Below are 144,179 nucleotides of genomic sequence, written 5' to 3'. Positions count from 1 at the left end.
ACTGAGCACTCTGGTTTGACTCTGTCTCTGTCCTCTTCGGATAACGACGACCAACCTGGCACCTCCGCTGTGAGTCATCATGCAGCACCAGCAGCATCAACATCTGTACCCCTGTACCCATGCCTCCAGCATCTGGAAACCAACAGAGCACCCCCGCCAACACGGACAGACCAAGGCCACTGAACACCCACAGCACAGGGTGATATACTCCCCCTGCAACACCTACCTGGGCTTAACACCTTGCATCCTGGGTGTTGTAGTCCATACGCACTGTGTGTACTGACAACAGGTGTGATGACAACGCAAGGGGGCGGAGCGGGCCCTCTGCCAATAAGAGGGCGGCAAGATTGACTTTCGCGATGTAGGAAGCCTCCTGGACTCTTGGGCGCTGATGAAGGCTGACAAATTGCCGAAATGCATTCGCCATGTAAGGAATAAAGTTTGCTTCCAAGGTCCTCCCCTGTGTGGTCTCTGCTCTCTCGCAAGAAGGAGTTCTGTCGGATATTGTTTTGTGTCAGCCAGAGACACAATACAGAGACCCCGCTACGCAAGTTGGCCCTGACGTCACTGGTTTTGCTGCTACGGCGGTCTTCGTGTGTATCCAAGGTATTGGATGGGTTGGGGCCCGCCACGGACTTTGGGGAGAAATTGAGACGGTCGTGTGGTCATTGACCTCACGCTGGGCGGCATGCATTGCGGCCCCCGCAGGATTGTTCCCCGGCTGTCCGAGGTGGTAGCGGTTTGGGGACCCGAGGTGGCGCTTTTGTTTCTTCAACAAGCAGGATAATTTGGCTGCAACTCACGAACAGTACTGCCATTCCCGCATGACCAATTGGTGATATACTCCCCCTGCAACACCTACCTGGGCTTAACACCTTGCATCCTGGGTGTTGTAGTCCATACGCACTGTGTGTACTGACAACAGGTGTGATGACAACGCAAGGGGGCGGAGCGGGCCCTCTGCCAATAAGAGGGCGGCAAGATTGACTTTCGCGATGTAGGAAGCCTCCTGGACTCTTGGGCGCTGATGAAGGCTGACAAATTGCCGAAATGCATTCGCCATGTAAGGAATAAAGTTTGCTTCCAAGGTCCTCCCCTGTGTGGTCTCTGCTCTCTCGCAAGAAGGAGTTCTGTCGGATATTGTTTTGTGTCAGCCAGAGACACAATACAGAGACCCCGCTACGCAAGTTGGCCCTGACGTCACTGGTTTTGCTGCTACGGCGGTCTTCGTGTGTATCCAAGGTATTGGATGGGTTGGGGCCCGCCACGGACTTTGGGGAGAAATTGAGACGGTCGTGTGGTCATTGACCTCACGCTGGGCGGCATGCATTGCGGCCCCCGCAGGATTGTTCCCCGGCTGTCCGAGGTGGTAGCGGTTTGGGGACCCGAGGTGGCGCTTTTGTTTCTTCAACAAGCAGGATAATTTGGCTGCAACTCACGAACAGTACTGCCATTCCCGCATGACCAATTGGTGATATACTCCCCCTGCAACACCTACCTGGGCTTAACACCTTGCATCCTGGGTGTTGTAGTCCATACGCACTGTGTGTACTGACAACAGGTGTGATGACAACGCAAGGGGGCGGAGCGGGCCCTCTGCCAATAAGAGGGCGGCAAGATTGACTTTCGCGATGTAGGAAGCCTCCTGGACTCTTGGGCGCTGATGAAGGCTGACAAATTGCCGAAATGCATTCGCCATGTAAGGAATAAAGTTTGCTTCCAAGGTCCTCCCCTGTGTGGTCTCTGCTCTCTCGCAAGAAGGAGTTCTGTCGGATATTGTTTTGTGTCAGCCAGAGACACAATACAGAGACCCCGCTACGCAAGTTGGCCCTGACGTCACTGGTTTTGCTGCTACGGCGGTCTTCGTGTGTATCCAAGGTATTGGATGGGTTGGGGCCCGCCACGGACTTTGGGGAGAAATTGAGACGGTCGTGTGGTCATTGACCTCACGCTGGGCGGCATGCATTGCGGCCCCCGCAGGATTGTTCCCCGGCTGTCCGAGGTGGTAGCGGTTTGGGGACCCGAGGTGGCGCTTTTGTTTCTTCAACAAGCAGGATAATTTGGCTGCAACTCACGAACAGTACTGCCATTCCCGCATGACCAATTGGTGATATACTCCCCCTGCAACACCTACCTGGGCTTAACACCTTGCATCCTGGGTGTTGTAGTCCATACGCACTGTGTGTACTGACAACAGGTGTGATGACAACGCAAGGGGGCGGAGCGGGCCCTCTGCCAATAAGAGGGCGGCAAGATTGACTTTCGCGATGTAGGAAGCCTCCTGGACTCTTGGGCGCTGATGAAGGCTGACAAATTGCCGAAATGCATTCGCCATGTAAGGAATAAAGTTTGCTTCCAAGGTCCTCCCCTGTGTGGTCTCTGCTCTCTCGCAAGAAGGAGTTCTGTCGGATATTGTTTTGTGTCAGCCAGAGACACAATACAGAGACCCCGCTACGCAAGTTGGCCCTGACGTCACTGGTTTTGCTGCTACGGCGGTCTTCGTGTGTATCCAAGGTATTGGATGGGTTGGGGCCCGCCACGGACTTTGGGGAGAAATTGAGACGGTCGTGTGGTCATTGACCTCACGCTGGGCGGCATGCATTGCGGCCCCCGCAGGATTGTTCCCCGGCTGTCCGAGGTGGTAGCGGTTTGGGGACCCGAGGTGGCGCTTTTGTTTCTTCAACAAGCAGGATAATTTGGCTGCAACTCACGAACAGTACTGCCATTCCCGCATGACCAATTGGTGATATACTCCCCCTGCAACACCTACCTGGGCTTAACACCTTGCATCCTGGGTGTTGTAGTCCATACGCACTGTGTGTACTGACAACAGGTGTGATGACAACGCAAGGGGGCGGAGCGGGCCCTCTGCCAATAAGAGGGCGGCAAGATTGACTTTCGCGATGTAGGAAGCCTCCTGGACTCTTGGGCGCTGATGAAGGCTGACAAATTGCCGAAATGCATTCGCCATGTAAGGAATAAAGTTTGCTTCCAAGGTCCTCCCCTGTGTGGTCTCTGCTCTCTCGCAAGAAGGAGTTCGGTCGGATATATATATATATATATATATATATATATATATATATATATATATATATATATATATATATATATATATTATCTACTGGTGGTCGCCAGTAGATAGTTATAGTTAGGACCCTGTTTCCATAGGAAATCCGCAACATTCTATTTGGAATAACTTTGGCGCCGGTCGACAAATCCTCGCGAAATTTTCAAAACTAATGGGGCGCTACGCTCCGCTCCTACCCTGAAAGTCTCGGGGGGATTCGTCAAGCGGGGGCTCAGAAAAAAGGGGGGTCCCAAAACGCATTTTCCCCATGCATTTTTCCATAGGACCTTTAGACACAGCTACAGCCCGAACGGCTGAACAGAATTACTTGAAGTTTGGCAGAGAGGTAGTCCTCAGGTCAAGGAAGTGCATTTTGTAGGTCTGGTGTAAATCTGTTCAGTAGGTCCTGAGAAAATAGCATTTAAATCAATATATATATCTGTAAGCGCGCTCCGTGCGCTTACGGTAAGCTTACCGTACGCGTACGGTGACGTGCGCGAGCGCGATTCTGATTGGTTGTTAGATCAAAGTAAACATTCGAATCGGTCGAAACCAGGAAGTATCGGCCGCCATTTTCTGTCTCTCGCACTGAAAAACAAAGGTTGATAACATGAAAAGGGGGCAACGAAGAGAGTTGCAGACCCCCTAGCGTTCGTCAGGGGGTTCACAAAGGACCAAAAAGTATGAAAAATAAATTTAATAATTTTTAAAAAAAATCGCGGAGTGCGCGTACGGTAAGCTTACCCAGCACCAAATGAAGAGGATTCCCATTCCCAGACTCTGGTGGACACTGAGCACTCTGGTTTGACTCTGTCTCTGTCCTCTTCGGATAACGACGACCAACCTGGCACCTCCGCTGTGAGTCATCATGCAGCACCAGCAGCATCAACATCTGTACCCCTGTACCCATGCCTCCAGCATCTGGAAACCAACAGAGCACCCCCGCCAACACGGACAGACCAAGGCCACTGAACACCCACAGCACAGGGACACAGGACCCCCCGGAAGCTACAACAAACACCACCAGCAACACCACCCAAGGGGTCCCAGTGTCACCTGTGCTTCCCGCCGCTGGTCTTGTAGGTGTGGATAGGGGTGCTGGGAGGGGTGGGAGGCAGAGGGCGTGCCTTGCAGAGGGGTCTGGACTGTATGATGACCCCCAAGTGGCACGCATCATAGATGCGTACCGGGATAGCACCGGAGGATTTGGCCAGGTAGTGGGGATCCTCAAGGACATACAACAGGAGCAGGCTGCCCACCATGCCCGCATGGAGGCAACATGGGATGCCCTTACTGCGATGCATCGGGACATACTCCAATGCCTCTGCCAGATCAGCACCACCTGTCCACACCTCCCTGTGTGGCCACAACATCTGTTGCAACACCATCTGCCAGTGCCACAGGGAGGGAGGAGGACTCTGGCGGAGAGTCCCCTGCACCGCAGAGGCCTGCACCTGAGGATCCCCCCCCCCCCCCAAGAAGAAGAGGGGTCATCCGAAGAAGGACATGTGAGATGCAGATGTCCCAGCACATCCCCCAGGGCCTCTAAACCTGTTCTGGATAATGTTCTTTGTGCGCAACCCGTTCACCTTGTTCAATCACACACAACTCGCCCACATGACATGGAGGATTCATGTTGGTCCAATGTAGCAGATGACTGTGGACTTTACTCTGAACATTTCATCTACCAGCACTTCCAACTCTAATGTGAACTTTGGATTCCAAACCCAATGTACAGCACCCACCCTCCTGTGCACTTTCCTCACACATGTTCGAAAATAAACTCACCAGTACACCATACTTGCCTCTGTTGTGTTTCCAACTTGTCATGTGTCATGGAGATGTCGATCTGCTACACAACACAGTGCATGCCATATACTGCAACAATGTGACCAACGTTAGGTGAGTCATGGTGATGTGACACATGTGAGGGAGACACACCACTATGGCAACACAACACATACTCACCATGGCCATGTTACTCATCCCACACAATGATGTTGACCTGAAACACATAGGCATGCACAAACACAACTCCTACCCACAGTCATTAGTAAAAGGTCCACAGGTGAGGTAACCAAATGTCACTCAGATGTGGGAAGACGGACAACGCACCTAACAAAGCATAGCAGAGGTTCATTACACATCAACATGTTTATTCAAATATAGTTGCAAGGCAATTGTACGTTACGGTGGACACATGGTCACAGAGTGTCTGAGAATTGTAGTCCAGGGGTGTGTGGCACATCACTTGATGTCAATTGACTACTCCCACACTGGTGTCGGATTCTGGGTGTTGGGGGTCAGTGTTGACCAAACAACAGGCAAATTACCCTGTGAAGGACAGACACAAGACACAGTCAAAAGCACAGCAGAACAGGAGAGAAATGCAATACACATGCACAAAACATGTCACACGAAACCTACACAGAAACAAGTTAGCAGTACTACCCTATTGTGGAGTACACACCACCTGAATGGACACATCACTGCATGCATCCAGTCAAGTGGCACACAGACACACTCAGACAGCAACAGAGCAGCCACAACACATTCCAGGCTATCTCCATACATTGACATAACGACCCTGGAAACTCACATTCAGGTGAAGAAGTTGTTGATGAGCTGTGAGCGGACGTCACCCTCATCCTCATCATCACTGGCATCGTGGCCCAGGCCGGGATCCTCCACAGGTGGCGGAGGTTGGTCATCGTCATCCTGGATGAGAGGCACCTTCTTCCGCACTGCCATGTTGTGTAGCATGCAGCATACAAGGATAATTTTGCACACCTTTGCAGGCTCATATGGGAGGGCCCCTCCGGTCTTGTCCAGGCAGCGTAAGCGGCTTTTCAGGAGGACGAATGTCCGCTCAATCACCCTCCTGCTCCGACCATGTGCCTCATTGTAGCGCATCTCGGCTGGTGTAACAGGGTTCCTGAGGGGTGTCAGCAACCACGGCATGTTGGGGTATCCGGAGTCACCTACACACACAAAAATGAACAAGTAGCTGAGTTTTGCAGGAGTGCGGAATACAACATTGCCAAACACACACAATGATAAACAGTCAGTACACGCCGACAAGCCAGGCACGCGGATCTGGCATCTGTGACATCAGCGTTGCAATGCGACTACTCCTCATTATGTAGGCATCGTGCGCAGAACCAGTGAACCGTGCACACAAATGTGTGATACACATGTCTGCAAGACATACCACTAGAGCATTGATCGAGTGGAAATGTTTCCTGTTCCGATATGCCTGCTCATGTGCCTGTGGTGGTATCAGGGCTACATGTGTACCATCAATAGATCCGATGACGTTCGGCATCCTCCCCAGTGTATAAAAGGCATCCTTTATTTCAGGGAGTTCAGCTGGGCTAGGGAACTTGATGTACAGCTCAAGGAAATGCAACATCCCCTCCAAGACATCGCGTAGCACACGACTAAACATAGTTTGCGACATCCCACCTGCTGTAGCCACAGTGTACTGGAAGGTACCAGTAGCAAAGAAGTGCAGGGCTATCATCACCTTCACCTCTGGGGTCAGTGCTGTAGGGTATGTCCGGCCAGGTAGCAGATGTGGTGCCAACTGCTCCGCCAACTCCTCAATCAGTGGCCTGGTGAAGCGGTACCGTCGGATGCAGTCGCGTTCCTGCATGGTTTCAAGGTCTGGGAATGGTCAATGGACAGCTGGTGCCCTGCAGAACAGAGATGAACAAAGGAAGATTGTCGGTTCATCCACCCATGTGGCCATGACCAGGCTCAATATCACAAGATACATCATGACATTACGCAATGTACTGAGGTGTGTGCTGTTGGGCATGGACACATATGTCACCTACATGACCATCACCTCACATCCCAATTCCACATGTCCACATAAGTCCCATGTAGTGCAATGGCCAATCATTGGGCTGTGTCCCCCGACCTATGTACTGCTGTGACGTTACAAACACACACCACAGTGACAAGTGAGGCCTGATGTCTCCCAGGCATCACAGATCTTTGCCATGCAGATACCCAGGGTCCCTGTATTGCCACTTTGACACTGGCATGGACATGGCGTATCACGTACACACCACAAGGCAAGCGTGAGTCCCACAGGTAGTGGCCACTGTTCTCTCTGCAGGCCCTACATGTACGTCTCTTAGACACACACACACCATCAAGGTTGCTGCATATACCACATGGATGTGGAGACTGTCTCCCGTTGGGCACATTTGATCATCCACATCTGAGACACAACATGCACACAGACTGTGGGTGCACATCTGAATTGTGGCTACAGGTCTCACTGTGACGTACATGCCATCACCCCCAGGACTCAGGGTGTATGTGACATGTCCTAAACATATCCAACATGAAACTGTGTCTGTGACTCATGCCCATTACAGTACATTTGTACAGCACAGTGGTAATGACCACAACACACAAAGGATTCTGCCCCCATGAACACGTGCACAGCCTGGGAGTGGCTGAACAAAAGTGCCACACAACAAACAAAATGTTGCACCCCCCCACAGGGGATGCAGCCTTACATGCCATGGGGCACTGTGTGGCCAATGCTGTAGTGTGGTAGGTGTGCACATGTGTCCCTGGCAAGTAATTGTGTGTTGAATCCGTCAAATAGTCACACCAATGAGGTCCGACTCGGGAGACAATACGTACGCACTGCACGGTTCATGACCAAGCCGTGCGTATGCTTTGCCATTGACTGCAATGAGATCCGACGCGGGTGACAATGCGTACGCACTGCACGGTTCATGACCGAGCCGTGCGTACGCTTTGCCATTGACTGCAATGAGGTCCGACGCGGGTGACAATGTGTACGCACTGCACGGTTCTTGAAAGAGCCGGGCGTACTCTTTGCCACTGACTGCAATGAGGTCCGACGCGGGTGACAATGCGTACGCACTGCACGGTTCATGACCGAGCCATACGTACGCTTTGCCATTGACTGCAGTGAGGTCCGACGCGGGTGACAATGCTTACGCACTGCACGGTTCATGACTGAGCCATGCGTATGCTTTGCCATTGACTGCAATGAGGTCCGACGCGGGTGACTATCATGCATGCGCATCGGGCAGGCATGGTCCGATCCAGGCGTACACCTTGGCCATTGAATCGTATGGAGACGGGTGCATGTGTATTTTCAAAATACGCATTGTACAGTCAGTTGACCGAGCCGGGCGCACCCATTGGCACTGGACTGTCATGGAGACGGATGCGGATTCAAAACTTGTACAAGTTGTGCGCTGGAAATTCAGTTGAATGCCTACAACAATGTTGCAATTCCTAGGGTTTCATGAAGGTGAAGGTTTGAACGATGCGGAGGATGTGTACGAGTCGTACATTTCCATGGATTGGCCAGATTCATAGAATGCAACTGTGTTGGACTTATCACTGGGGACACATGGCACAGAGTCTGCCTCTGCAGCACAGATTAAGGCTGGCTGGCCCCCAGGGAGCCCACTTGCCTGCACTACATGCTACTGGACCACATCCCTGCTACCACTGCTGCTGTCTCTGCATCCTCTGGCTCCTGCTATGGCATGTACTCTGGAGAGGGCCGCAGCCTTCACTGAGGAGGAGAACCATGCCCTGCTGGACGGGCTCCTTCCACAGAACAGCAAGCTGTATGGGAAACCAGGGTAGCAGGTGAGTGTGCAGTCCACTGCCTTCCTAATTATGCATGTTGTCTGACTAGCAGTACTAGCAGTGTGTACACCAGTGGCAAGCATTTTCACTGAGTACTTTCATCCCCCAAAGTGTGCAAGTACATGTAATGAACAGGTGTTCTGCTGCTAAAGTGCATTTGTGCAAGCTTAAACTCCCCAGGCATTGTTAACATGTCAGACATGCAGGTTATTTGTCCTTTCCCATGGTTGCACTACCTGTGTAACTCATTTTCCTTTGTGATGATGACATGTATATCCAAATGTGTGCAGCACAAATATGGGGCATGTGTGTTAATGTACCTTTAACTTTGTCATCCTCACAGGTTGATGTCCACCAGAAGCAGGAGATATGGCTGACCATCGCCCGGGCAGTTCGTTCGGTGGGGGTCTACAAGTGCCGGATCCGCGACTGCCAGAAGAGGTGGCAGGACCTTTGGGGCTGGACCTGGTGGATCGCAAGAGTCCAGCTGAAGCTGTCACCTCCTCGAAAGAGGGGCGGACACCGGACCCTGACCCCCCACATGCTCCGGATCCTGGCGGTGGTCTTCCCGGACCTGGATAGGCAGCTGAAGGCCAGACAGCAGCAAGGAGGGGGTAAATCCATGCCTAATCTGTGTACTATGTCTGACATGCTAATTGCAATCTTTTGGCCTGGTCACACTTCCATGTTATGTAGGTCATGTAGTCCAATACTCAGGTCCCTCAATTGTGTGATGCACCCTCCTCATTTGTTCCACAGGTGTGGCCCCTACAGTCTGTTGCTTGTGTCACGAGGGCACTGTGTCCCTGCAGTCAGCTATGCTTCAGCTTCGGGACAGCATCTGTTTCCGTGACTCTGTTGTGTGTTTCATGGGTGGTTCAATTGTTTACCCAATGCCTGGGATCTGACATGTGATCTGTGTGTGCCCTTGATATGTGTTCCAATTGCTGGTCTGACTCGCCACATGTGACTGGGTTATTTCAAACAAATCCATGCAACAGGGGACTCAAATTTGTGGGCCTCAGGAGTATGTATATAAAGTATGTCACACTTGCTTAGCCACATGACTACTGGTCAGGGCCAAACACTGTTTCACGTAGACCTGGGCAGTCATGCCTCCTCAAGGGCATTTAGAAACACTCTGTAATCCCACTCCTGTGTATCAACTTACAGGTTGTGCTTAGTGACATGTGCCTTCAGGTGTCTGCTTCTGTGTCATTATGGTGTGGCTTCCTGTTACGTACAACTGGGGTGTCCATGATTTTGAGGGTCAGCAGGACATCTGAGATGTGACTGTGAGAGACAAGACCTGTGTGACACATAGGTGTGTGATCATCTGACAGCGCACAATGGTGTATGCAACTGTGTACTTCAGGCAGCTGGGTTACATGAATGGCAGACTGTGATGTGCTAATGTACAGGGAGTTGTGTTTGCAGAGACTCATATGTTTGATTTGCATGATGTGGGGTCTTCTGGGTCCTGGATATGTTGTTTACAGGGGATGGGCAAGTGCACTTGTCATCTGCAGAGTTAGATTTACCCCTGAGCTATGATTGTGACACAGTGCATACTCTTGTTGTCTGGATGCCCTGCCCCTATGACAGGAGACAGTGGTGACTGACTTTCAGGGCATGCCAGTGCCATGGCATTTAACTTGCTATGAGTGATCCTGCATTGTGTTCCAAGTGTGCACCATGCACCCCATTGTGGCATTGACTATCACGACATGTGAACATCATAGTGTGTGTTGCTGGCATGCATCACAAGCATGTGAAATGAGTCTCTGCCCATCCCTTCATCCGGACACCTGTAGCAAGAGATGTGCTGTGTGTATAGTGACATACTCCTACATGTTCACTTGCATGTCCAACTAATGTGTGGGTGGTGCATGTCGGGACATTGAGGTATTAGCATCCAACATGCAACAGACATATGGGTGCAAGTCAAGGAGGGATATGGGTGCCATGGTTGATGTTGAGAATGACAATTGGCTTATTCTAAACAGTGTTGGCACATTGAGCTGTGTTCAGCTGATGATGCCAGGGCTTGCACTGTGATGTGAAGTACTCACTGTGGTGTGTGCAGTCAGTGCAGGTGACTGATGTTGTTCTCTTACTTCCTATTCCTAGCCAGATACATCCACGGCAACAGGAGGGGACAGCTCCACGGACCAGGAGGAGCCACAGAGCCTGACAGTGACAGAAGGAGAGGAGTCGGGGGGACCCAGTGGCACGGAGGGCGAGTGGAGCCGCACAGAGGAGTCATCAGCACCATCCACCCCAGCTGAGGGCCACAGCAGCTCTGAGGATGACTCCCTTGTGGAGGCGGGTGTCAGCAGCCACCAAACCCCAGCTAGTGAGGCTGTCCCCACCACCGCCCCCCCACAACCATCACCACCTTCCCATCGGCTCCCATCCCAGAGGTCCCTGGAGGCTCCCGTGTTTGGGAGCATGACTCCTTTGTGCCAGGCACCGTACCCCCTGCCCCTGTGTCCCCTGCTGCCCTGAGTGAGGAGTCTGTGGACTTAGACAGATCCATGTAGGGCAGACATTGATGCTGAAGTTCCTCCATGCACACACCAATCTGTTGACGTAACTGAACTGGTGTCGTTCATGGAGGGCATTTCATTGGGCATGTCTGCCCTACAGAGGACCAATCAGTCCGTGGCCTCCTCCCTGACGGCAGCAGTGTCCCACCTCCAACAGTCCCGCACTGACTTGGGCACTGCAGTGGGGACCCAATCCACTCCATCTGACCTGCCCACTGAAGTTGTGCCGGCAACCACTCCATCTGATTGTGCCCCACAGTTGTGACTGCACCCACCATTTCAGTCAGCTCGACTGCAGTTGCAAGTGACTCTCCTGCTTCCACCACCCCTTCCCTGCCTCCTTCTGCTGCGCCCTGATCCTGTCCCTGCGGTGCCTGGCCTGCCCCCATGTATGCCCCTCCGAGGGGATCTCCCCTGTCCTTACCAGTGCAGGCAAGCAATGTGTGACAGTTGTCACTCAAGTTCACTCCTTGTCATTTGATAATGGACTGGCCATTGACCTTTTGTTTGAACGGACGTTTAAATTTTCATATGCTGAATAAAGCATTTTTCTTTATCCTTGTGAACTTGATTTAGCTGTACATTAGGTTGATGATGTTTAGCATGCCCTTGCACCTGTAATGCTTGGTTTCCAATGTTGAATACTGAGGTGTTGATGTGAGGTACTCCATGTGGTCCATGAGATATGTATCCTATTCTGGTCGGTATCCATGTCATCCTTTGCAGCTAACTGGGTGTGTCATGATCAACAATTTGTGGACATCTCTGTGAACATTTCATTTGCATGGTCACATCTGTGGCTTGCACCCATGCACATATGATGTGCTTCCCATTGTCCAATTTGTCTATTTCCCTGACTTTGTGCACATCACCACTTGACCTACAGGTGTGGGCATCATTGATATAGGAGCAACTGGGTCCTCTGTGCAACTTGCTGTACATATGTGTTGAGTATGTGCAGATGACTTTGGGGAGACTCACGTACCCAGGCTGTTGTGACCAGATCCTTCATTGTGTGGTAACTGATGGCTGACTGACCAAGTGTTCTGCTGACATGACTGAGACGTGGTGTGACTATGATTGGCACAGCTGGCCTTCCACAGGAGTTGGGTCCCCTCAAGTAAGTGTGTTGTTCCGTGACATAGCCTGGGCCCATGGTGTGTGTTGTGTGAGCATGTGTGTGTGTGTCCACATCCCTTGTCATACACAGGCAGTGTTCCCTTGATATGTTCCTGTTGTTTATGCTTGCTGAGTGGTACTGTGTTCATCCCACAACTTTGCCATGGGCTAACAGATGTGTGGGTGCATGACAGACTACTGTTAATTGGTGTTTCATCATTGGGATTTTTCAGTTCTGAGTTGTGATGATGTTGTCAGACGCAGATGGGACACAGTCAGGGGTCCCCAAGGCACTTGTTAGTTCGCAATATCATGTAGTTGTCCCTAGGTGATACCTTTCAGTGATTGAGACATGTGTATGTGTGTGTGACTGCTCCCACTTGTCCGGTTCAGGGCTGCAATGTTTGCAGGTGTCAGCATGCGTGCCTTGTGGTTCTCCTTGGCTTCTGCATTGTCCTGGGACTGTGGGAGGTATTCTGAAGGTTACGTGAGCTTTACCATCATGGCCAGGTACCGCATACTGTACAGTATGTCTGTCACTCACCAGGGTTGTAAACTGACCTTGTGTGATGAGTCTGTGCACCTTAGTTCCTCCCAACATTTCTGTGTTTGTCATGGGTGCATGTGCAATGTCACCTGACCATGTGGGCTTCACAGATGCACATGGTTGCAGTTCAGGGTGTGTGGTGTTGAGGGTGGACTGATGTAAATGTTTGCATGGATGGGCCCCTAGTTCCCGTTTGTCCATGGATGACGGGCCATGCTGAGTGATTTGTGTTTGTGTAGATGTGATGTATGTTTGTGGCACATGACACATGTCTGGTTTTCACAGTTTGTAAGACATTTATCTTTGTCATCACAGTGGAGGTGTCATGCATGCTTGTGTCACCCCAATGTCTGGTCCCTGGGGGTAGTGCTGTTGTGTGTCAGTCTCATGCTGTGTTAGTTTGTGTTCATTCCAGCTTGTGTCACATGTGTCTTTTGTGCTCCCTCTCATCTCACAATGCCTGATTGCCCACTGAGGGGGTCCCAATGATGGGTTACTTTTGTCCACATCTATGTCACTGTGATTTAGCCCCCCTCATGTTTTGTCTAGTTGCCTGGGGATACTGAGACACACACACACACACACACACATGTTGTGTCAGATGTGTAGTGTGAGGTTGCCTGTTTGTGCATCTGCATCAGTGCATTAATATTGCTGTTGTGGGCCATTGTCTAACCCTGGGTGTCCTGCTCCGCTTCGCCCACGGAGTGCACATAGCACTGCCTGCTTTGCCGTTTATGAAGTAGGCGTAGTAGGCAGCGCTACGCACACGCCGCAGCGAAGCAGAGCTGCCTGCCACCCGCCTCCCGCCCGCCCTCATTTTAAAATAATTTAAAGAAGGTTAAAGGTAAATAAACCACCTTACCTTCAGTGCGGCGTCCCAGGGCTCCCTCTTCTTGCTGGACGGTAACTTCTTCACGCAAATGCGCATGCGCGGACGCCCGCACATGCGCATTTCTCGTGAGAAATGCGCATGCGCGGGCGTCCGCACATGCGCATTTGCGTGAAGAAGTTACCGTCCAGCAAGAAGAGGGAGCCCCGGGACGCTGCATTGAAGGTATGGTGGTTTATTTACCTTTAACCTTCTTTAAATTATTTAAAAATGAGGGCGGGCGGGAGGCGGGTGGTGCGTAGTGGGGCTACGTGGAGCATGCGAGTGTGCGTAGATTTTGCCACACTATGCGATGCTTCACATTGCCCCACTACGCCCAGGCTTACCATTGTCTGGATGCTGTTTCTGTGAATTGCCTTGCTGTCCCTGTGAGTAAAATCACATCATTCTGCACATTCATCCTGGTTGTTAGGTGCCATTGCTGGCATGGAATGTGAGTTTGTGACCTGACACCTACAGTCTACACAGGTTGTTTTGATTAGTGTGTCTATTTTAGAGATGTGTGTATGCTTTGTGATGGTCACTTCTGCTCTTGTGTCATTGTACACTGTATGCATTTGTCAGCCCCCATGTGTGGTACTTGTCTGCACATGGCCGAGAGTATGTTTTGTTTTCACAGCACTGTTAGCCTCACCACATCTCTGTGGGTATGGGACACAACCACTACTTTGCCCCAAAAGTGTTTAATGTGTTGGGACCGGGAATCATACATGCTGTTTGGCATTTGCAGCTTTGACCATGATGACACTTACCTTTTGGTCACTGTGATGAGGGGGGTTTAGACCCCATTACCACAATGCTCGACATTTGCTGCAGTTTGGAACCCCACACTTAACTTTTGTTCTACATAGTGAGGGGGTGTTATTTTTACATTGACACAGTGCTATAGTGATGCTTGCCTTGTGTAGGCCACACTCATTTTTTGGTCACACATGTGCTGGTAGTTACATTGTATGTTCAAAGTCATTATCACTGTTGTGGGTATTTGTCACAGACTACATACTGTTGTCATGATGTTAGGGGGGATGTATTTTGCTGACATACCTAATGTTGGAGTATGATGGATGTGTGGCGCATCACCCATCCTATGGGTGGGGATGGCAGGGGTGATGTGTAACATAAGCCCTATGAGTGGGGGTGGCAGGGGTGATGGGCAACATAAGCCCTATGAGTGAGGGTGGCAGTAGTGCTGGGCAACATGAGCCCTATGAGTGGGGGTGGCAGGGGTGATGGGCAACAGGTCCCCTATAAGTGGGGGTGGCAGGGGTGATGTGCAACATAATCCCTACGAGTGGGGGTGGCAGGGGTGATGGGCAACAGGTCCCCTATGGGTGGGGGTGTCAGGGGTGATGGGCAACAGGTCCCCTATGAGTGGGGGTGGCAGTAGTGCTGGGCAACAGGTCCCCTATGGGTGGGGGTGGCAGGGGTGATGGGCAACAGGTCCCCTATGAGTGGGGGTGGCAGGGGTGATGTGCAACATAAGCCCTATGAGTGGGGGTAGCAGGGGTGATGGGCAACAGGTCCCCTATGGGTGAGGGTGTCAGGGGTGATGGGCAACAGGTCCCCTATGGGTGGGGGTGGCAGGGGTGATGGACAACAGGTCCCCTATGAGTGGGGGTGACAGGGGTGATGGGCAACATAAGCCCTATGAGTGGGGGTGGCAGTAGTGCTGGGCAACATGAGCCCTATGAGTGGGGGTGCCAGGGGTGGTGGGCAACAAGTTCCCTATGAGTGGGGTTGGCAGGGGTGATGTGCAACATAAGCCCTAGGAGTGGGGGTGGCAAGGGTGATGGGCAACAGGTCCCCTATGAGTGGTGAGTGGGGGTGGCAGCGGTGATGGGCAACAGGTCCCCTATGAGTGGGGGTGGCAGGGGGGATGGGCAACATAAGCCCTATGAGTGGGGGTGGCAGTAGTGCAGGGCAACATGAGCCATATGAGTGGGGGTGGCAGTAGTGCTGGGCAACAGGTCCCCTATGGGTGGGGGTGGCAGGGGTGATGGGCAACAGGTCCCCTATGAGTGGGGGTGGGAGGGGTGATGAGCAACATAAGCCCTATGAGTGGGGGTGGCAGTAGTGCTGGGCAACATGAGCCCTATGAGTGGGGGTGGCAGGGGTGGAGGCAACAGGTCCTCTATGGGTGGGGGTGGCAGGGCTGATGTGCAACATAAGCCCTATGAGTGGGGGTGGCAGGGGTGATGGGCAACAGGTCCCCTATGGGTGGGGGTGTCAGGGGTGATGGGCAACAGGTCCCCTATGAGTGGGGGTGGCAGGGGAGATGGGCAACCGGTGCCCTATGGGTGGGGTGACAGGGGTGATGGGCAACAGGTCCCCTATGAGTGGGGGTGCCAGGGGTGATGTGCAACATAAACCCTATGAGTGGGGGTAGCAGGGGTGATGGGCAACAGGTCCCCTATGAGTGGGGGTGGCAGGGTTGATTGGCAACAGGTCCCCTATGGGTGGGGGTGGCAGGGGTGATGGGCAACAGGTCCGCTATGAGGGGGGGTGCCAGGGGTGATGTGCAACATAAGCCCTACGAGTGAGGGTGGCAGGGGTGATGGGCAACATAAGCCCTATGAGTGGGGGTGGCAGTAGTGCTGGGCAACAGGTCCCCTATGGGTGGGGGTGGCAGTAGTGCTGGACAACATGAGCCCTATGAGTGGGGGTGGCAGGGGTGATGGGCAACAGGTCCCCTATGAGTGGGGGTGGCATTAGTGATGGTCAACATGAGCCCTATGGGTGGGGGTGGTAGTGGTGCTGGCCATACAACCCCTATGGTGGCCTGTTGTTAGTGGCCAGGATACTGATCACCTGTGTGTGTGTGCCAGCCATTTTGCGGGTACGTGTCGTTTGTTTGTGTGGTGGGTGTCTGACTTACTGTCTGCGCCGTCCGCATCTGTTTCTGATCTGGTCATGGATGTACAGTACTGGTATGACCTGCGCGATGGGATTCATGATGTGTTCGTCTCGTACACGCTGCTTGTTGCTCCGTCTCGTACCCGTTGCTAGCTAGTCCGTCTCGTAGCCGTGGATTGTGTTCTAACGCGAATCGTACCTGATATGCTTCTTTTCTGGATGCTGTGACGTGCTATACGTGGTGAACCGTCCAGCGCGTATGATTTGCGCATCGACTTGTCCAGCCGGAAACTGCTGTGGGTACTGCTTCCGGGCGACTCGGTTCGGCGTTAGGAGTTACGGCTCGGACGGAGAATGGAGCTTGAATCACAGCCTACGTGTCGGTCGGGTTTTTGGCAGTTATGCGCATCGTACTTCATCTACAGGACGGACTGGCTACAGGTACATGTCGGTCGCAAGGTGAGGCTACGAACAGCTCTCAAAGAGAGTAAATAAAATGTTGGATAGAGTAGGAGATAAAATTACTATTCCCACTCCAGAGAGTGCAACAGTAGGGAAATTGTTGGATAGCGAAGGGGAATAATTTACTATTCCAACTCCAGCAATTGGAACAGTCGGGAAAGTGTTGGATAGCGGAGGGGAATAATTTACTATTTCCACTCTACGCAGTGTAACAGTAGGGAAAGTGGTGGATAGCAGAGGGGTTAAAATGACTATTCCCACTCCAGTAATTGGAACAGTAGGGAAAGTGTTGGATAGCGGGTGGGTAAAAATTACTACTCCCACTCCAGCGAGTGCAACATTAGGGAAAGCCTTGGATATCGAGTGGATAAAAATTACTGTTCCTACTACAGCAAATGCAACAGTAGGGAAAGTGTTGGATAGCTGGGGGGGGGGGGGTAAAAATTACTATTCCCACTCCAGTGAGTGCAACAGTAGGGGAAGTATTGGATAGCAGGTGGCTAAAAATTACTATTCCTACTCCAGCAAGTGCAACAGTAGGGAAAGTGTTGGCTAGCGGGTGGGAATAATTTACTTTTCCCACTCCACCAAGTGTAACAGTTGGGAAAGTGTTGGATAGTGTAGGGAAATAATGTACTATTCCCACTCCAGAAAATACAGCAGTCGGGAAAGTGTTGGATAGCGGAGGGGAATAATTTATTATTCCCACTCCTGCAAAATAATTCATATAAATTACCAAACATTACATTTTTCAAAAATAATTTACCTCCCACAATATTCCCCTATAAACGACACCACCAATATTGTTGAATATTACACAATTAACATAATTAATCAGCAATTAATTAATTAACTAATAACAATTAATAAGCAATTTAAAAAACATCAAAAATAAATCAGTTCACACAATTAACACTATAAAATAACTTAAAATAAATATTATATACAAACATTAATACAAATTTTATTATAATTAAAGTACTTCCCACCCTACCCTACTCCCCTATCAACCCACAACCCGCTCCTAAAAAAATCACACAATTAACATATTTACCAATTAATTAGCAATAATTAATATCCAATCAATAACTAATTAATAATTTTTTTTAACCCAATTCACAATATAAAATATGAATTACATAAATATTAATTATTAAACATATGAATTAAATATTTACAATTAAATTACTTCCCACCCTACTCCCCTATCAACCTACGACCCTCCTCTAAAATAATTACACAATTAACATATTACCAATTAATTATTAATAATTAATATCTAATTAATAACGAATTAATAACATTTGTTTAATACAATTAACAATATAAAATATGAATTACATAAATATTAATTAATAAAAAAATAAGTAACTAATTATAATTAAATTACTTCCCACCCTTCTCCCCTAACAACCCACAACCCGTTCCTAAAACAATTACACAATTAACATGTTTATCAATTCATTATTAATTATTAATAACCAATGAATAATTAATTCATAAAAATGAATTGACACAATTTACAATATAAATTATTAAATACAAAAATAATAATTAATAAAATTATTATTTATCTCATTTCAATTAAATTACTTCCCACCCTATTCCCCTATAAACCCACAACCCAATACGGAACTAAAACGCAATTTACATTTTTTTTTTTTAATAACTTCTAAAAAATTAATAATAAATATATTAGAATTAAATTACTTCCCACCCTATTCCCCTATAACCTCACAACCCACTACGGAACTAAAATACGCAAAAATGTATTAACATAAAATAAATTACTTCTAAAAAATTCTAACATACATTAAAAAATAAGCTATACTTTTAACACATATACTAACATACAGAAAAAAAAGTTGGTATTATAAACAAAGATATTTTTACTAACGATATTACTAACTTTGATATTCAGTAAAACGAAATTTCTTACCTGCATGTCAATATTCTTGTTGACGATATTCTTGCAGGTCGATATTCTGTCTTATCGAGATTTAAACATCGATATTTTGGTATATCGATATTTAAAACTCGATATAATGACTGTATACCCACTCATGACATGGTGAGTGACATCACTGATGACATCACTGATGACATAATCCATTGAGTGTTAGAGGTCCATTAGGATGGCGGGTGGAAAAGCACCCCAACCGCCATGGAAGCGGCAAACAACCGCCCGCTGGCACCGTGGGAAAACCGGCAGCCAAATTAGGATTAACCGCCCCAAAAATCCGACTGCGGTGGAACGAGGCCAAGAAAAAGTGCCAGTTGCGGGCAGAGATGGCCAAAATCCGTCCACGGCGGTCAGAATCGCGGCAGAAAAACACCAATCCGCCGCAAGTATAGCAGAGACACCGCACCGGAAATTAGGATATCCCTGACGGTCCCGCGGTACGTTCCGCCGTCTCCGACCGCCGCGGTCGCACAATGGGATGAATGGGAGAGCCAGCGGAAGAGCTGAAGTCCAGCCACCGCGGCAGACGAACCATAAAAAATATGGCGGACGAAGCCATAACCCCACAAGAAGGCCAAAAAGTGCACACAGAAAACTAGCCATGCCCCCAAATACACAAAACATACCCCAATGACACAACCACATGGCAAACACCCCAATTGGACACACCCACATAGCTGAGTATAAAACCAGCCCATTCCCTGAACACAATCCCTTGCAAAACTTCAGGAGAGAAGGGACACATACCACAGCTGACAGGAGAGGCAAAGGACACAACATCACTAGCCACACCACACACAGCACCACCAATTCCTCCACACCAGCACAACTAACCACCTGCACAACACACACCATACACAGCACAACCACAACCACCACTCACACTCCGGCACCCACAATCACTTTGCACACCATACACCATGGCCACACAGAAAATACCCAAATTCACTGAGAGTGAGTTGAAGGTCATGGTAGATGAGATAGTCAGAGTGGAATCACAGCTCTTTGGTAGCCTGGTCCAACAGACACCATTAGCCACAAGGATACAAATGTGGGCAAGGATAGTCCAAAGGGTCAATGCAGTAGGGACCACCCCAAGATCAAAAAAGGAGATCATGAAGCAGTGGCATGATCTGAAGAGGGTGGTCAAGGAGAGGAGGAGCAAGAACCGTGAGCTGGCTCAGAGGACTGGCGGTGGCCTTCCCATTCCACAAAAAACATTCACACCATGGGAGGAGAAGGTGCTTGCCATACTGCATCGGAGAGTCTCACAGGAGTAGCCGGGGGAGTGGAGGTTTGTAAGTACAAACAAATTACTTCCGCCACTCTGCTATGTACTTGCTTGCACAACGACAACGCTACACCACCGAGGACACATACCATCCATCTGCACCACACACTTATAAAAACATGGCTCACAGCTCCAACATTCACCCACTCCCATTCACCCCAAACGTAGCTACCAACATTACCATGGGGGCATGTCTACAGACAGACAGCACTACAACTCCCGCCAGGCCCCCTGGCACACAGCATCAGCAAGATGGATCCCACCCAGAAGCATGTGTCAGCCATTACACAACCCACATCAAACTTACAGGTAGGTAGCCATCTTCACAATGAGGCTGTTTGTGGGGTGGAGGCCTGCACCACTACTCCCACCATGTCCCCTGTCCCACACCTGAGCAGGATGGAGCCCTCCCCACCCAGGAGCACTTGGAAGCCATTGCAGTACACCAAACAAACTTACAGGTAGGTAGCCATCTTCACAATGAGGGTGTCTGGGGGGCCCTGTACCACTACTCCCACCATACCCTCTGTCCCACAGCCTACCATGATGGATCCCTCCTCCCCCGAAGCATGTGTCAGCCATTACACAACCCACATCAAACTCACAGGTAGGTAGCCATCTTCTCTGGGAGGGTGTCTGGGGGTGGGAGGCCTGCCCCACTACTTCCAACATCCCCTCTGTCCCACACCTCAGCAGGATGGAGCACTCCCCCACCCCACCCAGAAGCAGTTGGAAGCCATTTCAGTACACCAAACAAACTTGCAGGTAGGTAGCCATCTTCACAATGACGGTGTCTGGGGGTGGGGGGCCTGCACCACTACTACCAACATCCTATCTGTCCCACAACTGAGCAGGAGGGAGCACTCCCCCACCCAGAAGCAGTTGGAAGCCATTGCAGTACACCAAATAAACTTACAGGTAGGTAGCCATCTTCACAATGAGGGTGTCTGGGGGTGGGGGGCCTGCACCACTACTCCCACCATGCCCCCTGTCCCACACCTGAGCAGGATGGAGCCCTCCCCCACCCAGGATCAGTTGGAAGCCATTGCCGTACACCAAACAAACTTACAGGTAAGTGGCCAGTACCTGCACCCACCCATTTAAAAATAATTAAAGGGTGCCATATGACAACACCAGCCCTCTCATTGCACAAAGAGGCATACCTACCCCATTGCCAAGCACAGTGTGCACACATGTAAGCTAAGGAAACTGTCACAGCTACCAAAGTGTGACACACCAATGCACAACTAGAAGAAAGTCAGGGCACAATCATGCACAGCACCTATCGACAGGTGCATCGCCATGGGGCCAGAGCAACAAGGATCATTCGAAAAATAAGACTGCATGTGTGGTGGTAGGAATCAAGATATGCACATGACAGGACAAAAGGATGCAGGAGATGACAATGGCCAGTCCATGGCCAGATGTGACGTCTGCCAGGTCAGACAAATAAACAATGAGTTCTCAATTAAACACATGTTGTGCCAGGCCCTAGATGGCAACAAGTCCCTGTAAACCTCAATTGTGCATGGGTTGCATGGTATGCCTTGACGCCTCACACCATGGACAAGTAATGCCTGTACCACTGCATCATGTCAGGAAGCACAGTACTGCACATAGTCAACAATGTGATGATATGTCAATTGTGCAGTGTACAAAAAATGAATGACACACAGCTAACACAAAGCTAGCCGGGTGCACTGCAATGACCATTTCACATCTTACCCACCGGTGACCAAGAACTCACTCCAGAGGACAACACCAGCAACCTGCAGAGCCAGTCTCCACCCCCGGTACAAGGACTCTCGGATTTTGACTCCCAGGATTCCATGGACGATGAGCTCGAGGCCGGCCCATCTGGTGTGCCGGGGAGCAACAGGTCCCAGGACCCCATAGCCCCCCCACCACATCTGCGCCGACAACAACTTCACAGCAGACCCCTGCTGTCAGGGCCTGTGCGGCCACTGCCCCCACCACCACCACTACCACCAGTGCTGCCTGCAACACCCTCCCTGTCTCAGAGGAGGACCAGCACACACCACCAACGGAGGAGGGCAGGGAGAGGATGCGGGTGCCCACAGTGGTGAGGCAACAGGTCCATGGCAGCAGGGCAGTTGGGAGGAGCAGGGTCACCCAGGGACACCAGGAGGCTGGGACCCACTACCTGGAACACATCACTAGAGTCCTGGGTGCATACGAACAGGCCCAGGGACAAACGGGACGGTCGGACCAACTGTTGCACAAGCTCATCCTGCTGATGAGGTCCATCGACACCCGCATGGGACAAATCGTGGACCTCTTGGGCCAGCATGTGGTGGTACTGGAGACAACACCTCCACCTCCCTCTGGTGGGCCACACAATTACAATTCACCATCATCCCCTGCACCCACAGAGAGGGGTGAGTCCTCAGACCCCACTGGCCCTGCAGCAGGGCCCCCCCTGCCAAATGATGAAGGGGCCGTCCTAAGAAGACCCTAGGAGTATCTGGAGGCCAAGCACCAGCCAGACGCCAGTCACGGAGCCAGCCATGATGGCAACCCTCTCCACCACTGCATTGACTTTTTGGACTGTCCTTCCCCACACTGCCTTGTGAATGGCACCTGTCTGTTGGACTGGGTCACCACAGCAATGTGGTGACTACTCGACTATCTCATCTACCAAAACTGTCAACTCACTGCTCCACCCCACCCCCCAATGGAAATGTACACCCCCCCTCGCATCTCACCATTGTAAATAAAATATCCTTACACACATGCTCCGTCTTTATTGCAGGATGTACAGTCTTCAACATGATCACAATGTACCAGGAGCATGGGCTGTATGTAGGCAAGGATAAGTCGAAGGCACCTATGGAAACACAACAGAACAACTGTCACTGGTATGGGTGTGTCATCACAGACATCACACAACACCTACCATCAGGATAACCCAACATGCACATGTCACAATGGCCAACAAGTGTCAACATACACGTCCTGTAGATGTCCCCGAATGACATGTCCCAGAAGCATTTCCAACCACTACTGAGTTTACAACTGGCTGATGCTACAATTCTCACATGCCCCTTCATGACAACAGCAATATAATCAGACAATGGGTATGTTGCACATTGACACCCACCGTCAAGTGAAGCAGCGGGTGAGGAGCTGTTCACGCAGGTCAACACCTTCCTCCTCTCCACTGTCCTCATCCCTGGACATGACCTGGTTTGCAGGCTGCGTCCTTGGGTCCTCACCATCATCCAGGTGCAGGGAAATCTCCTTGCGATTGGCTAGGTTGTGGAGCATGCAGCATGCCACAACAATCTGACACACCTTCCCGAACGAGTATGCCAGTGCACCTCCGGTCTTGTCCAGGCAGCAGAAACGTGACTTGAGCAGACCAAAAGTACGCTCCACCACACAACTTCTCCTCCCATGGGCCTCATTGTAGCGGACTTCAGCCGGGGACCTTGGATTCCGCAGTGGGCTCAGCAACCAGGGACGGTTGGGATATGCAGAGTCACCTAGGTATGACAAACACAAATAGACATTGCAACCTCGCTGAGGCTCAGGGCAGCAGGTCACACACACAGCACGCCACACGACTAGGCATACTCACCCACAATCCATGCACGCTCGGGAAGAAGATTAGCCATCAGCTGGGGCACTATGCTATTCCGCAGGATGTAGGATTCATGGGCCAAGCCTGGGAAATTGGCATACACCTGCGAGATGGTCATATCTGCCAGGCACACCACCTGCACATTGATGGAGTGGCAATGCTTATGATTGCGGTATATGTGCTCACTTGCCTGTGGTGGCACAAGACCGACATGGGTGCAATCAATGGCCCCAACAACATTGGGGATGTGTCCAAGGGGATAGAACTCTCCCTTCACAGCTGTCAATTCAGCACCCCTGGGGAAATGGATGTATCTGTCCTTGTATAACATCATGGCGGACAGTACATCCCGCAGCACCATGCTGAACATCGGTTGTGACATCCCACCAGCGCTGGCAACAGTCTCCTGGAACGATCCAGTGGCAAAAAAATGCAGGGCTGCCATCACCTTATAAGTAGGGGTGAAAGCTGTTGGATAAGCCCTGCGGGGATGCAGGTGGGGCTCCAACAGATCACAAAGGGTTTTCAGGGTGGCTCTGTCTAGGCAGCATTTCCATATAATTGCAACATCCTCCATGTCCTCCGGCAGTGTCAAATGACGAGTCAAATTTGGCTACTCCTATTTGAGATGATAGTGGACACATGTCAATGCAATACTTCATGAGATGTGCACAGCATATCACGTTCTGGATGACACAGCCACAACAATGACTGACATCTATAGTGACTAACAGACCAGCTGACATGAAGTGACACCTTCGGCTACACAAAGGGCACACGTGTCAACTACACTAGACAAGTACCTCAAACACCGCCTTGGTCAATGTGAATACACATAGGGATATGGCCACAGTTCACATGGGCACGCCTGGGAGTATAGCATCCAGCATATGTGTAACTAATCAAAAACACTGTCTCATACCTAGCTGCTTTACCTGTCACACCTTAATGCGTCATTGCAACCTGGCACACATCCACCACACAATGACCTCATTCGGCGCTGGAATGACGAATGTGTTCATGAGCAGACATGAGAGGCAATGCTAAATAGATCATCATTCATTGAGACGAGCATCGCTGTGATTGCCACTGGATCTCAACACATTGACATGTGTACATATTGTACAGTCCAGAACAACACTGTCCTGCCTACACCAACATCAAACACATAAGTGACATGTGAGTGGGTACAGGCAAATCTATGTTACACACACACAAACATGGCATGTGTAGCCATCAGTGGAGTGATTTGAGCATTGGCATTGTGTGCACAATGATGTGCCATTGAACATGTTGGCAATGTGCACTGTTGATGTTGGATAGATGGCCATCGCCATTGTATGGCTCCCAAATCGTGGTAGCTACTGCCTGGCCCTGGCGGTGTGTCACCAGCACCCCCATTCACACAAGTGCGGTAGTGATAGGCATGGAGACATGGGGAAATGGCGGTTGGCGTGCTCCGCTGCCTGAATGGCGGAGCCTCGTGTCAATATATGGCACCCAAATCGCAGTAGTTACCGCCTGGCCCCAGCGGTGTGTCACCAGCACCCCCATTCATACAAGTGCGGTAGTCATAGGCATGGGGAAATGGCGGTTGGCATGCTCCGCCGCCTGAATGGCGGAGCCTCGTGTCAATGTATGGCACCCAAATCGCGGTAGCTACCGCCTGGCCCCGGCGGTGTGTCACCAGCACCCCTATTCACACAAGTGCAGTAGTCATAGGCATGGAGACATGGGGAAATGGTGGTTGACATGCTCCGCTGCCTGAATTGTGAAGCCTCATGTCAATGTATGGCACCCAAATCGCGGTAGCTACCGCCTGGCCCTGGCGGTGTGTCACCAGCACCCCCATTCACACAAGTGCGGTAGTCATAGGCATGGAGACATGGGAAAATGGCGGTTGGCATGCTCTGCCACCAAAATTGCGGTAGCGCACCCCATGCCCCTGCGTTGTGTCACTGCCATGGAGCATGCACATACAGCCAATGGGAGCCATGATTGCGGTGGCATGATGCAATTTTGAAGATTGTGGTAGGCATGCTCCGCCACCGTGGAGGCGGTCATTGGATGCATTTGAAAGATGCACCATCGCGGTAGCTCACCCCAGGCCCCTGCGTTGTGTCACCGCCATGGAGCATGCCCATACAGCCAATGGGAGCCATGATTGCGGTGGCATGATGCAATTTTGAAGATCGCGGTAGGCGTACTCCGCCAACGAGGAGGCGGCCATTGGATGCATTTGAAAGAGGCAGACCTGGACCACCAATTGCTGCAGCGTTGCACCTTTGAAACGACCCCAGGGGGCTATATATTTGTGGGAGTGAGCCTCACATTTCCACTGCTCCCAGAGCCTGCTGCCTGAGACCCCTCACCTGCTGCTGCCTCCTGGGACTGCTGCCTGAGACCCCTCACCTGCTGCTGCCTCCAGGGACTGCTGCCTGAGAACCCTCACCACCCAATTCCGCCGCTGTTGTCTCACGTCCACAGTGATGGCAAGGACAGAGAAGATCCGTGCCAGTCCCTTCACAAGCTCGGAGCTGGAGGTCCTGGTGGACGAGATGCTCACACAGTACCCAAGGCTATATGGTGCCCCAAATGTCGTGGTAAATCTACCAACAGTGGTGATCTAGGGCAGGGGGGCCACACCTGTAGTTGGACTGATGCAGTATGTGCCTGGGAGTGTGGGGTAGTGTCATGCACTGCCTGACATGCTGTCTCCAGTGGGAGCGTGTGTGTACCCAATGTCCCAGCTTTCCCTCCCTGCACATGTATGTATGAGTGACCTGTGTTGTGTTGTCAGCCATACAGTGACACAGAAGGATGTTCATGCTGTAGTCAGGACAGTGATTGCTTGGCTGGATGGCTGTGTGTGCCCCTGTAGTCCTTCTCAGTGTGAGCCCAGCTGTCCTGCACAGTCCCCCGCCTACAAAGACAAGGACACCTCACTCAACTTACTGAGTATGACTCCGGTCTGTTCACATTGCACTCCAGCTATGGGCCATCTCAGCACTGTATTTTGCACACAACTGCCCTTGTGAATGGCATTTTGTATTTGTGTGATCATGTCCCTCAATGTGACCACCAGGACACATTAAACTATTCACAGGACAGAGACATTGATGGCTGTGCAGTCTTGGACACAGTGAGTCCACCCCCAAACACAGGTTGACATGTGATGTATGTTTTGCTCAAGCCAAAATTGGACTGGAGTGTGGGTAGGCTACATGGGTGTTTCAGTGCTGGCATCCGGCATGTGCGTGAGATGTGCAGGGACTGTGTTCCCCCTCACACCTGCATGCTTTAACATCAGCTTTTCCCATGAAGGTGTCCCATGTGAGCTGTACTATAGTCTCTGATTGCCAATTTTGTTTGATATGTGATGATTTTGTATCTTGCTGCTATACTGATAGATGCCGGTACATGGCACTGTGTGACTGATCATTTCCCACTCTTGTCTCCCATGCCTGCAGCTCAAGGTACACCAGCGTAAGGCGGTGTGGAGGGCCATTGCAGCGAAGATGCGAGCCCTGGGGGGTCTCAAACCGATGGCGCACCCACTGCCACAAGAGATGGGACGACATCAGCCGGCTGGCAAAGAATGTGGCGGAGATGACCTTGGGGCTGCTTCCTCGCACTGGGCGTCTGGCACGGCGCAGTATGACACCACTAATGGGGCGCAGCATCTTGGCGGTGACACAGCCTGAGCTGGATGCACGTTTGAAGGAGCATCAGCAGCAAGCCAGGGGTGAGCATTTGGGGAGTCTGAGTTTGGCTGGGAGTGGCTGCATGTGTACAGAGCCTGTGCCAGCGCTGGCCTCTGTGATGTTGGTAGTGTGATGCTGTGGTATGTAAGTGGCTGCTGGCCTGGGTGCCTGTGGCATGCATTTGCTCTACCTGTACTTACAAAGGTGATTTGGATGCTGTGCCTTCACATTACATTCTGAGTTGTGCTCTTCAGGTTTCTTCTGCATTGGTGTAGTCTTGGAAACCCCATGTGAGGGAACGACAGTGTGGCCAATCTGACTGTGCGTACATCAATGCGTCCATTGCATGCACCCATATTGGGGAGGCCTAAACATCTTATAGCAATGTGCAGCATTATATTGTCCCCAAGGTACAACATGGTGGGTGGCATGGGTTAATATCCATTGTGGACTGTCATGTTGTAGTCTTGGTCTGTGTTGTCCCTTCCTGTTCCATCCAGTGCTGTCATTGGCAACAAGTAGTGTGCCCCCATCATGTCACTAGGTGTGCTCAGAAGTAGTTGTGTGTCTGTTTGAACAGAGCAACAAGCAGGGTGTTGTGCTGTGTGGTCATCACATGGCTCACTCATGCCTGAGTATCCTGTTTCCACGCACTGCTTGAGTCAATGTAGTGAGTTGGCACGATGTGATTGCACAGGGTGGTGTGCAACATGTAGATTTGGTCAACTTTTGTCATGCATTGCTTGCATATTTTTATTCTGTTGCTGCCACTGACCTGACCCTACATCTCTCTCTCCCTTGCAGCATCACCTGTGGTTACAGAGGGACAGGAGACAGACACCAGTGGGAGTGAAACTGGCACCACAGCTGCCCAGGAGCCCAGTGACACAGATGTCACCAGCGCCTCAGAGGGGGACAGGAGTCTGCTAGAGGAGTCCAAGCCTGAGACGCAATGCACCACTTCATCCAATGCCAGCAGGGATGCATCTATGTTGGAGGGCACAGGGAACGGGGACTCTGCATCGACTTCCACCACACAGCGGCCATTGCCCACCCTCCCAGCCACTTCCTCTGGTGCTGCCTGTGTCTGCCTCAGTAAGATGGGGGAGAGTGTCCTTCACCCCTGGCACCATTGCCCCTGCCCATGTCCCCCCTGCTGCCATCAGTGCTGAGTTTGTGGACCTTTTGCACCAGCTGTGTGTAGGCCAGACAGCTCTCCTCAATGCCTTCATTGACCACAACAAGAAAATGGCCCAGGTAGTTGCTTTCATGGAGGGCAGAGATTCCGACGTGGGTGGGCTGCACCGGACAGTCCAGGCTTTGTCATCAACAGTGACGTCTGCCCTGCAACAGGCACATACTCACAGTCCAGCTCCATTCCCTTTGTCCACCCCCCCTGGCAGTGCCCATGTCTGACGATAGTGACCACGGTACACATACATCAAAGTCACGATACAGCACACGGAGCACACGGCAGCAGCAACTCAAGCGGTCCCGGGCACAGACACCATCCCCACAGAAGACCAGTGGGACACCAGAGCACAGGGAAAAAAGCCTGTCAGGCGACACCAGTGGACAAATAGCAAAGCAGCAGACCTCAGGCACACATGCCTCAGTGGCATCCCCATCCAAGGACTCTCCTGCCCCTAAAGCATCGCGCAAAGATCATTGTACAGTGTCTGTGCCCACCAATGAGGTGGTGCATGCCAAAGGTACAACTAGGAAGGGCTCCAAGGCAGTATCACCAACCACCTTGACTCCCATTCCAAGTCCAGTGAAGCAGGGGTCAGAGGGCACTGTAGGGGTAACACCTAGTAAACAGGGGAAGGGGGGCAGAGGCGAAGCAAGGCAAAGCATTCCGCTGGGTCCAGCACATCACCAGAGGGGCTGCCAGCGCCTGCTGCAGCAGTGGTGGTGAGTGTGCTTGTTGTGCCCACATCACTTCCCATTGATCCAAAGTCAGGCAAGCCATTTAGGATCCCCAAGAAGTGGAAGGGCACCCCTCCACAGTCTCCCAGCCACACCGTGACTCCCATCTGCATGACTCCACCTCCATGTGCCACTACACCACTTGGTCCAAGCAGCCCTCCGGCTTGCCAAGCCACTGATAGCTCTACCTCAGCTGTTCCGCTCTCTCCCCTGTCAAGTGCCCCGACAGTCACCGAGACACAGCCAGCTCCCAGTCCGACTGACAGCCAAGTCTGAGTTTCAGTCACCCTCACACACCTGTCTCTCACACAGGTGGGCCTGTACTGCACATTGTTGCCCCCTGACTGTGCAGCTTCTCATGGACTCAGTCTGCACTTTGTCCTGGCCACTGGCCTTGTCGTTCACTGCTGTGTGCCCCTTGCCTGTGCAGCTTCTCATGGACTCAGTCTGCACCTTGGACTGTCCACTGGCCTTGTGGTTTGCCCCCTGCCTGTGCGGCTTCTCATGGACTCAGTCTGCACTTTGTCCTGGCCACTGGCCTTGTCGTTCACTGCTGTGTGCCCCTTGCCTGTGCAGCTTCTCATGGACTCAGTCTGCACCTTGGACTGGCCACTGGCCTTGTGTTTTGCCCCCTGCCTGTGCAGCTTCTCATGGACTCAGTCAGCACCTTGGACTGGCCACTGGCCTTGTGTTTTGCCCCCTGCCTGTGCAGCTTCTCATGGACTCAGTCTGCACTTTGTCCTGTCCACTGGCCTTGTCGTTCACTGCTGTGTGCCCCCTGCCTGTGCAGCTTCTCATGGACTCAGTCTGCACTTTGTCCTACCCACTGGCCTTGTCGTTCACTGCTGTGTTAGACCCTTCCCTGTGCAGCTTCTCATGGACTTAGTCAGCACCTTGGACTGGCCACTGGCCTTGTGTTTTTGTCCCTTGCCTGTGCAGCTTCTCATGGACTCAGTCTGCACTTTGTCCTGGCCACTGGCCTTGTCGTTCACTGTTGTGTGCCCCCTGCCTGTGCAGCTTATCATGGACCCACTCTGCACCTTGGACTGGCCACTGGCCTTGTGTTTTTCCCCCTGCCTGAGCAGCTTCTCATGGACTCAGTCTGCACTTTGTCCTGCCCACTATCCTTGTCGTTCACTGCTGTGTGCCCCCTGCCTGTGCAGCTTCTCATAGACTCAGTCTGCACGTTGGACTGGCCACTGGCCTTGTGTTTTGCCCCCTGCCTGTGCAGCTTCTCATGGACTCAGTCTGCACTTTGTCCTACCCACTGGCCTTGTCGTTCACTGCTGTGTGCCCCCTGCCTGTGCAGCTTCTCATGGACATGCTCTCCACCTTGTGCCTTGCTCTTCTCTTCTCATGGTACCTATCTGTGCACTATGTGAATAAAGACAGTTTCTACTGTTGTCTATTTTGTCAGTGTCCTTACTAAATAAAGTTAATTTGCTGTGTGTAAATGGTTTACTGTGCCACATGGTCTGTGTGGCACTTCAACATGGTCAATGTTTGGGCTCACTTACTCTCTTTTTTTCAAAACTAACAGGGTCTTCATTTCTTCTTGACCCAGATACTTGTGGTGACAATGGTGTACGTTTCGAATGGTTAACAGTAGTCATTTACTTGATTAGTTCATGTTGGCTCTATTGTACACATCGGGGGGAGGGGGGGGTCACTGCCAGCACAGAGTGAGTTTCTGCACTCAGTATAGCCGGCAGGCTGTCCAGGGTCATCATGTATGTGTGTTCTTCCCTTATGCGTGCCCAGGGGTGTATGTGTATGGTCATCTTGTGATGGCCTGTCATCCTAGTCCCATGGCTTACTTTCCATTTGTGCTCTTGGATGGCCAGGTAGTGTGCAGTGTGAAGGGGGTGAGTTTGTGGGGAGTGTTGATGTGTACATGCCTCTGTAATGTCAACTACACACATGTGTCACCAAGGAGTTGTGTGCCTGTTGTTTTGATTGTTCAGCCCTGTGGATGTGGTTGTATGCCCATGTGTTAGTTGTGTGTTGTGCACTGTGCCGTGTGTTGATGTGTCCTTACAGTTCTGTGTGACTCCTACTTGTTTTTGTCACTTGTGAGTATGCAGAGAGTGTTACTGGCAAGTCAGTGTTGTGTTTTGTTGCACATCCATGTGTCTGGTGGCTGTTTGTGGGGACTGTGCAGACCTGCTGCTCCACACTGCCAATGTGGTTGTGTTTTCTCATGCCTTGCTGTCACATGGTGCCTTCTTGCCTCCATTGTGGCATGTTGTGTGTGTTGTCATGCCATCCCCTATCTGTGCTTCAGCTGCCTACCCATTGTGGGTCTGCACTCCCTCTCTTTGTGTATGTACACTCCTGCAATGTCCCCTACTAACATGCAGTACACTTCAGTTTGGTGTCAGCTGTCCCTTGCTTTGTATGTGTGTGTGCCTCCCCATGACTTCATTTGTGCCACTGTGCTTTGTGGTGCAGTGCTTTGTTAGGGTCAATGTGTCACTCAGGGCATTTCCCCAATGGGTAATGTGTGATGTTCTGGTGCTGTTTGTCAGTCATGGTTGCTCCTATGCAGTTCAACTGTGTGTGCTGCCCAGTCCTGTGGTCAAGTTGTTTCCACCTTTGTGTCCCAGAATTGTGCATCTATTGGGTGTTGTGTTGTATGTATGTGTGTTGTTTGTGTTTTTGCTTCACTTCCTGGGTGTGCTGTTGTCTTTGTGCTGTGCTGTGTGGTGTTGTGTGGCTTGCTGTTCTGTCACTGATGTCTGTGTGTGTCTGGTATTCTTGGTGTGCACACACCACTAGTTGTCCATGCAGTGTTGTGTGTGTATGTTGCCTTGTGATTGCCTGGTGTGCATCCCCTGATGTCGTGCTGTGTTTGCTATGTGATTGTTCTGCCTGTGCATCTGTTATTTGTTTGATGTGGCTGTGTTGTTCTGTGATGGTGCACTTCTTGTGTGTGCTGTGGTATGTTGTCTGTGTATTGTTCCTGGGTGATGGGGTTGTGCACTCATGTTGTATCTGTGCTCCCATTGCCTTTCCCCAGTTTAGCTGCACAGGGCATGTCTGTTGTTGTTGTTGTGGCTCTGTGTGTTTTTCTGTTGGGCTATGTGTTTGTCTGTTGTACTTGTTTCCACTTTTATGGTGGCATCCCTGTGTGTGTGTGTGTGTGTGTGTTATGTCTGTGGCTGAGCCCGGGGTGTGTGGTTGTTTGTGTGTGTATTGTCTGTCAAGTATTGCCAGCCTTCAGTGTGTTTGGCACTGGTGCTGTGTGCTGCTGGTGTGAGGGGGCATGTGTGTAGATTCTTACTGGTGTTAGTCAGTCCTGAGGTGTTTAGATGGACCCTGTGTGAGTGCTGCTGGTGTGCTCCTGTGGGGTAGTTGTATGTATGTGTGACTGTGCAGGCTGTGAGTCCATTTGGATGTTGATTCCTTGTATGTGTTCATTTGTTGCTTGTCCTCATTGATATTTCCCTGAGTGTGGTGTTGTGTGTGTTTCCCTGGCCCTGTGTTGTGTGTTGTGTGTTCCTGTGCAGCCACTTCTGCAGTGTGTGTCTCCATGATTGTTTGTTGTATGGTGCAGGGTATGTGTTGCCTTGGCTTGTTGTGGTGGTGTGCACAGGAGGGGCACATGCCATGTACCTTCATGGGGTGTGCTAGTGTGTGGTAGGAGTGGGTGTGTCCCTGTGGTCTTTGTGCCCTGCCCATGCCTGGCACTGGCCCTGCCTTCTGCATTGTGCGCATGTATTTGCTTGTGTTCGCCTCTGCGGTGACGTGACCGGGACATTGCTGCATGGTGAAGGTAGCTGTGTGTTCAGGATGCAGCAGGGTGACTTTGTGGCAGGTGGGTGATGTGTGGGTGCCCTTGTGGATGTGTCCCTGTCCCCCCTAGGGTGTCTGATGTGTATTTGGAACCGGTGTCAGGCCGTGTGTTGTGTGTTGTGTTGTTGCGTACCTGCGGCGGCGTCCGCGGCGGTCCATGAGTTCCTGGTGATGTAGCAGGTACAGCACCGGAAAGACGTGTAGAGCTGGGTTCATGACAGTTGTGACCGGGACTCTGGTTTTGTGCTCCGCTGTCGAGCTTCTGCCGTCTCTGGTTGGGCGGTACCTCCGCTGTGGTGCATCTGCTTGCTTGTGTCATCCTAATTTGTGGAGCGGGGCAGACGTCATTCTGCATGGCGATGAGTCTCCATTGGCTCCCACCGCGGTGGCGGGCGCACTTTGTTGGTGGTGCACGTCACACCGCCGCGGTCGGGAATTGGCCTATGTTTGTCCATACTAATTTGGCGGGTGTGATGTCCGCTGCTGGCGGGCGTAAAAAGGCATTTTTCTGCACCGCCAGCGCCGCGGTGGTCCCACCGCCCAACATCCTAATGGACCCCTTAGTGTTTTGTAAAACATTTCTAAGACTTAAGGATATATACTAAACAACAAAGTTAAATTACTATACTTTGTGCACTACTGAGTTATACTACTTCTAACATATATTATGTGAGTGTCTGTGTGACTGTGTGTATCTGTGTGTGAGTGGCTGTCTAAGTGGCTGTATGGTTGTGTGAGTAAGTGTGTGAGTAGTTGTGTGAGTAGATGTATGAGTAATTGTGTGGAGGTGTGAGTGGGGGTGGTTCTTTGGATCTATAACTAGGTGTGTGAGTGGGTGCATGGGTGAGTGAGTGGTTGTATGAGTTACTATATGCCTGGATGAGTAGGTGTGTGAGTGCCTGTATGGGTGTCTGAGTGGCTTTGTGAGTGGCTGTTTGAGTGGGTGTATTCAAGAGTGAGTGTCTGTGTGAGTGGCTGTATCGGTGAGTGAGTGGGTGTGTGAGTGGCTGTATGGATGTGGGAACAGGTATGTAAGTGGTTGTGTGGGTAAGTGGGTGTGTGAAGAATTGTATGGGTGAGTGAGTGGCTATGTTGAGAGGCTGTATGGGTGAGTAAGTGGTTGTGTGAGTGGCTGTATGGGTGAATAAGTGGGTGTCTGAGTCGCTATATGGATGTGTGTGTGGCTGTATGAGTGGGTGTATGGGTGAGTGAGTGGTTGTGTGAGTAGCTGTATGGGTGAATGGTTATGTGAGTGGCTGTATGAGTGAGTGATTGGTTGTGTGAATGGCTCTACAGATGAGATTGTGGGTATGTGAGTAGATGTATGGGTCTGTGAATTGGTATCTGAGTGGTTCTTTGGGTGTGTGAGTGGCTGTATGAGAGGCTGTATACCTTGTGAGTGATTCTGTGGATCATGTACTCAGTGATATCATCAGTGATGTCATTTGAGATGTCATCAGTGATGTCACCGACCATGTCTAAAGTGATGTAATATATGTGAGGTCATAAGTAGTGCATTGCAGGGGCATAAGTTATAGTTAGCTCAGGTAACTATAACTACTGAATTTCATTGGTTTTGGATGAGTGAAATCTGAACCTAACTTTGACCTCCTTGTAACCTTTTTTTTCAGTGAATTTTTAACGTTTTTTAGATTCAATTCCGTAACTATAACGTCTCTGTAACCTTTGTTTTTTCCAGTGAACTTCTACGTTAAAATATTTTTTTTTCTGAACTGTAACCTGTCACCTTTAAGAGTGGGTGTTTGAGTGGCTGTATGGGTCTGTGAGGGGATGTGTGTGTCTGTATGGGTTTGTAAGTTGGTGTGTGAGTAACTGTATGGGTTGGTGACAGGGTGTATGTGTGGCTGTATGGGTGTGTAAGTTGGTGTGTGAGTAACTGCATGGGTTGGTGACAGGGTGTACGTGTGGCTGTATGGGTGTGTGAGTGGGTGTGAAGGTGTCTTAGTGGGTGTGTGAGTGTGTATGTGAGTCTGTGAGTAGGTGTGTGAGTGGATGTGTGAGTGCCTGTGTGTGTTTGTGAGTGGGTGTGTGAGTGGTGCTACGAATTTTGAGTATTTGCATACTTTGGGCCCCATTACGATGGTGAGTAGACCGTAACGGTAAACGGGACCGACCGACCAGAGGTGCGGCAGTCTTGCTAGGCCCATTTGAATGTGACCACCACCCTGGCAGTCGCATCCCCCATGTTTTACATTGCAGCGGGGGTGCTGTAAGCAGCACCCACCGCAATGCATAATATGCATGTTGTGCATTGGCATGCACGACGTGACAGGCAACGCGCGGGGTGCCTGCCACCTTGTGTATGCCAATGAGGGGGGGTACCATAGGTACCCCCAAGTGCAGTCCCCCAACCCCCAAGGGGCCCGTAACGGGCCCCCAAAGCATTTTCCACCAGCCTTTCCATGGTGCATCGCCGCTATGGAAAGGCCTTTAAAATGCGCATGATAATATGGATGGCGATGCCTGCAAAGCACCGCCACAATATTGTCTGCCTTTTTGGCCCGGCTGGCAATCCTACTGACGGAAAAGTGGCAGACGGTCTTTCCATCCGCCGTGGTGCCCCTCGCCAAACTAATAGGGCGGGGGTGACACAGGGACATTTGGCGGGCGGATCGCCACCGCCGGGCCACGGTGGCCAACGCCGGCCCGGCGGTGGCGATCCGCCCGTGATCCTAACATGCCCCTTAGTGTATTTAAAAGGGAGAACCATAGACTATGCTTTCACCAGGAGACAACAAATAAACCACTCATCCCAGTCACTACAGATCAGATTGTGCTCCAATAGAGCAATGGTGAATTCACTTCCATTAAGGATTTCATATCCTTTCTCAACATGGAATACGAGAGAAAACACACTTGCTTTGCCTTTGCAAAGCTTAGAAGTTAAGATCATTTGTGCTTCACAAAAGTGGAGCTTCAACTGGACACCTGCTATGTTTATATTTGTAAGTGTTTCCCGTTGAGGTTTCAGTTCTGCAAAATGAGCAGCAGGGTCATAATGGAACCTCATTTTTTCCCAAAAGAGTCCACAGTTTTGCCAAAAATGTCTACCTAACTGGAGTACTTTCTACTGGTTAATTAGTAAATGCTACCTCATTGGCTAAATATCTAGTGCATATTCTACACTACAGCTGTGTAAAGGACCACAAGGTAAAGCCTCCAGTGACCTTGGTTGCATGTAGTTTCGGCAATGTGATTGTTCCTATAGCATCTTCTGTCACAAATCTGTGATAAAATAAATCCTCATCAAGAGAAGACAACGAGACTACAAAGAGGTGAATCTCCACCAAACAAGAGTTCTTCCTCCTAACTATATGAAGCAAGAGCTTGTTTCTTTTGTGAAAATGGCCTTGTATTCCTCTGCATCAAGAATGTGTCACCAAAATCATCAGTAAACGCTCAGGGGCCTTTTGGTCAGCTGTCCATCAATGTAGGAAAAGGCGGGAAGACCTTTGCATACCAGTGAAGAAAACAGGGCAGGGCCATACGTGCAGAGATTGCAGATGATTTGGGGCATGTGCATACTCAGGGTAATTACAAGGGAGACCCATGGCCTCTGTTTTTTATATTTTTCCTTCCCATGCTGATTATGGCCTGGGGACCCTATCTCCTGAGGCCCATCCAAACATCAATGGAGGAGTTTGCCCGCACAGACCCTCTGCCATTTTTTTCTGCACTTCTGGCCCTAGGGAGGTGGTGGTCCCCTAGGCCCTACGGGACCCAGGAGGGAAATCTGTGTGGCCCTCCTCCAATTAAGCCCTGGGGAGGTGGTGGTCCCCGGGGCTCACTTCTGGCTTAGGAGGGGGTCCACACGGCCCCCTCCATTATATTCATAAAGTGCCTAGGAGGTGGTTGTCCCCGCTGCCCTTAGGGCCTCAGGAGGCAGGGCACACTTCAACTCCAATTAAAATAAGATGCAGCCTGTCCCTGGTAGGTGGCGGTCCCTAGGGCCAAGAACGGCCATGGGGAGGGTGGCTGCGTGTACCTGGTCCACCCGGAGGCACAACTAGGAGCAAGCGATTTTGCCATTTGCCATTTAGAGTAGTTGACAATTCGGCTTTGTGAATTCCTCCTATACAGCGACACTCAATGGAGAGCTTAGGTGTGACTGGATGGGCCATCACTGGCATGATGGGAGGGAGGAGCTGGACCCAGTCCCACGAAGGCAGTGCACCTGTGCACTTCCAAGACATGCCTCTAGAAGCTTCTCCCCAGTTCAAAGGCACAACTGGGTATAAATACTGGACCTTAGACACCACCACTTCAGTACACTTCTGAACCTCTGGATATCCTGCCAGGAAGAAGATCTGCTGTGCTGCTGAAAGGACTGCCATTCTGATGGACTGATGCTCTGAAGGACTACTCCCTTGCTTCACTGACCTGCTGTTTGCTGCCCTCTTACCTGGGTGAGAAGGACTGGACCTGCATCTATTGAACCCAGAAGCCAGAGTGACTGCAAGGGCTTGTTGGCTGGCCTACTGGTCTGATGCCTCAGGACATAACACGCTTCCAACAACCTCACTCTGCATCTGGATTCTGCATCTGTGAATCTACCCTGCCAAGTGGTGGACCTTTGGAAGTGGACTTAAGGTGCTCTGCCAGCCTCTGTGGATCCAGCAGAACCAATGCATATCCTCTGCTGCGCAGCACAAACCCAAGCAGAACTGACCGATCCCCACTGCTGCATGGATTGGACCCGTTACAAAGACCCACAAAACCTCTTCAGAATTGCTGCTGGGCAGTGCATCCTCAGCGCAAACCCTTGCATCTCTCGTCGATGGCAGCCATGATAACGCCAGACTCCGCATCTCATCCCCACAGCTCCACTGAATCGAGGCATCACCCCGGCTGCACAAAGTATGCTTGATGCTGGCCTGTGCATTGTAAGCCTCATCGACAGGACCCTCAACGATGATGTAGGCCCTCACATCGCAACCTTGCTGCATCTCAGAACCAAAGCATTGTTTCAGCTGACCAGAATTTAAGGCACTTAGTTCAGCGGGCCTATTTGGGTCCCTGTCGCCGGCCCACACTCCATCACGCTCCGCCTGAACTTGTGACTTTGTCCCAGTTCCGGCACGACCAGATAACCACACTTGGCACTTTGTGCTTTTTAGCACTATTTTTATTAAAATCTTTACATTTTAATATCTCCAGTTCTACTGATTGGATTTTTGTTGTTTTAGTCTTGTTAAAAGAAGTTATATCATTCTACCTTGGTTTAGGATCCTTTGTGCAGTGTTTACATTTTATTACTGTTTAATGTGTTGCACAAATACTTTACACATCGACTCCAGGTCAAGCCTGAGTGCTCTGTGCCAACCATCCAGAGGGTTGAGCACATGTTAATTAAGGGCTGACTTGTGCCTCACCATGACAAGGATTGTGGTTGCTGCTTGACCAGGGCTCCTTCCTCAGCCAACCAACAATTCAATTTCTAGAGCACATTCCTAAAGGAAATAAAACACAGCCTAGTACCAGCCTTTGTCTTTTAAAGAAAGAGAATACATTTGTTCCAGAAAGCATCTTTAGAACTGCTGTTCAAGCCCTTTTACTCTTGCATGTGGATGGTGGTAATAACCCGCCCTATGGCATACAAGACTCGAAACTTGTCTACTTGTCTCCTACTTCTCATCCAGGCCCTGAAGCAGTATAATCACATCACTGCCATCCTAATGGAAATCCATCGGCTTCATTTGCCATCCCAGCACCTTGAAAACCTAAAAAACCTACTGCATGATTACTCACCTCATTGAGGAACACTAAATCACAATGCATTAACCATCCACAACCTAGCTACCTCAGGCAACACTCATTGACTTTATGCTTTTGTTTGTCTGTGTGCATAGCTCCTCATTTGTTCAAGTTTGCGCTATAGAAAATCCATATTACAAATTATTATGAGGCAACCCTGTAACTCTGGGAACCTGGGCTGATCAGTGAAAGACAGAAAATAGTCCCCTTCAGGAGAGTTTGCAGCCTAAACCTCATAGGCTGAAATTAAAGGTTCAAAGACAATAAACATGAATCACACAAACATTTAATTCAATGAAATATCTCACGACAGGTGCTCCAAAAAACGACGCAGTGAAGGTGAAATGGTAACATATGTAAAAGAAGTGTACATTAGTGCTATAAAATTATATACAGCTGATATGTAAAATGGTCTCTAGACGCTGAAAATTCCATAAACTATTGGCACAACACTCAAAATTGGAGTATAGTATATATATCGTTGAATTAAATGTTTGCATAATGCATGTTTATTATCTCTGAACCTTTACTCTCATCCTAGAATGTTTAGGCTGCAACCATGCCGAAGGGAACCACTATTCAGTTTTTTATAGAAAATTCCATAGGCATGCATACTATACATACAGGCCAGCAAGGCTGGATGATAGTCAGTCGCATTTAGCAGGAAGGCACAATTGACAGCTTCAAAACATTTCTGAGTTCCTATGGGGTGCCTCTGGCAAACGGCCTCTTCTGATCTTTCCAAGTCTGCCTAGGCCAGTAGAGGGCGCCTCTCCTACATATTTATCAGTTACTGACACCAACTTCCTCACCTTCTACTGGAGAGTATTCTGGATACCAGCTCACAGGGGCTGTAAGTTGTCTCTGTCACTCACTTCCCATTTTCAACAAAGAATCTTCACCAACTCCAGCACAAGATCAGTTACACCTGGTCAGCTGGTCTGCATCAGAAGAATAGTTTTCTGGGCGTTCTGTAGGCCACATGGGAGCTATGAGGAGGCGATCAGTTAATATTTATATAGAAGAAAACACACACGCTATGGTTTGGGTGGGTCACATTCCCATTCACTGTTCAGCGGACTCTCATTGGCTTCCACACACGTTTATTGGGTCTATCTCTCTTCCTTCTGTGTTCAGATCTCCAGCAGTGTACTGTCTCTGGGAAGCCTAACTGATCTGGGCTTGGTGGTTAACAGGCCACACAAATACCCCCAGCGCTTCCTCAGGGCAGGGGTATTCCAAGCGAAAGGCAGCAGAAGTATACCTTTGTAAAATCCGGGGTGGAAGGCAATGCCCCTAGCTTGCTTTCCCACCCTCAGTTTTACAACAGTATCTGACCTACAGTAAAACCTCCTGTGTATGAGTAGGGAATTTGAAGCATTCAAAATGTCACAACACTAAAGATAAACAAATGTGATGATCCTGAATAGGCTATTGAGTTCCTTCCATGGAGTATCAAGGCTGGTCTCAAGAAGACTGGTTTGAGGACTACTGATTTAGAGGTCTATGAAAAAACAGGCCTGCAATGTATTTCTTTCTGTCAGGTATTCCCATCTCCCAATTTATTGTTCTTAGAAGTTTCCCTCTTCCTGGTGTCAGTGGGCTGCATATTCATCCATTGGCTCCTCTCTCAGGATTTATGGCAGAAGCCTGTGGGTTTGCACAAATGGTAGCAGCCCTACTGCAACTCTCTTATGCAAACAGGTTCCACGCCTGCAGCTGAGATACTGAGGGCCTTATTAATGAGACCCTTATGCCGCGATTGCATCACTTTTTGTGGCGCTGCAGCAGCGTAAAAATGCACTACACTGCACTATATTTACAAAGTAAGCCCCCGCGCTACATCATACCTGCGACAGGTATAATGTATGCGGGGTGGACGTTCCGGCGCAGAAAAGGGTCGTAGAAGTGTTGCAGTGAAATCTAAGAGATTTCACTGCGACACTTCTAGGACGCCGTTGCTTCAAATCCTTACGCCTGCCTCACAACAGGCGTAAGAAGTGGAACAGGCCCTTTTACATGGGGCTTGCCCCATGTGAAAGGACACATTGCTGGAGTTGCGTCTGTTTTCAGACACTCCCCAGCAATGCATCAAGTTTGCGCCTACAGATACATCAGGAATACTGACGTATCTGTAAATCCTTGTGACATGGAGTGTCATAGAGGAAATATGGCGAATCCTTTATGACGCAAGGAGGGTGCACTGAAAAGTGTTGCTGTTTTCACGCTGCGATGCAACACTTTTCATAAATGAGGCCCTGAATACATTGAACGTATCTGCCATAAGGGAAACACATGCGCTGAGAAGCCAGTTATAGTTTTCTCAATGCTCAAAGTCAAAATACCAGCCGCATCCAGCAGAGAAAAATGACAAAATATCTTCTGAATAATACATCCTTTTGATTTAGTCAATGGGACAAGTATATAAAGTCTTGCCAGTTCTGATGAAAGTGAAGAAAGCTCCTGATGCTTTCGCTTATGGCACTCTAACATTTAAATGTATTTTATTTTAACCCTGCCAGTGGCATAGAAAGAAAAGCACACAAGTCAATCCAGCAGAGCCCCTACATTTAACTCTAACATCACCTTCAACAAGTACTGCACTATATTAAGTGGAGAGAGACAATACAAGTGTCTTGTCCGGATTAGGGCCAAGCGGAGTAGGATAACATTGACCCTTAGACATTTCTCTATATCCTTCATATAACACAAAATCTCTATTCTATTAGGAAATACCAATTACTGCAACCAGGCTGTTGATTACCGAAAGGATAGCTTCACCTGAGAAGATGTCTGAGAGGTACCGCATTTGTTTATTCTAGGAGACACCCATTTGTTACTTGTGAATATTTTTTAACATAACAAACACAAAGAGATGATGGACAGAGCACCCAAACTTTACAGACACTCACTCCCCAGTCGCAGATCTGGGTTGAATCCAGGATCATTCTTTAGCTCACTTCGCCACCCTAGTTAAAACCCAGCCTTTTCCAAAACAGTTTTGATCCTGTTGCTCATGGGAACAGTCCAGCTCGAACTGCCAAGCCAGGTCTCCCTTGGACTGCAAACAAGCATCCTGGGACCGGTTTCGGGGTAACGCCCCTCATTACCAACCGAATGGATTACGGAAATGCACTTTTGTTATCCATAAATGAATCATTTTTAAACAAGCTCCAAGTGTTGCAAAATATTGCAGCCAAGATGATTCTGAATCTCTCCCAACGAACCTCCTCTGCCCCATGTCTCAGAGCCCTGCACTGGCTACCAGTGAAAAAACGCATTCTCTTCAAGGTCCTGTGCCTCACCCACAAATATCTTTATGGCAATAAACCACAATACTGGTCCAGAAAACTCTGCTGGTACAAGCCCCAGAGGACATTGCGGTCAAGTGCTAAGTCCTTACTCACTCCTTTTAGAATTTTTACCACTAGGCAGGGTGGTAGATCCTTCTCATACCTAGCTCCGTTTTCCTGGAACAAGTTGCCGGTTGACTTGCGGTCCATCCCCGTTCTTGGGTGTTTTCGAAACAGACTTAAGACCTGGCTGTTCGATCAGTAATTCCGTTCCGCTATTCTCCCTTGCTTTCAGCCGCTACAAGCGCCATGAGACTCTTCGGAGTGATATGTCTGCGCTATAGAAATGTTGCTGACTTGACTTGACTTGACATTAGCCAGGCTAGCTTGAATCCAGTGGCTAAGTGGGCAAGAGGCCCAAATCTGGGCATATCCTGCCAATTTAGGGCGTACAAAGCAAACACAAAGTGATGATGGACGGAGCACTGAAACTTTTCAGACACTCACCCCAGTCACAGATCTGTGTTGAATTCATCATCGTTCTTTAGCTCACTTCGCCACCCCAGTTCAGACCCAGCCATAGGCAAATCAGTCTTGACCCTGCTCCTCATGGGAACAGTCCAGCCCGAACTACCAAGCCAGGTCTTCCCTGAATGTGAACAAGCATCCTGGGGCTTATTTCGAGGTAACACCCCTTATCAGCCAGGATAGCTTGAATCCAGACTGTTCGAATGAGGCACAGGGTCAAGACTGATTTGCATATGGCTGGGTCTAAACAGGGGTGGCATGGTAAGCAAAAGAACAATCGATTTCACCAAGGTCTATTGACTGGGGTGAATGTTTGATTTGCTCTGCATTCCGTCCATCATCTGTGTGTCTTTCGCTTTCTCGCCCTAAGTGTGCTGGGTATGCCCAGACGTGGGTCCTGGACTCACTGTGCCACTGGATTCAAGCTAGCCTGGCTGATGAGGGGCGGTGCCCCAAAACCGGTCCCAGGATGCTTGTTTCTGGTCCAGGGAGGACCTGGCTTGGTAGTTTGGTCTGGACTGTTCCCATGAGGCATAGGGTCAAGACAGATTTGCATATGGCTGGGTCTAAACTGGGGTGGCATGGTGAGCAAAAGGACGATGGATTTAACCCAGATCTATTGATTGGGGAGGAGTGTTTGATTTGATCTGCATTCCGTCCATCATCTGTGTGTCTTTTGCTTTCTCGCCCTAAGTGTGCCGGGTATGCCTAGATGTGGGTACCGGGTTCACAGTGCCACTGGATTCAAACTCCGTCCATCATCTCCTTATGTTTGCTTTGTTCGCCCTAAGTTGGCAGGGTTTGCCCAGACGTGGGTTCCTTGCTCACTGTGCCACTGGATTCAAGCTAGCCTAACTGATGAGGGGTGTTACCCCGAAACCGGTCCCAGGATGCTTGTTTCCAGTCCAGAGAAGACCTGGCTTGGAAGTTCAGACTGGACTGTCCCCATGAGGAACAAGGTCAAGACTGATTTGCATATTGCTGGATCTGAACTTGGGTGGCGAAGTGAGCTAAAGAATGATGATGGATTCAACCCAAATCTAATAGTGACTGGGGCTGAGTGTCTGAAATGTTTCAGCGCTCCATCCATTATCTCCTTGTGTTTGCTTTGTTTGCCCTAGGTTTGCTTTGTATGCCTAGACAACGGTCCCTTGCTCACTTTGCCACTGGTTTCAAGCTAGATTGGCTGGTGAGGGGTGTTACCACAAAACGTGTCCCAGGATACTTGTTTCCGGTCCAGGGAAGAACTCGCTTAGCAGTTCGGGCTGGACTGTTCCCATGAGGAACAGGGTTAAGACTGATTTGCACATGGCTGGGTCTGAATTGGGGTGGTGAAGTGAGCTAAAGAACGATGATGGATTCAACCCAGATCTCTTTGTGACTGGGGGTGAGTGTCTGAAAAGTTTCAGCGTTCCGTCCATCATCTCCTTGTGTTTGCTTTATTTTTTAACACAGTCAGGGCTTTTATTTTTATTGAAATAATTCATACATTTCCCTATACTAATCTTTCACTAATCTTTTTGGGTTCTGGGGTAGCGTTCTACGCTCCAAAAACCGCTACAAGGTCTTGTCAGTGGTAGTAAGCACTATATAAATTCAATTACAATTGTAAGTCCTAGAAACCTTTGGTAGTAACTAAAAACTGGAGCAACCTTAGTTTTAAGAGCTTATTATCAATTTATAAGTACATGTATCTAAATAACAAATGATGAAGAAGTACGAAATACGAAAGGCCTTAAAGTGTTCCACTTTTTCATCATTTTTGTTTTGCCAATGATTTTTCATGATTTCCACTCTCGGGAGACTTGCTTTAAGCAGTAGGGGCAAATTTATTAAATTGCTGCATTGCCCTTGCAACAGGGCGCAGGAGTGACTTAACTATCAAGTTAGATTTATCAAGCCACGCAAGGTCACCTTGCATGGCCTTGAGTGGCTTGATGAATCTGGAATAAAGCAATGCAGAGAAAATAGCTGCATTGCGTTACTATGTCCCATGGAGGCATTTCATGGGTGGAGTGTGGATGTTCCCACGCATCCACCAATGGATTTTGGTGCATTCCCAGATTATTATTGCTGTTGTTATTGTCCACGCCTCTTTACTATTTTACCTCCTCAAACTGAGTCAGAATGCTAATTCACACACCCTTTCCATTTCATGGTATTCTGCACGCTGACAGCATGCCCTGCCATTCCTATACAAAGTACATCCAATTTGAATAAGGCCAAAAGAAGCACGCCAAATGGGTTAACACTTGCCTGGGTTTACAGCCCAGAGTACTTATTAGTAGGCCTGGGCGGTAAATTTCTTTCCGCTCGCGGAATTCGCAATGTTTTGACATTTTCGCGTTCCGCGGAGAGCGCGAAAATGTCAAAACTTTCGCAACCTGACGCGAAACGGAAGTATTTTTCTTGTTCGCACTTTAAAAATGCATTCTCGCGTGCGCGGTCGGGACTTACCGGGTCCCGATTCGCCACAAGATGTTGGATTGTTGGTAGCCAGTCGCGCTATCCCGCGAGAGTTTGCGATGACGAACACGTCATTGCGATCGCGAACAGGAAATAAGCATCGCAAGCAAGATGGCCGCGCCCATTAGCAACCGCATGGGCAAGTTGGAGATATATTTTCCCGCGAGCACGCAAAAACAAATCGCGAACGGGCGGGAAAAGCAATCTCCATGTCTTCGCAAAAGTTTTGCATGCTCGCGGAGATTTTGCGCAATTTCGCGATAACTTGCGAAAGTTCGCAAATTCCGCCCACCCTTACTTATTAGTGGCTGAGATTAATTCAAGCATTCTAGATATCCCTTTGTCCCAGTGGGATACTCTAAATTCAAAAGAGATGCCCAGAGGTACTCCTTTTCTGGCAGGATTCAAGCCACGCCTGAATGATGAGTCTCAACAAGGCCAAAACCAGTTTGGGATTCCTTCATTTCCTCCTGGGATGCAGCATGGCAGTCTGGGAAGGGCTATTCCTATTGGAGCAGGACCATGACTAATTTGCATAAATTTGGTCGCTGTCCGTGGTGACACATCGACCCAAAAATAGATTGAAATGTGCTCCAGATTAATTATTAGAGGCTGAGATTAATTCACTTATCACTTTGCTGTTTCTAGAAATCGTAAAACTCTCCGACAGTGCAGCATCCTTACATCCCTAGAACATCATCTTTCCTTATAGCCTGTAAAACGGTGAAATTATTGAGGCGTCTATTGACTACTTTTCGTTTTTCAGCCCTAAACCTCCATCTTATTTTTTATTAAGAAACATTATATGTTATTTATATATTTTCAGCCCGATGCCTGCATCTCTCTGCTTCCATTACTGCGCTCCTTTGAGAAGAGCGGCGGGTGCGTTCTGTTGGGGGATATAAAAAACGCAGCGCCCCCATAGATCAATGAGGGACCAGCCACGGGGACAGATAATTCATCTTCTTCTGTCACCGCTGCTGCTGCTGCAGCCTCTCCTGTCACTGTCTGTCCCGCAGACATCTTAGCTCCCTCTAGGCAGCAGGTGGCCAAGTACCGAGGCAAGCAAGGAGGCTAGCAGCATGCCTGGCGAAGAAAGGAACGACAGAAAGAAGGAAAAGGCAGCGAAGACGAGTGACAAAGGCGCAGCAAAAAGAGGAGGCGGGAGATGTGGCGAAAGAAAGAGAGAACCATAGACAGAAGAATGAGGACGCGACTGAAAGATGAATGAGAGAAAAAATGGCAGGAATGAGTGGAAGGGATGGAAGAAGGAACGAAGAAAGGATAGCGGGAGCACGGAAGGAGGGAAGCAGGGAAAGCGGGAGGGAGGAAGGGAGTGAGGGAAGGAAGGAAGCAGGGACAGAGGGAGCGTGGAATGAAGGGAGCAGGGAAAGAGGGAGGGAGGAAGAGAGTGAGGGCAGGAAGGAAGAAGGAACGAAGCAGGGATGGCGGGAGCGTAGAAGGAGGTAGAGACAAAAGGGAGGGAGTGAGGGAAGGAAGGAAGAAGGAACGAAGCAGGGATGGCGGGTGCGTGGAAGGCAGGAAGTAGGGAAAGAGGGAGGAAGAGAGGAAGGTAGTGAGGGACGGAAGAAGGAATGAACAGGGATGGCGGGAGCACGGGAGGAAGGGAGCTGGGAAAGCGTGAAGGAGGATGGGAGGGAAGGAAAGCAGAGGGAGGGGAGATATAGAATAGGTGGGCAATGTAGGATAGGAAGGAGCACACACCTTTGCATGCCTAGCACCACGCACCCACATTTGCATGCCTAGTACCATGCCCACATCTTTGCATGCCTAGCGCCACGCAAACATTTGCATACCTAGCACCAGCACACACCTTTGCTTGCCTAGGACCAGCAAACACCTTTGCATGCCTAGCACCAGCCCAAACCTTTGCATGCCTAGCACCACACCCACACCGTTGCATGCCTAGCACCAGCGCACACCTTTGCATGCCTAGCACCAGCACAAACATTTGCATGCCTAGCACCACGCACACACCTTTTTGCATGCCTAAAACCATGCACAAACAGGATGCCTAGCACCATGCCCACACCTTTGCATGTCTAGCACCATGCCCACACCTTTGCATGCCTAGCACCAGCACACACCTTTGCATGCATAGGTCAATGCACAAACCGGATGCCTAGCACCAGCACATACCTTTGCATGCCTAGCACCAGCACCCACCTTTGAAAGCCTAGCACCACACACAAACAGTATGCCTAGCACCATGCCCACACCTTTGCATGCCTAGCACCAGCAAACACCTTTGCATGTCTAGCACAGCACACACCTTTGCATGCCTAGCACCACACACCCACATTTGCATGTCTAGTATCATGCCCACATCTTTGCATGCCTAGCACCAGCACAAACCTTTGCATGCCTAGCACCACACCCACACCTTTGCATGCCTAGCACAAGCACACACCTTTGCATGCCTAGCACCAGCACACATTTTTGCATGCCTAGCACCACGCACACACCTTTTCGCATGCTTAGAACCACGCACAAACAGGATTCCTAGCACCATGGCCACACTTTTGCATGCTTAACACCACGCCCACACCTTTGCATACCTAGCACCAGCACACACCTTTGCATGCCTAGGACCCCACAAACACAGGATGCCTACCACAAGCACACACCTTTGCATGCGTAGGACCCTGCAAAAACAGGATGCCTAGCACCAGCACACACCTTTGCATGCCTAGCACCAGCACACACCTTTGGATGCCTAGTACCAGCACACACCTTTGCATGCCTAGCACCACGCCCACACCTTTGCATGTCTAGCACCAGCACACACGTTTGCATGCCTAGCACCACGCACACACCTTTGCATTTCTAGAACCACGCACAAACAGGATGCCTAGCACCATGCCCATACCTTTGCATGCCTAGCACCAGCACACACCTTTGCATGCCAAGCACCAGCACACACCTTTGCATGCCTAGCACCAGCACATACCTTTGTATGCCTAGCACCATGCACAAACAGGATGCACAGCACCAGCACACACCTTTGCATGCCTAGAACCACGCCCACACCTTTGGATGCCTAGCACCACACCCACACCGTTACATGCCTAGCACCAGCACACACCTTTGCATGTCTAGCACCACACATACACCCTTTTGCATGCCTAGAAGCACACACAAACAGGATTCCTAGCACCGCGTCCACACCTTTGCATGCTTAGTACCATGCCCTCACCTTTGCATGCCTAGCACCATGTACAAACAGGGTGCCTAGCACCAACACACACCTTTGCATGCCTAGAACCACGCCCACACCTTTGCATGCCTAGCACCACACCCACACCGTTACATGCCTAGCACCAGCACACACCTTTGCATGCCTAGCACCACACCACCACCTTTTTGCATGCCTAGAAGCACACACAAACAGGATTCCTAGCACCACATCCACACCTTTACATGCTTAGCACCATGCCCACACCTTTTTTTGCCTAGCATCAGCACACACCTTTGCATGCCTAGAACCACACACAAACAGGATGCCTAGCACCATGCCCATACCTTTGCATGCCTAGCACCAGCACACACCTTTGCATGCCTAGCACCAGCACACACCTTTTCACTCCTAGCTCCAGCACATACCTTTGTATGCCTAGCTCCATGCACAAACAGGATGCATAGTACCAGCACACACCTTTGCATGCCTAGAACCATGCCCACACCTTTGCATGCCTAGCACCACACCCACACCGTTACATGCCTAGCATCAGCACACACCTTTGCATGCCTAGCACCACACATACACCTTTTTGCATGCCTAGAAGCACACACAAACAGAATTCCTAGCACCACGTCCACACCTTTGCATGCTTAGCACCATGCCCTCACCTTTGCATGCCTAGCACCATGTACAAACAGGGTGCCTAGCACCAGCACACACCTTTACATGCCTAGCACTACACCCATTACTGTGAAGCTGGTTGAAAGGTGTATCAGTGATGTCTGTGTTTTTTTCTGGAAGCATACCTTCCAGTAAAAAAACCCATGCCTAAAAACCTTTTACAAACTTTTACACATTGGATGTGTCCTGAACAGTGCAGTGTGGGAACTCTTTGGAGAAATATATTTCATCAGCTTTACACGTGCCTGAAGTAGGCATGGTCTGACAATTTCAGAAGATAGAGATTTTCATCTAAAAACACATGTGCATGTGCCGGCATGCCTAAGCACCACCAATGTAACACCACTTGATGTAATGTTAATTAAAGCATCACAAAGCACCATTTGTGCTGAAAATGGCATTTATCCAGCACAAGAAAAGTTTTGCGTTTGAAAGTAAAAACTCTTTTAAAACTCTGTACTGCCTTGGATCACTCTTTTTCTGACTTATTTAGTGACGCAACGTCTTGATAAATCTGCTCCATGGTGTTGATCAGGACCATAAGTGATGGACATGGCTGTCCGTTTTCAACATGCATTGCAATTTGTGTGACTGTCAATAACTAATCCAGGATAAAATCAGCCACACATGCAACAAAAACAAAGGTCTGGCAAATTCGAATTTCAGACACTCGCTTTTGCTGGACCGATTGGCCAAGTGCTCCTTCTACACACCCACCAGACATATCCGCTCTACCCAACTGGCCACCGTCCCACGGATCGGCAAGTCCACGGCTGGAGAAAGATACTTCTCGTACCTCGCTGCGAGCACCTGGAACTCCCTGCCTCTACACCTCTGGCAATTTCCATCGCTGTCGCAATTCAGGAAGGACGTCAAGACCTAGCTCTTCGACTGAACTGCAGACTCAGCACCCCCCACCCAGCACCTTGAAACCCTCACGGGTGAGTAGTCACACTTTAAAAGATCCTGATTGATTGATTGAGTGCTGCCAGATAGCACCACCAAATGCAGACATCAAGCACTATGGTCACTGTTCATGTTTCCGTAAGTGCGCCACTGAAGGCGGGAACACTGGCCTTTGCTTTGGTGAGCAGGTGCTGCAGCCCGTTTGGGGGTGTAATTACCGGTTCCATGTGAAAATATCTCTGAAAAAAACACTACTGCAAAAAAACATCAATGATTATAGAGCTATTGCATGCTTTAGATAGCAATGAAAGGCCCTGTAACAAGGGGGTCATCATAACAAGACACCCACGCACAAGCATTCACACTGAGAAACAAACTCAGACAAAGACTGTTTCTAATTGCCAGGTAAAGACAATATTACCTGCTGAGAATATTCATAAGCAACTACTATATACCCTCCTGCTGACCTAGCAGACACCAAAATCACATACATACTGGAATTTGTTCAGGACACCAAAAACCATTCAGAAATTGTCCAGAAAATAATGCCTAACACATATTATCAGAAGATGACTCAGACGCCAGCTTCTGATGGGACCACAAAATCACTAGCTGACAGACAGTAACAGTGCTCAGGGACGTAGCTTAAGGGGGGTGTTTGGGGTGTTACACTCCCCTAATAAATGTACTATTTAATACATAGTAGAGTACAGGAGCTTTCAGTCTGGAACGCCAAGGTGTCTGTCTGAATTTCACCTGGCATTTTTACGTACTCACAGAAAGCACATGCACACATACACTTCCATCTCTGTTTTCGAGAGTCTTAAAACATGGTTACTTCACAAAATTCTGCGTGTTAAGTACCTCTCACAATCCGCACTCTCTTCCAAAACGCTGATGTTCAACCCCTCACCCCACATCTTACTGACCAAGCTACGCCCCTGACAGTGGGCCATAGTAATGGAAGACTGCTCTTCACAAATCCCAACAACAGAACATGGCACAGAGGACCACGCCAAAAGCAGATTGATTGCGGAGAAGTGCTTGCTGGCTAGACCATCTCTAAGGGCAAGGCATTCTGGGAGGCAAAGGAGCTCGTGTGAGAGAGCTAGCACTTCCTGCTGGCTCACCCTCTGTGCACACAGAAGAGGCTTGTATTCCTGACATCTGGGGTGATTGTCCTTGGTATCAGTATCAAAATCACACCACCCTTCGATTACAACACTCTGGTGTCCTATTCCTGAAGTGAAAACTTTTTCATGAAAAATAATTATGTGACACCATCGCGCTGATCAGCGCCGGAGAATGTGCAGTTATTGGGTGCACGAAAGGCACTAGTTTATCCTATTTGTTTCACATCTTCTCACATCGCTCTCAAAATCACCCACATCTTTTGTTAAAAAATTCCCCCTATACCAGTGAATGTAGGAAAACCCTTGGCGACCATGGTTTCATACTTGGACTATCTACTGGTTAAGCTTCATTCATTGAAAATTTCACTGTGAGATTTTTTTCTGGGGTCTCCCAAAAGAGCACATATCTTCAAGTCCCATTCTGTACTGCACTGACCACCAATGGCCAATAGAGTGACTTTTAAAAGTTTATGCGTTTTAATAATAATAATAATAATACCAGCATTTGCAAAGCGTGCAGCTACCTCAGACGAGGTGTCCTGGCGCTGGGCTGTCTAACATAAATTCTTTGTAGAGGTATTTAACTCTACGGTTGCCATCAAGGAAACAGAGATATAGAATGTGTCCCTTTATTTCCCAGTATGTAAGAAGTGGTGCTATTATAAATTCTGATATCTGCTTAGTTTCCATATTGCAGTCTTTGGTTAGGCCATAAGACCATCGACTTCAAAGAAAGACCTATCTGTTGTAGAGCAATGCTCTGCTAAAGACTTTGGGGGTAATTTTGAGTTTGAAGGAGCACAATGATTCCCATAAATGGGCTGAGTTTGCGACAGTGGAGCCTCGATTGGCTACGCCATCCAGAAACCTGTAGCCAAAAGCCCATTCGGTCATAGTGATAATCACCTCACTCTATTTAGGGCCAGAAGACCAACACTAGATTTCTGTGCCCAGGACCATTTAGCAGTCTCAGGGAGGGAAATCAGTCAATGGATACCACGTGCAAGGAGAAAACTCCTGGCTGTCTGTGGGAGTTTATTCTTGAAAACCAAAAAACTTTGCCTTTCGGGTGCATTGAACATGGTGCCTACTCGGCAAAGCAACACTCCCTTTAATGGAGACACTGCAGAGGCAGGTCCACTACAAAGGGTTCCTTAGGAGGGATCTCAATGTATGGCAGGCTGTTTTCTACCAAAAAGGACCATGCCTCATATTTTAAATAACCTCCTTTTGTGGTTATTTAGAGTTTAGTGAATGCAGGACATCTACTAAAAATATGGGTATGAGGGTATACTATCTAAAGAGGGCAGAGGGGACGTGCTGTGGAAATGTGGATTTTTCTGGTCAGTTATGTCCCCTATCTTGGACCCCAACGGTTCTATGTGCATGTCACAAGTACATGTATGTTTCCTCCAGTTCCAGTTATGAAGACGCAAATACATGTATGCCCACCGTCAACATGTCCTCTGTCAGATCCGCCATGAATAGGCCGGATATCCCATTCCTAAATATGAAAGGCCACCGGCTTTATATGGTTCACTTATGCCACTTTACAGTCCAGGCAAGTAGGCCCTGATTCTGTCATCAAAACTCCTCTTGCCTTCTGCCTCTGAAAGCTCCAGTCCGAGCCTGCATCTGTGACCATGAACTTTGTCTCGTTCTCTGCGCGGCTCACGAAGCCTGACATCAGCCTATTCTCTGCCAAGAACTGTATTTCACCTTCGAATTATCTGCTTCCCCCTCAGCCGATGCATTCCTGCCTAGTAGTTTAAGTAAACATTCTTCCAGTTACCAAGCAAAAAGGCCTAGCTTCTCTGTCCTCATGCAAGTAATTCATAGCCCTGTCACCATGGAATATTCCTACCCCCTCGCATTCAGTGTAGACACTTAGACGCTTGTACACGCACGCACAGTCAGTATAGAATAGATTCTGTCCGAGAGTCCTTCTTTTGTGGATAACATAGTTCTTTAAACATAGGATGTTAGATATGATTTGGGATTAGGTTGACTTGACCCCCCAGACTTCTCGTCTCCACATATAGAGCTAAATGTCAAGTCCCCGTCACCCCCTAGTTACACGTCAATTACACGTCATACTGCTGCGCGCGCATCTATGCCAACTATTATCTTATAGATCCACCTATACACGACATCATAACCAATCATGTTCCTTTTTACTCATTATTACACCCATTTTCGGTTACGCAGACCAAACGTCAATGTCCTTATCAATTGTTACGCCTACTGTATTCACTTCATTATAATGTATGTACTATAAAAGTTACGTCTTGTCAATAAAGTATGTACTTCACTTCCTGAACCCCCGTGGTGATGGAACTTGAAGCATCCGATTATAATCGATTACTGGAATAAAGCCCATTCCGAAACTCTAATATCACGGATTCTGCCTCTCATTTTACTGAGCTATTTTATTATGATTCTGTATCAAATTCAGTCCAGGTAAAGGAATTTTATTTACCACATGATGGCGCCCGAACAGGGACACTTTCTCATCTCACGCGCCGGCGGTGAGTTGCAGGCCCGGTCTCCTGCCACAGCTGGACGGACAATTACGCGTACCAGCAGGATTTCCTGTATCTCCCTCCGGTCAAGCGGGGGCGACTGAGACTGCGATCAACACCCAGACGAGGCGGTGAGAAGTGCGAAGTATCCCGACCAGAGCCTAGCTGAGAGAGCAAGATCCGAGGTATACAGAGACCCACCAGTTCGAAGTCAAGCCCAGTTTCCGACGAGGCGAGTCGAGTCCAGTCCGGTTCAAGTTCAAGTTACCGAGGCCTTCCGTTTCCGAAGCTACCCGGTGAGTACCATTACTGGGGAGGCATTTCTGACGTGCACATAGGTTGTGCCGGTCAAGACGGGTTTGGGTACACAAATCCGGTCTGCACTGTTTTAGCAGTGTATCTGTACTGTTTAGCAGTATATCAAGTATTCCGAAGTATCTAGTAAGTGTCAAGAATTAAGCATGGTGATTTAGTTATGCAGACGATCATCATTGTTGTTTCAGTTAAAGGTTTAATGTTTTAATGTTTAATGTGTTAAACGTCCTGCATATTGTGGTATGAATGGTTGTTCATTATTGTGCTTTTGTATTAAGTGTGTTCAAGATTAAGTATCAGATCAGTTGTCAATATGCCGCTCTTTTCGAAATTAAGACAGATCACTACTAGAAAAGGGGTGCTCGAAGAAGCCGTCCCTATTCCTCCTAGGGATACTCCAGGGCACTTCATGTATCACAAACATGGCTTAGACGCCATATTATTTCTTGATTTATGGGTAGACTACACCAAGGGATTACCAGAAAGTCAGAGATGGCCCGCAGCGGGAACCTGGGATGCAGAGTGCATCATGAAAGTCGAGGAAGAGTTATGGAAAAGGAAAGTCAGACAGTCACAGAAAGACGCCGTTGAGTTATGGCGTAAAGAATCTCATAGACGTACGGAAAAAGCACGTAGACAGGAAGAGAAGAGTAAAGAAAGTTCAAGCAAAGTTCAAGAAAATCTATTAATTGAGGAAGGTATCCGAGTGAAATCAGAACAAGTAGATAGACAAAGAAATGCCCTTATGAATGGTATGTGTCCCCTTCTGGCCGAAGGATTACCTAAGGCTACTCCAGAGATACCGAAAGACTTGCCACCCCCATTATTCCCAATCAAGGTACATCCTAAGGGGCATCCTAGAACAGCAGAAGATGTTTTTCTTTCCTCATATTTAGATGACGCAGCTCCCGAGTATGCTAATTCCGCCCCACATAGACCACATACCAGGGAGGTCCAACGCCAAGATCCAGCACCCGTATCCCTACAGCAACAAGTCGAGTCACAAGTTCCGGCAAGCACATCTGTTTCTGCATCTGTTCCTACAGGTGCTTCCATAGCTGAGTCCACACCTATAGTTGCTGTGTCACGTTCGACGAATCCTTTCACACCCGACGCCCCAGACGGGGCCACGGGAGGTGCTACCAATATTTTTTCTACGCCACCTAGAATAAATAAACTTATTTTTCAAGAGTCAGCGCATTCACGTACACCCAAATTCGTAAGTGATCGTACGCTTAAGGAACTTCTTATAGATTGTAGATATGACCCGGTGCTCGGTAAAGAGGACGAAATGATCCTGGCGTCATTACGTATCAGACGAGCCGCAGGGTATTTAGCGAAGCTACCAGGAATGACTACGCATCTAGAGAAAATATACCATTTTGTTCAAACAGGGCGAGATCCAGAATGTATTAACAGAGCTATGGAATACCAGAAAGTAGAGATACAGGGGGAACTGTTACGTTTCCTCATAAACTGTGTGATCAGAAATCAAGACCGACCGGGGGTAGATCCGGAAGCAATGAAAATTCTTACAAAATGGAGCCAGAATATATCAGAAGGGAGACACGATAAGCAAAATTGTATAATAGCCATGTGCCGAAAGATCCGTAAAGAAATAGAGCGCCTACACGAGGAGAGATTAGAGACAGACGAGTTCGAACAAAGCGAGGAAGAAGGGTCAGGACTGCCCGCCGGACAGTTGGACACCATAGCCTATGTAGGTAGAGGAAGATCTTGTAATAGGAATCAGATTAGATATCATACTGACTCAATACGTCCAATATGTCCAGATAATGACAGGAATTTCCAAATACCTATAATTAACATAAGGTCTAACGAGCATTCGTTCCAAACCGCCGACAAACTACTCCGAGAACGAAGGGGTTATCATTTTCTCGATTCTATGGATGAACAAGATTTAGCAAGGGCAGCTGTCCACTGGGTGGACAGTCCCGGAAAATATAGTGATGAGACAGTAGTGCGCACATTTTTGAATCTCACCCCAGATGAGCAGAGGTTAGCTGGGATTTATATGATTCAACAACTCATTATACTATATCAGAGTCAGCATTCGGACCCTGGTCCTTTACCTGACATATTAACTGAATTGCTTATGAATAAATGGAGAGGTCCAGGTACTAAATTAATTAAAGAAATTCTAGTATCAAGAAAGCAGTCTATTCTTTTTGTATGCTCAGAGCATGTCTCATTGCCTGTCAAGGAAAGAACTACATATCACATGGATAGACAGAATCCCTTACGAGAAGTGCACCCAATAAAAGGCGAGGACGATCAGTTTAAACGTGTATTTGTATATACGCCCATATCGAAAATAGAATTGTTAGAAATGAAGAAAGTGGTACCCAGTCATGACAAAGACCCAGCGGGTTTTCACCGAGAAATTAAAGACATGTTACTCATGGGAGAGTATACCTACCCCGACATTATGACAATATTAAAGGTGTTGATGCCTGCTGGCATTTATGAGAAACTCAAGGAAAAAGAGTGGGAGGTAGGTGACCAAAAGATAGAATGGTCAGCATTAGAAGCAGAAGAAAGGGCCCGAGGTCCAGGTTCGGGGCTTGGGGACAAAACTAAAGCACTACCAGGTCTACTAGTACAGGTACTGCCACGTTTATTAACTACTAAAAAGGAAGATTGGGGTACAATTTCAGCCTGTAAACAGAAACAAGATGAAGACACTAGCGATTACTATGCCCGATTCGAGAAATGTTTTGGTATAAATAGTGGCATAAAAGCAAGTAGCGAATCATACCCGCATCTGTTTGTAACAAAATTAGTGGAAAATGCCCTGCCCCCAGTAAAGAATAGAGTATTAAAATTCGAGAGTACCTGGCAAGGTAACACTCCAACACAAATGTTACAAATGTTACAGTACCACCACAATAGAATTAAAGAGGAACAAGAACATGAACACAGACGCATGAAAGACACGAAAATTAAAATGCTAGTTTCCCAGACAGTGCCAACTGAAGGACATAAAAAGGGTATAACACATTCCGATTCAGCAGGACCTGTAAAAGGGACATGCAATTATTGCAAAAAGCCAGGTCATTACGTACACGATTGTCCAGTTTTAAAACATAATATTGCCATAGGTAAAACACAAGAAAGATCACGGCCACTATGACAAGATCAGAATGAACAAGGAGCTATGCAGCATGCCCAGGCTATGCCAGCCGCACAACAGCCAATACAGTTTGTGCCAGCTGCACCACCGTTGCCTGCTGCTGCCACACAGACAACAACACGACAAATGTATCAGACTGCACAGTATGAATATCCTGAGTATCAACGTTACGCATGAACTAGCCTAGAGAGGGAAGTTGACTTACCCCTTATTGAGATTCCTGTAGATCAAGAAGGACCTTATGTACATAGTGAATTATTAGGTCAAGATAGAAAATTTTTACTCGATACAGGGGCAAGTCGAACAACTATAAAACGTAGTGAAGTTCCAGGGGCACCCCTCTCAGGCTCTCAGAATATTTCCCTGGGTTTTTCAGGAAAACCTATTGTTAATGAAGTATCACAGCCTCTTCCACTTACGATCGGACCTCTGACCCGAACTACAGATTTATTGCTTACTAAATCATGTCCAGAAAATCTGTTAGGAATCAAAACCCTGAAAGCTCTAGGAGCCATAATATGTTGTTCTCCGGAAGGAGTAAGGTTGTTTTTACGTGATTTTAAAGGTCACTATGTATCTAGAGACATGGATCCCCGACTGCAGACTTTACCTACACATCTATGGGCACAAGGCCCTACTGATGTTGGTTGCATGAATATTACACCATATCGAGTCACACTAAAGGCAGGAGTGGTGCTACCACGAATGCGACAATACAAGTTACCACCAGATGCTGTAGTGGCTTTACTACAAATCATTGAAGAGCTTATTGCCCAAGGAGTAGTTATAGAAACAGACTCCAATGTATGTAATTCACCGATAATTCCGATTCTTAAACGAACAGATCCTACAGCCCCGCCAGTATACCGATTGGTTATTGATCTGCGCGAGTTAAACCAATGCATTGTGCCACAATTTCCTGTGGTCCCAGATATCTCGTCATTATTGACAGCTATTGATTCCGAAGCAACATTCTTTACTGTAATTGACCTCAAGAATGCCTTTTTCAGCGTCCCAATAGATCCGGAAAGCCAATATTTGTTCGGATTTAGTTTAAATGGGCGTAGCTTTAAATTCTCACGCGCACCTCAAGGATTTACAGAAAGCCCCAGCATCTATAGCCAAGCACTGAAACGAGAACTTGACAGTATCCACATGCCAGTTAACACTGCTTTGCTTCAATATGTCGATGATCTGCTGATCACCGCCCGAAGCGAACCCGAATGTGAAAAAGCATCACTGACAGTTTTACAATTTCTAGCCGAAAAGGGGCACAAGGTGTCCCCTTCTAAGCTGCAATTCTGTGTCCAGCGAGTTGTTTATCTTGGACACTCGCTGTCCAAGGAGGGAAGGCAGCTTACACCCGACCGCATTCAGTTAATAGCTAACATGCCAGTACCCAAGACACAAAAGGAGGTACGAGCTTTCATAGGCCTCACTTCATATTGTAGGCAGTGGATCCCTCAGTATGCATTTCTAGCAAAACCACTCATTCAGTTAACCACACAGGAGGCAGCCACATCGACTGTTCTCCCTTGGACTCAGGAACACACACAAGCTTTTGAAAGCTTAAAGAAAGCTTTATGTCAAGCACCCGTTTTAGCAACGCCGTGTTACAGAAAACAGTTTACACTCTTTGTTACAGAACGCGAAGGTACTGCCTTGTCAGTACTCACACAGGAACAAGCAGGAGCACACAAACCATGTGCTTATTTTTCTAGTACATTAGATCCCGTAGCTCAGGCTTTGCCTGCGTGCCTGAAATCAGTAGCAGCGACAGCTTTAGCAATCAGACAAAGCGATGCCATAGTGTTAGGACATCCATTGACAGTTCAAGTACCACACGCAGTAGAGGTTCTTGTAAATAGAACGCAAACACAACACTTGACTATAGCGCGACTTACAGGATACGAGCTTACATTGTTTCAGCCACATATAGAAATCAGACGCTGTAACACATTGAATCCTGCCACACTTTTACCTGTAATCGGAACAGACCCACTAGCCCATGACTGTATTGAAGTTATTACAATAACAACAAAACCCAGACAAGACTTAACCGATGTCCCATTGCCAGATCCAGACCTGACCTTGTATGTAGATGGTTCATGCATGAGAACAAGTACAGGAGAGTTAGTAGCCGCTTACGCAGTCACAACAGATACTGAAGTCATTGAAACTAATCGTATAAACACTTTGTCAGCTCAAGCCGCAGAACTTATCGCTCTGACACAAGCCTGTATTCAAGCCATGAATAAAAAAGTCAACATATACACTGACTCACGTTATGCATTCGGAGTTGTACATGACTTCGGCGTGCTGTGGCGAGAGAGAGGTTATTTAACTTCCCACGGTGCCCACATTCAGCACGGACCCCTCATTCATGCATTATTAGATGCAATACATCTACCCACTGAAATATCAATTATGAAATGTAAGGCCCATACGAAGGTTACTGATATCATTTCCCAAGGCAATGATCTAGCCGACAGAACAGCTAAACTGACTGCTCAAACTCAAACCCCCGACATGACAAAGACAATAGTCCTGACACCGACACATTGTATGACAGTTAAAGATCCTACTCTTGACGTAATTGACATACAGACACATGCTACACCAGACGAAATAAAGAAATGGACTGAATTAGGAGGGATCCAAACGGACCAAGGATGGATGATGAAGGAAAAGTCTGTATGGTTCCTTCCTGACTCAATGGTCCAAGTTATAATTAACACTATACATAGTCCAGCACATCTAGGAGAAAAAGCTATGCTAGACAGCATTCAACACATTTGGTTCAATAAACATTTACGAGCAGCAGCAAAACAAAAGGTCCGTACCTGTATGATCTGTTGTCAGTTCAACCCAGGAAAAAGCGTTCCCGTAGAACAGGGTGGATTTCATACTCCTAATCATCCTTTTGAAGTACTCCAGATGGACTATATCCAGATGGAACGATGTCGAGGATTCAAATATGTTCTCGTAGTTGTTTGCGCTCTGTCCCGTTGGACGGAGGCATACCCGGTTTCAGATTACACTGCCCCGACTACTGCCAAACAGTTGGTTCGAGAATTCTTCCCACGATACGGTTTACCACGTGCTGTTTACTCAGATAACGGCCAGCCGTTCTCATCCGAATTAATGAAACACGTTTCACTTCTGTTAGGATATCAGTGGAAATTCCACTGTGTCCGACATCCCGAGGCAGCAGGTCTCGTAGAAAGACATAACCAGATACTGAAAATCAGAATGTCCAAAATATGCAGAGAGAAAGGTGTCGACTGGGTAGTAGCGTTACCAGTTGCACTCTTTTACATGAGAATGGTAGCACACTCTCGAACAGGGCTATCCCCGTATGAGGTGATCTTCGGTAGACCACCAAATATGTGGGGGACGCCTATACCACGCAAAATAACTGATATTGACTGTAATATGCTGACAGATTACTTGGCTTCCTTGATGTCTGCACTACAATCTTCTCGTTCACAGGTAGCTGCAGCCTTTCCCGACAACACTGAGGTGAAACCCCATGACGTTGTTCCGGGTAATCTTGTCTTTGTGAGGAATTTCGACCGAAAGACTCAGCTGGAGCCCAGGTGGAAAGCACCCAAGTTGGTCCTGTTGACCACAAGAACAGCCGTGAAGATCGAGGGCCGCAAGGGCTGGATTCATTCAAGCCATATTAAGAAATTTCATGGACTATCCTCGGATATAGACACTGTGCCCTGCACTCCCTCACAGACTGATACAAAGCTTCCTTTTGTTGAACCGAATGACTCTGAGAACTACAAACTAAAGCTTAGGCCCAACCAGTCGAGCAATTTGATTGTTTAAGTCCTCTCCAAGGTGAAGCGGTTGAATTGTCTCTGACATGTATCCCTTGGACCTGAGTAGAGAAAATACCCGAAAAATGTTGAAACGACAGGCGTATTGTAGATCACTGCGTAGCCACTGTATAGTGACATTATTAATTTTGTTTTTATTAAGTCTTTTAATAATTATTACAAGTATGTTGTTGCACATATATTACCCTATTTCTAGACATGTTGATAATGTTGTTGCTGAACATTCTTTTAGTGACTTACCTCCGCATGAATTGTCTTATAGACTTGCGCTGCGCAATAACACTTTCATTAGTATGTTACATCATTCCCATCAGACTAGTAATGCCACCAATTGTTGGGTGTGTGGCCGACTCCCTCCCTATCAGAATTATGAAGGAGTCCTGCCTTTCTTTCCACATCCATTTACACATAATGGCTCCTGTGGAGCATGGTTTAGTTTAATCAATTCCATAGACTCAGACACAGCAGTTTACCAAGATCATTGGGTATGGGGAAACCTGAACCTAGTTTTACTCAAGGTCTGCTACCCTGACAAGGAGGGTCGCCCCAAAAGAACAGGAACTGATCTAGAAAATGAAGTATATGGATTAGGTAATTTTACACCTAATCTCATGATTCTAAATGTCGTATCCGAAGTTGAACTAGTCTTACCCACCATGTCAGTATTCCCAGCGAAGGGTGAATTGTGTGTAAGAAAGGTTGGTTCCATACATATGGGCCATAGTAAATGCACTACTATAGTAGAATTCAGTGATCAAGGAAAATCTTCATTTAGAGCTTCTCGCCACTCCTACTTTATATGTGGTCAGACGGCATATATGCGTCTACCCCTAGAATGGGATGGTACCTGCTACATTGCATTCCTTTTGCCACCTGTTTTCCTAGCTCCTCCTGATTATTACAGAAATATTCATTTAGTACACAACAGAGAACGGAGAGATCTCCCCATTGTCGATTACACTGAGACGGCATGGGACAAGTATGTAGATTTTAATAAAGGCATCTTTCCCTATATAGGTACTGTTACTAATAGTAAGCTGATACGTAGATTAACTAGAACCCTTGAAGCAGTAGTGAATGAGACTATTTCCGCCTTAGGCAATTTAACGGAAGAGCAGTCTGCTATGCGGATTGTTGTGCTTCAAAATCGTCTTGTCCTTGACGTCATCCTGGCTGATAGGGGCGGAGCTTGTAGGGTCATCGGATCAAGCTGCTGCGTATTCATACCAGAAAATTCGCCATCTGTATATAAAGCCATCACTCGCCTTCATAAGATTGTAAGCCAGATACACCAGAACCCAGGCACTTGGACTTGGTCCAGTTGGTTTTGGAATGCGGTATCAGCCTGGGGATGGAGAGTTTTATCCTTCCTAGGTATTGGCTTTCTCATACTATTCAGTTGCTGTCTATGTCTGCAATGTGGACCAGCGATTTGTGGTCTGTGTGCCACATCGTGTATTCCACCACCAAGATTTCATTCAAGATCCCGGAAGAAGAAAGAAGAACAAATGATGCTATATGAACAGATCAATGGATTGATGAAGATTGATATCTCTTGAAGGGCAAGGAGGGGACAAGGAGGGAATGTGGAAATGTGGATTTTTCTGGTCAGTTATGTCCCCTATCTTGGACCCCAACGGTTCTATGTGCATGTCACAAGTACATGTATGTTTCCTCCAGTTCCAGTTATGAAGACGCAAATACATGTATGCCCACCGTCAACATGTCCTCTGTCAGATCCGCCATGAATAGGCCGGATATCCCATTCCTAAATATGAAAGGCCACCGGCTTTATATGGTTCACTTATGCCACTTTACAGTCCAGGCAAGTAGGCCCTGATTCTGTCATCAAAACTCCTCTTGCCTTCTGCCTCTGAAAGCTCCAGTCCGAGCCTGCATCTGTGACCATGAACTTTGTCTCGTTCTCTGCGCGGCTCACGAAGCCTGACATCAGCCTATTCTCTGCCAAGAACTGTATTTCACCTTCGAATTATCTGCTTCCCCCTCAGCCGATGCATTCCTGCCTAGTAGTTTAAGTAAACATTCTTCCAGTTACCAAGCAAAAAGGCCTAGCTTCTCTGTCCTCATGCAAGTAATTCATAGCCCTGTCACCATGGAATATTCCTACCCCCTCGCATTCAGTGTAGACACTTAGACGCTTGTACACGCACGCACAGTCAGTATAGAATAGATTCTGTCCGAGAGTCCTTCTTTTGTGGATAACATAGTTCTTTAAACATAGGATGTTAGATATGATTTGGGATTAGGTTGACTTGACCCCCCAGACTTCTCGTCTCCACATATAGAGCTAAATGTCAAGTCCCCGTCACCCCCTAGTTACACGTCAATTACACGTCATACTGCTGCGCGCGCATCTATGCCAAGTATTATCTTATAGATCCACCTATACACGACATCATAACCAATCATGTTCCTTTTTACTCATTATTACACCCATTTTCGGTTACGCAGACCAAACGTCAATGTCCTTATCAATTGTTACGCCTACTGTATTCACTTCATTATAATGTATGTACTATAAAAGTTACGTCTTGTCAATAAAGTATGTACTTCACTTCCTGAACCCCCGTGGTGATGGAACTTGAAGCATCCGATTATAATCGATTACTGGAATAAAGCCCATTCCGAAACTCTAATATCACGGATTCTGCCTCTCATTTTACTGAGCTATTTTATTATGATTCTGTATCAAATTCAGTCCAGGTAAAGGAATTTTATTTACCACAGTGCAACACTTTTTGTTGGATGTCCCGCATTCACCAGGCTCTTGATAACCCTTTAATGGCTTTAACTCTTCTGCTTCTTCAAAATATGTGGCATGCATTTTTGGTTTTATGTCTCCTCACTGGCGTATCACAGGCCCACGCATCCCCCGTGGGTGTGTGGGGGTGAGCTTCAGGGGGCCCCCTCAGCACAGTATTCAGTAATGAGAGCTCTGGATTTAATCCGGAGCGGGGCCCCTCCATGTACCTTGAAGGGGGGCCTCCTCAACTTTCGCTACGCCAGTGTGTCTCCTTAGATTCTTAGTATTATTCTGCAGAAGAGAAGTGTGACTGGTAACGATTCTTTGAGGTTCTTTAAGTGATTCCCTTTTCTCCCAGGTATTTAGTTACTTGAACAATACCCCAGGAATGTGCCATGTTTGGAGTAGTAAAATGAAAAGTCCCCTCCAAGATTATTCATTAGAGAATCAATCTTGCCATCTCTCCATAAGGTCTTATGGCAAGTAGCGTGGAGCGGGAGATCTCAGTACACGTTGCAAAGCCCTGGGATTCACCTTGTGCTACACACCGGGCTCCCAGCACCAACTATGTCTATAGAGGAACCCACCTCGGTTGGTGAACTCGGCCTGCTTCAAGATAGGGACAAAAGAGGCCTAATGCATGTTGAGATGATGGGGATCTGTGATCTCCACTGAGGTTTTCTCTCTGATTTCAATTTTCTTTTTTTATTTAAATAATAAGAAACGTGCATTTCCAAAATATCAAAAAGCTGGTATTGTCCTGAAAAAAATTAAAACAGGCTTTATTGATAATTGTCACAAAGTTGAACTTTTGAAACATGTTTACTGAAATATTGTTTTGACCACTTTAATAGTTTGTGTCATCTCTGTATTTACATTTATTAGCTAGAAAAGTAAGTGATCAATCTGAAAATAATTCAAGTGCAGAAGTCCAAAGTTTTCTTAAGAACCCATCGGGGACTCTGCCGAATGCCAGTGCCAAGATTACCGTGCCTTGATTCCAGTGGTGGTGGAACAATTTTCAAAGTGGGGTACTGACATCAATGTTACATCACTTAAGTCATAGGGATTGTGAAAAATACTAGAATCGCGCAAAGAACAAGTATAGCATATGGGTAAAGTCCAATAAGGAGGAGCGTGGCTAGGGTGTGGGATGTAGCTGTGGGGCATTCTTGACCACACTGTCTCAAATGATGTGGTAGCACTCCATCATTTGTAGACAGCACATTTTCCACTGAAATGGTCCCAACATTTGCATTGGGATACTGTTTTACCGATAACACTATATAGCGCATAAATGATAACATATGGAAAACTGTTTTTAGCAGGTATTTACCATTAACACATCACAAAGTGTAGTGCCTTGATTTCTTTTGATCCTAGTAAAAATCTTGGCTTCCATTGCACTTCAGAATTTAAAAAAAAAGATGCTTCGTGTATGCTTTCCTAACTGATGATATCTTTTGAAACATTTGTACAGTCAATTACAGCTATCTAACTGGTATCCTACAGCCTTTCTTTTCGCACCCAGCAGATAGTTCCCTTTACAAAATCCTCTAAAATTGCAGTCAGAAAAAGAAAAAGAAACATCAAGAATAACCAGAAGTTTGTCAGAAGACATAGCCTGGCATTTGACCTGTGTCTTTGAATGCACAACAAGTGTGACACGATCAAAATAAAATGTAAAGACAGCTTTATTGGTCATTCAACTTCTGAACTCCAGGAAGGGTATTTTAGGAGTGCTGCAGCACCCCATCGCACCCCTACTTCCAGGACCTATGCTTGACTCCACCTACCTGCACTTTCATGTCTCTTTATGTCACTCTTGCAGATTCGTTTTTAAACTATGCTTTCTCCCATTTCCACTGCTTTCCTAGCTCCAGTGTGAAGTTGAAAAATGATTCCTGGTTCACGACCATCAGTGCCAGAACCCATCATCTGCAACCACCAGCACACATTAAGAAATGGACTAAGTCTTACCCAGTAGAACTAGTATGTGGCCACCCTGGGTACCCTGCCCTCCTACATTAACATGATGACCAAAGCATGCTGCCATCTTTCCACTTTCTCCTCCATTTAAACATCATGATGAAGGCTCACCTGAGTTCTTTCAAGGACCTAAGGATTGGTGAATCCCAGTGAACAAATCCTGAAGTGGCTCAAGGATGACTGGTGCTCACATGTCCAGCACCTGCGCGCTGCTGGATGCTGTACTTGGCCTGGAGGGTACTCGTGAATGACCCACCCCATTAGGCAACACATATTTTGAGGTTGACTGCAAGCTTCAATGGCACATTTTATCTTGGAATCTCTCACCACACTTCAGACTCACTGCTCCAGGCACCCAACAGGAACGCATTCTGATCTGCCTATATTGGCTAATTATCATTAATGCAGCAGATGCAGTGAAGTGGGAGCCTACGTATGTTAGAGGCACGGTGCACCCAATTATGACTGTCACTTGCTATCCACTTGCTTAGAGCCCATTTGTTTTGCAGCAACTTGAACCCATGTGACCTTTGCTACGTGCACCCTAACATGAAGAGGTGCACAGGCAGCATCTTGCTTCCATTCTGCTATTGCTAATTTCCATCTAACTGCTATTGGCCAGAAGGCAGTGTCCTCCAACCAGAAAGAGTCAGAGCCTCCATCTATCTGAAGAAGGGTATCTCATACATTCACCATTTGTACTTGCACCATTCTTCCTTCAACGAGGAGTCTTACACTGCGGGGAAACCTCTGCTCTCTCCCTGTATATCCCCCATCTCCTCCCATGTTTTCCTTCTTCCCCCTGCTTGTTCTATCACTCTGTGTCCTTTCCTTCACCTGTCCACTTCCTGCTATCGAACAGCTCCCTGATGGTTCCTAGACCACATCCGATTCCAGTCTCAATTGGTATTGTTTCTTTGTGATTACATTCCCAGCTCCACATCACTTCTCCAGTTAATGCCTGGCGTTTTCTTTCTTGTTGATCCAATTACCAGCTCCCATTCCCCATCCATGTCTCATCCTCTTTCTTCTCCAACACTGGTGCCTCTCCCATGCCCCTGTTATCAACCTGCCACTTCTATCCTATTTCCCTGCCATGTATCTTAGCTCTCAAAAGCATTCATTTACCCATCTCTTGCTTAATCCTCCATGTGACTCATGCACCACTCACATATGCCTCAGGTGTGCAAAGTAACTGATCTCATATGGAGGCGACAAATAGGAGCTGCCCAATGTTTCTACTACTGAGTGAGAGAACTACTAAGGTGTTACAAGGTCTGCATTAGAAATCTGTATATTCTGGAGAAAGGGAGAAAATTGAGACTTTTAAATACATCTGGAAAATACAAGATCTGGCGGAAGGACATTTAGGGGCAGTATCAGAGCTACAAAACGTTGTTTCTCATTGTTTCATTTAGTTACTGCTATATATCTAACTGGTTAAAGTCTCCACCTGAATCACAAGGCCATTGGTGCATCTACATTCACTAACGGCTTGTTCTGCAAGCGTTACTTCATGGGGTGTATTGAAAACAAGAAATTATTCTTGTAAAGGACATGGGGTGTAGCTTAGTCAGTGACATTCAGAGTGTTTTAAACTTCCCAACCAGCAAAGCGTTGGGCTTCAGGGTGGAGGGATGTGATGACCAAGGCTTGGGATGGACTGTTCCCCTGAGGAACAGGGTCACTATTGATTTGCATTAGGTTAACCTGTGTCCAGCGTGGCACAGTGGGTGAAAAAGAATGAGTTGGAATTCTGCCCCAAGCGATTGCAAGAGGTTTGACTATTTGCAAGCATTTTTCCAATCACATTTTGAGTTTTTGATTGCCAGTAGTGTGCCTGGAAACTTGAGACAGGTACAGATTTCTAAGCCTGCTATTGCCAATATTTGTAAATTCCAAAAAGTAATAAAATTGCATCTATTCAAGGAAAACTTAAATGGGTATAGAGTTACTACTTTATTAGTAAAAGAGTCATGGAGCCTGATTCACAAAGGTAAACTTAGACCTGAAATATAAGTTTAGACCTAAAGTCTAACTTTAGACCTGAATCTAAACTTAGACTTCAGGTCTAAAGTTAGACATCAGGTATAATAAAGTTTGACTTTAGATCTAAATGCAGACTTTAGTTCTAAATATAGACTTTAGGTCTAAACTTGTGAACTGGATCCAGATAAGAAAATGAATTACATTTCTCTTAGAGAAGCAAAGACAACAAGAAAAACCAGTAAAGACAGAGCAGACTAACCTCAGGGCCCCCGAACCCAACTACCAAACCATGGGCCAGATGTACGACCCTTTTTTGCGCTCCCAAATGGGAGATCGGCCTGTTTGCGACCTCAAAAAAGGGTCATGGCATGTATAAATGCTATTTTGCGAGTCACGGACTCGCAAAATAGAGTTTGCGACTCTCGCTATTAGAAACGGCATCCTTTCCTAATAGTGAGACTCAATGCCATTTACTATTGTTTAGCGAGCACATTTGGCGCCCCAAAACACTTGCAGTTTATCACCTACTTCAAGTAGGTGGTAAACCACTCTCAAACGGGAAGGGGTCCCCAGGGGACCCCTTCCCCTTTGTGAATGGGTACGTAACTATTTCTTAAGAGCAGGCAGTGGTCCCAGGGGCCACTGCCTGCCCTTAAAAATGAAACTGACGTTTTTCTTTTTTAAATGCATCCTATTTTCCTTTAAGGAAAACGGGCTGCATTTTAAAAAAATTGCTTTATTTAAAAGGCAGTCCCAGACATGGTGGTCTGCTGACCCCAGCAGGCCACCATCCCTGGGAGTGCTAGCCATTCCCAATGGGGTCGCAAATTGCGCTTGCCTAATGAATATTGATGAGGCATGCAATTTGTGACCCCATTGGGAATCGCTAACAGAGTCTGAGACACTGTTGTACATTCACTTTTGCGAGTCACAAATTGTAAGTCGCAATTTGACGCAATTTGCGACTTGCAAAAATTAATGCTTGTACATCTGGCCCCAAGAATACATTTATTTGAGGGGTGTCACACCCCGAACACCTACCACTGAAGTTATGCCCCTGATAAATGAATTTACTTACTTAGATCTTCTCCCAGGGCAAGGAATGGGCATTCCATGGCCAGAATGGCTTGGAATGTTTGTCAACAAGCATGAACCTGTACATTTGTGGTGGCTATTAATTTACTTTTTGAAGGCACATTCCCACCTTAGAAACACTTGAGGAGTTATGCATGTAAAGGGCAAGAGTAAATCTGTATTGAGGGCAGGGATGCAGATGGAACTGCCCTAAATCAGGGGGTCTAGTAGGGAAAAGTTGGTCTCCCTATGGAACAATATTTTCCCAATGGAAAATAAGAAACTGAAAAGTTGGCACGTGGAAATACACTTTTCCTAAGTATTTAAACATGCACATTTACATTAAATACTTAGGAATATGAGTCGTCAGGCAAAAGTGAACTGTTGTAGCTTCCACGAATTTTTTTTGTGGGTTGCAAACAAAGTAAATGTATTCAATAAATGTAAGAGTAAACTGCGGGAGTACATTTATAAATATTTTGTGTGAATTTTGCCCCTAGAGAATCGTGCTCAGTCTGGAGGCCACAGCTCCAAACAAACAAGAATAAATGGAGACGCTTTAGAGAGAGCTATCAAGATGTCACCAGAACTACATCACAAATCTGCACAGTGTGGAGACAGGGAGGAAAATGAAACATCCGCATACTTTGGGGGAAAAACATCCGAGTGGACGTGATGTGTTTCCAGATGTCTTTCCAGAACAAGGTGACGTGAACTGAGACTTATTGGAAAGGAGGCGGAGAATTCATAAAGAAGTTCAGCTTCACAGAAAAAGCCGCAAGTAACGGGGTTCGACATTCAGTGTCAAAGACATCTTAAAGCCACTAGTCTTGTTCTTGTTAACTAAAGACATTGCAGCCATAAACACACATAGAGGCACCCACACACTCTGACAGGCATGCAGATGCTCATGCATACAATCAGCATACAGATACAAACACTCATGCACACAGCCAGTCCCCATCAGACAGCGCAGGGATGTATTCCATAAATCAGCATGTCACAACGGAGGCCTTCTAATGATCCAATCAGGCATTAGGGTTAGGCGTGTTTAAGCAGTTCGAATGATATTGAGTATCAGCAGGCGCTATACAAATGGTCCTAGTAGACAGCGCTTAATTTGTAAAAAAAAAAGTGATAGTGCCTCGTCAAGTGGCCAGTGCAGCTTGTACCACCCATCGCGCCTGCCAGCGCTACCAATGACAGTATCTATGCAACGAATAACCATCACACTCCTAAAAGTATGATAATTCAGTTGATTTCAGGCCCCCAAAGCTATAATAGGGTGGGCAGCAGGTATTAGCCTTTTTTACTGTATAGTGAATTTAGAAACAACCGTTGTTGTGCTCAGCTTTAATTTAGAGAAACAGCACCAACATGTGGCAGACTGTATAAGTGCCAGTGATCACAATTAAGTGCTGATGCCGAGCACCGGAAACCACTTGCCCAAATTAAGCACTGCAGGCAGTAATAGTGACTGGACACTAGGGCCCTCATTTTGAGGATTGGTGAAATCCCAGTTCGGCTGATAACACATGATATCGACGGAATCAAAACTGCAAGTTGTAGAGGAACACCACCCTTTCAATATTTTTCCCACAGTTAACTTTTTTGTTCTGGTGAAATGTGTGTAAAAAAAACCCCCAGAAATAAGGAAAAACAAAACATGCTCGAATCGATGCGGAATTACTGCTTGCTGCGGTTACACCCCATTTGTGAGGGTCCAACTTGTAATAGTGTGGTACCTGGAGCAGGGAATTACCACACCCCACTGTAATACAGTGGCAACTGGTAATTGTAGGAGGGGGGCGGATGGGATACACACGCACACATCAGGGCCGGACTGGGAACCATAACCGGCCCTGGCAAAGTGCTCGGCCGGCCCCCTCCCCCCGTGGGGGGCGGGGGTGCCACCGAGCTCTTTGCCAGGGCCGGTTTTCGGCCGATTTTGTTACACGGCCGATTTTGCAGCTATGCTGCAAAAACGGCCCTGTAACAAAACGGCCCCCAGGGGCCCAAAACCGGCCCCCACCCCTGCGGCGCACCGGGGGATTGCCCGGTGCCCTCTACGGCCAGTCCGGCCCTGGCACACATACACACTCACAACCATGCATTCACACACTCGCGCACACACAGACACACCCACACATTCACAACACTTACTAAATATTCAAACATACACGCACGCACATACCAAACATTAATTTTTTTTAAATCACACTTACCTGCAGCTCACCCTCGGAGGTCCCAGGAGGCTTGGGACTGCTGCCTTCCCTTCTTGGCTGACCAATTCCCCCATTGGCTAACGTCAGCCAATGAGGGAAAGCAGCAGTTCCTACGTCGTCACAGAGTGGGATGGGGTCAGTGAGACTGCTGACCCTACTCCACTCTTTGGTGAAGTGTCACTGACTGACACTCGACCCTGGGCACTTCACGGCTTAAAACTGAAGCGCCCAGGTGCGAAGCAATGAGTGAGTTGTCACTGATGGGTAGTGCCTCAAGTACCTTTTCTGAGCTGAGGGGTCATGCCCACAGGAGCTGTGACATTCTCTGCTCACCAAAGTTCAGCTCGGGCAGCCGGGAGCCTGCACATTTAGTGCATGTCTAGGCACTGTCTGCCTGACCTGAAAATGAACAGTGTCTGTCAGGACGACTTTTGCCCAGTCTGACAGACACTCTTTGTGAGGGGCAAAAGGTGAGGTGCATGGCCCCTCAGCCCCAGTGGACTGGCCGTGGCTGCTGTACTGGAGTGCCAAGGGGCGGCATTGCCGCATCAGGAGTCCAGACTGCTGCAGCGAGGGGCTAAGTATTGTATTCAGCACTACAGGGACCAGCAGAAGAGGCTGACTAGATGGGCTGGCACTCTGATTTGCTATTCAAATCTCTGCATCCATCTAACAAAATGAAAGAAGGAAACCCGCAGCCTGTCTCTTGGGAGCACAGTGTTGCAGTAGCAGCTAGGAATGGATTGCTTCCTGTCAACAATTCAGACATGGCAGTCAGAAGGATCTTTCCGACACAGCCAAGAACGCTAGTCTGTTTAAATGCTGAAACTATTCCATTATTTTATACACGGATTTATGTACTTGTTTCTCACGTCATAGCAATGAAGTAGAACGGGGGAACACTGGCTAAAAATGAAGTGAAAAAAAATAAGCTACCTAAATGGCAAGAGAGAGAAAAGACAAAGGGTTAACAGTGAGAGGCAGGGCTATAACGGGGTTATGGATGGCTCAGAGAGAGAGGAAAGGAGTGAGATAGGAAAGAAGAGGCAGAAATTGATAAAAGCAAAGGGGTGACAGTGAAAGCGAGTTAGTGGAAGAAAAAGGGGAAAAAGGAAAAATTAGAGAGAGGTGACAAGGGGATTAAAAGGAAGAGATATTGGGATAAGAAGATACAATAAGATACAGGGTGCCAGGGGCATAGAGGCGTGTTACAGCAAACAAATGATGGACGGAATGCTGACAATGCAAACATTCTCGCCCAGCCAAAAGATCTGGGTTAAATCCATTGTTCTTTTGCCCACTACGCCACCCCAGTTTGGACCCAGCCATATGCAAATCATTCTTGACCCTGGGCCCCATGAGAACAGTCCAGACCGAACTGCCAGGCCACGTCCTCCCTGGACCGGAAACAAGCATCTTAGGACCAGTTTCAGGGTATGTCACCCTTCTTCAGCCAGGCTAGCTTGAATCCAGTGGCACAGTGAGCAAGGGACCCACGTTTGGGCATACCCATCCGACTTAGGGCGAAAAGTGTTACAGCAAACAAATGATGGACGGAATGCTGACAATGCAAACATTCTCCCCCAGTCAAAAGATCTGGGTTAAATCCATTGTTCTTTTGCCCACTACGCCGCCCCAGTTTGGACCCAGCCATATGCAAATCAGTCTTGACCCTGGGCCCCATGGGAACAGTCCAGACCGAACTGCCAGGCCAGGTCCTCCCTGGACCGGAAACAAGCATCCTGGGGCCGGTTAAAGGGTATGTCACCCTTCTTCAGCTAGGCTAGCTTGAATCTAGTGGCACAGTGAGCAAGGGACCCACGTCTGGGCATACCCATCCCACTTAGGGCGAAAAGTGTTACAGCAAATAGGGGCATAGAGGCAGCATGTAAGAGCTAGAGAAGTAACATGGTGGATATTGATGGGCACATCCAAGGAAAGTATAGTGAATGCATGTCACCTATCTTTAATACTCATTAAGACCCTATCTATATTTGCATATTAGACACCTGCATGGGAAATAGATGGACGGACGGAGGTGTGTGTTGGAAAGACAGTGAGTGGGTAAATGGACATATGGATGTAGGCGGTTGTTGGAAGGACACTGCATTGTTGGACCAATGGAGGGAATTAGGTCTTTGAAGGATGGTGGTAGGGTGGATGGACAGACGAGCAGAGGTGTTTGTTGGAAGGATAATCAGTGGGCGAACAGACAGGCGGAAATGGGAGTTGGAAGGACAGTGGGTGGGTGGATAGATGAGCGGGAGAATGGATAGATAAAAAAGGCAGCAAATTAAAACAAAAAGCGGGTGTGTGTGCACGACCCAATATATACACATTGGGAAAGTGACAGACAATGTGACACTCTTTTGTTGCACGTCACAGCACGTACTGCCTCTATTTCACACCCATGTGCTATTCCAAGTCATTGCATCTGCTTCTCAAGCTAGTATGGGCCATACCCACAACAGTGTGTGCATTGTATACATAAGATGCTGGGAGGAGAAGGGCCGCATGACATATTGATTCAATCAGTACATCTTGCTTCTCTAGAATCTGAGGGATCCACCACCAGCCTGCTGGCTCTGCAAACTCCTTGCTGCAGGGAGCGGAGCTGCGTGTGCACAGAGTGCACCGTGAAATGTCAGTCTGTCTTCAGGTCCCTCTGACCCAGGGTGTGGGCCTTGTAAACCACTGCAGAAGCCTTTCGGCTGTGCTCTCACTCGCTAAGCATCTAGGTGCATTGTACCAAGGTGCTCAGGGACAAGATGACATAACTTCACAAATGTAGAGAGAAAGGTTCAAAAACAAGGGGAGAATTAGACATAAAAATAAATATATAATGAGAAAAAAATGGAACATATAAAAAAGACAAGGGGTTGTGAGGGGGCTGACAGTTGGAGTGTTAGAAAAAAGTAAAGTAAAGTGGAAAAGAAAGAAGGCGCACACATAGAAAATGAGAAACAATGGGCAGAGGTGCAGAACAGTAAAAGAGACAGAGTGCTCAAGTGCCACAAAAGGTAGGCCAAAAGATTAAGATAGATAGTAAATGAGAAAAGACCGATAGAAAGCAAAAGTAACAAGGGACACGCATATAAAAAAATTAAGTGACAGCAAGGCAACAGTTACAGTGAGCAATGGCTAAAGTAGAGGCAGACAGATAGAAAAAGCAAAAGCAAAATGATGATTTGATATCCAGACGGGCACGCATGGAGTGGAAGAAGGAATACAAGTGGGCAGAAGCACAGAACAAGGAGGGCATTTGGGTGGAAAACAAGAGGAAGAAGGATGGAGGTGGAAAACACATGGCATCTCATGAGGTGCTTAATAAAAACAGAAAACAAATTCTCTAAAAGTAAGCAGTGAAGGACCAAACTGAGCCAACAGGATGGTAAACAAGCCATGTTCCAAGAGAGGGATAAACAGAAGATGGAACCAGATAGACAAGGCAAACCATCGAATAAGAAGCAAGGAAATGAGAGTGACAATAAAGCCAACCAATGGTAAGCAATAGGCAAGCTTCAGTTGCACCATCTGGTAGCCCCAGTCTAAAAATGGAAATGGATCAAAGAACAATGGTTTGAAAACTGGTCTGTCTGGCTCCATATTTCCAGGTGCAAATGTCATGGAAACCGGTGAGCTTTTGAAGCTCTGTTAATGTGGATTTCAAAGTTCAGGAACAACCCAACACGTGGATGAGGTAATCGAAGGGGAAATGCCTTTCAGAGAGATTGATATAATCTATTCTTCATGGGGTGGTAGTCAAGGAATCGTTATATATTATGTGCCCTTTATCTTTCACCTAGCAAAACTAGGGGTGCTCAGTACACACTACACCTACCTCCATCATTATGTGCTAAATAAATATACCTGGAAATGTATCTTTGTTTAGCACTGATTCGTGATGACTTCTGTAAGGCAGTGGTATATGCACCTTCCTCAGCAGGGCTTTTCCAGGCCAATAATATATTTTCAGGTAGGTCTGCATTGCATTCCCTACTAGTAAAACTGCCTCATTGTTTTGAGGTTTTTGTAGGTGTGGCATCTCCATATGTTTATAGTGGCCTGGTGTATGCAGGCCATAAAATGTTCCTGAAGACAACAATCTTACAAAGGCAGAAAGGAAGTGGTTCTCAATTACAATGCCACCATTTAGAACTCTATAAAAGTCAAACCTTTTGGCAAATGAGGACTTTTGGTGTTCACCGCATCCTCATACCGTTTCACTCTGCCTTCCCATGCTTAAGAATTTCCAGTAACTTTCTGACTTCAGCAAACGGTGCTTGGAGCGATCGAACTAAAACATTCTGCTGATTCCTTGCTGTAAACTTCAAAATGTGCACCACTGCATCAATTATACAACATACACTAGTGCCAGCATTAGCAGAAGACACTCGAGGCACCAACAATATAAAAACAAACGTTGAAGAGTATCCTCTTGCTTTTAAAGAGCATTAAACACAAACAGAAGCTAATGACTCAGCACCATGACTCAATCATTAATGGAAACAACGCCAAGCACTCTTGAAAGCAGCAATATTCCCTCTAGTGGTTGATGTAAACAGTCATATGACACACCAGTCTTCCTTAACCACCGCAGTGCACATGGTGCTAGAACTGTTTTCTCCACAACCACCAGACAGCCTACCAGTGACGTGTCACTATTTGCAAAACAGAGTCTGTCATTCACCCTTTGATCCTGTTCAATGCTTATTGTACTACATGCAACAGACTATCCTGATCTCCGTCCCCTTCCGCATGCACATCCACCACACAATCCGGGCGCAGTCTAGCCAAGAGACTTCTCAGTTGTGTGAGTGCTACAAATGTAATTAGCCAATCACGAAACCATTGGAAACATGTCACTTTGAACAACACACATAAACATCTCATCCTCGCATAGAGTGACAAGTTGTCACAACTATTCCAGAATAGTCCTGGCTTTCCGCCATTTGACCTGGCTTGTTTCAGTACATTTAACACATGTACTGGTTTTCAGAGAGAGTCAGGTGAACAAGAGGGAGGCCTCAGTGCAGATTTAGTTACCAGCCGCTGGCATAAAGCAATTTAATTAAGACATATGCTTCTGCGTGCACACAATGGGGCAGATTTATGAGCCCCTTGCGCCACTTTTGCGTCACTTTTAACATGGGAAAAGTGACGCAAAAGTGGCGCAAGGGGCTCATAAATCTGCCCCAATGCATTTAATTCCCCTTAGTGCATCACTGTCTGTGCTTTCTATATTTGCGAGTGTTTTTTCCGTCGCTTTGGTCGATGCAAAATTGTAGTCCTATTTCTGTGTTTGTGGAAGGTACCGGTTCTTGCTTTTCAATACCTGCTCACCCTACCAACTCACGTTTCACTACTCATCACACACAACAGCATGTTGTGTATGCTAAGCTGCACGTGAGGTAATTTACTAGCTATGTTATTCCACACTTGGATTCCAAACCTTCCGAAACTACACGGAATCGCACCATCAAAAGCATCCTAGAGTGCCCACACAGGCAGCAGGGTAGTCCACGACCTGAACACCCCAGGCACCCCCGCAAGAGGTAAAGGGCCACAACAGTGTCTAACTTGCGCTACACAAACATCAAAAACAGACCTGCTAACTTCAATATTTTTTCACTGTGTGGGGTGGGGGCGTGTCCTTGGAGGGGACTGGGATTTGTGCTCAGCACTGCCTACGAAGCACTTCTGCCCTCTTCTCCCTCCAAAAAGAAAAAAAAACATGAAAACCTCTCATTCTGCTGCGGATGGCTAGAACAATTCAAAAGTCCCTAATGGACATTGGCCGTGCAGATCCTCCAAACACGAGCCTGAAACCCACTCTTCAAAGGGGTTTCCAACTAATAATAGCTTCTCGCTGTGTGGCCGTGTGAAGGGACCCAATATCATGAGACAAGTTGGCACCGTGTGTATTGCTATGATTACTTACCAGTAATCCCCATTACTTTTAGTCCTACTCGTCCTCGACCCAGTCATACTTCCCACCCGGAACACCAGGAGTAGAAGGAAGGCCAATGCTTAGAGTAGGAGGACAAAGTAGACTTCCCACGGGAGGCCTGCATCACAGTGATGAGGTGGTCAGGCAAACCACTGACCCCAAGAGACATCCGTTCAACTTTCAGACCACCAGGGTTAGAGGGACCAGGAGGGAGGGAGAGGGCGACCTCAGGGGTGATGGGTAGCGGGGCAGAATCCAAGGAGGGACCCACCGCCAGACACAACAACAATGGGAACCAGGACCTCCGAGTCCAGTGAGACAAGACAGCCACCACCCGGGCACCCACCCGCTGGACCTTCAGCAAGAAAGCCGGAATCAAAGGAAAGGGGGAAAGGCGTACAGTAACCAAGGGGGCCACCGGAGAGACAATGCCTCCATCCCCCAAGCACCCAACTCCAGAGTCCGGGAACAAAAGAGGGGAAGCTGCGCATTGGTCCTGGAGGCAACCAAGCCCAGCTGGGGAGTCCCGAACCTCCAACAGAGCATCCGGAAAATCCTGGGGAGAGACACAGGGTCAGAGAAGACGGAATCCTGCGACTCATGGTATCCGCCTCCACATTGTCCACACCCCTGATATGCTGAGCAGCAATGGCCAGAAGATGACACTCCACCCAACCCGCAATCGCACAGGCCACCAGATTCAATGAAGGACTGCGAGCACTGCCTTGGTGGTTGATGTAAGTCACAGTAACTGAGTTGTCGGATCGCACCAGGACATTGCACCCCAGCAGACGGCCCTGGAAGAAACGAACAGCACGGTCCACCGCAGATAGCTCCCTCCAATTGGAGGACCGGCAGGACTGCGACCGAAGCCAACTAGCCTGAACAGCCCACGGACCCAGAGTCACCCCCCAACCGGACGCACTGGCATCCGTCGTCAATACCAATGGAGGCGGCAGGCGAATCCACATCCCCTTGGAGAGATTGGAGGAATCCAGCCACCACTGGAGAGCGGACACAACCTCCAGAGAAACTGGTACAGGAACAGCATAGTCCCGAACTGGAAAAGGCACCCAACGTTGAAGATGCCACAGCAGAGGCCGAAGATGAACCCTTGCCCAGGGAACCGTGAAGACAGTTGCAGCCATTTGACCCTGTACCTCAATCCACTGAAGGAGGGGAGCCGCAGCCTGGGACAACAACCTCCGCAACAGGAACTGAAGGCGCAGAAGCCGGGAACCAGGAAGGAACACCTTGCCCTGGATCAAATCGAAGGCGGCCCCGATGAAAGAACTCCGAGTGGCAGGAAGCAGCTGAAATTTCGGAAAGTTCAGGAGAAACCCATGGTGATCTAGCGTACGAATGGCTAAGGACAGGTGCTGAGACAGGACTGCAGGGGAAGGAGCCTGGAGCAGCCAATCGTCCAAGGAAACACCGACACTCCCAGGAGGTGAAGATGGGCCACCAAGGGAGCCACCTCCTTGGTGAACACGCGGGGAGTGGAGACCAAACGGAAAGACACAGAACTGCCAATGACGACCCTCCAGTCAGAAGCGCAGGAACCTCTGATCCTCCAGAGCTACTGGCACATGAGGATAAGCGTCCTGGAGATCCAGCGTAGCCAACACCCAGACGGCCTGTATCAAAGGTGTCACCCATTGCAAAGTCTCCATCTTGAAAGGGATCTTCTGGACAAACAAGTTCAGACTCCAGAGATTGATGACAATCCGAAAACCCCCTGTGACTTTCGGAACAAGAAAGACAATCAAATAGGTCCCCAGACCCCACTCCAATCGGGGAACAGGCACAAGTGCCTTCTTCAGGTGCAAAGAGTGAACACCGTCCAACAAAGACTGATGTCGAGACCGGTTCTAGGGCGTCGGAGTCCACACCACTCCCGAGGGTGGAGGAAGGGACATCCAGCACCCACTGATCGGAGGTAGTCAGACGCCAAGCAGGAAGGAACAACCTCAATCCCCCACCAACCTCTGGTGGAACACCAGCGTGACTGACCCCGGGGGTGGCATAGTCAGGAATGCTGCGGACCCTGTCCAGCATCTCGGGGGGGGCTTCTTCTGGAACTTCTGGGGGAAACCCCTACCAGCACCTTTCTGGCCCTTAAAGGAGGTCTGCTGAAACAGGGAAGGCTGACGAAAGGTCTTGGCATGAGAGAAAGAAGAGTCCTTACGAGAAGGCTGGCGACGGAAGGAAAAGGAATGCTTCCACTCTTTGAACACCTTGTGAAGTTTATCCTCAAGAGCGTCCCCAAAAAGATGAGGGCCAGTAAATGGCAACCGCAAAGCCATGGATCTCTGCGCGGCATCTGTATTCCAACCCTTCAGCAACAAGTTCCGATGAGCGGCAAAAGAGGAACCACAGGACAAGGCAGAAGCGCGCACCGAATCAAAGACAATGTCTGAGAGGAATTCGGCCTGACGTTCCATAGATTCCAGCAGGCCCGGACAACTGCCCCCCCTGCATTGTGGAAAACAAAGTCTTAAAGTCAGTCAACAGGGATTGAGCGACATAAGCCCCATAGACACCAGAACGGATAGCAAGGTGAGAGCCAGCATAAGATTTTCTCAACGCAGAGTCAATCTTCTTATCCACACCATCACGCAGAATATTATCATCCACCAAAGAAGGACGACCCACTAAACTGGTGACAATGAAATCCACATGCACCGACTCAGGAAACAACTCCTCCATGTCCTGCAAAGGATATAGTTTGGACATAAAGCGCGGCATCATGATGTGATCAGGATCCTTCCATTCTTTCAAGAGGACATCAATCACAAAGGGATGGATAGGAAGAGAAGTTGTAACAGGCTTCCGAAATTGCGGCAAAACGGCATCCTGGGAAGTGCTGGCCACAGCATCATCAGGAAACCCCATGTACCCTCGTACATGAGAAAGAATGTCAGGCAACAACTCCTTGGAAATATATTTGCCTTTCAGATCCACCGCCCCCAAGGAAAAGTCATCAGAAGAATCAAAGGAAGAAATGTCCGAATAGAGGGCAACACCCCCACCAGAACGACTACCAACAGACTTCTTGGAGGACTTCAGATCTGACAAAGTCTCCAAAATCAAGCGCTTCAACCTGCCATCATCCAACCGGGCTCGCTCCACCGGAGGAGCAGAATCCCCACTGTCTGCTGGGGAAGAGGAAGAGGAAACAGGAGACACATGTTTACGCTTCTTCTGATGCTTCCCCATCACGAACACCAAAGACAGGACCCAGCGCACACAACCAACAGCGGCAGAACAGACCGGAATGTGACCCCCCTCCATTTCAACAAAACACAAACTGGAAAAACGACCCCGAATCACTGGGATGCCAAACAGCTGAGCACAACCCAGAAGCGAGCCAGGAGGGGGCGTGGCCAACCGAAGCCACAAAACTCCACCCATCATGGCCGCAGAAGGCCGAAATTACGTGGAGATACTAGCCCCGGCACCCAGCACCCACAAGGACGCCGGGAACCAAATACCAACCTGCCCAAATGCCACAGAGCACCCTGGAGCCCAACCCAGGTGCCCCGCACAGAAGACAAGCAACAGAGCACCCGGAGCCCAACCCGGGTGCTCCTCCAATGAAGTGCTGTGCACGGAGCGTCCGGACCCCACCCCAGATGCTCCACGATGTATGTGCCTGAGGGGCACTAAAAGAAAACAAAAACTGAGCACTCGGATCCCAACCGAGTGCTCCCAACAGATGCACCGCACATGGAGCATCCGGACCCCACCCCGGGCGCTCTACAACGTTCGTGCCTGAGTGGCATGAAAAGAACACAAAACGGAGCACTCGGAGCCCAATCCGAGTGCTCCTAAAAGACGTGCTGCACACGGAGTGTCCGGATCCCAACCCGGACACTCCCCAGAACTATCAAAGGGCATAAAAAGGGAACTGAATACTGTCTCAGGCAGCCCAAGGCAGGAAGAGCCTGACTGTGCAATCAAAGCTCCAGCAAGCTGCAGCGGCAGACTGGGGGGACCACAGCGCAAAAGGATGCGCTACATACGAGGACTCACCCGACCGCAGGACTCCAGGAAACCAGCGCAGCCCAGCAGTACCGGCAACCAAGAACCTGAAGGGGTCCAGGAAGCCAAGCATCCCGACTCGGGTAGCTCCCACGAAGCTCCATGAGCACCCCCAGAGCCCAGTAAAGGAGGAAACCACAGGACAACACGAAGCAGGTAAGTGCCCAGCACATACCCAAGCGTCCACCGTCAGGTCCACCTACAGGAAACAAAACAGGAAGTACTTTCTGTTGGCTATGTACTTATAGCCCCTGGCAGGAGGTTGGGTGGAGCCTAAAAGCGTTTCCTGTTTTGTTTCCTGTCAAGTGGAATACCTCAATAGTGTGATGACTGGGTCGAGGACAAGGGACGTAGAGGTAATTGCAGATTTGTAGGAGCATGGCATTGTCTGCCTGTACACACATGCACATTTACCCACACACACACACACATTATCTCTCTCGGTCTCTCTCTGCCGGCCATCTTCTTATGTTAAAGTTACGTTTTAAAGGTTTAAGATTAAGATATATGTTTGAATATGTGTAAAAAACTTCCTTGCTTCACTGCATGATAGAAGTGATTAGAGACCTTAGCAGAGTAGCACATTCCTTGTGTGCGCAGTAATTGCCTACCATATAATGCCCTTCACCAGGCCCCTTTCTGTACTATGGCGCCCACTGCTGGAGGACACTAGAGACACCATCAACGTGTATCTGCGATTTTTTGCAGCAAGTCTGTAACAGTGCACACAGAAATGGAGGAACATGAGCCCGAATAATGTCTTGAAGCCTCGGACTTCTAAATACATGGGGTAGGCCTTCTCAGGAACGGATTTAGAATTCTGATTTCTTCATACATGGGTAAGTTGTGATCGGAGTGGGAAGCAGAAAGAAGTTGTTGGAAAGTGGCATGGCTTTAAGTGGGCCGGGTCTCATCGGGTCTGAGCACCGGCAGTTTTTTAAAGGGGGCCTCGAAACGGGTCTCTATCGGGCTCTGTTTTGGGCCCTTTTGTTTTCGGGACTGCAGTGACACAGGCACATCGATGTGCGCATGCTCACATTGCTTACTTCTCACTAGTGGAGAAATTACGGCATGACGTCATGCCAGGTGAGCGTTGTAGGGGAAGGGAAATCCTGGCTTCTTACATCTTCCATGTGTCTGCTTTTTAAAACACAAGACTCCGAGGTGTTGCCATGTTGAATAGCGCACACCGCAAATTGCCACTTCTCTTTTTTGAAACTCAGGAGCAGCAACATTGTTGTGGTGTCACCAGGGCTTTATGAGGAAGCTTTTTTGATAATATATTCAAGCCATATTTGCTGCGTATTTATCTTATGCAAGTAACAACTATTGACAAAGCCAATAGTCCTGACTTGTTGTAGGTATGATGTCACTTGTTGTATCATATACCTGGATGCAATGACAGAAACAGCAAAATACAAGTCGGGCGGCAAACTATGCTAAGCACATATTTTTAGCTTATGTGTTAAAAGCCACGCCCTTAATTACATTGGCCACGCCCCTTTGAGAGACCCCTTCGTTTTTTCATCCCACTCAAAGCCCTGATAAGTGGTCAAACTTGGACAGTATTTTGTTTTTTTAAACTGGACCCTGGCTACCAATTGATATATTTCTGGTCGTGTACTGGAGTACTTTTAATAATAATGTATTTTTGACACAGAGCTTTTGTTTTTTCTAAGCATTATAAATAATAGATGTCACTATTAACCAACTCTCAATTTAACAACTTTGGAATAATATAAGATTTATTGGATCCTGTTTCAAGGATTTGAACCTTTGACCTGTAGGTCATACAGATATCAGAGATGGGGACTTAGAACGCCGAGCTGTCTGCCAGCTTACTTTATTCTTCTTCTCTGGGTGTTGTATGAGCAACGACATATCTTGCTCTATACCCTGGTACATCCCAAAACAACAAATGGGCCAGTTAATGACATTCAGCTCGAAAGGTACTCGCATATTATTAACAAAACAATTCGAGTGATATCAAGGGAGGCGAACAAGTATAGCCTTCTGTGCAGGTAAATATGGAACTCTCTTATTGCCTAATAAGGTTTAAAAATTGCATTGGGGAAGTTTAAAATTAGGAGCCTGTAAGGCAGGGCTTTAAGTGGGCCGGGTCTCACCGGGTCTAAGCACCGGCAGTGTTTTTTAAGGAGGCCTCAAAACGGGTCTCTATCGGGCTCTGTTTTGTGCCCTGGCACAGGCGATCCGTTTTGTTCCGGACTGCTGTGACAGCAGGCACATCGATGTGCGCGTGCTCACACTGCTCACTTCTCACTAGTGGAGATGTTAACGCGGCATGACGTCATGCCAGGTGAGCGTTGTAGGGGAAAGGTATTCCTTTAAAGAGAACCATTTCACTCTGGATTTCCCTACTCTTTTTGGAACTAAGGAGCAACAACATTGTTGTGGTGTCACCAGGGCTTTAAGAGGAAGCTTTCTCAATAATCTATATAACAAGCCATAGTTACTGCTTATTTATCTTATGCAACTAACAACTATTGACAAAGCCAATAGTTCTGACTTGTTGTAGGTATGATGTTACTTGTTGTATCATATATGTGGATGCAATGACAGAAAAGTAAAATACGAGTCGGGCGGCACACAAAGCACAGATTTTTTGCTTACCTGTTTTTAAGCCACGCCCTTAATGACATTAGCCACGCCCCTTTGAGAGACGCCCCCCCCCCAGTTTTTTTATCCCACTTAAAGCCCTGCTGTAAGATCAATATGGGAACCAGGGCCATGGGTATGTGTTCAGAAATAAAAAAGGGACAATATTGAGACACTGGAAAGTGAGAAATGTCAAGCTAGGAGATCGGCATACTATACAAGACAAACTATCCTCCTTTTGTGCCTAGTTATGGAAGGACTTCCTCTCCTTGGCTAAGCTGTAACAAGGTTAGCCAAGGAGAGAAGCAGGTGGGGTCTTACATTCCCAGCTTCCCCTCGAAGCCTCCAGCTCTCTACTGAGCCGTCATGTTTTTTCCTCCCTCCACTCACTGGTGCTGACACCACCGTTGCCTCTGGTAAGTGGCTCATTGAATGTTTGGGTGCATGTGTGTATGCGTGAATGTATGCGTATTTTCACACATGTGCTGTCAATGGATGAATGCAAGTGTGTGCGTGCATTTGCTTGTGAGTGGGTGGGTAGGTGTGATTGCGTGCGCTCGTAGGTGTTTGTGAAGAGATGCAAGTGAGGTTGTGTGCATGTCTGTGAATGGATGGGTGTTGAGTATGTGTGCAAGTCTGTGTAAATAAAAGGGTGCAAGTGTATGTAATATCCTATATATGTATTTATGCTTAACCCCTGTTGCTTTGGCATCCGCTGCTCAGCCAGTGTGAATGTGCTGCATGGAATGTTGGAGTGGTGATGATGAATGGAATGTTTGGGTTCCTGTGTGGTGAAGTGTGTGAGAAGTAGTCCTGGTATATGATGTGATTTGATTTGATATATCGACTTGTAAAGCGCACGTATGCCCAAGGGCGTCTTGGCGCTAGAGTAGGCAGGAGCACTGAATTCTGGTGGCCCTGGAAATATTGGCGTTTCTGTTGGCGAATAACCAAGTTTTCAGTAGCTTTCTAAATGACATGAGTGACGTGCTGTTCTTTATCTGAATCGGTGGACGGTTCCAGGTTTTTGCTGTCCCTAATAGGAAGTTTCTACCCCGCCCCCCCCAATGGGCCTGCTTGTACCTGGGGATTGACAGTAGTTGAGAGTGACCTGACCTTAGATTTCTGGTTGGTGTATATCTTTGGAGATGTGTTCTCACATACAAAGGTCCTCTGCCCTGTAGGGCCTTATATGCTAGGCATTGTGACTTGAATTTGATTCTCTTTTCCACTGGGAGCCAGTGGAGGTCTCTCAGCCGGTCAGAAATTGGTTCATATTTGGGGATGTCTAGAATTAGTCTCACTGCTGCAGTCTGCATTCACTGAAGCTTCAGTAGGAGTTGAGACTGTAACCCCACATATAGGGCATTGCCGTAATCCAGTCTCGAAAGGGCCAGTGCTGTGACCAGTGTTTTCAATGCATCCTTGGGGATGAAAGGGCTGATTTTCCTGATCATTTTCAAGATACCCCAGAAAGTGGAGGCAAGCTTGTTGATCTGACCTTCAAATGTCAGTCTTCCGTCGAATGCTACCCCTAGGTTTCTAACCTTCGGGACTGGAGTTGGGCATTCACCCATATCAACCGGCCACCATCTAGGGGACCAGAAGGAGGTGTTTGCCCCTAATAGCAGTACCTCAGTTTTTTCACCGTTCAATTTAAGGCAGTTTGTCTGCATCCATGTGTTTATCTGTGACATGCAGATATTAAATTGATCGGCTGTCTCTTCAATGTTATTTGAGACTGATACCACCACCTGGGTGTCATCGGCATATGATATCACCGAGAAACCACATTGCCTGATGATCACTGCCAGAGGGGCCACATATATATTAAACAGTGTGGGCTCAAGGATGAGCCCTGTGGCACCCCACATGGCAGCAGGAAAGATTTAGATGCAGGTCCATCTACTTCTACTACAAAGGATCTGTCTGCTAAATATGAGGACAGTAGAGTAATGGCGTTGTCTTGGAATCCCAACTCCGCTAGTCTACCAATTAAGATCTCGTGGCTAACAGTGTCGAAGGCCGCGGAGAGATCTAACAAGATCAAGGCAGCCTTCTTTCCTGCATCCAGAGTTCTTCTGAGCTCCTCTACTGCCATAATCAGTGCAGTCTCTGTCCCATGGCCCTATCTGAAACCATATTTTGAGTGGTCCAAGAAGTCTCCGGCAGTGATATATGTTGTAATCTGCGTGTTAAGTAGTTTCTCCAGCACCTTAGATGGAAAAGGGATCCTAGAGATCGTCCGGTAGCTGCTAGGTTTATTGGGGTCAAGGTTAGATTTTTTTCAAACGAGGCCGGACTGAGGCTGTCTTCCATGCCATTGGGAATGTGCCTGATTGTATTATATCGGAGAACAATGCTCTAAGGTGCTCTTTTACGGAACCTTGGGTGCTGCAACTAGCCAGTTTTTTTGCCAATAAAATCAAGATCATTCAGGCAACTTTTCCAGCTTTTGCGCTGGGGGGAGTGCCTTGTCCTGAAACTAAGGTCATGGTCTCTGTTTCGGGAATGCCCAGTTTGATGAGTTTTCCACCTATTGCACCTCATGTCTCACTTGATCTTCTCGTTAAAATTAGATCTGGTTCTCCTCTGGACCCCTGTCCCACGAAGTTTCTAGCTAAAATAGCTCATGCTATTAACCCGATGGATAACTCAATTTTAAACCGCTCTTTGGTTGCAGGGATAGTGCCGTCTGCCTGGAAACAAGCTATGGTCATTCCTCTTCTGAAGAAACCTTCTTTGGACCGGGCCATCCATGCGAATTACCGACCTATCTCCTTGCTCCCTGCCCTGGCCAAAGTGGCAGAAAAGCATGTTCAGTCTGTCCTCTCACATTTTGTTGAGTCCCATGGCCTTCTGCACCACACTCAATCCGGCTTCCGCGCGAATGTGAGCACGGAGACGGCTTTGCTGGAGGTGGTGGAGGCCATCAAGGAAGTTCAGGACTCCGGGGGTAAGGCACTGCTGGTGCTGCTCGATCTCTCGGCGCGTTTGACACCGTTCCTCATGATCGCCTATTGGCGCGTCTTGCGGAGATTGGTGTTGGAGGAACGGTGTTCAATTGGTTCAAGTCCTTTCTGACCAACCGCCAACAGACAGTCTGGGCCCCTCCGTGTTCCGCAGCAGTGCCGCCTTTGGAAGTGGGAGTTCCTCAAGGATCGATATTAAGCCCGACCCTTTTCAATATCTATATGTCCCCTCTGGCGGCACTGGTCGAGTCTTTTGGAGCCCAGATTGTCTCCTATGCTGATGACACCAGCTTCTTTTCACTTGTGAAAAAGATATTGACTTCAATGGAGATCAGATTAAAAGCTGTCTGGGTGCGGTTTTTGCATGGTTCCAAAGTAATCAGCTTAAATGCAACTCAGATACATCTGAGGTTCTTTTCTTCGGTTGTCCTCCGGATCCCTGCTGGAGGTCTTGGTGGCCTGCGGATATGTTTCCCCCTTCAGACGTGACCTTGGTGTTTAAAAATCTTGGCATTAGGATGGACAACTGTCTCACTCTTAAACCACAGATTATGAGCCTAGCTGGTCAATGCTTTGGGATTTTGAAAATGTTAAGAAAATGTATCCCTTTTCTTTCCATCGCCCATAGGAAAATCACAGTGCAGGCCATGATAGGTTCTAGATTGGACTATGCCAATGTCCTGTATCTGGGTCTTCCGAAGCTCCTTCTCTCACGCCTACAGGTTGTACAGAACTTCGGCCTTAGCCACCTCTCCCATGCCACGGGACTGTTGCAGTCTCTCCATTGACTACCTATTCAGAGGCGCATTGAATTCAAGGCACTTACTTTGGCATTTAAGACTCTTCAAGGCACTGGTCCCCTCTATATGAGGAAGAGGATCGGTTTTCATCTGCCTGCCAGAGCCTTGCGTTCTGCGTCATTGTCCCTCACCACGGTCCCGGCAATCAGGCGCGCCCGGATCGGAGGGCGGTCTTTTAAATACCTTGCGCCCCGGGCCTGGAATGCCCTCCCACTGGCTTTAAGAAAGAGCGAGAGTTTGACGACCTTTAGAAAGAAGCTCAAAACATGGTTGTTTAGCCTATAGGCTTTTCTCCCCTGCCGGAGCTTTATGGTCTCGGGTCTGACAGCACCGGGACACTCTGCTTGAGTAGCTGAGCGCTTAACAAAACCCCTGATAACATAACATAAGTTGCTCGCTGAATATTTCTGGGAACAGATGAAACACTTTAGGAGTGCAAGGGTCAGATGGAGCTCCAGACTTGGTAGTCTTTACCACTTGGGTTATCTGTTCCGCCGTGGGTCCAGAAAATAAAAAACCCTTGTCAAGTGCCATTGGTCCTAGCCAAATTCTCTCAGCCGAAGAAGTGTTGCTATCCGAGAATGTTCTATACAGAGTCTCGACTTTGTTTATAAAAAACTGACCTAGAGTGTTACAGAATTCTGGGCTGTATATTTTTCGAGCATTCATTGGGATGCTGTCCACTAATTAAAGTGGTCACCTTGTACCAGTCCAAACAACCCTTACTGATGATTAGGTTAAAGACAACCTTTATTGAAAGCTATCCTGGTGGTAGCTATGGAGAGCAGCCTTCAGGCTAAGTCTGGAAGGAATCTAAAGTAGCTTGTTTTACCAGATCAAAACATCCTGAATGATCAAATGAAAGAAGAACCACACAAGAGATATATAAAACATATGTATTTATTACCAAACACTCTCTACTAACCTCTTTATGAGATTAGAGCACAAAGCACACAATATTAAATCACTAGAACGACAGTAAATAGCACAATACACAGCAGGCTCCAGGGGGAGACCTTACCATATACTAAGAAAGTGGTATAATAACCACGACTTAACTAGACACAGTGCCTACAGCACGTAAAATCACTGGGACCCCAAGGAACCACCCAAAGTAGTGACACAGGGGACCCACGGAGAACGGGTGCAGTGTGTGAACACAGGTGCGAGCTCCGTACAATCCTATGGGAAAGTCGCAGTTGGAATTTTAGAGATTAAGGACACTTCGGAGAGGAGCCGGGTGCATAGGGGTCAAGTGGTGTCAGAACCCTTCGTAGTTTTCAATGGCGTGATGCGTAAAAGTGCTGCTGCCGGGAAGATGAAAAGTGTCCGGTGGAATTCAAGCCTGGATCAGAGGTGAGAAGAACCTGAAAGCAGAGTGGACAGAGTCTGGGTCACTTCAGGGTGACCAGGAGCACAATAGGCGAATGCCCACCGATGTCGGGTGCTTCAGGTGAGAAGATGCGATGCTTGACTCTGCAGCCACGGGGACCAGGAGACGTGGACGACAACCAAAGTCTGGAGGTGAGCTGTCCCACAAAGGATGTCGAGTGCTGGGGGGTCAGTGTCCGGATTGAACACCAACAAGCCTTGGCAACTGCAACCCATGAGGGCAGAGGAAATAAGCTTCGGTGAGAAACAGCAAGGTCCTGGGGACTCTCCAAGCAATCGAGAGTCAGGACATGTCTGGAGCAACTAGGAAAGCCCACTGAAAGTCAAAATTACTTTCATAGGGACCCACAGACCAACGGACCAGGGATCGCAAAGGGACCTCGAGCTGAATCACGAAATACCAGCCCACGGAATACTCGTGGAGTGTAGGCCGGAAATCTTCAGTGGAAATACTGCTTGGGGTCAGGACTACAAGTAGCCCAAAGCACAGCCTCAGGGATCGCCGAAAAGCATATACTGCTGCAAAAGTACACGGTGCACAGGGGTTCGGGTTGCACGGTCCCCACAAGGGATACTGGTCTCAGAATTGCTGAGAGAGTAGATCAACCTCAGAGACCTCGGGAACCCACCTCCTGTGTTGCATAAATCTTCGGAGTCTTCAGGAGCTCGGGAGATGCAAACTGGTTAGATGCGTTTAGGTGCCTGTTGCTGCAGGGGAGGAACTCCTTTACTTCAAGGGAGATTCTTCAGTGATCCAGCGTAGTGTAGATCGTCGAAGTACTTTGTTTCTGTAGCAGAGTTTAGTCCAGGGAAAATCTAAAGTCCTGTAGGCAGGGTTCCTACTTTATACCCAAGGAAGGGGTGGGACCAACTCTGGGGACCTACCTATGGGAGGGTCAGGACAGAGGGGTGGCTACACCCATGTCCATTGTCCAGTTTCACGCCAGAGCAGGAGCCAATGGCTCCTGCAACCGGTTTGAACTGGACTATGCACAGGGACACAAAATGTACCCCCAGTGCAGACTTCAAACACTCTCAGAGTGCACCCACCCAGCCCCAATACACTAAATCGTTTCTGGGAGGTGATCACACCTCCCTGTGACAGGAAACCTATTGTCAAGCCTTCCCCTGCTCGAGCTCGGCTCATCAGCAGGAGGGCAGACTCGTGTCTGTGGCTGGCAGTATCTATTTTGTGATGCCCAGGTCGAGAAAGCTGGTACCGGGTAGCCCGGTGACCCACAGTAGGAGTCCTAGAAGGGAGAAATCATACCTCCCACACCAGTTACTGGTGTGAAGGTATGATTCCAGGGTGTTTGACACCAAACACGACATGTTTCTAAGCAGCCGTTTTAAAGTTAGCATTTGCCGCGAGGTTATAATGCACTTAAATATATATGGTTGGCAGCATCACAAACAACCCCGGAAAATAGGTTCCGAAGGCTGCAGAGGTGCTCTTCTCATGCAGGTGCCTCCTCTCACATAAAACCCAGCACCCTGCCTTCAGGATTGATAAGGCCTGCTATAGGGGTGACTGATAGGTTTATATGTGCAGTGATTTAGAATAGATATAGTGAACCTATATCTAAGTAAGGGGTGCATGCACCATCTTACACAGGCTGCAGTAGCAGACCTGTGGTGTCAGTTTGAATGGTCTTTCAGGGGTGTCATAATACATGCTGCAGCCCTTGGGAGCCCTCTGGGGTACCAATGCCCTGGGTCCATAGTATACCATATACTAGGGACTGATAAGGGTACCCCAGAATCCAATCTGGAGTGTACCTAAAGTACATGCACAACCAATTTAGGAGAAAGCAGATAAACTGGGGTCCTGCTTAGCAGGATCCCAGTCAGACTAGTCAAAAACCATCAAAACACCAGGAAAAAAGTGTGAGTAACCATGCAGTCAGATTCCACCTTCCTACAAAGTGTAACAGTTGTAGGATGGGCTGAGCAGCAGGCAGGCTGCTCCTGGTGGAGCTGCCCTACATGGATTTACCAACCTGCAACTAAGACTAAGTAATTCATCTTAAACTACATCTCAGTTACCAAACATTCATTCAATAATTACATTTTGGTGACAAGGATGGGAGCTTGAATCTACAGAAACTACGTGTGCAAAGAAACCATTCAAAGAACTGTTTAGAAGAAACTAACAGAAACTTTAAGAGTCCAGAAGCAAGCTGTTATACTGAAGCACTACGCCTGGAAACCCCACCAGTGTCCTTCACAACGGACGGTCCCAGCCAGGGCGTGCTTCTGTCATACACATTCCTTAAGTTTCTACATGAAAGTAGACAACGTCCGGTACACTGAGGGGTATATTCACAAGAACGTGTGATAACTACCGCAAGAGTAGCCTAATGCAACTCTCAACATCGCAGCCCAACGCGGGAAAATGATGCTGTGCCAACCAAGTATTCACAACACGGTGGTAGCATACGATAGTCACCAGAAAACGCGTCAAATGTCCGCGCAAAATCCAACGCCACGCTGCAAAAATGCTAAACACGAACGCAAAAAAAATGCAACGAGGCAAATCGCAGTACAAAAAGTCGCAAAAAACAGCCACAGGCCTGCAATTACCACGCGTCTGGCGGGAAAATGCACCATGAAAAACACAGAAACAACGCACCAGAAACACACCAGAAACAAGCCAAAGCACGTAGCAACATGGATGCAACCTGTGCCAGCGCAGAGGCCAACGCGAACCCTACAACCCCCACAGACCAACAGCAAGGAACAACGGGGTCGGGTAAGGCCAAGGAGAAGAGGGAGAGGAAGACGGGGTGCAGACCGCAGGAAAACAAGACCAGCGTCACAGTGGCGACAGAACACTTCTAGCAACTGACCCTCAAGCAGACCACTTGGAATGCAGTCGGAAGTGCTGAGGAGGCCAATCCAGGAGGCCAAGAGGCGCCGGCATGACGTGACACCCGAAACCAGGCACAAACGCGCTGCCAACAGGAAGGCAGCAATGGCGACAGGAGGTGGCAGTCCTGCGCCACAGGCGGAGCTGGAGGAAACCAAGGCCACAGTCATCAGTGAGGAGATGGTGCAAGGAGAAGGGAGTATGGACACAGCTCGAGAGGACCTGACACAACATCAACAGGGAGAGTAACCAACATCGACTGGAGGGACGGGGGGAGATGGGCACAATGGCACACATGCACAACAAAGCGTAGCACACTGCACACTCACAATTACCCAGGATCATGTCCCTGATCCCCTTGGCACACTGCAGCACACACATATAGCAACAACAGCACACCCATATTGACGACAACGTGGTACAATGCGCATAGCTGACACTGCAGAACAGAGGACACAACTGGCTCCGCACATGCACCGAAACATGCCTACTACATCTCACAGAGCAGGAAACTGTGAAATGGGAATGTGCACATACGACCTCACATCCATCATGTAGTCCAAATGTACACTGTCCCACAGCAGAATTCAGCACCTCACGAACAGTCACAATGTACATTGTCATACAGTCTGCATGAAGACCAGAACAATGGTCAAACATACATGTCAACACAATGTCAACATGCATCTCCCCTTCTCATTGCAGAGGGGCACACAACACCTCCAGCAGAGCACACAAGACAACACATCTGTGATGCCGGAGAGGACCACCACACCTTCGACAACGACGCCCAACAGCAGACCATGGACATCCCACACAACCCACCACCAGGACCCGGTCAGCCAAGCTACTCAGAGGAGGACACAGAGCCTACAACAGACCACACAGCAGGAAGCACCGGCAAGCACAGCTGGCTCACAACACTTCACCCACCCACACATGGCACCCCGTTGCCATGTGTCAGCACGCCAAAAGGAGGTGGCCGAACAGGCATCGTTGGGGTCCGAACCCATGAAAGGTGAACTAGATCACATACGTTAGTGTCCATTACACTTCAGGGACCACCCACACCCCACAAAGGAGACCCACACAGCCATAGAGACACGTGCAAATGCACATTCACAGTACAGAACCATGCCCAGGGGCATGCAAATAGCAGTCACACACCCATGTCGGCTCTGCCTACGATGGCCCAGCCCACTCCCCTTACGAATTGAGTGAGTGACGACAAAACTACATGTCCAAGCTCCTACCCGCTGCCTGCGGTGACATGTCTGCATCCGCTGTCCACAGCACAATATAATGTCGTAGGTCCCAGGGCCCTGATACATACAACAAGACCACAGGGACACAAGCAGATATCATGTTGAACTGGCTACGGACACGTGCGCCCAGCCCCTTTATTGGCAGAGCCACATGTACAGAGAAGCCTGTGCTGGATGTGTGTGGGGTGAGTGTAAGCCAGCACGCACAGAGTGCTTGGTGTGATCAACAACTTGAACAGTGGACACCAGTGCAACGGGAACTGAAAACACCTGCATAACAGAGTCAACTGCTGAGCAACATGGAGGGAGACAGAGAAAGTCCAGAGGACACACAACATGCAAACAGAAGTGTCCGTGAATTGCAGTGCATTGTGGTTGGGGCACTAGAGATGAGCGCGCTCATGTGAAGAAAAAGTCTCGGTTTGTGTCCCTTCGAGATATTCCTGATGCAGATGCAGTGTGGTGTGTAAGGCCTGCATCAGCTTCCTCAACAACGTCCCAGGTCTCCAACACTGCTTAAGATGACATTGCTGCGCAGCCTCACCACAGCACAAAACACAATCAGGAACGGACAATGACTTGCGGGGCACTGAGTCAGTCGAACCTGTAGTGCTGAGCAGGGTATCAGTCTGATGATGGCACCCACGACAGGTGTTTTGCAACTCCTTAGGTTTGTCAGGACCTCCGTTTCGCCTCTGGCAGATGGCGGTTGAAGGTTGTCCTGGCAGAGGTGGTGTGTGCCTCCTGCGGTGATGCGACATCCGGGCCGGTCAGGCCTCGATTTGATGTGTGAGCCCTGGTGGTCCCCAGTTGAGGCCGGAGGCAGCCGACAGCGCAGGACAACATGCACATGGCGTTGATGACCCCAGGACCACCGTCACAGAGGTCATCCAATCTTCATTCAGACAGGGTCCCTGACATGAGCTGCACAGAGTTAGTGGCCCCGGATGCACAGCGGCCGGTACAGGCACCCTGCCACGGGACGGTGACTTGCCGTGCAGTCAGATGGGCCACGCGACCTGAGCTGGTCCTCATCAATGTCCGAGGTGTATGTTGCGGAGTATTGCGGAGGACAGTGGAAGGTGTCCTCCAGGGCATGAGGCGGAAGGTCTGATGTTATCAGGCAGCAGCAAATGGTGGGGTGGAATGCCACAGCCTCGTTTTTGCCACAAAGTCAGTATCACCGCCATGATGGCGACGAAAACCGAACGTTCATGGACTAGGTCGCCCCCAAAGTCCAACCAGAAAGTGACCATGGGTCTCGGGGAATAGACTTCTTGGCACCGGGGCTGAAAGGGGTTGCAGTCTGCAATGAGGCCTGTACAATGACATGAAGTCTTCCATAAACAAATCGATGCTGAATTCGAAGGTGTGTGTGACCTATTCGACCGCAGTGTAGGCCAGGGGCAGTGGTCAGCAAGGGCCCACAGCCACCAGTCGTTGGCTCACGATGCACAGAGTTAGTGGCAACAGGGCAGTTGTCGGTTGTGTTCCTTCACCTCCTTTAAGATGATCCTCCTTGCGTGCGAAGATATGTAATCTGCCGTTGAAAAATTGAGGCTCAGTTCCAAATCTGTGACCTACTCATGCGCAGCGTAGGACGAGGGCAATAGTCTGCGAAGGCCCACAGACGTGTGGTTGTGATGCTATGCACAGAGTTGGTGGCACCACGTCAAAGGGAGTACACTGATGTAAACTCTGCAATTAACATATGTACTCTGCCATTGTGTAATCAAGACTCAGTTCCAAATGTGTGCCCTACTTGACCATAGTGTAGGCCGGAGGCGGCAGAAGAGTACGTCAACGAGAAACGTCTAAAGCGGGCCTGTGTCGTAGAGGCTGTGATGGTCTGAGAGGCTGCCAAGGACGCGGCACTCGGATTTGGAGCTTGCGCAGGCACGTGGTGGAGTCCAGCGGGTGGGGGTATGGCAGGCGCACAGGATCTCAGGCAACTCCGTTCACGAGGACGGCGTCTGCCTCGTGGCGTGGTGAGTGGCGCCGCCCTGGCAGAGACGTTGGGCTTTCCGGAAGTGGACCACGCCCAGGGCAATGTGCTTTTTATTCACACCCCAACGCTGGCCTGGCGTACGCTGGGCCATCCCACTCCACTCATGCTTGGGGGGGATTTAACAGGCAACATTTCCGCCAACTCCCCCACTGGCTGGGGTGACATGGGTGTGTCCACTGTCCACTACACTCCATACACCAGCGGTGTATGTCGCAATGGATATGGGTGTGTACCGCATTCTGCAGTCTGTCCTGCACATCTCCGCCACTCTTGGCATTGTGTACTTTCCCATTCATGGGTCACTTGCCTCCTCCACACATGCCTGGTTGCCACCTCTCCCCACATTCTGCTATTGTGTGGCTGGGGTGCAATGCCGCTGATGGCTCATGTTCACGGCTTGCCCAGGTTACCGTTGTGAGTTATTCTGTCGTGTCTGGTGTGTGGGCATGTTGTTTTGCATGTTGGTTGTGATTTTGTGACGTGTGAATTACCAGTGTTGTGAGATGCATGGTTGTGGAGTTGATGTGGGTGGGGTGTTCATTTTGTACTTGCCAAGGGACTGTGCATTTCCCTTGGTGCCATCCTGGTAAGGCTGGGTGCTGATGGACTGTCAGAGAACGAAGGTATCATGCACACTGGCGGGGAATTTGTAGGCGACATCGTTGGAGGTTCCACGGTGTTCGATGGTTGCCTGCACATTGATGTGAGATGTGTGCTTTCTATTGCGGTGATTGTGTGCTGTGTCACCAGGGGACACAGGTAGGATATGTGTGCTGTGGATTTCCCCCAACACGTGCGTGCATCCAGCTATGGCGTATGGTCCTTGCTTGGTCTCCAGCGGATCCTGCGCATTATGTTGGACGTATGGGGACTGGGGTACCAGGCTGATGGTGATGTCCAGGACAGGTGTGAGGGACTGGGATGTGTCTGGCTGTGTGACTCCTCCAACTGTGGCAGGTGTTGGTTGGTGGGTACCAGGGCCCATTAGGTCCAGCACAGCCAGCAGCTTTGTGTGGGGTGGGATGTTGGTTGTCCGCTGTGTTGGTGCAGTAGGCCTGTTGGGCGTTGTTGGTCATGATGCGTGCGATGGTTGTCCATTTGAGCCTGTAGTGGGCAATGACATTGTCAGGTGTTGGGTCTGTGAGGCTGGTGTGTTTCCTGGGGGTCCGCTGTCTTTGTCAGCGCTGCCTGGTTGGTGGTCCGGGGGGTGTTCCAGGTGGTGTATGGGGTCCTGGGGTGGTGGCGGTGGGTGTTGTGGCCCTCTTGGGTGTCCGGGCCGCATGACCAGTGGCTCCATGGCATTTGCTGCCCTTCCGAAACCACGAAACCGGTCCTAGGATGCTTGTTTCCAGTCCAGGGAGGACCTGGCTTGGCAGTTCGGGCTGGACTGTTTCCACGAGGCACAGTGTCAAGACTGATTTGCATATGGCTGGGTTCAAACTGGAATGGCATGGTGAGCAATAGAACGATGAATTTAGGCCCAGATCTCTGTACTCGGGTGAATGTATGACATTGTTCTGCATTAAGTCCATCAACTGTTGTTTTTGCATTTGTCACCCCGAGTGGAATGGGTATGCCTAGACGTGGGTTCCGTGCTCTCCATGCCACTGGAATCAAGCTATCCTGGCTGAAGAGGGGTGAAACCCCTGAAACCGGTCCTAGGATGCTTGTTTCCAGTCCAGGGAGGACCTGGCTTGGCAGTTCTGGCTGGATTGTTCCCATGAGGCACAGTGTCAAGACTGATTTGCATATGGCTATGTTCAAACTGGAATGGCATAGTGAGCAAAAAAATGATGGATATAGGCCCAGATCTCTGTACTGGGGTGAGTGTATGACATTGTTCTGCATTCTGTCCATAAACTGTTGTTTTTGCATTTGTCACCCCGAGTGGGACGGGTATGCCTAGACGTGGGTCCAGTGCTCTCCATGCCACTGGAATCAAGCTATCCTGGCTGAAGAGGGGTGAAACCCAGAAACTGGTCCTAGGATGCTTGTTTCCAGTCCAGGGAGGACCTGGCTTGGCAGTTCGGGCTGGACTGTTCCCATGAGGCACAGTGTCAAGACTGATTTGCATATGGTTGGGTTCTAACTGGAATGGCATGGTGAGCAAAAAAACGATGAATTTCGGCCCAGATCTCTGTACTGGGGTGAATGTATGACATTGTTCTGCATTCTGTCCATCAACTGTTGTTTTTGCATTTGTCACCCCGAGTGGGATGGGTATGCCTAGACGTGGGTCCCGTGCTCTCCATGCCACTGGAATCAAGCTATCCTGGCTGAAGTGGGGTGAAACCCCGAAACCGGTCCTAGGATGCTTGCTTCCAGTCCAGGGAGGACCTGGCTTGGCAGTTCGGGCTGGACTGTTCCCATGAGGCACAGTGTCAAGACTGATTTGCAGATGGCTGGGTTCAAACTGGAATGGCATGGTGAGCAAAAAAACGATGGATTTAGGCCCAGATCTCTGTACTGGGGTGAATGTATGACATTGTTCTGCATTCCGTCCATCAACTGTTGTTTTTGCCCTTACGATGTGGCTGTGGGCTGTGCTCCCTTTTGTGGTGCAGGCTGTGGTCTGACGTAGCCCCAGGTCAGAGCAGGTGTTATTTTCCTGCTGTTAACGCGCCTTATTGCCTGTTTTGTGTTCTCATCGCAGTTCTGAATGTTCGTTGTGAATGTTGTGGAGTGGTGTTGTCGCGGCTTTTGGCATGGGAACTCCTACTCTGCATCTCATTAGTGATAGTTGCGGGGGTCATCCGTGACGATGTTTTTTGCGGCTGCTATCGCGGGTAAACTGGTGCTGTGGGCTGTTAACACCAGCTTGTGATTGGGGCGATAAGTTTATCGCAACTTTGGCTGCGATAAAGTGCTGTTGAGTCGGCGATAGTTCCTTGTGAATATGGCCCTGACATTTTCGTGTACAAAGCTGTCAGTGTTGATTTAACAGAAGTTGCAGTTTGCGGACCACTTATACTGGCTGCATTATGTCAATATAACATTTTATGGAGTGTCTAGCAGTCACGGAGCGGTGTTTAGCAAGCCAGTTGAAGTTTTTACAATGTTTGTAGTTTAATATCTGTGAGTACCATGGTGATGGTGCTTTAACTTCAGATCTCACCTTTCTTCAAGCGCGAGCCATGCGTGAGGCTTACTTGATTCTAAGCACCTGCGAGGAAGCCAACAGTTGCGGTTGAGTCATGGCACGGGGGCGCGAGAAGGTCCAGTGGTGCCAACAGTGATGTTTTCCTCAGGAACCCGTTCTGCGTGTGCCATGTTTGGTGCACACACGCGCCAGGAGCCACCCCACGCTGCCTCACTTACGTGCGCTATCTTTGGTCAGTGCAGTGGAACACCGAGAAGCTTGGTGTTTTTAAATTTCACAAAGTGCATCGTGTACGTGCTTGTAAGAAAATTAATGTACACATACAAGGAGGAAGCACAGGCAGACGGGAACATAACTCCAGCATTTTCTTTTCTCGACGTGATCTGTGCTCACCAGGGCTATTTTTGGAATCTGGCACATCACAGTGAACTTTCTTCTTGAGAACTGACCAGTTCACGTGGTATCAAAGGTTGCGATGCGATGTTGTCTTGATAGACTTAAATCTGCATATGTTACTAGTCGCGGAGAAAATAACTTTCTACTTGGGGATGCCAGTAACACTGGACCAGTTAAGTTATGCACACTGGAGTTTTGGAGTGTCTTATCTGGACATTGTTTACAGTAATAGTGTTTTTTCTTGTCATGATGTATTTTCTGCCTTTGCATGGTAGTCACTACTTAAAGATTTACTGTGTATGCCAGTGGCTGCTGCCATATTTTACCATATGCTTTCTGAGTGTGCAGCTTTACATTTTATGTGAATCTATTGAGGTTATCACATGTATCAAGCCTATTTCTATGTTGACATGCTTTATGAATGTTTTCTGTCTAAGAGTTATTTGCAATGTCATACATTATTGCTGCTGCTGAATATCTTACATTCTTGCTGGCTTATTGTGTGTTTATACATTTGTGTTATTTAATAACTTACAGGCAGTGTGGGTGAGATGTCTCACCAGTGCCTTTTGGGGGCTAGTTTGTCATGTTTATTTACTAATCTATGTGTGGTTGGCTGTTCAGGAAGTTACACACACTGTTTACTTTGCCAGTCTTATATATCATGTATTGTTTCTCTTCTATGCCCTAGATTTCTTTTTCTTTACATTGGTGCCGTTACTTACGTGCTGTGGTAACATTCTAATTTTGGTCTGAGAAGTTTTTGTTTGGTGTGCAAGGTCTAGAGTATCGTTTTCCCTTTCTTATTTAGGAACAGTGTCTCTTTTTGAGTATTATAGGTCTAGAGTATCGCCACTTTCCATGGGAGTGTAGGGCGAGGGGAGGACTCTGGACCCAAAATAGGACGCTTCCCCCTGATCTCTTGGATTACTCGCTGTGCCCGGTGGGAGGGGAACCCATCAGGCGGGGCGGGAGGCTTCAGGGTTCACTTGACTACGTTGGCTACTGGCGGCATGCTTGGGGGGTCGCTGGGGTGGGGGGCGTTGCTGGGGGAGATTTACCGGGGAACGGGAGGGGGGGTCTGTTGCTTGTACTGCATTGTGATAATGGACCACTCTTATGGACGGACTGCCTTATGGCACAGATGCCTTGTGGGCAGAAAGATATGCTGTTGTGCTCTGACTGGCGGGTTGGCTGATTTCCTACATCCTGGTTCATCGGGGTAGCCCGACAGTGAGCGGGAGGTTTGCTTGTATTACTCTGTAAAGTTCAATAAAAGTCTGTTTAGAGTATCACCACTTTTTGGTATGTTGCATTGCTGCATTTTCACATTTTACACTACATTGGTATGTTGACATTTTACATTACATCCTATGCTTCATTTGTACAGTGAACTTTACATATCCCTTACACGTGGGATTGCTCGATGGATAGGTATTGCCCAGTTCCATATTTTAGCCACAAGGCCCTTACATGAGGGATGGGTGTATGGGTGGAAGTCCCCCATTTCAAAATTTTTACGCTACAGGCCCTTGCATGAGGGGTGGTTATATTCTGATAGTCACCCATATCTACTTTGCATGCTGCTGGCCTTAAAGGAGGGATGGTTATATGAGTGGACATCACCCATATCTACATTGGTTGCTACATGCCCTCTCTAGAGGGATGTCTGGACGGGTTGCTAGACACCCATCATTACATTTTATGTTTCAAACCCTAAAATGAGGGATGACTGGGTGGTGTGTAAGTCACCCTGTGCTACACGTTTAGTTTGCTGCCCTTATATGAGGAGTGGCTGTATAGGTTGGTGTCACCCATTTTGAGATTGCTTGCTATATGCCTTTACATGAGTGATGTTTGTTGAGGGTTAATGTCACCTTTTGCTACGTGTCTATACTTGCCCTTGTTTGGGGTGGTTTAGTCAGGTGCATTTTGCCAATTTCTTCTGTGTTCATGACGTGGTTTTGTTGTTTTTGTATTTTACTTCAAGTTTAGTTTGTGTGTGTAAGTTTTTGCCACATTTAGTTATGTGCTGTGCTGTACCACCAGCCCTGCTTGTCTGGCCAGTTGGTGTGAATGGTGGAGATAATAGATACGATTGGGTTGTTGTCCTGTATGCTGATGTGGAACTGGTAGGGTTCTTCCTCAGTCTGCTGTCTAGCAATGTGTGTTGTTAAAGAACATTGTGTTTCTTCTGTTAAATTTTATGAATTTTATAAGGGGGAGGATGTGTGATATTTTTTTATCTATATTTATCTCTGCATCTTCTTTATTTTCTCAATGTTTCATTATAGTTCTTCAGGTTAATGCATTATTCCACCTTGCATATGTGTATTTTGCTGTAATTGCTCTTGTCATGTTTCTCCTTGTCTATGTTTTCTTTCCATTTTGTATTTTTATTTGTTGTTTTTATAAAGGGGGAGGATATGCAATATCCTGTATATGTATGTATGCTTATCCCCTGTTGCTTGGACTCAGCTTCTCAGCCAGTGTGCATGTGCTGCATGGAATGTTGGAGTGATGGTTATGAATGGAATTCTTGGATGCCTGTGAGGTGAGGTGTGACAGTTGGAGTATGGGCTGAGCAGCAGGCAGGCTGCTCCTGGTGGGGCTGCTCTACACGGATTTACCAACCTGCAACTAAGACTAAGTAAATCATCTTAAACAACATCACGGCTACCAGACATTCATTCATTACAGTGTGTGTATGTGCATGTGTGCTTGCAAATGAATGGATGTGAGTGTGTGTGCTTGTGGATGGGTAAAAGTGATTGTGCGAGTGGTTGCCTCCTAGAGGTGGGCCACTCAACAAATTTGCATTGAGAGCCAAGTCAGAGCTGAGCCAAGGTTCTGTCTTGGATCTTAGAGCCAGTGCACGAGCCAAGCCCTGAAACTATTTGCTATGTAAATCATACAGCAAACAACGTAAAATATAATAAAGTCTTTCCTTTAACATGTAGAGGTCTTGACCTTAATAGGGCACATTATAGCATTGGACAGAGAAGTACCTACTAAAAGTGATAGTTTTGTATAACTGCTGAACTGAACTCACATATTTGAAAAGTGGTTTCATACTTGATAATGAAGACAAAAGTTTTGGTGGAATGAAATATTCGTCTAAGACCACACAGTTTAAGCAGGGAAGCTGCTATTTGTCCAGGTTTTCTGGTTTCACTTTGTATAAATCAGCTAGTAAATGGGTTTCTATTTGTCTTTCCTTATGTTAAGGTTTGTTTTTACCTTTCAGGGTATTTTTCTGCAGTTCTTAAAATACAGCACAAACTCAACCAAGCTAGTAAAGCATTTTACATGAGCACCAATTACATCACACAAGGTGACATTCATTTTTTATATCCATGGGAGATTAAGTGATTTACCCACAATCACAGGATTTTGAGCCAACACAGAGACTCAAACCGTTTCAGCTGCTCTGATCATAAAGCCACATTGTGGGCAGAGGGAGACACACAGACGCCATATGAAAGTTCGGCTGGTTATGGGCTCGATGTTCCAACAAGACCTTGAGGTGAGCCAGAGCCATGCTTTAGGCTCAAGATTTCACTGGCTCTGCTCACCTCTTTTGCCTGCCACACTACTCCTCAAAGTTACCAAAAGCCACTTGTAAAATGAAAAGGTGAGGCTAACACCAGACATAAAAAACACTTGACTGTCATCGGACCCACTATCAAAAGCGATGTTTCAAAGCCAGTTTTTAAGTTTTTGGCACAAGCCAGGTGACACTTGCCTTTAGCAATAAAAATACACACTTTAGAAATAATATGGTAACAGCCCCTTGTTTCTGATGGGCTCAGCACAGAACTAACATCAGGTGAAGGCCAGACAAGCTGCGGCTACCTCCAGTGTACCACCATCCTTTTCCATCACTAGCACATGACCCTTTTTCAGAGTTCAGGCTCTATGCTGGCCAGCATCCTTAGCAGCCTCTGCCGCTGCAGGTAAGAGCGGTGGGGCAGTGGGGCCAGGTAAGGGGGGATTACGAGAGACGATCACGAGGGATAATTAAATAAATAATTATTTTTCCCTCGTAGTCGTCTCTCGAAACCCCTCATTACCTGGCTCCACCGCCCCACCGCTCTTACCTGCAGTGGCTGCGGCTGATCCTTAGCGTGGCCACTTAAGCTCAGGCCATGGCACACAGCTATGCAAACGGGGCATACTTTGTACATCATTGCGCTGGAGTGTTGCATTTCTCAAGTGTATTGATTATACCGAGTCTAGCGGTGCTTTCTTATGGGCAAGTTAGCTGACCGCACCCCGGCTTGGCAGAGAGAAAACAAGGCATAACTGCAAACTGTCATCAGAAGCAGGAGTGTTGGGGATGCTCATCTCTCTCAAAAGATCATTTTAGAGCCCAGGAAGAAAGCTGTGTAGGCTGATGACAAAGATTAGCACAAGGATTGGCTCACCAGTATCAAAGGCAGGCAAAACAAATTCACATTTAGTTAGCAAGGCCGGGGAATGGGTCAGTCGTGTGTGCTTGCAGTCCAGTGAATTGGCAGCACAGATCTTCCTATAAAGTATAACACCTGAAAAATGGTGGATCTTTTAAGGGTTTCTACTTTTACCCCTTTCACATCAGAGCAGCCCAACATGTTATTTTTTATTTTCTAAGCAAAATGGACCTGTGTCTGAAGAAACAAAAGACTAGCATGCTGACTATGTGATGTGGGACCATCTTTGCCCTGTTCAACAAATTCCCACTGCCCCTCGCACTTCTCTCACAAGATCAGGACATCCCACTGGCTTCCTTTAAACGGATGTCCACAGGAAAGAAGAGGTAAACACATAGTTGCTTCTTGGCAGCCGCCAACCAAGGATGACTTGTGAACTCCTTTCAAGGGATGGTTAAACAAAAATAGGGCTTCCAGGTACACTGGACTGAAAAATAATTTTAAAAAGGGTTAAGAGAGTGAGAGATGAGCCTTTGACCACTTTGTGTCTAGCTATAGAGTCTGCTGCACTAATGGGAAAAGACAGCCTGTAAATTCCTTTCACTTCCTTGCACAGTAAAGCAAAACGCCTATTTGAGGGTAGGCTCGTCCTGCTCTCTGCACCAGCGCGCCCATCTCTCCTGGTCTCTCCAGCACAACCTCCCGTGATACCTTTATTGTCCGGGTTGGGTTCCTCCATTCCCTCCGCAGGCACATAATCTGCCCTTTCCGATACCACCAGTCTTCCATCGCCAGAAATCGCCAATCTCCCACCGCTAGCCTGCCACGCTGTGCCGTAATTATGAAAAGAGGACAAAAAGACTATCAAGTAAAATGGCGGGAGGGGTGAGGGATGGGGACGGGAGCACCAAACACATGGGGAAGTGGGAGCGACTGAAATGCCTCATGCGCTCCAGGGAAACCTGGCAGCACAACATTGTAATTAAAATGTGAAAGAGAAAGGCATTCAAAAAGGATATGGTCATCAAAACAAGTTTGCTTTTCAAGTAAGCGATGTGGCGTAGCGTACTGATTTGCATATGGCCATGTCTGAACTGGGGTGGCAGAGTGGGCTAAAGAACGGTGATGGATCAAACCCAGATCTGTTGACTGGGTGTGAGTGTTTGATTGGTTCTGATGCTCCGTCCATCACCACCCCCTTTTGTACAGAGCTGCCGACTTTGGGACTGGGGAACCGGGTTTGAGGCTCGACTTTGGTTCTCCCCGTGCCTACGAAACACACGCAGATCGTAACACGATAAATTTAAACATTGGCAAATTGAAACCAAATATGTAATGGAAACAAAATTACAAATACAAATCCCTCTACAGCAATGGTTGAACTCGCTTCATGAACTTGTACACTATCAGGTGAACAAATGGCAAAGGGGCAATTCAAAGAAAAAACGAGTTCACTGACCAAACCATAAATAAACAAAAGAGTTGGGTGACATGCAATCGAGGCAGTCGCCATGAAAGTGAAAAACAAACTCAAAGGTGGAACAAATAGCAACATTTCGCCAATGATTAGAAAGGAATTTAGAAAGGCACATGAAGGAATGAATGAAAAGCGATGGGTGTCATGAAAGCCCAGAGAGTAAATACAGCATATCTCGAGAGACAGCCCATGCGCTGACTAGGCTTAACCTAAAAACGAGAGTTGACAGAGAGTTAGAGAGCCAGATTACTGGAAAGTCTAAATAGATAAGGGGAAAAAGGGATCTGAAGGAGCAGTACCTTAACCAATGTTCGCCTTTATAACTATTAACAATATAAAAAGAAGTTTGTTTGCTATTTTAGAGGTTACAAATTCCTTAGAGTGGTGGATGCAAAGACAAACGAAAGAGCTTTCTTTGTATGCTTATACAGTGAGATTCGTTTTTTGTAAATTATCTGAAGCTGATCAAAAAATCTCAGACATGCTTTGGTGCTTCCTAAATTCCAGACAAACCAGTTTGGGCAGACGCCCATCCACTGGGCCTGATTACAAGTGAGATGGATTTAGGTTCAGGGTGTGGCAGAAGTTACCGTTTCCAACCAGCATCCCTCACCTAATTGCAGGTATTCCAAGTTATTTATCCCTGAATAACATGCAGACTCTGGAATACCAGGTCCGATTTGGCATGTTCTCCCCTCCTTCTAGGTCTATTACCCGCCTCAAACCTGCAACTATTTACCACCTGCTTGGAGTAGTTGGTAAATGGTTGCAGAGGCTGCAGAGAGACTCACAGGGAGAGAGTAACCAAGATGAAGGGCAATGCTTCATTGAAGGAGCATTACAAGAGTAAGACATTGAGAATGTGACCTGTTGTACGCATTTTTGTTGAATGCGTAACTTCAGACCTTAGCATAGGATATTCGTTTTTCAAACTTTGATGTACACAAAATCATTTCTAAAAAAGTGCACACCGGAAATTGATTGTCCCTTGGGACTTTGTTTACACAGTTTAGCTGATGTTAGCTTTCTATGCAAAGCTGCCCTGAGAAAGCCATTGCTAAGGCGAAATGTGTTGGCTGTGCCTGTGCTTTTTGAAGAAGAATATGAATAAAAGACAGGTACACACAAGAAGGACCCGCTATTATTATCCTTGTTGTTTCTTGTACAAACTTTCTTTGTGCACACTTTGTTTTGTGGCCTCTCGCTTGTGTTGTTAATGTCTTTGATGTCTTTAATGTATGACCTATGAGCAGCTGGGCATTGAACATAGGCAACTTGTACTTTGAATATAGTGATAACTTCAGGTGGACAGCACTAGTTTCCCTAGCTCCAAAATTAGTTCAAATTCCAAGTCTAATACCCAGCTCATATCCGCAACCATTTGCCAACTGCTTGGAGAAGTTGGTAAATGGTTGCAAGGGCTGCAGAGAGACTCACAGGATGAGAGTAACCGAGATGAAGAGCAACGCTCCATTGAAGGAGATTTGTCTGCACCACCTGTCCTACTTGTGGGTGGGCTCCCTGTGTGCCTTGCACCTTTGTGCATGGCCTCGGGCTGTTCCTACTCATGGAACGGGGATGGTTGCAATGGGGTGGATGGGCAAAGCAACTTGGTTTTGCCAATGTTCAGTCTTAGTGCTCCAAAAGACAGGTGGGGGCCAAGCTGTGCTCCTATCTACTTCCATCAACTGCCCTCAGGTTTCAGCAGGACCAGATTTACACCAGTTGAAACCAGGTCTGGGCCCAGCTTTACTATAATTTTGCGCCTGGGTTGTGTCACTTTTGTGGCGCAGTCTCGATGCAAAATCATTTTTGTCATTCATCGAGGCTCATAAAGCCACTATGCGTGCCTGTGCATGATTTAACACATACAAAGTGATGCAGAACAGCACATAGCGTTACCTTGTGTTACTTTGCGTCGGGTGGAGCATGGGTGAAGAATGGGTGGAGCATGGGTTGAGCATGGGTGGAGCATGGGTGTTCCCTTGCATTAAATCATGTTTTTTTTTCCAAACCAAGATTTATAAATACTTGGAAATCTGGGTTTGCCCCCAAAATTGTACTCCTACCCGACAGGGGCATAACATCGAGAAATGTCTTTTTTTGTCTCCTTCTTTAGGCCTCTTCCTATGCGTAATGCAATCTGAAGCATACAGAGAAAGATGAATATGCCTCTAAGGTCTGTTTTTGTGCAGGAAGGTGCTCCTTCTTGAACATAAGCAATCCTGCCAGTAACAATGGTGCTAGGGTGCCTGCGATGGCTCTAGGCAGCACACAATGCCCCAATGCAAGGAGAAAGCAGAAATGATCCATATCTTTGTAAATTTTGAAAATTTCTACTCTCTGCCTTTCACGCAATACAGGCACAGCAAGTTCCCTTTCTGCTCCATGTGAAATAATAGTAAATGTGCCCCTAGGTGTCTCTAGCACCATAAATGACACATGTGGAGTCTGTAGACCCTGCAATTTGACATCTGGAAACACCAGACAACTCACAGTCTGACAGAATAATATGGCCCTTCACCCCCATGGAGATTCCGTTCTGTCATACTCTTAACTGGTCCCTAAGTGTCACTGATATCGTCCTGCAGAAGACCATCTTGATCCCTAGAAAGGCTTGAAACGACTACTTAGGTAATTTTGGACTGTACTAAAGGATTGGCAATTGCATAGAAGCATGAGGATCGATTTCTCTTTTGCATCTGACTATAATGCAGTTAAACCTTTATAGTTCCCGTTTTGTGTGCTTCTCAAGTACTCTCGAGGTTATTCACACGTTTTATGCCCATAAACACTATTTTTTACACAAATTCCCTTTAGCACCCTGGTGTTATCTGACTCTTACTTTGACCTGAAGAATGTATTACATTCTAGCTGTGTACCCATATAAAACTGCCCTTTCATTTGTTCTTCCAGTTAGTGTTTTAATGAACTTGTAAACTGTGTAATAGCAAATTAGTGTCTGTTAAAGTTAGGAGCTCTGATTGTTATATGTGAACATTTGTCAGGCCACCTTTAAGTAATGAAATTTTACTGCTAAACGGTTCCAAAGGAAGCTCTCTGATTGTTCCTTATTAGATGAAAATGTTCCTATGAGCATCATACACTGCACTTCACATGGAAGGAGAACTACGCTGAGACAAATAATACAAAATAAAGCAATATTGATCTTACAGATTGTAGCAGAAGGCAGAAAACAATAGCAGATGGAACAAGACGATCCTATTGTTATTTAGAGTATCTTAAAGTCTGTTTTTCAGGAGGATGGCTATTGGTATAGTACGGATGCAGGCAGGGACGGACTGGCCGTAGCGGGCACCGGATGTTTCGCCGGTAGGCCGCCAGGTTGGGGGCCGGTTTTGGGCCTCTGGGGGGCCTTTTTGTTACCGGGGGCCTGCAATATTGGCTCCCTGTAACAAAATCGGCCGAAACCGGCCCTAGCAAAAAGCTCGGTCGCAAACCCCCCCCACCGCACCCCAGGGGGGCTGGCGGAGCAGTTTGCCAGGGCCTGTTTCGGTTCCCAGTCCTGCCCTGGATGCAGATCGTCTAATTCTCGCTGAACTGGCTGTGTAGAACAGTCAAATTGCTTACAGGTAGTCTTCTTTACTCTGAGTCCAGGCTCCCTTTCCCCTGTCCTCATTGCCACCCTCCCTCGGTTTTGCCTCCCTGCCAGCTTGGCATCTCAGGGTCTGGTGTGGGTAGGCTGGAGTTTATAGTCTGGGGGTGAGTTTTTTAAAAGGAAGGAGGCAGTGAAATAACTAAACTTGAGGGGGCCCCCCTGCAAAGTATTTGGAGGTTGTCACCCCACCCACCTGGCCCAGGCAGGAGCTCTTGGTCGATGCAGCGATGCAGCGAGCGCAACGGAATACGTTTTATATATTTAATTGCTTACTTACCTCCGTTCATCCATATTCCGGTGTTTACTACCCCCCACCCTGCCCCTCCCCCGCCCGCCTCACCACCCCATGGAACTCCCTCCACGGACCGCTACTGTAGTGTGGACAACTTCTTTCTCTAATAGGAAATGGCACTTGTGAACATGTGGCAATTGCACCATTCATATGTAATCTTGAGCTGGAGGCCAGATGCTCTTGCAAGCCTCAGTCTCAGTATTTATCTATTATTTGCTTATTGAGTGTGAGGAGGTGAATCACACCTACGATTGAGTGCCAGAGTATCATACATTTTCAAAGGTGGAGTTGATTGCATAATTATTGCATTCAAGGTGCTTGTAACTCCATCTAACAACCATTCCTCTGAAAGTTTCCAGTGGAAGAGAAGAAACCCTTCTTTCCTTATAATGTCCAACTACCACCTTGCCGCCAAGGAATGACATAGATCCTGCCAGAAGCCATGCCGAGGAGTTCTTAGAAGTCCCTTAGGCAGACCTGAAGTTGCTAATGCAAATTTGGGAACAGACAACTTGCAGTACAATCCATCTCACTGAATAGGGTGCACACTGCCCACTCACCCATAAGGCTGTAGGAGCGCCCACTCTTTTCTTGATCACAACTTGCTATGAAGTGTTATATACTTTGTCGATGTAGTAACTTTCTTTCATGTTCTGGTATGTGGCTTGCAACTCGCACACTTCAACAGACTCTGAGACACAGACACATTCATTTCATTTCATAAGGCTTTATTCGGAGCTTAAACACAAAGTCCATAAAAGCAAATACAATCACACAACAAATATATCCATCATAAAACCATATTAATAAAAACTACAATACAGATTACATGATTTAAAACAGTTAAAATGATTAAAATAGCATGCTAGACCTTATTTTGATAGCTAGTAGGAGAAAAGTAGCAGTGAAGAAGCAAACATCAGGGTGGGAATTAAAAAGCAACTTCATAGCATCTTGTACATTCCTAACTCCATATTTCAAAAGGATAGGTTTTAAATAAGCTAAGCGAAGATTACCATATAAATTACGCAGCAGTAGGAAGTGCATAGTGCTTTGTGCTGAAACATTATCACATAGACATGGGCCATTCAGGTGTTTTTTAATGCAAGGGAAGGCCACCAGATGGTGCACTATCCCGAACCTTAATCTCGTAAGGACAAACTGGTGGGAAGCTCGGGTGACTAAACTCAAATACGGTTGAAAACCCACGGTTTCACAAAATCTTCCGTAGAGCATACATGTTGTAAGATTGCCACTAATCCTCTCCCGCCTCTCTGATTTATGGTTCATAAAAACTGACTTCATCTCAGTTTTAGACAGACTAGAGGTAACATAACAATCTTCTTTAAGATTGAAACCATAAATCTCTAAGAAGCAGTTGATGACGAATTTAATCCAGGGAATCTTTAAGTGGTCATCAGTGGAGAGGCAGTCTCCAATGATAGCTCTATTTAGGGAAGTCTCCTCCTTTGACCAGACAGCACGCCACAGCATTAGTGGACTTATAGCTACCAGGTCAGAAAGATGTTGAATGCCAAACTCCCTGTGCACCAAATCATTAGAAGCTGATTTAGGCAAACACAGGAGTCTCTTAAGGAAGAGATTTTCCTCTACTTGCAAGCTCCCTGCCGTGGCATGTCCCCAAACCCCAGCACCATAAAGGGCCACAGAGAGACATCTCATTTGATACATTTTTAACATGTCTTTAATCCGTTTGTCCCCGATTTTGGTAGCAAACTTAAACACCCCGTGGGCACTTTTCGCCATCTTGGCCCGGACATGATTAATCTCACTGGACCAACTACCTGACTTAGAAAAAGTAATGCCAAGGTAGTTAAAGGACTCCACCGTTTGCACCTTATGCCCTTCAATAAAATAGGCATGGGGTTTTTTACGTCCCACACCACATTCCATGATGAAAGTTTTGGATTTATTGATCAGCAACTTCCTATCCTTGATGAACAGCGAGAACCTGTCCATCAGGCGTTGCAGGCCAATGGGGGTCCTAGACAAGATTACGGCATCGTCCGCATAGAGTAGTATAGGGACGTTGAGATCTTTAATTCTAGGTGCATCAGCCGGAACCGTCTTTAAAACTAGGTCCACTTCGTTAATGAAAAGAGTAAAAAGTAGGGGGGCAAGCACACACCCTTGTCTAATACCACGCCTAATCTTAAACTTTGGGGTGCGCTCCCCACCCGGGCCATAACGGACACTGGTACTTAAATTGGCATAGAGTCGTGCCAGAAAATAAACAATGCCCTCGGGTGCCCCCATTTCTAATAATTTTGCCCATAAAATATTGTGGTCCACCATATCGAAGGCGCTACTCAAGTCAGCAAAGCAAAGATAGAGGGATCCTTTTTTGGCCTTCGTGTATTTCCCGATTAATAATTCGAGGTTGAGACATTGTTCTATGCTCCCTCTACCCTTCCTAAAGCCATATTGGCAGTTAGCCAGAATGTTGTTGGATTCGGCCCATTCATCCAATCTAACCATAAGCACCCTGCTCATAATTTTCACTGAGGAGTCCAGGAGGGAGATAGGGCGATAATTCTTCACATCCCCTCTGTCTCCCTTCTTGTAAATAGGTATAATTATGGATTCCTCCCAGGTGGGTGGAACACCATTGCATACGGCAGCATTAAAAACCTTAGTTAGCAACGGGCCCCAAATCTCTGGTGCTGTTTTATATACATCGATGGGTACCCCGTCGGGCCCCTGGGCCTTCCCACCCCTGCTGGAGGCAATACTACCTACTACTACTACATCCTTTAAAAACTGACAATTAACTGTCGCCCAAAATAAAGAGGAATCCGCGGTTGAGGCAGCCTGATCTAATTTGTCCCAAGCCTCTTGTCTTAATTCTGATTTCCTACATTTAACTACAGCCTAATAGGTAGCTCTCAATTCCCTAATCACACTTTTATCCCTATTCTTGGCTGCTAATGCTGTTTTAAGCCCCTTTAGCGCAACAGTGCATGCATGGTCAAACAACCCCCTTAGTTGGAATTTCCTACCCTTTGAAAGTATGGTGAAACTGCTATCTATAATCACATTAATATCAATAAAATTACACATGATTTCATCAGTTACTTCCTCGCTCTCCAAAATGGTAGTGATTTCAGTAAGACATTTGGTAACAATGGAGTTTGACGTGATATCCGCTTTGTCCCCTTTCCATCTAATTCGAATTCCATTTGGTCGATGTGGCTCAATATTGGTAATTGGACAAATTTTAGGGCCCAGATGCTCCTTCCAGAGTATAACCTCAACAGTGATACAATTATGATCACTGAGTAGATTATCCACAACCACAGGGGCCAAACACCATGGGCTAATACCAGAAGACATACAAATGAAATAAATCACTGTATTAGCGTTCCTTCCCGTGAAAGTAGGGATAATTACTCCAGGGGGATTTACCTGGTTAACCAATATTTCCATATCATAAGTTGTCAGAATCTTATTCAATGAATCGCCGTAGGAGTTGTGAGGAAAGTGGGGGATGCCATCTCCAAAACAATTGATAAAGCCACATACCCTTTGGGCGGCAAAGGGGCACGCAGCTGTGTTGAAATCCCCCACCCAGATAAAATCGAAATTAATGTCAAATTTAGTTGTAATGTCAGCCAAAGCGGTCTCCAAAGCAAACACTACCTGATGTCTCGAGCTATCAAAGATATTGTTATAAAAGTTAATTAAAAGGATGTTTCTACCCTGCTCCTGATAAAGCCATAAGATCTGGGAGTGGGCCCCAACCAAAACATGTTTCTTAACAATAATAGGTATTTCTACAGAAATCAATACCAGTAGCCCACCCTTTGCCCTGCCCGACGGGGAGGCCACAGCTGGTAAATGAAAAGAAACAAAACCGTTGTAATTGATTGGGTCCATACACCATGTTTCCTGAAAACATATAATTTTAAAAGCATTGATGAACTCTGTCCAACCCAAACAGGCATCCTTAGAAAGGAGTCCCGCAATGTTCCAGCTGGCAATCGGACAAGTACTATTGTTGTGAGAATTGGATAATGTTGGGGGGCTAATAAAGTCAGGGGATACATGATTAGAGGACGAATCCCTATTTTTGCCATCCATATAAACCTCTTTCACGTTATCCCGGCATCTAGACACAACGTTGAAATTAGCCAGGGGGTTACCGTTACCTCTGGGGACCACAATATCTGATACCCTTGAAATAGCATCACCCCCCATACCTCCCATAGTGGCAATTGCATCCTCTGGTTTAGTCAGAACTGGCTCCAGTCAATCATTCCAATCCAGTCCACTCAAAGACTGGAATCGGTTAGACGTAGTGATGTTAAAACCAGGATATAAGTTCATATCTCTTTCCCTTGTCCGAGCAGATTCAACAATAGATCGGTAGTTAAAATGCCTATAAAAGTACCCTAGGGGGCGAAGGGATATCCCTTGATCTTGGGGGGAAGATGAGGGTGCTCTTAACAAGGCAGATGAAGCGAGATGGGGGTTTCTAAAATTAACCACTATACAATCGCCCCCACAGGTTTTACGCGAACTACCTATCCAATTAGTTCTTCTGATGCTTAATATATCATCTGCTAGAGCAACTGGGAAACCGCATTCCCGGTGCAACCAATCCACAGTCTTGTTCTTCAAGGAGGCATGGGATTCACTATTATTACGACCAGTCTCGCTTACAGGGGGAACGTTGGTGAGGACTGCCACAAAAGGGGCACAGGCTGGGGGTAAGTCAGGCCTTGAAGTAATATGGTTATTGGCACTATGTCCTGACTGGGTCCCTGGGGCTGGGTTACGTAAAGAATTATTTTGCCCCAAGATCCGCGATGTGTTGGGAGCATTAGTTCTCTCCTCGCGAAGTCCCCCGGGGGTAGACTCAGAAGGGTTGGTCGTGGGCATTGTGATATCCTCATTAGAGGTCAGCGGGGGAACATTGCTACTTCCTGGCTCCTTATCCTTAACTTTGGATCGTATGCTAGCATTAAGATGTGATTCCAGCAGACCTCCCAGTCTAACCACTTCGTCAGCTACCGTATCAAGTTTGATCAATAATGGTTTAACACCTAGCACGCATCCAAGATGGTCGCGTGAGCACAGGGCTCCCCGGACCCTCGCTGCTCCTCAGAATTTATCCTGACTTTATCCTGACTTGGTTGACGGATTCTGGAAGATGAACGTTGGCTGAACCCTAAACTCTTTTCAGAAACCAAATCGGACCTGGGAGACCTGATCTATGGTGGTTTGAACTTTTGAGGCCCAACTGATGGCTGTGCCCGGTGCGAAGGTGAACTGTGGAGCCGGGGCATAGTTGAACAACAACGGCATCGGGGCTGTGCCAGCGGCCGTCCCATCACTTTCGGTTTCACTTTTGGATCTCTGAGTGGCTGGACCGTGGAGTTGCTTTGTGCGGCTGGGTTTTCACTCGGCCTTCGTTTGGTGCCTTTGCCTCCGCCTGATACCAGTGTGCCCATTGACTTTGATCCTCTCGCACCGCCACATTGCGGTCTCTGGTACGGCTCGTGTCTGCTTCGCCTGTGCCCCTTCGCCGCTTGCTCGGTGGTCCCCTTCGGCGAGCGTGGTTCAACATGGGTGGCAGGGGGGATCCCGAGAGGCGTAAGACCAAGACATCCCTACGTGGGGGACCGGTCCAGACTAACAACATGGACCGCTACACTCAAGGTAAAGAGTCCCCTGGGACGGCCAGTGTTCTCCCGGATGACGCTGGTTGTGTTCCGTCCGTCCCTCCGGATTTGTCATTGCAGGACATCATGGGCGCCATTAATGGCATCAAGGAGACCATCGCTAAGCAGTACGAGGCCTTGGCCCGTAAAATCGACACGGTGGCCATTGATGTTACGCATATTCGGGCGGATCTCTCTAAGACCAATGAGAGGGTTCAATCGCTGGATTTGCGGACGTCCACCCTTGGTACGGATGTGTCGGACCTGCAGACTGCTCTTGGCGACCTCAAGTCGGCCAACGACCTGATGGCCCGGCGGCTGGAGGACTTCGAGGGACGGGCTCGACGCAATGACATCCGCGTCATAGGTGTTCCAGAGACCTCCGACAATCGCCCGGTTGATCTTATGGTTGAGGATCTCATCCTCAACCAGCTTGCCCCCACTGGCCTGAGTAAGTTCTTTGCCGTGGAGCGGGCCCATCGAGTCCCAGGCGGTCGGCCGCGACCGGGGGCTCCCCCGAGGCCTATTGTTGCAAAACTTTTTCACTACAGGGACCGAGATGCGATTCTGCAGGCCTCACGGGTACATGGCCCGGTCCGATATGAGAACTCATCCGTTAATTTTTTCCAGGACTTCACCCAACTTGTTCAGAAGCAGCGGATGGGCTTCCAGGGGGTGAAGCGCCGTCTCCGGGACCTGGGTCTTAAGTACTCTATGCTTTTTCCTGCTAGGCTCCGAGTGGAATACGAAGACCGGACTACCTTTTTTGACTGTCCTGCGACTGTGAGTGCCTGGCTGGATTCTCTACCGGACCGGGGTGACCGGCCTGGGCCTTCTGGCGGTCCCGAGGGTGGCGGGCCTCTTTCGGAGTGACTTTTGGTCCTTGACTTTGACATTTTGTTTTGTTCGGCTGGGTTCTACTTCTTTTGTACATTTTGTTTAATTATGATCTGTGTTGGGGGCGGGCGGGGACGGGTCCCTTTCCTCCTCCGGGGTCTTTTCGTAGAATGGGGTTTGTAGGGCGACAGGCACACTGCAAGTTGGGGTGGTTTTTTGGACCGCAGGGGTGCAGGGTGGGGGGAGTTGAATTCGGGGGGGGGTTGGTGGGTGGGGGGGGTTGGTGGGTGGGAGGGGTTGTTTGGATTTGTGTTTTTTGTTGTCAAGGCGAAGTATTGGCTCTGTTTCAGTTTCAGGTGTCGCGCTATTTGCTGGGGGACCCTTGACCTACTGGAGGGGATGGGGGGGGACGGGTTGAGGTTGATGTCTTGGAACGTCAATGGATTGGGGGATCGTATCAAACGGGGTGTTGTGCTGCAATATTTGCGTCGTTTGACTCCTGATGTGGTATTCTTACAGGAGACGCATTTGGTTGGTAATGTTTGTCATGCCATGAACAGGGGGGGCTACCGACTCGTGGCCCATTCCGGTTTCACCACCGGCTCTAGAGGGGTGGGCATTCTCCTACGATCTTCACTTCCGCTAGAGATCACCAGGGTTGTCCTAGACGATAGAGGGCGCTATGCGGCCCTGACTGGGAGGTGGGAGAGACAGTCCCTTTCCTTGGTCTCGGTTTATGTTCCCCCGGGCCTCCAGAACTCCACTTTCTCAGACTTGGGTCGTATGCTGCTTGAGCTTCCTGACAGTCTTTTGCTTTTGGGTGGGGATTTTAATTCGGTTGTTTCGGGAGATCTGGATCGCCACCCGCCCAGGGCCCTCCCTGCTGCCCAGGCGTGGTTCGGCGGGCTCTTGGATACCCTCGGTCTGGTGGATTGTTGGAGGTTAATGCATCCGACACAGTGTCAGTACACATTTCACTCTGGGGCCCATGGAAGTCTCTCCAGATTGGATTATTTTCTTATGCCCGCGGCCCAGACTGCCCGGATTCGAGAGGTTAAGCACCTGGCCCGGGGTATCTCTGATCATTCCCCACTGTGGTTGCTCTTTGACACCGGGACGCGGTCCGCTGGGCGGATTGACCCTATTAACCCTTGGTACTTGCGAGACCACAAGATTCGTGATAGCCTTGTTAAGTCGATTGATCGGTATTTCCTCGAGAATGAGGGGTCGGTGTTGTCCTCAGTGTCTCTGTGGGAAGCCTTCAAAGCAGTGCTCCGCGGGCATGCCCTATCCCAGATAGTGGAGGCTAAGAGGGTTAAGAATGAGGCGGTGGTGATGCTGGAGACTGAAATATCGGGGCTGGAGGCAGCTTTGGAGACGGGTGTCACTCAGGATGGGCTTCACGCCCTCAGCTTGAAGCAGTTTGAATATAAGTCTCTTGTTACTGACGCTGCCAAGATCATGTATAGGGAGCAGCAGGGTAGGTTGTATGATGCCGGGGACAAGGCGGGTAAACTGATTGCTTGGTTGGATAAGAAGGAGAGAGTGAATTGTGTGGTCCCGGAGCTTCGGGTTTCGGATGGAGTGTGTGTGACTGACCCTGGTGAGATTGTTGAGTGTTTTGCAGACCACCTCCGGGCGGTGTACTCCCCGGTGTCTGATAGAGATGAGGATGACTCTCGTCTCTTGCTGCGGGATATTGCCTTGCCCGGCTTATCCGTCGAGGACCGTGAGCAGATGGAGGCCTCCCTGTCTGTCGACGAGATTGCTACCGCGATTCGTTCCCTTCGCTCGGGCAAGGCTATGGGCCCCAACGGACTGCCGATTGAACTGTATAAACTACGCCCGGATAAAATCGCGCCCTTCCTCCGTCGTATGTTTCTGGAGTCGCTCGAGCGGGGTTCCCTTCCCGACGACCAGCGTCTGGCTACCATAGTTGTGATTCCCAAGGACGGTAAGCCACGAGACCGCTGTGCCTCATATAGGCCTATTTCCCTACTAAATGCCGAACCGAAAATCCTTGCCAAGGTCCTCGCTAATCGCTTGCTGAGAGTTATATGTGATTTGATACATCCGGATCAATGCGGCTTTATCCCGCATCGTAATACCGCTCTCAACTTGCGGCGTCTTCATGGCGTCCTCGCTAGGGCGGAGTACTTCTCTGAACCGGCCATATTGGTTTCCTTAGACGCCACGATGGCCTTTGATACCATCGAGTGGCCATTCCTTTGGGCCGTCTTGGCGAAGTTTGGCTTTGGGGAGGGATTTATTAGTTGGGTTAAGCTCCTCTATGCTGGACCAATGGCTCAGGTTGTTGTCAATGGGCGGGTTTCTCGGCCCTTCGCTCTCGGGAGGGGTACTAGGCAGGGGTGCCCGTTGTCCCCTCTGCTCTTTGCTCTCGCCTTGGAGCCGCTCGCTGCCTGGCTCCGCTGGGAGCCCTCGATCAGAGGGATCCGGTGGGCCCCGGGCTTCGAGGATAGGGTCTCGTTGTACGCGGATGACATTCTTTTGTACCTCACCTCGCCGCGGAAGTCGCTCAATGTGCTTTTTGATGTTCTTACTTCCTTCGGGAGAAATTCGGGTTTGATGATTAACTGGTCCAAATCTTGCGTGTATCCTATCTCCGGTGGCATTCCTCTCTTGCCGCCTCGGCTTCCGATCCAAACATCTCAATCCGGCTTTAAATACTTGGGGGTGTACGTTTCGTTGGATCCGGCGGTCCGCTACGAGCAGAATCTCCTGTCTCCCCTCCGGCGTTTGAGGGTGGATACGGCTCGGTGGTGTAAGTTGCCCTTGTCTCCACTTGGTCGCGCAGCACTGTTTAAAATGATGTCCCTTCCCAGATTTCTTTACGCACTCCAGAACTCCTTCGATATCATTCCGGCGGCCTACTTTAGGGAAGTGGAGAGTTTGCAGAGGAGACTGGTTTGGGACGGTCGTGCGCGCATCGCTTTGGCAAAGCTGACTCTTCCCTGGTATGACGGGGGCATCGCGCTTCCTGACATTAGAAGGTACTATTGGGCCTCCCAGCTGGCTGCCATTAACCATGCTACGTACGCTCCTGGTTCGAACCCGGCATATGAGATGGATAAATTCCTGCTTCCCGGCGGTAACTATAACAGAGCGCTTTACTCTCGATCTGCCGGAAGGACCCTCACGGGCCCTACTAGGATTGCGGTACGTGTGTGGAAGGCGGCGAATGTAGCTGTGGGCTGGAGTGAGCGTTTAACGTGTGCTACTCCTTTATTCGCCTCAGAGCGCTTGGGAAGCCTCTGGACAACGAAAGGCTTTGAGCACTGGGATACGATCGGCATTAGCAGAGTGGGGGACCTATGGGTTAAAGGCGCGGTTAAATCCTTTGCGGCGCTTCAGGGCGAGTACGAGCTTAGTGAAAGGGAGTTCTTCCGCTATGCCCAGGTTCGGCACGCCCTGCTCTCGGTCTTTGGGGAGGGGACCACGGTCCCTGTGTCTTCGCCTCTCGAGGACCGTATACTTGACGGACACGTCCCCGACAGTACTATCTCCCTGATTTATAAAAAACTAATAAATAATCGGGCTGCTCTCTTGGTGCGTCTTCGGGAGGCGTGGACGGGTGATGGGGTTGAGTTGGACGACGAGGACTGGCAGTCTGCGCTGTCATCCCCTAAGGAGGTTGCCGTCCCGGCCCGTCTCCGTCTGGTCTAGCTTAAGATTCTCCATCGTGTCTATGTGACGGGTCCCCGTTTGGTCTCGATGGGGTTTTCTGACGACGGGCTCTTTAAGCGTGGCTGCGGGCTCAGTGCCACCTTTCTCCACATCCTCTGGGAGTGCCGCGAGGTGGCGGAATATTGGCGCCAGGTGCATGATGTTATGAAACGAGTCACTGGGGTCGCTCTGCTGCCGGAGGTGCGCCGATGTGTTCTGAATGTGTGGGAGCCCAATGACTATAATGCGGCCCAGGCTCGGTGGGCGGCCCTTGGGAACATGATTGCAAAGAGGGATATTGCGCAGCTTTGGGGTTCCCAACGGCCTCCCACCGTGTCCGTCTGGAAGGAGAACATGGACTGGTGCATGTTCAGGGAGAAGACGGTGTATGTGGCTCGTGGTAAACCGGGGGCGTGGGGTAGAATCTGGGGTCAGTGGAATGTGTATCGAGGGACTATCTGTTCTCCCCCCCTGGTGGATACGTCTGAGGTTGCCTTGTCCCCCTGATCCTTGAGGGTTCCTTGCTTAATTTGTTCATCTGTGTATAGATTTGGTTTTCCCGTGGCCCCCCCCTCCCTCTCAGACCCCCCCTTTTTATTGACCACCCTAGGGTGGTCGGGTGTGAAGTCCCTCTACTGTGGTTAGACGCCCTTTCAATGTTTTTCGCCTTGCTTTTTGTTTTTCTTTACTTTTGTTGGTATCTATGTAAAAAGGGTATATCCTGACGTCCCTTATGTGCAGTCTGATCTCCTGTAATTTGCGGAGCCCCTGTGGGCCAGTCATAGTTTTTTGACCCGCTTGATCATTTCTGAATACTAGCGGCCGGCCCAGGAGGTTGTAGGCCCGTGCTTGTACCCTTTTTCTCTGCACAATAAAAATTAAAAAAAAATAAAAAAAATAATGGTTTAACAAGCAGATCAAACTTAGCATCTATCATGCTAATTAAGAAATCAAATTGCTTACAGTCTAGAATGACCGGGGTGCTGTCCCGCGCTACATTGGTATCACAAGCAGTGTTAGTTGATAAGGGATCTACTCTCTTATTTGGTCGAACCCCCCCCGCTTAGATTGGACATTCTTACTATTATTCCGGCTGGAACGTAGTACTCTCTGTGATCTAGGGGCCGTCGGGCAGGGGGTCAATGGGTCTGGGGAAACAGCCTGACTAGGTACTAAATCAGTGGGAACCCCAGTAGTAAAACTGACGGAGCTAGCTTGGTCTAGAGGTACCACCACGATAGAACTGTCCATAAGGGTCGACTGGTTACTTACGTCCTGATTGGAAACAGACGGGGGGTAAGTGAGATTGTGTTTAATGAGGTTAGATCAGCAGTCCCCGACCGCCCCAAGGACTTCCTCCGTTCTTGATTAATCTTATCAACCATTTTAACTAGGTAGTTGTCCATGGTCGCTATCACAGGGGTAGATTTACCTTTCGACATGAAGTAATATCCTTAATAGCTCTTGATCGAAATAGGCGGCACAAGGCGGCGGGCAACCCCCTACTTGCTACACTCCTTGTATTTGTATTCCCACGGGATAACACCACATACACAACACACTCGTAAACAACAGTGAATAACACCAGCTATGCGACCTACGTTTCAGGACACCTCCATACAACACTTTGGTGCCGATTACGATCCTGTAAAAAATTTCCCCGTACGACTCGTATCCGGTCTTTTTACCGTACGAATCGTACAAGTGCCGTACAAACTGCCAAGTACGATTCGCATGGGAAAAAGTCCATACGAATCGCATTGGGAACAATTCCCCACACGTCCTCGGGTCGGAAAATGTGTCCGACACGTCCCCGGACGATTTACCGTACAAATGTGAAAAGTGAAGTCCGACCGCGCAAGTACGATCCATCACGTGCGTCCGATCTTACAACCGTATGGAAGAAACACCGTCCGCACCGAACTCCCATAGCAACCATGGAGACATGTGCCCGCATACGCGCCGAACACCCCCCCCAGCCCCCGTATGTACGCGCCGAACCATCCCCCCAGTCCTCGTATGTACGCGCGAACCCCCACCCGTGCATTTACACCCCCGTACGTACGGCCCGTACACCCACCTGTGTATGTATGGAGCGTACCCCCACACCAACAGTGGATGTACGGACCGTACCCCCACCCGTGTATGTAGTGAGCGTACCCCCACCCCAACCGTGTATGTACGGACCGTACCCCCACCCACGTATGTTTGGAGCGTACCCCCACCCCAACCGTGTATGTACGGACCGTACCCCCACCCGTGTATGTACACCAGTGTATGTACGGCCCGTACCCCCACCCACGTATGTATGGAGCGTACCCCCACCCCAACCGTGTATGTACGGACCGTACCCCCACCCGCGTATGTATGGAGCGTACCCCCACCCCAACAGTGGATGTACGGACCGTACCCCCACCCGTGTATGTACACCAGTGTATGTACGGCCCGTACCCCCACCCGCGTATGTATTGAGCATACCCCCACCCCAACAGTGGATGTACGGCCCGTACCCCCACCCGCGTATGTATGGAGCGTACCCCCACCCCAACCGTGTATGTACGGCCCGTACCCCCACCCGCGTATGTATGGAGCGTACCCCCACCCAAACAGTGGATGTGCGGACCGTACCCCCACCCGTGTATGTACACCAGTGTATGTACGGCCCGTACCCCCACCCGCGTATGTATTGAGCGTACCCCCACCCCAACAGTCTAAGTACGGAGCGCACCCCAGGCCCCAACACCAGCACCTTCACCCAACATCGCGCATGTACGAGTCGTACCAAGCCAGAGACAAGGACAGCACTGTACAACAAAATGGCCAATGTACACACCGTACACATGCTAAAAACACACGTACACAACCAGGACAAAGCAAAACAACACAAGAATACTCCATTCGAATCGCACAAAGCCACAAAACATGTCCAACAAGCACAAATACAACACATTCACTGACCTGCAACTGCCAAACTCCCAAACAGAGGCCCAAAACACAACCACTCCTTATAACACACCCACCCAAATTTCAAACACAGCCACACCCACCAATGGACCAATAAAAAGGGCCCACAGACACAAACCACCCACCTGTGTATGTATGGAGCGTACCCCCACACCAACAGTGGATGTACGGACCGTACCCCCACCCGTGTATGTAGTGAGCGTACCCCCACCCCAACCGTGTATGTACGGACCGTACCCCCACCCACGTATGTTTGGAGCGTACCCCCACCCCAACCGTGTATGTACGGACCGTACCCCCACCCGTGTATGTACACCAGTGTATGTACGGCCCGTACCCCCACCCGCATATGTATGAAGCGTACCCCCACCCCAACAGTGGATGTATGGACCGTACCCCCACCCGCGTATGTATGGAGCATACCCCCACCCCAACAGTGGATGTGCAGACCGTACCCCCACCCGTGTATGTACACCAGTGTATGTACGGCCCGTACCCCCACCCGCGTATGTATGGAGTGTACCCCCACCCCAACAGTGGATGTACGGACCGTACCCCCACCCGCGTATGTATGGAGCGTACCCCCACCCCAACAGTGGATGTACAGACCGTACCCCCACCCGTGTATGTACACCAGTGTATGTACGGCCCGTACCCCCACCCGCGTATGTATGGAGCGTACCCCCGCCCCAACAGTGGATGTACGGACCGTAACCCCACCTGCGTATGTATGGATCGTACCCCCACCCCAACCGTGTATGTACGGCCCGTACCCCCACCCGCGTATGTATGGAGTGTACCCCCACCCCAACAGTGGTTGTACGGACCGTACCCCCACCCGTGTATGTACACCAGTGTATGTACGGCCCGTACCCCCACCCGCGTATGTATGGAGCGTACCCCCACCCCAACAGTGGATGTACGGCCCGTACCCCCACCCGCGTATGTATGGAGCGTACCCCCACCCCAACCGTGTATGTACAGCCCGTACCCCCACCCGCGTATGTATGGAGCATACCCCCACCCCAACAGTGGATCTACGGACCGTACCCCCACCCGTATATGTACACCAGTGTATGTACGGCCCGTACCCCCACCCGCGTATGTATGGAGCGTACCCCCACCCCAACAGTGGATGTACGGCCCGTACCCCCACCCACGTATGTATGGAGCGTACCCCCACCCCAACCGTGTATGTACGGCCCGTACCCCCACCCGCGTATGTATGGAGCGTACCCCCACCCCAACAGTGGATGTACGGACCGTACCCCCACCCGTGTATGTACACCAGTGTATGTACGGCCCGTACCCCCACCCGCGTATGTATTGAGCATACCCCCACCCCAACAGTGGATGTACGGCCCGTACCCCCACCCGCGTATGTATGGAGCGTACCCCCACCCCAACCGTGTATGTACGGCCCGTACCCCCACCCGCGTATGTATGGAGCGTACCCCCACCCAAACAGTGGATGTGCGGACCGTACCCCCACCCGTGTATGTACACCAGTGTATGTACGGCCCGTACCCCCACCCGCGTATGTATTGAGCGTACCCCCACCCCAACAGTCTAAGTACGGAGCGCACCCCAGGCCCCAACACCAGCACCTTCACCCAACATCGCGCATGTACGAGTCGTACCAAGCCAGAGACAAGGACAGCACTGTACAACAAAATGGCCAATGTACACACCGTACACACGCTAAAAACACACGTACACAACCAGGACAAAGCAAAACAACACAAGAATACTCCATTCGAATCGCACAAAGCCACAAAACATGTCCAACAAGCACAAATACAACACATTCACTGACCTGCAACTGCCAAACTCCCAAACAGAGGCCCAAAACACAACCACTCCTTATAACACACCCACCCAAATTTCAAACACAGCCACACCCACCAATGGACCAATAAAAAGGGCCCACAGACACAAACCATGAGCCTTTGCAACAGATTCACTGCTGCCAGACCACACAGACAACCCACAGCACCATACTTGAACCTTTACTACACCTTACACTTGCACACCTTCACACAACCACCTTCACAAACACCCCCTCAACACATTCACACACACACCTGCACAACCACACCCACACACCCACAACCATCCACACCCACACCCCCCACAACCATCCACACCCACACCCCTCACCATGCCCACTAACAAGAATCCAAAGTTCACTAGCCAAGAGTTGGAGGTCCTTGTCGACGAAATCCTCAGAGTCGAGCCACACCTCTTTGGAACATTGGTCAGACAGACCAGCATTTCCGAAAAAACAGCCATGTGGCAGAGGATTGTCGATGCTGTGAATGCTGTTGCGTCCACCAGAAGGACCAGGCATGAATGCCAAGCCAGGTGGTACGATCTGCGGAGGAGGGTCCGAGCCAAAATGACCGACGACCACAACCAGGCCAACATCACTGGAGGAGGGCCGACCCGCAGACGCGTACAATACCATCCCTGGGAGGAGAGGGTGATGGCCATACTGCCGGTGGTGGCAGTGGAGGGAGTAGAAGAACTCCGAGAGCCTGGTGAGTACACAAACAACTCACCTCACATGGGGGGAACGTCATCCACAACCAAACTCACAATCATGCACGCAACCACCCCAAGCTATCGCATGACTCAACCACACTCCATAAACACGCACATGCCACTAGCGCCACCATGCCCCATGCACCCAGCTGGACAATCCCAAGTCACAGGCCACAGAAAACACCAACACAAGACACGGTAACCCGGATGGCGGGAGGGTGGGCCTCAAAAATCACATAGTGCAACTCAGAAGCAGACAACAATGCCCTCTGCCCATATGGCCTAGGTCACAGCCAGACAAACAGTGTGTCCCCACACAGGAAAGACTTGCCAGGAAATGGCGGACGCCTTGCATTAAGACATGGGGGTGAACGCACTTTTTGCACATGACAGCAGCTAATGAACAGCCAACACTGTGAAAGAGTGGCAGCACACACCACCACAGCAGCAGCGCAGACACAGACACTACACCCAATGGGTGCCTGGAGATCAGAAACAAACTCACATGAACAAGCCAAAGGCCATTCAAAGATCTGCAAAAAGTGTGTGCCTAGGAAGCTGGCCTGAGGTGACAGAGGGTGACACACAGAGGAAGGGAGAGGGGGAGAGAGAGGGAGGGAGACACAGGGAGACGGACAGAGGGAGGAGGCTGACACAGGGAGGGAGGGAGAGGGGGACAGAGAGGGAGTGAGAAAGGGAGACACAGGGAGACCAAATCAGCCTTGGGTGGTGTGGGAATGTCTGCTCGTCAGCAGGTGGACTGCCTGCATGTAGACAAGGGTGGCCAGTGCCTGAATCCCCCTCTCTTCTCCATGGCAAAACACTGGGCCATGTCTCAACCTGTGCACGAGCACAACGACAGCTACCTGCATTATATAAGTGTGTGGAACAACTCCATGTGCCCACGTACAGTGCAACACGGAAGGCGCCAATGCATGGCTCGCCACACCTGCTCACTCCACTGCTGACTGCAGTCACAATTGACGCAGCTAGTAAGACTGTGTCACACATAGGTAAAGTCTCAAAAGCTGTGGCCAAGGGACATACCCATGCACAAGTGCACTGTGAGTGGAATGCAAGACATATCCAAATACCAACTTTGAAACGAATGAAACATGGATGTTGCATGGAACAAAAATAACATTGTCTCTCTCACACACAGGTCAACGTCGTGGATCACCCCCCAACACTGGGGGGGAAGACTCACAGGACCCGGCTCTGCGGGAGGACGATCCCACCGGCAGCGACGACTCTCACCACTCTGTGGATGACCCCGACCAACCTGGCCCCTCTGGTGTCCAACCACCTGCAGCACCTGCGTCAGGTACAACTGGGCCAACCACCACCCCCACTCCTGCCACATCCCAGGAGACACACAGGATCCCTGCCCCACCAACACAACGCAGCCAGGCTGACCAGGAGGGACACGGTGTACCGTGCACACCCATAGTGATACTGACCGTACACACGCGCGTACGCTCACTATCACTATGGGTGTGCTCGCGTATGCGTACCCATAGTGATACGGACCGTACACACGCCTGTACGCTCACTATCACTATGGGTGTGCTCGCGTATGCATACCCATAGTGATACAGACCGTACACACGCCTGTACGGGCCGTTTCTATGCATTTGGGGTGCCCTAGGGCCCCGGAACGCACCGTACCTGTGTGTGAACCTCCAAATTACATAGGGGACACATGAGGGACAAGTATAAAGGCCTACATGCATGCTGGTTGTCATGAGGCCAAGTTTAAAGTATGAATTTTTTTCTGCAGGTGCACAGCAAAAGTCGGTTTGAATGAATCTACTTTGTTGCAAAGTGGTTGTGGAGTTGACATCATGCTCAAGAAAAAAAATATGAAACCCACTGACTGTGCTAGGTTTAAAGGGATTGGAGGAAACATAGGATGCAAATGTGAGTGACCAATCACTCTGTACTCCTGCCCATGAAACAGGCCAGCAAGGCAGATATAAGGCAGTCAGGTCCCATGAGAGAGCACTTGCCTGCACATATTTGGATTCGACGACCCTGCTGCTGCTCCTGATTCCCTGGAACCATGTCAAGGTCTGTGGAGAGGTCCCAGCCTTTCACCCTGGAGGAGAACCTGGCATTGCTGGATGTGATCCTCCCACAGTACCCCCTGCTGTATGGGCGACCAGGGTATCAGGTGAGTGCAGAGTCCACTAGCACAGACTGTGTCCCTTTTTTGTGACTGTGACTTCTGGCATTGTGTCCAGGTGTGACACACATGCAATGTACTGTAGGGGGGGTCCCAGGGGGGGGAATGCCTGATGTCTCCCAGCCAGAGCATGCTGTGGTGCATGTCTGCCGTCCTCACTTGCATTGTGTTTACTGTGACAATCACTGCATGGTGCATGCCACATTCTGCCTGTCTTATCCTCCTGGGAATGTAGCCTCTACAGTCCCCATGTGATTATGTGGTCAGCCCAGTGTGACAGGTGACTGTACACACAGATGTGTGTTATTTCTGTGTACATGTGCTGAGAGTGTCCACATGATGTGTTCGTACCCTGGACATCGGTGTGTGTGTAAGTCCCCTGTCATGTGGGTGGGTGCATATGTGGAGTGTAGCACCCAAGCTGCATGAGGGATGGATATACCCTGCCCATCTGATGTGAGCAGGGAGCAGTGCTGTGTGTATGATGTGCAGAGCCAGCCCCACACCTGTGAGCCCCCCCCCCGTCTAGTGGCACATGTGCAGAGTGAGGTTTGTAGCTGCATTTGGCAATGGCAGGTGAATGTCCTGTGCCTGTGTGTGTCTGTGTACTCTGCTGAGGTAGCGTCAGTGGCCTGTGGCATGTGACTGCTTTGAGGTGCTGCACATAATCCTGGTGAGCTTGTGATGCACAGTGTGAGCCTGGATCATTGATTGTGTCGTTGCCCTCATTCCACCTGTGTACTTTCAATGGCACATACTGCTTTTGCCCTTCCCCAGAGGATAATGTCCCTATGTCAAAGGTGCAATGCGTTGGCTGCATACTATGCCTTGTTGTAACCAGCAAATTTGTTCTAATATGTGTCCCTGTGACATGTGCCAGGTGTATTGGTGTAGTGTCACTTGTTCATCCTCACAGGTAGGCGCCTCTGCCAAGAAGCAGATCTGGATGAACGCCGTCAGTGCCGTGAGGAGGACGGAGGGTCGCAAGCGGCGCCTGGCCCAGGTGAGAAAACGCTGGCAGGATATCCGGTGCTGGACGCGGAGGATCGCACGGGTCCTGCTGGGGGACTCACCTGAGACCCATAAGAACCGTGGGCGCCGCCGTCTGACCCACATCCACAAGCGTATGCTGGCGGTGGTCTTTCCAGACTTGGACAGGCGCTTACAGGAGAAGCAGCAGCAGGAAGGGGGTAGGTACATGTGTGTTTGTTGTGTGTCACCAGCATTTGTAAGTGCGCAGTTGCATGGATACACTGCCAGGGTTTAAAGGTGCTGTGCAGATCTTGTTACCCACAGTATAGCGGTGCTCTCCTGCCTCCCTTCCCCTCCTTGCAATGTGTTCCCTGGTCTGTGTGTAGTCAGTCCTTCACAAGGTTATCTAGGCTGGCAGTTTATCCACGTGAACAATGCCTGTAGCATCATGTGTGGGGGTGGTGTGTAACAGGTTTTGGGACCTTGCCTGTGCCCTGTCCAGTTCAGTACTTGTGGGTTCCATGTCAGTTGGCACTGATGCTGAGTCCAGACATGGGAGTTAGTCTCTCAAGTGTCATGCCTTACAGCACGCATGTCCTATGTTGTGGCCTGTGACATGATGTGCATGAGTGTGCAATACGCATAGTGCAGGGATGGTGGCGTGTGTTGCAGTCATTCCCATTTAGGACCATGGAGTTGTGTGGCCACTACTGTCCCCTGGGGCATATTTTCCTAGGTGTCATGTGTGTCATCACAAAATGTGGACACTCTCAGTGTCTACAGCATAGGTTGTGCTCTGTGCCATTGTCCCCTGGCACCACGTATATTGACGTAAAATGTAGGACAAGTGTCCACTGTACAGCCTGACCTGATTTTCCTTGTTCATACTCACGGTGGCCAGTGCCTGTGTGTCTTGTTACAATCATCTGATGATGCCCATTTGTACATGATTATTTGGACAGGCGCACCTTGGGTATTTTGTGTCCAATCTTTTTTTTTTTACACCTTTATTTTAAGCATTTTGCATGTGAACATACATTACTTTATACATGTACGACATTGGGCACACATCACAGCCAAGAGCATCACAAGGTAATTAAGAAATAATCGTAGGCAGGTAATGACAATTCGGACCCAATCCATGAAACAAGCCTGTACAGTCATCTCTTGATATTCACAAGGCCCTCCACATGCAACCACCCCCCAGCAGAACTCCCATTCCCTGCAGCACAGGGAGGACCGTGAGGCAGTCCAATGGTATGAAGCACCTGGAACGTCTCATTGCAAGGGGGAGGGGGGGAACCCTACTCCCTTTGGTTGCCAGCACCAGGGAACCCCCATAGCATGAAGTCATGTAGGCGACCCAGCCTCACCAGTATTCCCCTCCCTTAGTAAGTAGCAGTGTAGCGGAGCCCATATATCCGCAGGCCTCGATGTAGGTGGTAAGAGTTCAGAGTACGTATTCAGTTGTTCCTGACAATAAGTAAGGTCCTGTAGCCAGTCCTTAAACTTGGGGGCCCTTCCTCTGCCCCATCTACAGGCAACTCGCCGTTTGGCAAGCAGGAAGGCGAGTGCCACAAACTTACGGTACGCAGCTTGTATAGGCTCTACGTACCCCAGGAGGGCAAGGACCGGCGAGGGTACAATCTCTGAATTAATCATTATAGAGAGCGCCTCAAAGATCTCACTCCAATAGCGGCTCACTGCCTCGCATGCCCATGCCAGATGAAGAAAATCCGCCGTAGGGGCGCGACACCTATCGCATCTGTCATCGTCACGGAGGCGATATCTATAGAGCCGAGCCGGGGTATAGTACACTCTGTGGAGGTATTTATAATGTATTATTCTGAGTCTACTACTGGCAGAGATACGTTCCGTCTGCTGCAGGCAGAACTCCCACTGCTTGTCCGTCAGGGGAGCCTGCAATTCCTGGTCCCATTTCACCCGGACCGCCAGTGGCGGGGCAATTACAAGTGTGTGTACCGAGCTATAGATCCTGGAGACCAACTTTGCTGGTGTCTCGTCAATAAGGATACGCTGTAGAGGAGCTACAGCTTGGGGCTCATTCGGGAAGTCAGGCGTTAACGCCCTAATCCCCTGCCGGAGCCTGAGGTATAAGAAAACCTCCAGGGGAGAAGGTTGGATGTCGCCACATAAATTCTCTATAGTGCGGAACGTGCCATTGTGGTACAGGTCTCCCCACGTCCTAACATTCAGAGAGCTAGACCATTTCCGAAACCCCCCCTCCTGCAATAGGGGCATGCTTGGATGATAAACAAGGGGTAAGAGCGGCGCATACATCATAGTAGACTGTAACTTGGCAATTATTCGATTCCACGCCGCCACTGTACTTGTCACTGTCGTGGCCATTACATCAGCCCCACGTAGTGGGACATACAAGGCACCCTCTATGGGGACCGGGTGTGCAAGCCAATGTTCAGCAGCCAGTTGAGGCATATATTTTGGTTGGCGTATCCAGAAATAGGCATAGTGGGCCTGCGCCGCTTGAAAATATAGCTCAAAATCAGGGACGCCAAACCCGCCCTGAATGTATGGCCTAGTAAGGACCTCCCATTTGAGTCGAGGCGACTTCCCACCCCAGACCAGTCTGATGAGCTCTGTACGAAGGTGCCGAAAGAAAAAACTGCCCGGGTAAAAGGGGATATTGAGAAACAAATACAGCAACTGGGGTAATATTACCATTTTAATCAATGAGGCTCTTCCCGCCATCGAGAGGGGGAGCGTTATCCATCTGGTAATGCAGTCGGAGATACGAGTCATCGTCGTGCCATAATTGGCTCTCATTAATTCATCTTTGTATTTTTCTATGTGGATACCCAGGTATTTTAGAGACGGGGGCAAGTGGCCCGTCTCTAGGGCGTCTTCGTACACCTCGCGCAAGACAGGTGCCATAAAGTCTATGTAAGTTTTATAGAATTCTATTGGTATCCCGTCGAGGCCTGTCGCCTTACCCGATCGCATATGCATGATAGCCTCTCGCACCTCGTCCAATGTAAAAGGGGTGCTCAGGAATTCCCGTTGAGCGTCACTAAGCCACCCTAGGGACACATCCTCCAGGTACTCCTGTAATTGCAAATCCTCAGATCTAGTCGACATGTACAGTTGACGATAATGCTCCACAAATGGTGTCTTTGTAGACTTCCCCCTCCATATCCTTGATTTCGAAAACGGTGGTGGGAGGTCGTGTCAAGCGTATCGTTGCTGCCAGAGCTTTCCCCGGCCGCTCACCCTCCCCATAGCGTCGGGCTATCCAGTGTTTACCTCTAAAGTTCGTCTCCCTAGTGGCCTCGTTTGTATATTCTGTCAGCTTTTCGCGTATAAGTGCTAGTGTAGAGTCATCAGGTCCCACAGCCAAAGACGTCTCCAAGGACTTAAGTTCTGTTTCCAATGTTTGCAAGCGCCTTAGTATACTTTTCAGTACACCGGAGCCTTTGGCGATGCAGATGCCTCTTAGAGTCACCTTAAATGCATCCCATACAGTTTCCACATCCCGTACCGAGTCCTTATTACGCTTAAAAAATTCTAGACACTCTTCCCGCAGTTCCTTTTGAAACACAGCATCGAGCAGCATCCGTGGCTGCAGACGCCAGGCAGTCAAGGGGGGGCCAAGGTCAGCAGCCCGCAGCGTGACGCGAACCGGCGAATGATCCGATAGGGTTCTTGGCAAATGCTCCGCTCTAGTTAGTGCTGTGTAGAAGGGGGGAGAAATGAAGACATAATCCAACCGGGCCCAGGATCTGGCCTGCGCCGTGAAATGCGTGCCCTCCCGCTTATCGGGGTGGAGGCATCTCCATGCGTCAATCATAGTGTGCTCAGCTAGTATGTCAGATAACATCGTAAGCGCTTTGGTGTAGTGATGTGGGGCCGGATGAGATCTGTCTTTTTGTGGATCAAGTGTGGTATTGCAGTCCCCACCCCAGATGAGGCGCCTCGGGCCTAAGCCCATGATGGTCGCATTTAGGTCCGCAAAGTATTGCGGATCATCAATGTTGGGGCCATAGCAGCAAATCAGGGCAACCGCTACACCCCCCAATCTACCCCACAACAGGCAATGCCTCCCCTGATCATCGCTGGTTGTTCCCTCCATAACCAATGGCACCCCTTTTTTCACCAAGATTGCCGTACCCCTAGAGTATGAGGAGTAGGAAGAGAACAATGCGCATGCCGCCCACCGACAAGCAAAAGTGTGATTAGCCTGCGGTCGCAAGTGCGTCTCCTGAAGGAAGGCTATGTGGACAGCATGGCGATCCAGATAAGAGAGTATCTGCCTCTTTTTCCTGGGGTCCCCCAAACCTCTCACGTTCCAAGTTAGTATATTTAAATCAGTTTCCTCTCTACCCATGCTCGCAGCGAAAGGAATCATGTTGCACCAGTGTGTCGCCCCGCAGCTCGGTGATCAGTGTGCACAGGCGAGAGCACCGCAACGCCCGTCGCCCGATGTAACAGTGTACCCCAGGTCCTGCCGCGCTGCATGTAGTGTTACTCAATCGGCCGCGAATGTGTGCATGTATCTCGTGCAATAGGAGGTGCCCTCCCTGTGGTTCCCCAGTAGACAGACACGCAAAATCCCAATATAGTAATGCTGTGAAGAGAACGGTGTCAGACATAATGATAACATTGCAAAACAACCCCTTTCCCCCCTCCCCAACCCCCGAGACCCCCACAGAGCATTCTGTATCTGTCTCCAAAGTACACCCAACAGTCCTTGAAACCAAGATAATCAGATAAAACACAGTACCCTGGGTCCTGCCATGCTGCTCCAAAATAATGTCCCAGCGCAATACAGGTCTTGCAATAACCCAAAACACATCTAGGACCCATCTCCTCGTAAAATAACTCGAGTACTGACTTACAAACATTATCCGTAAAGCATGTACAGGATATATCCTCATTTCCCATCTAGGTGCAATTAACTCAAAGAGTCCAAAAAAACTGGAGGGGACATGAAACACCATGAAGATCTCGAATCCACCCCACACCCACTGAAGCTTCCCCAACTTGCCAGAATCCCAACCCCACCCCCCGCCCAAAAACCCCTTCATCCAGCTCAACGTGAGCAACAGAGTCATTATATTTAGTGGGGTACACCCCATGAGGTACATCAAGAGGGCACCCGTAGCCACTTCCCACAACGCGCCCCCCCCAACAGCGGGGGAGAGAGAAGCGGGGAGGGGAAGTGGTGCCTGGAATACGTTACCGACCACCGTCCTAGATCCGGCCATAGCAGTCTCTTGCAGAGAAGCGCCGTCATAGCTGCGTATCCATCAGGTGTGCCGCATCGTCGCTGACACTGCCACAGGCTACCAGGGCAGCAGGCAACCAACAAACATTTGTGATCCCCCAACTAGTTAGCGCCCGCAGGGTCATCAGCATCACCGTCGTGTCTCACATTACGCGCAGCCTTAAGAGTCTTCAAAAAATCTTCCACTTGTTGCGGGTTGGTAAAGAAATGCTGCTTCGCCTGGTGCGTGACTCTCAGCTTAGCCGGGTATAATAGTGCGTAGTCAATCTGCAGGGTCCGCAGTTTCTTTTTGACCTCAAGAAATTTACGCCGCTGCTCCTGTACGACAGGTGTAAAGTCCGGGTAGATAGTGAAGTTGACCCCATCACAAGCGAGCGTCTGATGTGTGCGCGCGGCACGTAATGCTGCATCCCGGTCACGGTAGTTCAGAAGTCGGGCAATTATGGGTCGCGGTGGAGCGCCAGGCTTGGGCCGCGGTCCAAGGGAGCGGTGCGCTCTCTCGACGATGAACTGCTTAGAAAACGCTTCAGCTCCCACTGAGGCTAGGAGTATCCTTTCTACGTAGTCCTCAATGCGCCCTGTATTGGTGGACTCTGGCACACCTACCACGCGTATGTTGTTACGCCGGCTGCGGGCTTCCAGCTCCTCATTCTTTGCAGCTATGACCCTTAATACATTATCCATCCTCGTGAGCTGCACAGCATGCGAAGTAGAGGCATCCTCGTGATCAGATATCCTCCTTTCCGCCTCAGTAAGACGTTCCTCATGCAAGTCCAGTTTCTCTGCGAAGGCGTCCACTCTAGATGACAGCCGATCTACTTTATCAACCACAGTAGCAAAACCCTGTCTCATTTCCTGCATCAGCTGCCGCATATCCGTTGTCGGGGGGTCAGGACTGGCACCATCTCCCGGCGCCGCATTAGCACTTCCCGCATCCTGGGCATTGCGCGTACCCTTCTTTGCTGCCGGGACCTCAAATGACAGCTTAGGCTGTCGGCTGTCTTGTTTACCCATCGGAAGCTGAGAGTGTGGGCCCACAGCAGCTGGCAGAAGGGCGAGTTACTGGTTCCGCGCCGACGGAAACGGGGTCTGTGATCCCAGGCGAAGCACAGCGCATCCACAGCGGGAGCCAGCAGCCACCAGCAAGCTCCAATCCAGTATCCTCAGGCCAGAAGTGTAGGCAGGGGGGGGAGGCAGCCACCACCGAAGTCCTCCAAGGAACTCCCGCCAGCTATGGTCCTCTCGCGGCAGCAACTGAGCCCCACCAGCCAAGGGGCAGCAGGACCGGCAGCATATTAACAGCACCCACCAGCCGGCGAAAGGGGGCCAGCACCTCCGGGGCCCCCACGTCTCAGACAGATACTCGGCTACAGGAGCGGCACCTCCATAAAGCTGCGAAGTGCTGGGGTCCCAGAAACGTAGCGTGCACCGCCTCGACACCTCCGTATGATCCCCTGCTGCACCGCTAGTGGATGCGCGCACTCTCACCTCAGGGCTTCGCAGTATCAGGCTGTATCGGGCCTCCTCCCCACCCGACCCCCACGTCTCGCTGCTATGTGAGACCACAGGCCAGTGCGTCCGCTGAGGGCCGAGCTGTATTGTGGGTTCCCCCGGGGCCTCAAACCCTGCAAGCCCCAGCCCATACACCGGCACTATAATGCGCACGGAAGTGCTCCGTTATGTCTCATCCACGACATGGGGGGGAGGGGGGAGGGAGGCACCGCCACTCGGCCCCCAGGTCACCTCGGCCGGTAAGTTTCTCTCCACTGAGTCCTGCGGCTGTCAGCAGGCTGTCACAGGATCGAGCCCGGAGACCTCCGTCACACTGGGTCGTTGCACCCGGCAGATCCTCTCTCACCGGCTCGGGGGCGGGGGGGGCCATACCCCGAACAGCGTCCTGTGCTGTCTCCGTGCCCTCCGCGTCCCGCAGCAACTCCTCCGCCAGGGCGCCGCAGCTACGGCCCGTCGCCGGGGCCCACAAGCCTCGTGGTGCGCCCCGGACTGGCGCACGTCGCACATCCGACACCGCGCTCCACAACCTCGCAGCCCAGCGCCCGCTCCGACTTCGGACGGTGATATCTTCCTTGCATGTGATCACACAGGCTTTAAACCTCCACCGGAACACCACTCCATTAACAGCTGCAGCCCAACTCGGTTTTCGCCGGAGGATCAGTAGATTTAAGCGGATAAATGTAGGATTATTCTTCCAGGCAGCAGGAGCCTCACATCAGTGCGGCCATTCTGCTTTTGCGCCCTCTAGCGCCCCCCATTTTGTGTCCAATCTTGCATTTTTCCAGCCCATGTGTATTTCACCCAGACTAAGAGATGTAAGTGCTTCCTGTGTCTCAACAAATTGTCTCATGTAGGGGGTGGTTGGTGCGGGCAAAGCCTACATGTCAAACCTGAAATCTCCTTGCTAGGTCTGGCTAGTGTGTGATGTTTGTCTGGACATACACTCAAGGTGCAGTGAGCCAGTCATGGTGGGCATGTTTTCAGTATTACCTATGCAGCATGTGCCTAAAGTTCATGGATATGGTCCCTGCTCATCCCTATGTTCGGCAACGCTGTGTGGTGCAGATGCAGTGCTGGATTGTCCCCAGAGCATGTCATTTGCTATTGTGTCATGCTCTCCATAGTTTTTCAGTGGCATGGTGGGTCAACCAACTGTGTGTTGCAGGGCCTACATATGTACCTTGTTTTGTAGATATTACTCATCTTTCTTTTCAGGCTATGCACTGTAACCTATGTAGATTGGACTCATGTGACATATGTATACGGGTGTATGATTAATTCCTGTCTCTTCACCTTGCCCACAGCATCATCGGGGGACACGGAGGGAGACATCCGCACAGACCGAGCGGAGGGACCGAGCACCAGTGCCAGCGGTGACATCTTGGCTGGCACATTGAGTGGAACTGAGGCGGAGGAGAGTGAGGCGGAGGACCTGTCCACTGCCACCACAGAATATGAAGCTGACGGGTCCGAAGCTGAGCTCTCCGAGTGGGCGGAGGCTGCACCACTGGCTGACAGCGGCACAACATCTCTCCCCGCCCCCTCCATTGCCATCAGCCGCCTCCCACTTGCTCGTGTCCCTTCCCAGCATGCCCGGTCACCACATGTCTCCTTCCTGCCAGGCACCGCACCCCCTGCCCCTGTCTCCACTGCTGCCGCCAATGCGAGTCTGTGGACATCCAGCGGCAGTTGCAGGTTGGTCAGGCTGCGATGCTTAATGTCCTCCATGGCCACAGCCAAGTGCTGACCAACATGGAGGCATACTTGGAGGGCATTTTCTCATCGCAGGCTGACCAACGCAACTTGCTGAGGTCCATTGACTCGACACTGACTGCAGCAGTGGGTCTCCTGCAGCGCTTCGTCCAACCCCCTACCCCTGACCCATCCACACTATCCACTCCCATGCCTGTCCCACGTACACCCAGACGTCAGCATGCACCCACCACAACAGACACAGGCACCACACCAGCAGGGAAGGTCAAACGCCCACCTCCTGGCACGCACACACAGGGTGAAGTAGGCACACCCACTGGGTCGGGGGGCAAACGTAAGACACGCAGCCAGAGTGGGAGTCCGCATTCCACAACATCCACTCCCTACAAATCCCCTCCCCTCAGCTCTCCTGGCCAAAAGTCGGATACAGGGTCAGTCCTGCCCAGTCTGTCCATCAGCCCCAGTGTGGCACCAGCCCGCAAGCAGTGGAGGCAGGACACCGGCAGGGGAGTTGATTCCCCCCCCCTGTCCACACCCTCCCCCAGTGGCGCTGCGACCCATCCCTCCGACCCCCCCCTCCTTGGGGCCTGTGGTTCCTTCGGGTGCAGGGGAGTCGCTGGAGGACCTTGCTAAGGTGTGCAGCGCCATCCTGACCTCCGCCTTTGGCGCTGCCCCACCCCCTGTGGTGGAGTCCTCCGTCCCTGCACCCACGACGCCTACCCTTCGCCCTCCTGTCCCTGCGGTGCCTGGTCCTTCCCCCCCACATGATGCCCCCCCCCCTGTGGAAGACAAAGGAGTCTGACTGTGCAGGCAAGCTAGGGGACACACGTCCCACTGTGTCCCCCACCTGGATTTGAACTTTGGATTGCCCTATGGGCATTGTACATATTGAACTTTCAAGGGACAAACAGATTTTTGGATGCTGAATAAAGCATTTTATTTTTCCTTAGTACACTACTGTCTATCTGGTATTGCTGTTGGTGGACCTGCTCCATTATTTTGGGTGGTGATAATGTGTTGGGTGTGTGGGAATTGTCGTCTTGTGCTGGTCATAGGGTGGACCCTGGTATCTGTGTGCCATCACAAGCTGTTGGCTACATAACTTTGTTCATGTAAGCAGTTACTGCATGGTGACATCGTCCCAAGGTGTGTTCCTTCCTCTGTGTAACCTGACATCTTCCCTGCAGGGTCATTCCAATATGTGGTGCTGAGCTGTGTCTACATTGGCTGGGTGTGTGACGGACTCGTTAGACTTTGGCCATGCATGCTGAGCGATGTCTCCACCTGCATCATTCGTGGCGTCCTTGGTGGTCACTGTACTTGTGTATGTAGACTGTTGACATGACTTCATGTGGACATGTTTTCTTTTCGGCGCTATGCATGTGTATACTCCCAGCCTCGCACACATGTGGTACATGTACTGCAGGATCTTTGTGCACCTGACTGACATTTGTGGGCATTGGATCTGTGGGTACTCCACCCTTTTCTTTGCAGGGGCACTGCTGTGAGTGTTAGGCACCCACCCCTCCTGTGTCTGGGCACTGCTGTGAGTGTTAGGCACCCACCCCTCCTGTGTCTGGGCACTGCTGTGAGTGTTAGGCACCCACCCCTCCTGTGTCTGGGCACTGCTGGGAGGACTCTGCACACACCCCTCTTATGTGTGGGCACTGCTGGGAGAACTCTGCACTCACCCCTCCTGTGTCTGGGCACTGCTGGGAGGACTCTGCACACACCCCTCTTATGTCTGGGCACTGCTGGGAGTGTTAGGCACCCACCCCTCCTGCGTCTGGGCACTGCTGGGAGGACTCTGCACCCACCCCTCCTGTGTCTGGGCACTGCTGGGAGGACTCTGCACCCACCCCTCCTGCGTCTGGGCACTGCTGGGAGGACTCTGCACCCACCCCTCCTGTGTCTGGGCACTGCTGGGAGGACTCTGCACACACCCCTCTTATGTCTGGGCACTGCTGGGAGTGTTAGGCACCCACCCCTCCTGTGTCTGGGCACTGCTGGGAGGACTCTGCACACACCCCTCTTATGTCTGGGCACTGCTGGGAGGACTCTGCACACACCCCTCCTGTGTCTGGGCACTGCTGGGAGGACTCTGCACACACACCTCTTATGTGTGGGCACTGCTGGGAGGACTCTGCACCCACCCCTCCTGTGTCTGGGCACTGCTGGGAGGACTCTGCACACACCCCTCTTATGTCTGGGCACTGCTGTGAGTGTTAGGCACCCACCCCTCCTGTGTCTGGGCACTGCTGGGAGGACTCTGCACACACCCCTCTTATGTTTGGGCACTGCTGGGAGGACTCTGCACCCACCCCTCCTGTGTCTGGGCACTGCTGGGAGGACTCTGCACACACCCCTCTTATGTCTGGGCACTGCTGGGAGTGTTAGGCACCCACCCCTCCTGTGTCTGGGCACTGCTGGGAGGACTCTGCACACACCCCTCTTATGTCTGGGCACTGCTGGGAGTGTTAGGCACCCACCCCTCCTGTGTCTGGGCACTGCTGGGAGGACTCTGCACCCAACCCTCCTATGTCAGGATATGTACGCTTAGAACATACACGGGTGTGGGTTCGCTCCATGCATACGGGGGTGGGGGTACGGTCCGTACGTACACTGTTGGGGTGGGGGGTACGCTCCATACATACGGGGGTGGTGTTACGGTCCGTACGTACACTGTTGGGGTGGGGGGTACGCTCCATGCATACGCGGGTGGGGGTACGGTCCGTACGTACACTGTTGGGGTGGGGGGTACGCTCCATACATACGGGGGTGGGGGTACGGTCCGTACATACACTGTTGGGGTGGGGGGTACGCTCCATACATACGGGGGTGGTGTTACGGTCCGTACGTAAACTGTTGGGGTGGGGGTATGCTCCATACATATGGGGGTGGGGGTGGGGTCCGTACGTACACTGTTGGGGTGGGGGGTACGCTCCATACATACGGGGGTGGGGGTACGGTCCGTACATACACTGTTGGGGTGGGGGTACACTCCATGCATACGCGGGTGGGGGTACGGTCCGTACGTACACTGTTGGGGTGGGGGGTACGCTCCATACACATGGGGTGGGGGTGGGGTCCGTACGTACACTGTTGGGGTGGGGGGTATGCTCCATGCATACGCGGGTGGGGGTACGGTCCGTACGTACACTGTTGGGGTGGGGGGTACGCTCCATGCATACGCGGGTGGGGGTACGGTCCGTACGTACACTGTTGGGGTGGGGGGTACGCTCCATACATACGGGGGTGGGGGTGGGGTTCGTACGTACACTGTTGGGGTGGGGGGTACGCTCCATGCATACGCGGGTGGGGGTACGGTCCGTACATATCCGTACCCACGCTGTGGAATGCTTGTGCGGGCCGTACCCAGGCCTTTGCCACGTGGGTACGAGCCGTCCCGCCATTGTTGGGGTGACGTAGGTGTGGGCGTGGTACGACTCGTACCCACGCTCTTAAGGCGTGGGTACGGGACGTACCTGTATTGTTGTGTTACCGGTTCGCGTCGTCAACCACTTCCGTTGTGGCGGACGCTGGCTTTGCTGGACACGCCCCCACCCCCTCGTAGTGACCATGGCCTGGGAGTCAGGTATGTCCAGGGCATGTGTGCTGTGTGACTTGGGTGGGGGTTTTGTGGCCTGCCCCTGCTCCTGCCCCCCCACCCCCCTTTCCCCCCTCCCTTTGTTGTTCTGACCTTCTGCGGCGTCTGCGTCGGAGCCTGTGGAGGAGGTCGACTGCTATGAGGGCCGGGATGACACGTAGGTTCGGGTCCATGTCTGTCCGTCGCATGCAGGTACTCCTTGTTCGCGTCGTCCTGATTTCCCGGCAGTTTTTGGCTGTCGGAAAATATTCTCCGTGCGGGATGACGTCGGTGCGAATCGTACTTCCTGGTTCGTGAATGGCAGGCTGCGTGCGTCCCGACGTCACGTCGGCACTTTCCCGGATCACATTTGTATGTATATTTTCGTCGGTCGGTGTTTTGTACGAATCGTACGGAAATAGTATTTCCGTGCGAATCGTACTTCCATGTTTGTATATTGTTCCGACCGGGTACGCGTCGGACGGAGAATATGCTCCGTCCGACGGTTCGCACCCGGTTTTTGCAGGATCGTAATCGGCACCATAATGTCTGAGGCCCACTCCAGCCCCCTCCTGTCCCGGACTGTCACAGACTGTCCGCCCTTTGTCCGGGCTTCGTCCGGCGCCGCCCGCGCGCGTCCCGCAACGCGGAGAGAGCTTCGGTCTTTTCAGCGCCTCCGGGCGCGTGGGAAGCGTCAGCGGGCGCTAAGTGACCTGGGAGCTGTAGTCTTCCCCTGCTCACGGCCGCGTGGTGGAAAGGCGGCGGCAGGGGAGACACACAGCGCTAGGGACCCAGCAGCGGCGGCAGAGCAGGCGAAGCAACAGCAGGACCCCACGGCAGGTGAGGCGACTCTAGGCAAGGTTCCCGCTCCACCGAGGGAGCCTCGGTCTTATCAGCGCCTACGGGCGCGTGGGAAGCATCAGCGGGCGCTAAGTGACCTGGGAGCTGTAGTCTCCCCCTGCTCACAGCCGCGTGGTGGAAAGGCGACGGCAGGGGAGACACACAGCGTTAGGGACCCAGCAGCGGCGGCAGAGCAGGCGAAGCAACAGCAGGACCCCACAGCAGGTGAGGCGACTCTACGCAAGGTTCCCGCTCCACCGAGGGAGCCTCGGTCTTTTCAGCGCCTCCGGGCGCGTGGGAAGCGTCAGTGGGCGCTAAGTGACCTGGGAGCTGTAGTCTCCCCCTGCTCACGGCCGCGTGGTGGAAAGGCGGCGGCAGGGGAGACACACAGCGTTAGGGACCCAGCAGCGGCGGCAGAGCAGGCGAAGCAACAGCAGGACCCCACGGCAGGTGAGGCGACTCTAGGCAAGGTTCCAAAGACACAAATGCTCTGGCTGTAGTGTGTATATCTCAAATTGGTGATGTTTCTAATGCTATGTGCCGGAGTTAGGGGCGTGGTATCTTAAATGGTATGACTTAAGCTGGTTCACAAGTAGGACTCTTGACTTGGAGGACAGGTTGTCCAAACGGTTACCTAAGTCACCTACAAAACTAAGAAATTACCTATGCTGTGTTGAAAGTCGATGCAGTTGACCAAGGGGCAGTAAAGGTGCCTGTAGTAGATGGTGGCAGTGTCTATTGAGCTAATGATGTGCATTGATTGTGAATGTATAGACAGGAACATGACAGGAACATGACAGGAACATGATGGGGAGGCCTTATAGGTGAGAATGATGGCACCATAAAACACTACTAGGTAGTCATGTCTAGGAATGAGCAGCCCATGACCAGGAGGGCATTCATTAGGATATGGGCAGGAGGTTTATTGTGGGTGGTGGGCTCCTGGGCTCCATGGAGACTGATTCACCCCTCAATATATCCTGCTGTCCTGCATTAGGAGCACAGCAGGAAACTCTTTGATTAAGTAAACTCTGCACCAGGTGTGATGAAAGGGCCAGGGTAAACTTGAGCCTTCACAGCACAGTGGTAAAGGTGTGTGCTCACCCAACCCTCTCTCAAACCCAGGACGTGTATTTATTTGTGAATAAACACCAGAATAGTCCTTGAAAAACCAGGATTGTTAGACCTGACATCCTTAGGGGGGTCTTTCCCCAAACTTGTTGCCTTTTACCTCCTGTTTTGCTCATTCTTTTTTTGTTGGACAAAGGACTCTGATCACTTTACCACTGCTAACCAGTGCTAAAGTGCATATGCTTCGTCCCTACACCTGTTTGTGATTGGTGTGTACCCGAATGATATATATTTTTACGTATAAGTCCTTTGTAAAGTTGTACTCTCTATACACAGGACCTGTAAGTTAAATACTGCTAGTGGGCTGCAGCACTGAATGTGCCATACATAGAAGTAGCCTTTCAAACGTGTCTGTGGTAAATGAAGATGCAGGGGAGCTAGTAGTACACGTGGAAAAGGATAAAGTTTATTCTCAAAGTATGAGTCTCAGGCTACAGGTAAAGATGGTAAAAAGGCATCAGGAAAGCCCCACTGGGAGCAGCATCCCTGCTCCTCAGCCCATGCACTCCAACTGACATTCAATCCAACAGGCACACATCAGCATTCTTTTACCTCACACTGGCTGTGCAGCAGGGGACATAAAACTAAGAAGAGAATGCATGAAGAAGCCACACATCTCCCTTCTAACAAAGCAGATAAGATGGTAATACTCAACGTCATAAAATGAAGGCGAATGATGGACGGAAAAATTCACACACACTCCACATGAAATAAATGGGCTAGAGAAGGAAACAATAATAATGCAAGGTCTGAAATACCAACACATATATACACTCTCTCCCCCCTCAGCAGATAGAAAGTATTGAGATGCAACGAAAGTGACACCCCACACCAGAGTCACTGTCTCTACAACATAGCACAAGGGTGCAATACTTGTGCCACAATGGGTGCCATACACCTGCCAAAAGCAAAGCATATGCCCCTGTGGGTGCAACACATATTCCCCAAAGAAAAGGTGTGAGTGCAACAAAAATGCCCCATCACCAGCAATAGTAAGAAGTAGTATTGCAAGCATTGCTTGGATTGGAACTAACAAGCCTATCACAAAGAAACATCTAGGTGCATTTACTATGCCCAAAGGCACGTAACAATTAGTATGGTTTGGGTGCAACACAGGTGCCCCATTACCAGTAAGTAATGTCTGGGTGTAACGCAGTACAAGTAAAAGCAAGTATGGTTTGGGCGCAATGCAAATGCCCCTCACCAGCAGCATAAATGTAAGTACAGTTTGGGTTGAAGGAACTCTGCCCCATCACCAGCACCAGTAAGAATTGTTTGGGATGTGCAATTTACATGCCCCAGCGCTAGTACATGTTTGTAACGTATGGTGCAAAACCTAAGCCTCACCAAAAGCAACAGTGGGTAAAGTTTGGACAAGGAGCGACACACACACCAACTCACACCCTGTATGGCTAAAACACAAGCCACACACAGTAAAGTAGAACTACTGATTAAAATCTACGCACACAGTTGGGGAGTTTCTTTTCTTTCTGGTTGCAATTTTTAAAAGTGTAAGGTATAGGTTCACATAGTCCCTGGTAAAGGTTCAGTTTCAATCTCCTGTCCTATCCTTTCAACCACGCATGGTCCTTGTCCCGCTCATCTCCATTGTGGTAAATGAATTCATAGGGTGGCCAGTGGTATAGGTGAAACAGGATAAAGTTTATTCTCAAAGTAGGAGTCTCAGGTTACAGGTAGAGATGGTAAAAAGGTATCAGGAAACCCCCATCGGGAGCAGCATCCTTGCTGCTCAGCCCACGTACTACAACTGACATTCACTCCACCAGGCACACATCAGCATTTTATTACCTATGACTCACACTAGCTGAGCAGCAGGAGGACATAAAACTAAGGAGAGAATGCATGGCATAGACATGAAGATGTCACACTGTCCCAAGCCTGCCACTGCAGTGCCTGTGTGCGCAGTTTTACTGCCATTTCAACTTGGCATTTAAAACTACTTGCCAAGCCTTAAACTCCTCTTTTATTACATATGATTCACGACTAAGGTAGGCCTTAAGTATCCCTAAGGGCAGGGTACTATTTAAGTATAAGGTAGGAAATATACTTTTATTCTTTACATGTCTTGGTAGTGACAAACAGCCTATTCTATTTCATTTTCACTACTGTGAGGAGTACTAATTCCCGATCAGAGAGGAGTAGCTTTTTGATGTTTCATATGTTTGGAATGGTATTGCTAAATCCTACTTACTGGTGAGGTTGAATTTAACTTTACCATTTTAGAAATGCCACTTTTAGAAAGTGGACATTTCCCTGCACTTACTGTCTATGTGCCTGACAGCCTGACAGCCTGTCTCCAATACACATTTGTGTTGGGCTGGATGTCATCTTCACTTGTGCATTTCCCTCTAGACAGCCACAACACTGGCCACTCAAAGGCATTTGCATTCATCTGTATTCTGATGGGTCTTTCTGGGCTGGGGGGAGTGGGAGGGGCTTGCCCTTCCTTTGAATAGGTAGTGTCCTGCCCACACACAAGGTACTGATTATCCACCCACCAATAGCCTGGCAGACAGGACTGGGTTGAAAGGGATCCTTTTGCACGACAGCAAACTCCTTTGAATTCACCCCATACATCAAAGGCACTTTGGCTACGAGTACTGGGTCTCTGACCCCCTAAAAACAGACACTTTTGGACCTGTATCCAGACATCGCTGGCTCTACATCTGCACATTGCCAAAAGGACTACCGTGCTGCCAGGAGGGACTTTCACTTGGCTAACTGCCCTGCTGTGTTG

The sequence above is a fragment of the Triturus cristatus genome, chromosome 4_1 (genome assembly GCF_964204655.1).
Source record: "Triturus cristatus chromosome 4_1, aTriCri1.1, whole genome shotgun sequence".
In the NCBI taxonomy this organism is placed as follows: Eukaryota; Metazoa; Chordata; class Amphibia; order Caudata; family Salamandridae; genus Triturus; species Triturus cristatus.
Note: the sequence above shows the minus strand (reverse complement) of the source record.